The sequence below is a fragment of the Nylanderia fulva genome, unplaced genomic scaffold (genome assembly GCF_048542155.1).
Source record: "Nylanderia fulva isolate GAGA-0341 unplaced genomic scaffold, ASM4854215v1 Scaffold8, whole genome shotgun sequence".
Taxonomy (NCBI): Eukaryota; Metazoa; Arthropoda; class Insecta; order Hymenoptera; family Formicidae; genus Nylanderia; species Nylanderia fulva.
In genome coordinates, this window is record NW_028190916.1 from 5659864 (window position 1) to 5786861 (window position 126998).

A 126998-nucleotide genomic window follows, 5' to 3' on the forward strand; every position below is an offset into this window, starting at 1 on the left:
AATAATGAAACCGACATTCGCTATAACGAATAGCCCCGAGTGCGCCGCAATATCGGAATGAAGTTATACTATAAAGGATAACAACCGGAAATATATCTGGAAATATGGAAAACTGCGTAGACTCTCAACGTACATACGTATATATAATCTGGCAAAGCCGCTGGGATAGTTAAATAACAAGTTTTGACAAGCTTTCGCACATAGATATTTAAATCAAGCGTTGATACATGCAAATGAGTGTAGCAGCAGTTGAATTTAATTGCTCGGAACTTTAAATAAATACCGAAATTCTTTTTTACTAAAATTTATGCATATCATATTTTTAATTATTTCAAATAAATTTATCTATAATCTTGTTTAATAATTATTTTTTCATTACGCAATTTACGTAATAATATTTTGGAGTTAATGTGTAAGAAAAAATATATAAAGATGCTTTTGAATTTTTTATAACGTTGCGGAAAGATAATAAATTTTTCTAAAGGTCTCGTTTTGATACGTGACACAAAAATCGGTAGAAACAAGTTCCGAGAAGATTAAAAAACGTCCGGTGTTTTTCGTTTATCATCGATTCCACGTCGTCTGAGAAACTTTCATTAGCGTCCGGTTGTCAGAGCTTTTGAACGTCGTCAGAAAATGTCGATACGGTGAAAATGCGAGGTGCGAGAAAGATTTCATTATTAGAGATAACTTGAGCACGGGATTTACGAAATGCCACACAGCTTCCCAATCTGCTTCACGTTTAGCGATAATCGTGTCTTTCAAGCACATTGCACTATCAGATTTTTCTCTCTCTTTTTCTCTCTCTCGGAGAATACGATCAAAAATCCGATCTCATCCCGTCGAATTTTTGTAATGAAAAGTATTACGGTGATCGTGATTCTTTTTTTCTTCAGGAGAGATATTATGGAAAATTTAGGCAAACGCGATCGACGATACGAAAGTAACGAGCAAGAAAAGGCAGCTTAGCGACTTCGCTCACGTAACATCGTTTTTTACTCTCTTTCGCGAACGGAGCTTCCCGGTTCGCTGCTTGTCATTTAGTTAAAATTCGCACGGTGTTTTGGAATTTAAGAGCTAATTTATGTACGTCTTCGTATTAAAGGATCTACGTAAAAACTTTAATCTTAATATTCTCTGCTGCCGTTAAGGACCGTTGTAGAACTACACATACATTTACGATCAAAGCTTTCAAGATGTGATTTAATCCTACTAATCTTCACACGCGCGCGCAAACAATAATAAATATAAAAATTAAATGTTTGATTACACATTTTAAACTCCCTGTTTAATAATAAACAAAATATAATATATACGCGTTTGGAAAAATACCATGGAAATTTATTGAAATATAATAAAATAATGTAAATCAATTAAAATTTAAACAATATCGTACGCGTGTTGAAAATTCGCAATTATCGCTCGTAGAATGCTTACTCCAGCGATAAAAAAAAAAGAGAGTTAAACGCGCCAACAACCGAGGGAAAAATCGGTCATCGCGGGAAAAAAAGCCAGTGCTCCAATTATTCTGTTCTCGTTTCGCAATTGACATTCCACAGAGAGCATCCTGAACCAACATCATCTCTCCACCCTCTGGTAGTATCTGTGCACTACTCCAACGAGAATTACCGGTCAGGCTTATCCCGGACGAGTCGATGTAACTGTCGGGAGTAAGACAAAGTGGAACGTTGCGGAAGTAGATAGACAGTAAATGAAAGGAGGAGACGAGAATGAGAAAGAGAACGAGAAGAAGAAAGGTAGCTAGGTAAATAGATAAGTAGATATGTGGCGTAGGTGTCGAAAATGGAGAGAAGCAGCTATCGCTTTCTCGTCATTGTTTCGAGGGGTTAAAGAGATCTAGGATCTCTCCAGGAGTGCGGTTACGTGGATCATCCGACACTGCTTTCTTCCCCCAATCTTCGTATATATATCGGAAAAAGTAGGACGGAGGAAGAGAGAAAAAGAGAGAGAATAAGTGGGAAAAGGCGCGGCGAGAAGAAACAAAAAGAAGGGATGCGCACGGGATGAGAAACGTGTAATTTAACCCCTTCGCACTCACGGACGAGTTATCGCGCGCGCAACTCGACCTCTGCTTTAAATTTATGAAGTTTTATAAATCTCTCTTTTTTTATTATTATTAGAAAATACACCGCGATAATTTAGTTTTTCCTTTACTCCCCAAAGGAATCGTTCGTGTTCAAACAATTGTAAATATGTAAAAACTTAGTAATAACATTTTAAAATAAAGGATTACAAAAAGTAGAAAATAAATAAAAATGTATAAAACTGTGGAAAAAATATTGCTTTGTTACAGGAGACAAAAAGGAAAAATGTGTAAAATAAGAAAATTTTAATAATAATATTTCTAAACAAAGGAGAAAGAAATAAACAATAAATAAAAATGCATAAAATGATGTTGCTCTTTATCAGGGATTTTCAAGGATTTCAATTAATTAATTGCAATTGAATTGCAAAAAGCGGGAATCGCGGTATGTAATTTCAGAAGCGAAAAAGAAGAAAATGTACAAAATAGAAACGGCTGTAAAATAGTTCCCACTGTTAATTAACGGTAAATGTACAAATGCTTTCAGTTCATGGCAAACAAGAAGGTAAATAAAACGGTAAATTGCTGACAGGTAAGATCCGATTCATTACATGGCCAAAGTTTACGACTGAAGCAAAAGAATTAATCATTCTTATTAAAGCTCACACAATGATTTAGCTTTAAAATGTAACCATACATTATTACGTTTCTTTCTTCTTGATTTTCCGAAATATCAGAATTTAAATTACATCCAAAATTATATTTACATTAGACAAATTGCAACGTTATCATTTTTTATGCTGTGTAAATGTTATTTTTTAATATAACTTGAGAGAAGTACTAATTTCCTGCTAATATGTAATATATATTTCTCCGAGGCGAATTAGTAATTTCTTTCTACGAAACAAATTATTGCAAAGAGTCTTTAGTAGCATACTTAATAGAAATCTCAGGAACAAAGTTTATATAAAGTTTTCAACTTACTGTCGCGCTTAAATTCTCCTCCAATTAATTAAACCGTGATAGTAATAAAAAAAGATTCGTGGTGTACACAAGAATAATATCTCTTTTTATTACTTCTTTCATTGCGCTCTTTGTCCCAGCTGTTTCTGTTTTCGCCTCTTCAAAAGAACAGAAAAGTTTGACGTTACCTCTTTGCGCACATGCGTCAGATTGTCTCTCCGTTTATTCTTCCGATAAGTGATCTTTAAGTCGTCCTATACCGAGGATAATTCTTGAATTCCTCTCGAGATGACCCAACATTGACACCATTCGAGGAATGGTGCTAGAAATGCAATCGCTATCAGTTTTGTTTGTACCCTGAGAAAATCCCGTTAACTTCGCATGCGACAGGAAAGAGATAAAAAAGAGAAAGATATGATATGACCCTGTAGAAGGAGAGAAGACAAGAAAGAGAAAGAGGGAGGGAGCAGCTTATGCACTTTATGCATTTTTGGCTAATTGCCACAGCAGGTACTGCGAGGTTTCCTGTCGTGTAAACCAGTCAGGCCGTCGTTTAGTGTTACGAGGGGAAAATCTCCGTTCCGAATATATTCGGCGTGAGAGCCTTTTTTTCAAAATTTTTACATAATTTAACGAATCCGATTACATCCTCCCTCCTTTTTTTGCGTGCATCAACTCGTTATGCAACAGGACGCGTATTTTTTCTTTCCGCCTGCCGCTTGTTATCGCCAGCAATTTTGAATATCACATGACGCAAAAAGATATATTTTTTATTCGAAATTTCAGTAAACATCAGTGATGGCAATTTAATAGAAAACGCACCAGGTATATTTATATATTATTCTTTTTAATCCTATAATTCGTGAGCTTAACCGGTTTTAGAGCTTCTGCTTTCATCATTCATGAAATAGGATTTATCTCATTTAGGTACCTTTATAATTCAAATATTTAATATTCTTGATGGAAAGAAAGAGAGAATTATTTTTAATTAAATGATTATATACCCTTTTTCAATTATTAATATACGATTTCATATTTAGAATAAATTTTCCAGCTCCGAATATCTTAATTCTGATTCTTAATTCCTTTGCGTGTATCAGAGATTAATTGTTATCAGTGTTGTGCTTATTATTTAAATACATCTTAGATGAGATGATTTTCTTTTAAATATATCCAGATAAAAGATAAAATCATATAGCGATTCATCTAGATAATATTATAAAAAAGGGAATAAAAATATATTCATATTTTAACAAGTTATAAGTCTTCATCGCTTATTACTTAAGTTCTATTACTTAAGTATTTTTAAATGCTATATGTGATAATTTAGTATAAAAATAACACTTTTTTTTTCATCGAAGGTTTTATCGAAGATAACAGCAAACACCGATTGTTACGAACAACTATATCAATTCTCTCGGTGATCCGAACAATATCGGGTGTATATTTTCCGAATTGTCCATTCTAAACAAGATCGATTGATACGCACGTCCGAAAAGATGATCGTTCATATCTATTTCTGTCCTTCCCGGGAAGAGACACGAGGAGACACGAATCGATGTCGCCCACGATTCCGATACTTTCCGCTCTGCTGCTTTCGTTGATATCAGACTCAACGGAAGGCAGACAGAAGATGGATCCCATTGCGCTGTTGCGACAAACTCTTCGATATTGGCGGAAAATATACAAGACGTGGCACGAGGAGGTGGCTCTGGGTTACTGTTGAGCGGACTATTTGCTCGAGATAAGCGACGAATTGCCGACGAATCTGTCCGTATCGTTACCTGCCACGACAGGGGATCGCAACACGACCATCCGGGCGACGAAAAGCCAGCAAAATCCATTTCCGCAAAATGCAATGGCCGATGAGACGACGATGCCGCTTAGAGAAACACAACGGAGAGGAAAACATTTGCGGGAAAAACGATCGCATGCAACGGCGGGATTCGCTATTTCGAGATTCACCAACGATTCAGACGTTTCAACAGTGAAATTGACTCGAGAGAGGCGGATAAATGGAGGAATTTACCAATTATACCGAATTACGAGGAAACTAGCGAAATCCATGGGAATAAGAGGATTACGCGAATGAATGATCTTTACATTCAGAAAAAATGAGAGCCATATCTTTTGTCTTTAACCGCGAGATGTTTTACGTTCGCCATTTTTTGTTCTCGTATGTCAAGTATATAAATTTTGTGCGATAAAGATTAATCAATTAAATTTTTTTCGTATTATTTTACGCGATATTTTTGTGTACCCTATTTTATTAAATTATTTATTATATCGATAGTGTCGAGTAGAAAATTTGATTTAACAGGGTGTCCAGCAGACTCGATGAAAAAATTCCCTGACTTTTTAGTATTATTTTTTCCAAATATATATAATTTGCATATATCTATATGATAAATCAATTAAATGTTAAATCATTAAATCCTTGAGATATTTTTGTTAAGAATGAAAAGATTCGGAAGTTAAAAAAAAAAAAACACTGTAGATGAATCGATTTTTAACAACACAGAAAATTAACGTGAGTCAAGGAAAAGTTTATATTTGTTTAATAAACAATTTCAAATTATTAAGACAAATGTAGAATAATGTGAAAAATCCAGATAAATCCAGATAAAATTCCCTAACAATGCCCGGTTTTTCAGATTTCCCTGACCGCGAGACACCCTGTCTAATTTTTTTAACCGTGATACGCTTCATGCATACAGGGTTTGTCCGGAAAGTAATGCGTCGCATTTTTTTGTGACGCGACTATACATCGCAGAGCGATGGGACCGGTTGGGGAGGAAGGGGGGTACCCTTAGCTTTCCAACGGTAGGTCGCTCAATTGTTTCCATGCGCTTGGAGGGTTAGGACGGCTTATTCTGTGAACCTCTGCTTAGTGGTCGCGTCGAACTTGTGATGGAGAGAACGATAGAGCAACGCTATGCGATAAAGTTTGTTATTACGGCCTACCTGACCCGGATCGGTGTGGCAACGGTGCCGCAGCCGCCCTACAGTCCCGACTTGGCCCCGGCGGACTTTTTTTTATTTCCTCGGCTGAAAAGGGAGCTCAAAGGACAACAGCTCGAGTCGGTTGACAACGTACAAGCTACTTCGACGGCCTCCCTGAACAGCATCCCAGTCAAGGAGTTCCAGAAATCTTATGACGCATGGAAATCGCGTTGGCAAAAATGTATTGACGCAGAAGGGTCATACTTTATATACATGTATAAACTCTATCTTTTGCTTCAACTTTAAGCTTAGAAAATATGATATTATCGACATTAGTTGAATCCCTTTATCCGCCAAAATAACACACGTGCAAAAATTTTCAGACGACAAACATTCCCGATCGTGAAACTTCCCCACGATCAACGAGAGTTTCTGCGCAGACATGAATTTTCGTCTCGCGAGATGTGTCCAGGTCGATCTATTAATCCGCCGCTTAATCTCAGGGATGAGGACGACAAAGTCGGTTCGAAATGGACGAACGTCCTCGAGAAGGGTGCACGTGATCGAGTATTACACTCGCATTCGACGAACTGTCGCGATTCTTTTCTTAAAGACTCCGTCCTGCGAAATTTATTTCCACTCGCCAACTTCGGAGAAAGATCGCTGGGCGATCATCGATTTCCCTTTCGACAATACCCGCAGACACGAGAAAGAAAGTCGAGAGTCAACGAGCCGTTGCTATTCAATAATCCCCGGACGCCTTCCTCGGAAGGTCGCGGAATGAAGAGAGATCCCGAAGGAGACCGCATCCCTTTGAACAACTCCGGAAGCTCCTTGTCGTCGCGTTTGCAGTTGCGGCGAGCGAACGCGGTCAAGGCGCATTCTAGGGGTATCGTAAAGTTGACGAATTCCGTCGGAAATTCATCCCGTGATCCGGCGAGGGCGAGAAACTCAGAGACGTCCCGCCGGAAGTTGGAGAAGGAATTATCTCGCGATTACTCGCTCTCATCGCTTTGCGGAGGAAGAGTCGTTGGGCGATCGCCTGCGTTCTTGAATCTCGACGAATTCTCGAGAGAGAAGAAAACGAGGAGGAAGCTGTTCAAAGAGAGGGCGAAAAAATGATCGGGGCTGGAAAAAGAAGTCCCCAAAAGAAGGGGATGTTTCGACGGCACCGGGAACGACGCGACATCCGTTCTTTTTGTCGGGAGCCAACAAATGATCACAGAAAAAAAGGAATCCTTGATTCAAGTATATTTTTATTCTTGAACGCTATTTGATTGATTTAAGCATAGAATGCTCTTTGTAATCACAAATTTTCATTTGCCTTAATAATAAATAAGTTTGTGTAAAGTATATTTTATCCTTAAGATATATTCTTGTTTTAAAAATCGCATATGGTAAAAACAAACTTAGTCACATTTGAACTAAGAATTATTATATATATTTGAAAGTACCGCTTATATCCGATGCACACTTGTCACTTGTCCTTGCAATATTTATAAGTAAATTTCAGCTTGAACCAAGAATATTTTGCACTTTGTTTTAAGGATAAATTATCCTTTATCCAAAATTATTTATATTTGGTGCTATTATAAGAATAAAATATACTTGAATCAAGGCATATTTGCATTCTCTCAAGGATACTGTTTTTTCTGTGATGCTTTACGAAAATCGCATACCTCACCCCAACAGTTCCGGAGGTCTCGAGACAGGACGACGAGCGCATCTCGCCTCGGACGATTTATAGAGAATTACGGGAACTCGACAAGCGGATCCGTTCGGGATTCGAGATTAACCGCTTTGCAAGACCGTCAATTATCTCCAAGTTCAGTTATTATCGCCGTTCTTAGGACGTTGGGAATATTCGTTCAGGTCGGCCGACAAATTATGAACGCCGTTGAATCGAATGCGTTCCTTGTGTGTACAAGCCCAGAAAAAACAGTATCCTTGAGAAAATGCAAATATGCCTTGATTGAAGTATATTTTATCCTTATAATAGCGCCAAATATAAATAATTTTGGATAAAGGATAATTTATCCTTAAAACAAAGTGCAAAATATTTTTGGTTGAAGCTGAAATTTACTTATAAATATTGCAAGGACAAGTGACAAGTGTGCATCGGATATAAGCGATACTTTCAAATATATATAATAATTCTTAGTTCAAATGTGACTAAGTTTGTTTTTACCATATGCGATTTTTAAAACAAGAATATATCTTAAGGATAAAATATACTTTACACAAAAGAGCATTCTATGCTTAAATCAATCAAATAGCGTTCAAGAATAAAAATATACTTGAATCAAGGATTCCTTTTTTTCTGTGAAGGACTACTTGTGGACCAAAATCGTTAGGTAGATTGACGCGTAAAAGGAAAAAGTTTTTTTAAGCAATTTTTTAATTTTATCGAACCGTTGAATGAAATACTGCGATAAAAGTCATTTTATCACGCTGGAGAAGGTGAAAAAAGATGAAAGTGTATACATACGATATAAATATAAAATTCCATTAATTTTCGAATGGTTTTATGAACGAAGAAGTTTGAAACTTTTTTGTTACTTGAAAATATATATAGAATGCATGTATGTCGGTAGAATGTAAAACTTTTATTTTTATTCTACGGAAAAGCGCACTATTTTTCATTCAATGATTTATTGAAATATTCCTATATATCTCTTTCCATTTTTATTATTGCGTATAAAATCAACGAGAGGAAGAAGACCACGTTCTATCGGAGAACGTAACTTTTAATTCATTTTTTTTACGCGGATCAACAAACACAACATAAAACATAGACATGAAAATAATAAATAATTTTTATCAACAATAAAACTTTTTCATATTACGGTTTATATATGTACGTTCCTCGATTTTCCACCTAGCTTCATGTTACTTTTTACTCTGATATTAAAGAAGCACTCTCGCGATTTCGAAGAAGCTGATCAGGAAATAACGCTTTTATCTCGCGTTAATATTTTTGCAGCGTTCTTTGAAACATTTATGTATCAATTGCTCGCATTTAGATCTTTGGTGTGTCTACATTACCTTAATGATACACCCATGATGTGGTATGCCGACGCTAATTACACTCTGGAATCATAATTAAGAAGGTCGAGTGATCCCCAGAAACAGATGTCCCCTGCTGATGGAGAGCCATCACGAATAAATTTTTGATGCCACCTGTTGCTGTCGTTGTCTTTCTCCGCTCAAAGTCCTCTCTTCTCTTTACGATCGACGTGTCACGTGTCACTATTAATACAAAGATTATTATGCTAGTTAGGTTGTCATCAACAAAACGCGTCGTAAAAAAATAAATTTCGAATATATCAAATACACCATGGAAGCGTAGAAAAACAAACATCTGGATTCATTATTGAATACATATTTATATGAATTTTATTTATATTATTATATTAATATTTTGTATATATTAGTGTATAAATTTTATTTATATTATTTGTTCAAGAATTAATTAAAATAACAATGGCATTGAAATTATGCTTTATTTAATAAATATATTTGCTGTAAAAAGAAGAGACAAATTTTATTATACAAATTTTACTATAAAAAATTCAGATTTTTTTCTAATAAAAAAATAAAAAAAGAGTAAAAAAAAAGAGGCTCATCGAAGGGTTAAAGAACTGTAAACAAAAGCAGAGATAGGTCAATCATGAGGCAACATAAAGACGGTCGTAAAGAAAAGCGTAGATAAAAGGACGATGCGCTACAAAATGAAAACGGTTAATTATGCAGGTGACCGAAATACAGGCGTGGGCGAGAAATGCACTTTTCAGTTTTTTTTTCCTTCAGCGTTGCACGTTGGCGAATCTATGAAAGATCAGTTTGAGCGAACGTTTGATTAAACGTAGCTGGAGTTTGTTCCCGCCCGCATTCAGTTCGTTTCACAGAGCTGACATCGTACTTACATTGTGCGATGACACGGCGCAGAGAGTCGGGTCGTTCATAGAGAAATTCATTATTAAGGTGTTCCTTGAACGTCCCCACAAAGGGATCGTCTTTGCATTACGGGGGAAGACTGCACCGCGAGTTATAGGAAGAGGCGAAAGAGAGTAAACGCGCCTCGACGAAAGCCTATTTTCGTCCGCTTTCAGCGTGCTTATCAGGTATCTCGTCGCCCTATTCATACCGGGAGTGCCCTATCAACGTGAAGCCCTGAAGAAAGCTCGATATAGCCGTCGAGACATAGAGAGAGCCTCTTTTATCTCTCTCTCTCTCTCATAAATATTTAATTCTTAATCATGCTGGATAGCGCGCGCGCCACACGAGTCTGCGATGCTTCTCTTTACATAGGGGGTGAAAAGGGGTTTCTCCGACTGGATGGCAGGGATGAAGGCATTTCTTCACCCCCTTCTTCTTTTCCACGGCGACGATTATCCCGGACCGTCTTCCTATTCTCGCGCCATTAACGTTTTCGCAAAAATAGACAATTGTTTTATTATATCTCGCGCGAAGAGATCCACAGAAAAAAAGGAATCCTTGATTCAAGTATATTTTTATTCTCGAACGCTATTTGATTGATTTAAGCATAGAATGCTCTTTGTAATCACAAATTTTCATTTGCCTTAATAATAAATAAGTTTGTGTGAAATATATCTTATCCTTAAGATATATTCTTGTTTTAAAAATCGCATATTGTAAAAACAAACTTAGTCACATTTTTATAAGTAAATTTCAGCTTCAACCAAGAATATTTTGCACATTGTTTTAAGGATAAATTATCCTTTATCCAAAATTATTTATATTTGACGCTATTATAAGGATAAAATATACTTGAATCAAAGCATATTTGTATTCTTTCAAGGATACTGTTTTTTTCTGTGGAAAATTGAAAAATTTCGAAATTACATAATAATATCTTTCGCGCTTCGTGAAATTTATATAATCCGCTTGTCTGTATATATATACAGACTTAAATGTACGTGTAAATGTAAGCTTAATGAAGCGCGCTTTTCATAACGATTATATTCGATGTTCCATGATGCGCTTCTATTATTTTCATGCAAAATAGTCTGAGTTTCTCGCGAGGCTCAGATCGCTTTCATAAACGCTATTGTGCCCGATTATTACGGTAGGATAATAATTTGTTTCAAACTGAAAAATTTATGTGTTTTTGCCTATACATATACATATATATAAGATTAGAGTTTTATATAACACGCTCAAAGTAAATGAAACAGGTTTTCAAAGCACTTTTCAAACGTTTCAGACTAAAGCCACATTTTATTTCTATTTTAAAAACATCTTTTCATATTTCTGTCGTATGCAGATTATTTAATTTTAAATAACGAACGGATGAGTATTGAAATTTATGATATTTTTTCTTATATAATGGAGTCAAAGTTTTATGTACTTATCTTTTTCAACTGCGACGAAAAATATATCTAAGAACAGAAATATTAATTATTATTAACGTTACGTAATTATGATGAAAGTGGATATCGAGAAACGCGATAAGCTGCGAAATCTCAAGTCGTCGTCATCCTGCGCGACATCTTCGAATATGATTTTCCCTGGAAGAAGACAACTGTCCGCGTGTCTATTGCAAGTAGATATGTAGAGAAGAAGAGAGAGAAAACGAGAAAGGAGAGATATAATTCGATCCGACGAGATATGGAGATGCCAGCAACTCCGTGACGATTTAATCCTATATCGGATCCTCTCCGTATCGACAAATATATTCCAATATACAGCCGCTGCTAAACCAGGCTCGAGGATATAGCTATATAGAAGATTATAAATATACATTTACATATACATACAAACGTACATTTTCGAGAGATTTAGAAAGACGCAAATCATATGAAAAACTTTTATCTAGAAGAAGAAATAAAGAAAAATTAGAGATCATGTAACATTTCGAAAACTGAACTATGCCTCTTCATCGATTGCACCTATATTTTATTTATTTTCAATATTTTAACGCATTAAATTTCAAACTGCGAATATTTTCAATATGAAATTATTATATAATTGATTATACATTTTTTATATATGTATAGTACTTATATTGAAATAAAAATGCAAATTATCTACAAAATTTCTACAAATCACAGTATTACAAGCTTTGTATTTGATGCTTATAAAAGCATTAGATTTAGATAATTAAAAAAAAATATTACAAAAAATGTATATATACTATATATATAATATAATTTATACATATAATTTGCATATAAGTTTATATCAGATTCATTATATATATATATATATATATATATATATATATATATATAAATTGTTTCGCGTAAAATATTGCAAAAATTTACGGACGGATAAATGAAATAAAACGAGATATATTGAAAGTTTTAGATTGCATGCATGTTAAAATGTCTTAATGTGAAATTTATTGCAACGAACTCAGCTGTGAAACAGCACATTAAACTGCGTTTTCTTCATTTTCGCATATCCGACGATTAGCTTATACGCGCTGCAAATTCAATATTCTCTCCCTGCTGAAGCCATAATTATCCAATACACAGAACGCGGAACAGAGTGTGGTAGGTGTCGGGCTAGTGCCCTGCTATGAACATAACAGCCCTTTTCCCTCCCTCTTCCTGCCTCTCTGGTAACGTCCGCTGGTAATTTACCTGCAATTTTGCTGGGGGTGCGCGCAAAACTTCGTTTTGCGGTTAAATCGCTTCGTAATACCATCAACAAGTATTAAGCATGCAGGCTTCGTTAAGTCCTTCAGAACACTTCGCAGAATTTCTTCGCCTTTGCAGGATCCAGAGGGATAGAAGGATAAAGTTCGAGAGCCACAGACCGTAAAATTGACCAAACTTGTCGAACCATCGATGTATATTCGTTAATTTAGCATAACGGCCATAATCTCTTACTAAACTCGTATGGTCCTTACTTTGAGAACAAGAGATTGCACACACACATACATGTATATACCTACGTATATGTATATAGGATAAGAAGGATGAGTATGAGGCGTAGCGAGAGAAGAGGATGGGACGGCAAGAGTAAGATGCACCTAGACGTTGCAGCGGATGCACCCTCACTTAATTACGCCTCTATGTAAATTATACGGGCATTGTTACTCAAGAGAGTGTTTGCGCTCTGCGTTTAAATCGCATGAATCGAAGAGACAGGGATGGAATTTTCAGATTTCCAGACTTGAAGACTTTCTCGCTGTACAAAATGCATCATATAATAATTAAAATTTTTATTAACTAAATTTAATAACAATGCTTATTTTACCTTAAAATATATGAGTGGTAGAAAAGTGAGTCTTCTCGATTATATATAGCATATCTTCAACAGAAGTCAACATGATGTTACAGGATAAAATGAAGCAATTGAGATTTCTATGGATAAATACATATATAAAACGCAACGCAACGCAATGCAATAATTTTTTCCCTTTAAAACTATAGTGTCATAATTATCAATATTATTACTCGAAAATCATTGCATCGACACATTTATCTGATGGCCTCAATTGTTTCGCTTTATCTTATGTCAACAAAAATAAGCTCTGTATAAATAACGTCGTACAAAAAATTACGTCAACCGTGTTTCCCAGAGCCGGTGTTCTTTTGTGTCAACCACGCTGGGTCGATGACAGACAAACCGCGAAGGTAACATTTTCCGGTGGCTACGACCTCTGTGAACAGCAGCAATGGCAGCTTCGTACCGTGCAACGTCGAAGAAGGATGTATGGTTACCGGCTGCTTCGAGTACACCTATGTCGAATGCGTAATAAAATTATGCGAGATTCTCTTTACTTGTTTGCCGCTGTAAAAAATTCGTACGAGACAAGGATACTGACAGGAGCTAATGAAGAGGAACATGGAGGCAAAAACTTGAGGTAGCAAGAGAAATATGAAGGTAGAGAGCTGGTATAGTTGATGTAGTACATATCCTGGACACGTATATCCATACCTTTTTCAAATCTTTGTCAGTCAAAAAGTAGAAACAAATGAAGCATAAAATATCAGTGAAAGAAGAATAATCAAATCCAAATTAATTGCTAATTAAAAGTTATGACAATATCTCAGGATGAATAGTAATTTAATACTTAAGAAATATATATCAATATGATGAAATATAAAGAAATTCGTTCACATAATAAAATCGTTTCTAAATATATCTTGCATAGAATCATGAAAATTAATTATTAATCTTAATACCACAAAAATTCTGATTTTACTTATATATTTATAATATAAAATTGCAATGTGAATCAAATAAATTAAGATAGGGATAGGAAAAAGGATTAATATTTTATGCAATACTGTGATAGGGACAATATATACAACTAAAGAAAAATATAGAATATAAAAATAATGCTGTAAGCAACATTTACTTACCGTGACGTATGTCTGATCCCTCCGTAGCTCCGCGAGATTCTCGTAAAGTCCCTCGAGGAAAGCTTTTCGAAGCTGCTTTGTATTCGGTCCGCAGCTCGCCTTCTCCAAATTCGCACGTTCCGCCAACGCCGCAAGCTGTTGCCTTACTTCCGACGCGTACTCCAGATTCCGATGGTGCAAAAAGTTCTCGTGGCACCATACTTTTTTCGTTGTAACATTTCGATATGCTCGAAATACATTCAACAACGTTACGTGATCTCCTTCAGGCGAAGCGAATCTGAAAATCCCCAATGAGTCGACAACATTAAATAATGATTTACTTAGCCAATTTAGCGAACTGTAATAGAAAGTGCATTTTATTACAAATTCTCTATAAGGAATAGCAGTCATAAAGATTTCATCTTGATTTTATTTTTCAAGCAGGCAATAAATAAATCGTGCAAGCAAGAACCGTACCGTGAGCGTGTATTGTGAGCTTGTTCCCTCTTCGTAGGTGGATCCATAAAAATCGATTCTCCCGATAGTAAAGCAATAACCGTCAGTGCTTCTTCCAGACACCTGTGTTCCACCGACGCGAGAATCACTTTGGTAAATCGAGGATCTAACGGAAATAATGACATCGTACGACCGAGTGTAGTCAGCTGCGGTGGAGATCCTTTTAAAAAGATATAAGAATTTTATCGTAATGTTTCGATCGAAATGACTCCCGTTATTTGCATCATGCTAATATAAAGTTATTTTACAAATAATTTATTTTACAAACAATCACTAATTAATAGTTTTCTTTTATATCCTATCTTAATTTTAATATGATGAATCTCTCACTATAATATTTTATATTATAAATAAAAAAAAATCAACAGCGTTTTGTGAAATTTATATAAATAAAATTTAATGCATCTTTTGATATGTATACATATCTAAGTAGAATAATAGAACTGTTACTTTTTAACAAATAATATTTAAGTATATTCTATTGCAAATAAATATGCAAATACAGAAAAATTCGTACCTTTAACTGCGCCTAGCTTTTCTAAACATTTCACAGCCACATCTACGCCTTCCTTGGACGGTTTGTCCATGAAATCGAAGGTGGTAATATCAACGCCAATAGCGAGCAGTTGAATAGCAACTCCCGCGAGAGAACATCTTTGAATTTCTGGCACCGGCATGTCCTTCATTTTCTCGAATTCTTCTCGGGTGTAAGCTCTGTAACATTTGCCTGTAGATTCTCGAGCGGCTCTGCCCGTCCTTTGCCAAGCTTGAGCTTGTGAGATTTTCTCAACTCTCAACATGTCTAATCCCGTCATTGGATGATGAGTTCGTGCTTTGACAACACCAGTGTCGATCACATGGCGAATTCCTATATTAAAATTTTTTTATTAAATTCTCAGATCAATTTAAAAATTGAACATCCGCAAGCGTAATATAATTAATGCTTAAGCAGGCGTAATAATTTGTAACATAGAATTTTGCAATATATTGATTTCTATTATCGTTCGAAAACACTTTGTAAGGTTTTTGAAAATAAATTATCTTTATTCTTCTTATAATTTTAAAATATTATTTGATATTTATAAAAATATTTATATTATTTTTCATATTTTATTTAAAGAAATAAAAAAAACAAAGCATATATACGTACCACCAATCGTAACGGATGTTTCAGCGACGTTTGTTGCTAATACTAATTTCCGCATTCCCTGTGGCGAAGGTTTGAAGGCTTCCAATTGCTGGTGAGTAGGCAGCGCTGCGTATAAGGGAAAAACTTTTAGAGAAGGATACTTCTCTCCATTCAATTGTTTAGCCACTTGTCGAGCGGCTACCGCGGCTGCTTCAATTTCTTCTTGACCAGTCAGAAAAATTAAAATATCTTCACTGGAAAATAAAAAACTAAATAATACCAATAATATTGTTATACAATTATGTATTCTCGTGTTTTCACAAGCTTCTAATAATTTATTCTTAAATAGACATTTTTATTTACATAACGTATATTTCATATTTTATGTTAAAATTACAAGTATAATACTTACTTTGCAGGTTCCTGACGATGAATTTGAAACGCCGTGACTAGAGCGGCAAATGCATAGTCTTGCTGTGTGGAAACTGCATGAAAAATTCTCACGGGATGTTGACGACCCTCCAGATACAATGCTGGTGCTTGAAAGTACTCTTTGAATTTATTAGGATCCATCGTGGCTGACATAATCAGAAGTTTCAACGGCGGTAGGTTCTTCAACTTTCGCAAATTTTGTGCTCGTCTCGTCACTCCAAACAGAACGTCGGTCTGTACAGATCGCTCGTGAGCTTCGTCAAGTATCACTACCTGTCGCAAATTTGATAAACTTTATTATTATGTGTTCTATAGTAATAAAACAAATTATAAATAATTACATCATTAAATAGCAAAAGGAAAAGTGCATAAAAATGCTGATATAAAAATTCTTTAATAAATTTAGTATGATTTTTTCTTCATTAATATTTCATTGACAGTTGTTTATCTTTTTCAAATATCAATAAAATATCAATAATTCCAATTTCATTATCATTTACTAAAATATTAGAGTATTTAAATTTTATCTTTAAGTAAATTAAATAGATAGAATGGACTGACTATTATATATTTTCTATTTTTTTGAGTAAATTAAAAAATAGATATTAATAGATATAAAATAGATATGAAGTAATGCTCAAATATCTCTAATCAATGAGTAAATTATTTCAGTTCTAATTAGAAAACATCAAGAAACTTATCAAACTCGTTTCATTATCTATTATCGATTCTTTAAATATACATTTATGTATACAGTAATAATTCTATATAATATACCGAATAATCTGACAGGATCTCATCGGTCATCGCTTCTCGCACCATCATACCGTCCGTCAGATATTTGATCTTCGTGTGCGAGGAGGTGCAATCCTCGAAACGTACGCAGTAACCCACCAATTTTCCTGGCTTGGTTCCTTGCTCTTGAGCGACACGGCGCGCTATACTAACCGCCGCTATCCTGCGTGGTTGCGTGATGCCGATGCAGCCGGACGAACCGGCTATGCCAGCCTGGAGCAACAACTGCGGAATCTGCGTAGTCTTACCGCTGCCGGTTTCGCCAATTATAATTAGAGTATTGTGCCGCCGTATCTCTTCCAATAATCTGGAAACCCACAAATATCGTTAATTTCTCTTAAAAAGAGACAATGATTTGGGGATAAATAGAAGATAATATTGCAAATAATAATATTGTATATAATAATAGAATATTACAATACATGTAAAATGTGTGTTCCATGTTCATTAATAAAATACTTATTTTTTTTATTGCAGACAAACAATTAATATCTTTATATGTTATGTTATATGTATACATGCGCCTTGTATAATATAAATTAGAGAACGTTCACATGTAAATATATTGTGTAAAAATTTAAAAAAAGTATGTCAAAACATATATACACATATCATATATGTATGATTACAATATGATATACAGGATGTTTAAAAAATGGAAATTAATTGCTTAATCAAACATCCTGTATATCATAAATGTATGATTACAATATAATATACAGGATGTTTAAGAAAAATGGAAATTAATCGCTCGCGAGGTGATTGGGAATCTAAAAACGAAAAAATTGATATAAATATAGATTCGGAAATGCGTTAATTTTGGAGTAACATCATTTAAAAAATTTCGAATTGCTTTTTTTCGATTTTTTATCAAAATTGAAAGAAGAGGTTTTATGAATTGTATAAAATAATTAAATCTAACATTATATTATAACGTAATTAAAGTCAAATAAAAATTGCAGACTACTTTAGTAGTATCTAAGAAGCATCACGTGCATCCCACAATTTTTATTTAACTTTAATTATATTATAAAATTCATAAAAATCATCTTTCCTTTCATTTTAGAAAAAAAAAAATCAAAAACAAAGCAATTTGAAATTTCAAGTACCTCTCGAGTGATTGATTTACACTTTCAACACACTTTATATATACATGCAGAATAGTTTCTTCTAAAAATAATTTAAATATTGCTATCTCAAAAGGAAAATATAATCATAGAAATAAATTATAATGCTATTTGTTTGTTTATAGAATTATAAATTGTTTCATATATGTGCAATATATATTACTATAAATTTAATATTCTGTTAAAAATTAAAAATTTTAGAATTTTGATCGACATTTTTAAAGTTAATGATTTTTTAAAAGCTAGTTCTAAGTTATTTTAACGAATTGCATCGATATTACTGATCTGATATGCAAAATTATCAGTGCTCACGTGCGAGCATTTTACACCTTATCAAATATGCATTGAAATTTTACCCTCTCACTCTCTCTTTCTTTTTTTATTGACTTTATACATATAAACGCTTGTAAAACCTCATTCTTCCATTTTGAAACATCTTTCATTCAACACCGCGTATACACATATGAAATATATGTATATATATCAAAGAAAAGGAACGGATGTTTTTACCTTTTACGATGCATGTAGACGGGCAATGACTTTCTTTGCTGATGCAAACTAAAGTTTGATTTGTCGTTGCTCTTTATTACATTCGAAGAGTTGTTGCACGTGTTGTTTTCATTCGTTATTTTTTGCACTTTGTTGGCCTTTTCGCGGAACACAACAGTGTTGGGCCGCTTTAAATTTATCTTGGACGACTTCCCCATCACGTTGTACTTGGGATCCGCATCGTCGTGGACCCTCATCTCGCAAACTCCTCGTATGCGAATATGCGAAATATTCGCAGCACAATACCAGCCGAATACCAAACACGTGCTACGCTTACAGCTGTTTCTGTGTTTCTGCGTCACTTCTCGAACGCCCTCTCGACAAATGTGACAGCGGTGCTCATTTCGTCTGCGGTAACCGCTGCGAAAACACAATACAATCATAGGACTTTTGTGCATTGTATGTTGCAATACTGCGCAGTGGAAATCACTTTGTATTACGCACTTCCGGGAAATTGATCAGATGCCGCGTTTTATAATAGAGACCACCTGTATGCAATAGCTGTGTTTCGTAATTTACTGTCAGCATGGGCGCCGGCAGAATGATTTTTAGGAAGGTGCACCCAAAAGAGGATACACTGGAAAAACAGTTTTTTTCCCAGTTTATAATTATATTATTGTTAACATCATTTATGTTATTTATTGAATCTTAATAAAGATGCATTAATAATTGAAAAATTCTAATTTTTATATTGCAGATCTGTTAATATAGTTAAGAATTGCAGTTTCACAATTGCAAATAGTTATATTTAACCATCACATTTTTGTTCAATTAAAAAAATTATAATCGATATTATTCTATATTACATGATTTTTTTACTAAATATTTTCTCTGTTGCTTCCCCATTTATTTTATAAAACAGAGCCAGGAGGGTGCAAATGCACCGCCTTACACCCATCTTGCGGCGCCCATGACTGTCAGTATGTCATTTTTGTTCATCAAATGTCAGACAATGATAACATACTGACAGTAATTTCAAAATGCAGCTAATATATATCGGAGCAAATAATTTATCTTTTTAAACACTTTTCTAAAAATATATTCAATTATTTTTTTAATACTTAAAAATGTAACGTTAATATTACATTTTTCTGTAAAAAATTATTCAAGTAAAAATAATATACAAGAAATCTATTTCTTTACAAATTCTTGAAAAATTTAAGATTAGGAATTTAGCTTTGCCAATAATTATTATTTATACATATAATTATTATTTCAATGTTTTTTACAGAGTTTTATAAATAAGATTATAAAATTACATATATATAATTGTTTACTGAAATTGGATAAAATATTTATTATAGTTGAAAAGGAAGTGGCAGTTTAGGAATATCATGTTTTATTTTTCATTAATTAATTTAATATGCAGTTAATTGAAATGTTTCAAAGAGTATGAATAAAAATTCTTGGAATAAATTATATATATATATATATATATATATATATATTTTATTCGTCGTTACAAATGCATTGAACAATTCACATAAATATATAGTAGTGTTTTAAGTATTAAAAAAATAAAGTAAAAATTAGCTTTAAAAAAGACAAAGTTTTCACATTATGTCTGCTCTCTTTGGCTAATAATAGATTAAATTTTATCACCGATTTAATGCTGGCAATATGTGCATATCTTTTTATCATATTGTATATGTCACGCAGAATATATTTAAAATCACGAAATATTCAGCCAGACTTTTATTGTTAAATATTTTCAAAGACTGCGCAAAACATTACAAAATATGCGAAATAACAGTTGAGATAACGGAAAATCGATACAATTCACTATCTATTTTATTAAAATATAATTAAAATAAAAAAAAAAAAAAAAGAAAAAGGATAATCGAAGAGATCGCGAACATTTATTTATTACAATATTACATCAAGATATATTACACACGATAAGATATATGTTACATTACCTTACGAATTAAGTAATCCCGTAACGCTTGTTTTTAACATTAATAAAACTAAAGATAAAAAATGACTCGTGAATTGTTAATATTAATTGGTAACTGTACACACATAGTCATTAAGTTTCGTGTAAAATATGTCAAAGTTTCATGTAAAATATATATATAAGTCAATTTTGATTTAAAAAATTTTCGAGATATTGTATAAACAGAATTTCGACTTAAAAATTGCGTTACGAAATTATCACAGATCAAGCTGTGTATAATAGGAAGACACAGTGAGCAGACACTTTAACGAGATTTTAAAAACTCTTTTACGTACCTATTTATATCATAAATTTGCAACTAGATCATGCGTATCATCGTAATGCTCGATGAATCGGCGTTACTGCATGTGGTGGCACCTGGAATTTAAAAAGATTATTAATATTAAAATTAAAATTCATATTTTTAATTCCTTATCAATTAGTTATATGATATTAATAACGCAAGAAAAATCTACTTTTTGCAATATTAAATAATACTGACAAAATAACATTATATATAGTATCGTATTCTTTTTAAAAATTATCTTAAAAGTTATCTCTGTGTGTATAACATCTTAATATCTTCAAATAGATTTACCATTGCACCAATACGAGACAAATAACGGTTTCGTATACTGATATCAGATTGTGGTTGCATAAGACTGTCTGCTGAGAAATCCGATGTACATTCAGACGACAATAATTTTTCTCGCTCCAGACTCTCAGGCGTACATCGAAGTGTTTCATATCGTTCTCTTTGTCCTGGTGTCATGTTGAGATAACCACCACTTGTTGCTGTGTCCGACACCCAGATCGCACCAGCGGTTATCAACGAAACTGATTGCAACATGTAACAAATTTTGCGTTACAACTTACAATATATGAAAACGTGCGCGGACTATTCGAATTTCAAATTCCCAAAAAATACTCACTCCAAAGCCAACCCAGGAAGAACATTTCGAGCATTAAATACCCTCCTTTGTCGACAATTATGCCAGCTACAATGGATACTACAGCAAGACCTAAGTTTTGTACAGCTTGTGCTCTATAAGAGAACAGATTATACATAAATATTTTCTTTATCATTAAGTATTATTCCATAACGATAAATATACTTACATTCCATAAGCAGTACCAAGTTGATGCTCTGGTGTAACAAGAGCGATTAAAGGCCATAAACTGCTAGCAAGCATGGAATACGCCAATCCCATAAGAACCATACACACATAGGGATTCAAATAAGTAAAAGCAAGCAATCCATGTGCAAGGATAGTCACACAAATACTAATGAACACCCATGATACGTTTTTTCCTATTCTATCTACTAAGTAACCCAGAAGAGGTGATGCTATCGCCGATATTGAATAAACGAGAGAATTCACCGTGTTTGCAGCAGATGGATCGAATTTGTATTTCCGTTCGAAAAATACTCTGAAGAGAGAGAAAATTAACAAATTATTAATTATTTTTCTAATATGTAAATTTATAAATAAAAAGTCGAGCAAGAGTTAACTCCTACTCGGAATAAAATGAATCGAGTAATATAATATCGTTATCGACATTGTTCTAAAAAATATTTTATACGCTTGATTAATGTTATTTGAAAATATATTTGTTTATTATTCACTTACTTTCCTAATGCGATAAAGGGAAATATCGCAACATAATAAGCAATGCAAATGAGCGCAATCAACCAAAAGATCGGCTTGAAATCCTTCACGTCTTTCAAACTAACGACTTGCGGTTCTTGTCCCTCTCCTCGTCGGAGCAGTCTCTCGGCGCGTTTGTCCATAAAGGCTAATATACACGCGCATATCATCGACATTACGCAAGTTCCAGCAGCGAGGAAGAGAACTATGCCGATGCACTCTGGGCCCTTGTAATATTTAGATACATAATTGTATACTGGCTCCATTACCAAGAAGTTCACGGTCGATCCTACTCGCGCGAAGCTTAACTGCAGTCCAAACACCATGTTTAATTCTTTACCTTTGAACCACAGAACTGCATAACTGTTTTGGGCAACTGCTAACGACTCTGCGCCGATTCTGGGAAAGAAAAAGAAAGAAATAGTTTTCCATTCTATAATTTATAAAAGGATGCATAATAATTGTAATACTTAAACAGATACATACCCAAAGACAAATCGGCCGAGCATCATTAGCCAAAAAGTATCAACCATAGCACCAGTTGCAAAAATAATTTGACCAATTAATGTAAGTCCCATATATATCACAGTACCTAGCCGAATTCCAAAGACACTGTCCAACAAAAATCCACCAATGAAGCAGAGAATGACATTCGGCCAGGAATATATGGAATATAGCAAAACAAATGTGCTAGTTGACATATGTAAGTCAGTTTTAAAATTGTCCTGCAGTGCTCCAGGATTATCAAAACAAAAGTACGATCCTGAAATAGAAGATATATATCAATTGAAATATTTGCTAGAATATAATTTTGTAAAAAAACACATTTTTTAAAAGAAATTTATACACTTCTATGATTAAATAAATTAAAATTTACTAAAAGTTAAAGTTCATTAAATGTAGGTATTATAACATTTGCATAATTCCATTATGCGTCATAGATTCTAATATCATTTACATAACATATGGCAAACATTGAAAAAAGAAACGTGATAAACCATACAAAGACAGTATTCATGATACGTCTTATCTAAACAGTGTCAAATTTTTCTCTAATTAATAGCAAGAAAACAAAATAGATGCAAACAATTCCATTCACCTAATTTTTTTTTATTGTTTGTTTCTCGCTCTATTTTTAATTTTGGCTATTAAATTGCAACTAATTTTTTTTTATAAATGTACAAAAAGACAAACAGAATATATCAAATAACTATTACTTATTTATTACGTTTCTTTTTCTATCTACAATATGTTCCCATATGTAGCGATAGATACTTTATGCTTTGAGCATAATGTGTAAAAAATTAAAGCATTAATTTTAATAGTTATGTAGTAATTTAATAGTTAAAATAATATTAAGTGTGTACTATGCATAACTATTAAAACTAATGTTTAAAACAATTTTTTATACATTATACTATTATACTGAAAACATAATGTGCCTATCCCTACCTATATATCAAATATTATAAATCTTAATATTAAATGTTACATATAAAATTCAATTTTAAAAAATGTATAATATTGCTCAAATAAAACTCAAGAATTAGACAATTTTGTTCAGAATAAAATGCATCTTTAAATAAAGATATGTCAGGTAATATAAGAATACAAGAGAACGCAAGAGACAAACAGATTTGAAACGCGACATGCAATCTAGCGAAAGTAAACAAAATATTCAATGTGTCTTGTTATCGTCGCGATAGCAATTCGCTCTTTTGACAGTGACACCATTTCAGCTATACGATGACAGATAAAACAATGCGTAAACAACGGATTCGCGAAGTTCATACCGAATCCGAGTAGACACATAAGCGCCAGGCCCAAAAATCGGTATGGCATTTTCTTGGGGCTGCAACATCCTTGCAGGGCTATCTCGTCCTCGGACCTATCCATCTCGGTACTAATAGAATTTTCCGCTACGCCTCCCTCCATGCCTCGTTGTTATGGTCTGCTGCTTTGTTGTCGTCGAATATCAGATCAGAACTTACACGTTATGTCAAAGTCGAATTCAAACAATCTGGTGTCTTGCGGGACGCGCAGTGGTCTCGTTTCCCTTCTTTTCACATCGCACGATTACACGAACGAGAAACGATGCCGATAAACTATTCCGAGCGCATCCCGCAGCAACCGAATACCATTGTTGATTAATCTGTTAGGCGACGCGCTTATGTGTCATCCAGCATCCCATCCCACCCGAGAATCAGCTGCGCGCGATAGAGTCCCTAGAGAGGCGCATACCAACGGCACGAAACGAAATAACTATTAATTTTTCTTACACTAGTGTTTTTTTTATGATAAAGAAAAAAAACATTAAAAAAATACAATTTATTGCATATAAATTTTTAAAGCAAAAATATTTCGACGTTACACAACTATAAAAATCTCACAATTTTTTAAACTTATTATTATTGCTCAATAGCATTGATATACGTATATATTACTTAAATTTTTGATAGAGCATTTTAATAGAAACAGAAAAATAAATATGTAAATAAATTTTGTAAAATATCTCTATCCATAAAGAATCATATTTTACGATTATTGCAGTTCCATTATACTTTTCTGAATGTTGTAAACTATGCTTATTTCCTCAAATAAAAGATAAACTTCCTATAATAAAAATTACACACTAATCTATATGTATTTGTTAATCTATATGTACACTAGCAATACTGCGTTAGTGCGCTATAAAAATTATAGTCAAAAATAAACTAGTATACATTTTGCAAATAAAAATTGAAAATCCAAATATCTTTTTCAAGCTCATACGAAAACGATATGGTATTAAATTAGTTTCATACATTTGTTGTAAAAAGGTAACTTATGAGCTTATATGCGATCAAGATGCTTAAAACTAGTTAAAATTCGAACGATCAATGAACAATTAGATGATAGAAAACTTTGTATCGTCAAGTCCTTAGCTTAGTTTACTCAGTTAACTTAGGCGATAAGTTAACCAGTAACTTCCTCGGTAGCGCCTTCTTCGAATTCAAGTTTTACTTGACATTCCTCGGGAAGTCCTTCTACATCCACTTCCGTTTCAGGTGCGTTCAACATATTGAGCGTCACATCCGCCGATTTTCCTATCAAACTTTGATTTCCGGATGTGGACTGTTGCTTAACGACCTGTTGCTGAACTAATGTTGATTGTTGTGTCTGCTGAGGAAGCATCTGTTGTTGTCTAACGGATATTCCGGCTTCTTCGAATGCTTTCTTCTTCAAGGTAGTTCGTATCTGAGAACTGGAAAAGAGAGCAATACGTTTGCTGTAAAATTCGGGCTGACTGCCTCAATGGCAGCCTTTGAAAACTTACACCGTTCGACTCTTGATGTGTTCACTTATTTTGTTCAATTCTTCGCTGAAAGCCCTTACTGAGTGACGGAGCATCTCAATGTCCTCCTCAGTCCATTTACTACGCATCGAGGGGGACAAATTATGAAAAGAGCATGGGACTTGTAATAATACAGAATAATACTCTGATGGTGTACACTGCAAATTTGTTGGAAACAAGAAAAAGCTACTTTGTGATGATTTTGGATACTTTGAAAAAATAACCTATTTATGCAATATAATAATCAACACTAATTGTTTAAATGGGAAAGAGCGAGTTTAAATTAATTTTTTAAATATTACAAAAATACATTCAATCATGTAATCATAATCTATAGAATTAATGAAAAAGCTAAAAACTCCAAAAAAAAAATGTTTTTTTAAAAATTTTTTGATTTAATTATACTTCCTCGTTTAGTCTCATAAACATTTATAATTAATTTTCAAATTTAAATTGTAAAAATTATAATGAAAGCAGTATTTAAGTACTGCTAAATTAACACAAGACATCTTGTTTTTTGTAAATTTTATACTGAATCATTACTTCCTATCTTTTGCCATCTTCAAATAAAAGTTTGATGTACACAACCAAAAAATTATTCTGCACTATAAATTGCCATGATAATCATGACAAAAACTACAAATTTTTTATGTGATTCTTGCTTATTGATTAAAAATTTATACTTTTCTATTACTAAACAATATTCTATCTTATAGGTCGCGATCATATTTTTGATATTTAACATACCCTGCTAGCGAATCTGAAGTTGGATGCAGCTGCATTGTGAGTTCACCCAGCTTGTTGAAGGCGACACCAGCTGCAGTGAAGATTTCACCCACCTAAAAGCAAATTACTTGTTATTTTTATTCATTATATTATGGTTAATACTGCAATGTTATAACTAAAAGCTACGTAAAGCTGTCTGTTAATTTTTCGAACGTTCTCTTTCTTACTAATCATAATTGTAACCAGATATAACAACACATAAATAGGAAGAAAAAAATTATTTAAAAAACCAGTAAACAGAATCTTAACCTGATGACACTGTATATTGTTTATTTTTCTTCTATAATCTGTAATATATTTTAAATACAATGCAATCTCCACACGAATATCTAGTGTATTAATTAAAATATTTTTTCACAAAAGTATATTAAAGAATAAATCAAACAAAATTTTTCAACATAACTTTGAAGAAAAACTGAATTCTGATACCGAGATAACCATTGGAGATTTTTCGCAACCTTATAACGCTTCATTGTGCACGACTCACAAGAGATTCGAAGCACAAAATACAAAGAACCTAACCGGAATCATCGATAATAACTTTTATACTCACTTTGCTCGCAGAGTTCATGTTGTTATTATTGTTGTTTGTTGTTAGTTTTCGAGTACGAGCGTTCTGAGACGACTGTGACATGGCGGCGAATTCGTTAGCACCATCTCTCATCTCTTTTGTGAACTACGTTCTCTAATTTTTTTTCTGTTTTACCGACACACCTTGTCTCTGTTATTATTTATTCATTATATCTTAATATTTAAAAATCGAGATTAATATGTTCCTTTTTGGAAATCTTAAAACATACATCTCGTTTATAATACATTTATATACGAATTAAATTTTGTTTTACCTTTTTCTTTACTAAATCTCGTATTAATCTTTTTTAATTATAACGTAATATAAATGTAGCAACTCGTTTTTTAAAGCCTCTAAGTTTTTTGAGTCTCCAAAAAGGAGAGATCGTTATTTTCTTTCGTAAATCAAAAGCGTGCGTCCCCAATCGTTACACGCGGTGATGGTGACTTTTCGAAAATCGCACAGCCTTGTCAAAATGTCCTCTATATGCTGCGTCGGATCGCCGGTGTACTTTAGTTCCTTCAACAGCGGAAAGTCCTCCGATTTCACTCTTCGCAGCCTTCTCGACGCGTTTCTGTAACACTTCCAAGGTTGCGGCTCGACGACGATCATTTCCGACAGATCGCAAGCTTTTCGTAGAAATTCCTCCAGACCCTCATCGCCGTGATTCAGATGAATCCACATAGTGATCGAGAAGCAAAACACCACGTCGAATCGCGTCTTGTGAAGTTGCGCCAGATGCCTCCTCAAAGTCTCGCCGCAATCATCGGACAAAAAGTCCAGACACTCGAAGGTCAGACGATCCGGATGTGGATTGCTCTCGCGCGCTCTCTCGATCAAAATCGGATCGAGATCCACCCCGATTAAAGAGATCTCGGGACGATCCTGGGATATAGACTTCTCGAGGAAGTCGTATAACATGTATGTGAGATTCTGTAAAAACACCGAGAGTAGAATTAATCTAAATATGCAAGATATTTAAGTGAATTCTTTTAGAGTCACTACAGTGAGGGTCGAATTTAGAAAGTCATATATTTTGACTGAGAAAAAATTGCGTGCAAATTTTTTGCAATTTTATAAATTGTCATTATTAATTAAATTAGATTGATTTTTGCGTTAAGATAAACTATTGCATAATAAATTGATGGTTTATATATAAAATAATTCGATCTTATTTCAATTTAAAATAGTAATTAGATTAGTCAATGTCACGTCTTCTTAATATGATTTCTCCAATTATCCAAAAATAATCTCCGGTTAAAAGGAAACGTGCGACATTTGCGAGCACAGCAATCCGTATAATTAGGAAAACGCGTTAGCTTTAATAGAGGCAGAGAGAAGAACGAACACACGTACAGGAAATTTGTAAGAAAAAGGACAAAGAATACGAATTCCGGAAGCGGATGGCGCGCGGTCGGTACCTGAAAAGGGATAACTGCCCGACTCAAAATTAGACGCGCCGTTTGTAGTTTCGGATCACGAAGGCCAAGTCTCATCCCGTTTTGGACGTCCGACCCCGACATGACAGCTGTGCCGTTCTTACCCCGGCGTTACAGCCGACGTCTAGACCCGCGTATTTCCGGGCCGGATGAGCGTCCCGTCGCCGCTGCCACACGCCACCCGGAAGTTGCCGCACGCGCTCTTCCGCAGGATGGAATTGGTAATAATTCATAAAGTTCCCGTGTCTGATAGCGCCCGGATCCGTTTTCTCGCCGCTATTCCCGTCGTCGCTCATTGTGCATTTAAAAGAGAAAACAATCTGAAACACAACAAATATTATATAGAATATCGCGTGTGATTTTTTTACTTATATAAATATAAATACGATTAAAAATTACTCCTAATATGATCTACTTAATCTATTACATTCATATAGATCAATCTATTTTAATATTAAAATTTGTTTGCTAAAAAAAGAAACATATTGTATGTACACGTATCATTTTAGAAATAAATAATGAAATTAAAATAATTTTTTATTTTTGAGTGTATAAGATATAGAAAAAAATCCACAGAAATTTTAGGACACATCTGTGATTTAAAAAATTAAGATATTTAATGTGAAAAAATTTTTATCACAATTCATTTTTTTCTCAATGTATGACACAAATGTGGTACAATGTTGCGTATCATACTGCAATAGTATATATGTATGTATATGATTGTGGGTGACGATGGCAATGACAACGTTAACAAGCGACAAAGAGGCGGAGAGTATTAAAGAAGGAGAGAGAAAGAGGGGAAAAAAGAGAACAGAAACTGTGAGAGAAGGTCAGGGGGACCAAGAGCGGAAGAATTGAACGTTAATTCGTTGGTGTCCGCGACCTAAATAATCATAACCTTCGATTGAGACGACGAAGCGTGGAAAATTATCGATGAATTATTTTAGCTGTGAATAATCTGTCATTGACGACTCTAAAAAAATCGAAAAGCAATATTCAAGAAATACTGAAGAAATTATCGAAGCTAAACAAGATGTTAAAAAATAGAGTAAATATATAGAGAAAATTAAAATAATTTAATATAATAAAAAATTATTTTGTATAAAACACTAATATTCTTATTTTATCCATTATTAAAGATTGAGAAGCTTCCCATACAGCACAGATTATTGCAATTATATTGCAGCAATGTTGCAATGTTGCAAGTTGCAATGCAACATTATAAAGACATTGCAGAGATATATAAGTGCACAAAATTCCAGCACACTTGTAGCAACATGACATTAATATTTCGGAAATATTGCATGTAATCCAAATTCTATAATTTATATATTGTAATATATATATAAATTAACTACAACGTATTTTCATTAATGATTTATTTACATTTATATACCTGTATATGCAACATTAGTTTATGGTTGCAATAACAATGCATTATTGCAAACTCATAACATATTGCAATATTGTTGTAATATTTTGTTGCAATCTTCCAAAAAGCGGACATTTTAACATTGCTGCAATTCAACAGCAATGATGTAGCAACATTTTGCAGTGAATTTGCAATATTGCAATATTACGGTGAAAGATTGTTGTAATGTTTTTGCAATCTATCGGTGCTGTATGGGTTCGTGTAGATGAAAGACACTGAAAAAGATATTTGTGTGAAATTACATGATTATGCTGAGTTCTTTTTCAATCCATCATAATAATGCAATATTGTTATCCCTATGGAGGATTACTTACAGATTATATGTAATATAAAATATATTTTTTATATATTTCAGGATTGAAAATATTCTACTGAACATGGAATTGCACATAAATGCTAGTAATGTATAAATGTGATTTTTGCATAAAAATAGAAATTTTACCAATATTATATTTTATTTTAATGACAGTAATAATTAAGTAATTTTTCCAGTTTTGAACAAGTTTCCATGTAAAAGTAGTATTACATGGATTTTTTTCAGTGGATTAAAATTTTTGTGTATCGAGAGAAAATTATTATTATTAAAAATATATATTATAAAGAATATTTCTTTAATTCCAAAATATACATTTAGAAAAACATCGTATTAAGATTTCTAATCTTTACAAGTAGACTTGTGTCACTTTTGCGATTTATCCTTGATCCGTTTCGTTCCTCTATTTATTAGTTTGCCAATGTCCAACAAAGAGAGCAAGCAGATAATCCGAAAAAAAAAAACATGCATCCGTCGAGCAGCAAATCGCTTTTCCGTCTATAGGTATACCCTCACAAATGTTTTTGTAAAGAATCACACAGAGGACAATAATAAATCTTCTTAAAAGGCGACTTTCCGCCGCGAAGATTCGGTAAATATTGAATTCGACGCGGCACAACAGGGAGGCGGTCCATCGATCTTTCGTTCTCGTTGCCAAATCTTTTCGAGGCATGTATACAGATTGCTAAATCCGAGATCGTGAGGGCACGGCACACGCGTGCGAGCAGCTCATGTTATGTGCTCACGATTGTATGTACATGTACCAACATATTACCACATTGTGTTTTTATGTACCTGGCGCGGTAGAATTTATCGGATTATAAGAAGGCGACTGGATTTCAGGCCTCCTTGCGCCTTCGTGAGAACAGATAGGCGAGCCCCTCGTTGTTTTATGTGCTCCGATTCGTGAAGAAATTGCTCGTTATCTTGCGCAATCATATATTTTGTCAGCGTTAATCGTAATCATCGTAGTTGTATATGCGGGCTCTAATTACTCCCGTGTCCGCGATTACGGTAATTAGCCGAATAATTCCGGACTTGTATGGCGATTTAGCGCGGAATTTCTTGCGGGAGAGAATATAATGACTGTCTCTCTATATATTGTCGATTGCAACGAGTATTATGACCTGCCTGTATATACATCTGCGCGTGGATTGCATCAGTGACATTGGCGCTGATATGGCCTCATTTGCGTCACAGATGCATGTATATGCGTGTTAGTTGAAAAAAATCACCCATCAGAGATTTTAATTTCTCAATTGTCGTCGCGCATCTCGGATTTATTCGAGTACTAATTATTACTATACTAAAAAAAAATGATTTATTAATCTGACTAAACCTTTCAACTAAATTATTATTTTGTTAATTGAACATGTATCAGTATTTAAATATATTGTACATATTAGTAGATTTAATGTTATATTTTAATTTAAATATTTCTATATGTTCAATTTACAAAATAATATTTAGTTGAAAGATTTAGTCAAGTTAACAATTTTTTTTCAGTGTACAAATTAAAGAAACGAGAAAACAATAATGATCTCTATGCTTTTTTTCAAATAAATGCATCTAGATACATGGATGTTCATAACAAAATTGGCAGATTAATTTGGCATAAATATATCTTTTAAAATTTATATAGGGAATGTATCGTCTAAGACGGTCAAATAAAAAGTTGTACGATAAAAATATTATATCGCAAATATATATTGCTGACACGCGAACATGCGAAATGGATTAGTATTGTTCGCGCGCATTCTTACGAAATGTAGAATGTTCGGTAGAAACGTCTCACGACACGGGACAATGAACTCACGTGTGTCGTCACACGTGCCGTATAAATGACACGATCGCGATTAGTCATCTGAAATCTACATCATCTTCGATCTCGAAAGGGAACGCCTAAGGGCATTCTCTGTCGCAATAAACCATCATCTTAAGCAACGCGCGCATAAAAATCCTGAGATAATTTGTCTCACTCGTGAGATCGGTTTCTTCTTAAAGCATGGTCTTTATAATGATTTTTTCGTCATTAGACACCAATTGATTTATCCAAAAAGTTCACAAAGAATTCCTTAATCCGTCTATAATTTAGAAACAGCGAAATGTGAAAACAGCAGATGCATAATTCATATATGTTTCTTTCAACGAATAAAAGATTCGGGTATTTGAAAAAATTATAATAGCAATCTTATAACGACAAAACGTCTCATGATCACCCTTCTTAAAATATTCCCATGATTTATATTCATCTTAAAATATTCGTCGACAATTGGCTAAGAAAACTTACTATATTATATGCGTCTTTCGCATATATAAGAATACATAAGCAAAGGGGTAAGCATCTCTTTTCTCATACACAGCGCGTGGTCGATCGGAAACCGGTCAATGGCATGAAAAAAAGAGCGGAAAGGGGCAGCTGCATGGACCTTTTTGCTCTGCGAGCCCTTCTTTCTTGCCTCGAAAAATCGTGATGCTGGCCAGAAGTTCGCTTGGAGCAGGTAAAGTAAAATATGTCCCGGAAGTCGGTCGTAAAGCGATCCATTACCGCGTACATCCGGCGCATTCATTCGTCGTTTTTTCCGCGGGTCCATTCATAGTAAATCCGCTTTTTCCGGATTTTCGTGTTCTATGCTCTGGGCTACAAACAAATCGACGCTGGGATCTCACCGAAATCTCCCGCTACAAAGGTCGACACCTTGTTTAAGCCGCTTCGAAAGAGGCGTTTCGGGGTGGGTATACGGTTATCTGGAAAAATATCGGTATTACTTGGAGAGAACGATTGCCGCCACGTGCGTGCATCTTTCGATTCTGTGCATGAAGGATCGACCATGCAGTTAGCCGCGCAAACGACTTAATCCTTCATTCAATTTGACAGATTATACATATTTTTCTCCTCCATTTTTCGCAAAAATATCCCACTCAAAAATATTGTTTTGCTATACCGTCGAAAAAACATCTATAGATATCTATGACATTTTTAAAATAAATATATATATATATATATGTAATATTATTTCTCTTGATTAATAGATCGAATTACAAGGGAATGTAAAGATAAACGCTGCATCTTTTTAAAACTGCTTATCTCTCGAATGTTGCATTACATTAAAAAAAAAACGACATGTATATGTTATCTGTCTTCCTGTTTACATTTCGCCGAAAACATAAAGACTAGCATTTATCGCGTTACGTAACGAAATTTCGCAAAGCCTATTAGAATTTTAATGACTGAATATTTCCTTGAAACAATGATGCTTTTGGATTTTCTGATGAGTCAAGATTTTAAAATTTTTATATACCATTCGTAGAGACATATAAATTAAAGTAAAAAAAATTGATATTTATACAAGAACGCTCAGTTAAAAATATAACGTATTATACTAATTATTGAATATTTTATTATTAATAAATATTTTTCAAGCTGACGATAGTCGTGACATTTTAGAAACGTTTAGATGTCTCCCTGGAATTCGTTTGTGCAAACACTGCATAACGTAACGTACCGGAAGCGTATCATATAGCGGATGACGCGACTTCCGGGACACGATCTTAAGAATTCCAATTTATCGCTCGGTATCGTCGAAATTCGTTTGCTCAGCCGCTTCCAGTATTTTTGTTGCTCATTGTTAGTTACCAGTCCGGTTTAAACTCGGTATTGTCGTCATTGCCACCGTTCCCGTTTTTATCAAAGAACGTTCTCGCATGTCCTAGAGCTTATCTGCCTGTGTAATTCGACGCAATTTTTCATCATCACGATAAAAGCATCGTGCCAAGAAATGGTGCCGTAGTTGACATTTTTGCACTTGATTAAAAATTTATGTTATAATTTTTTCTCGATTATGAAAAGCAGTGTTTCTATTTTCAAATTGATTTGTATTTGAAAATATATAACATAACGCTGTAATATTTGTCAAACAAAATCGAAAAATTTCATCATATAGAATTATAATGAGATAAATGTTTTTTTATATTAAAAAAAAAATTTTTTTAAAATACCAAACTAAAAAAAAATTTCATAATATCAGTATACATATATAACGCATGGCATAAGTTATTTACGCAAATAATGTTTTTTCTTTTACGTTTGTATGCTTAAAAACTTATCCTCGTTATTGAGATAAAAATACTTGTAAACCTTGAAGTTTTTAATCACATATTGCAAAACTAAACCGATCTCTTGCATGTTTCGTTTACAATTACTTCTCATTAATGACAAACGAAAGATAAGCGCAGAGAAATATTCTTCGCAGCAAATTCATCTTCAAATCTAGAAACCAATTAATTTTTCAGCCACCGCTAATAGAATATATTGATTACGATGGATCATATCAATAGGGATTCACTTATCGACCTTCGATTCTCGATAAATACTCGTACGTTCGACTTCGAAGGATTTAAACTTAACTGGGTTAAGTAAGGATAAGTGTCGCGACAGAGATTTATGAATATTGCAACCGAGAGAAACCTCGGACGATGTCAAGTTCGACTCTCCCCGTATCTGATTAATAACAAACTTAATAATTGATATATCATTGAGAATTCGTGAAAAGATTATTTTGCAATAGAAAATTAAAGATAAAAATAATTGAACGTGCTACACAGAATATCTCAGAAATCAGGGGCACTCTTCATATTTTGATTATAAATAGATGCTTCAATATTTTACACCTAATTCTTTCTTAAAATCTAGTTAATATAATCCATAAATAAAAATTTAATTATATTATGAGCAACCTGATAAATATCAAAAGAAATTTTCTTCGAGATCTTAACCTAAATTTCTGTAGATTAATAACTTTTATAAAAATGATTTATCGAAGAAATGTCCTCGTTTCTGATATCATAACGTATATATAACAAAGTAATACATCGCTTTTAATTTAACTGGAAATTGAATTGGAAATATACCACTTATCACAATTCTTTTCCACTTTGACATTAAATAGATAAACTTTAAGTGAAATATCTGTAACTAGAGAAATAACATTGCTTCAGGGAAAAACATCACTTAAAGTTAAGTGAAGAGTACATAAATTTGTATACGTCAGCTATTAATATTCTTGAAACTTAATTAACCCTAATTCGTGACGTTTGCATAGAATTAATCACCAATTAGATGAAAACTACCTCTTCCCTGAGCAGGCAACTCTTACTCTCCATCATCTAGTGGATCCTTACAAAGAATTATTATAGCAACTTGTTCGTGTAAATCAATCAACTTAAATAGGAAACATATACGAGGTATATTTTCGATTCACACGCGAACAAAGTAAAACTTGTAATATATATGAAAATATAATTATTTATTTTTGTAGTAGAATTACGTCAATTATCTAAAACAGATCTATATCCTTGTTTTTGTAAGGGAATCCTCTCACGCAATCTATATTTTATATACTTGGCGAACGTGAAAATATATGAAGGAATACTTGTTAAAAGATGATTATGCTATTATACAACTTACTCCGTTAATGCAATATTCTACGTATATATGTGTTACGTGTAAAGTTGCGTTATATCAGCGGCTCTCATTACCTCGCCACGAATACGCGTGAAAAAAAATGACGCAATAAACCGAGACGTGGATATAAGAAGAGCTGCGTATTTGCAAAACATTTTACTATGCAAATGGTTTAAGTACGTCAGAAAAACTTGCGTCAACAGTTCAAGGTGCAAATCTAGATCGTGTGTAAAAGAAAAATATTGCTTGAGTAAAGATGGCACATAGCATTTCACAAAAAAAAATAAAAAAAAAATCGTACGTATAAAATTCACACGAGAGGAGATTAGTAGATTTAAAAGAATTCATATAGAAAATATTTTTCACGGTGCGCTTATTTCGGATAATTTAATCTAAATTACTTTATCATAATCTTTTGTCTTCTCGATCAATCGCGCAGATTACGCGATAAAAAAATAAAAGAAAGACATTTTTTTCGCCAACGTTCGAGAAACGTCTTATCACGCGGTGGTTCTTCACGTCTTCGAACGTGTGATCGAGAAAAACACATCGACGTCACTGATTAACACCTGTCAGAAAGTTCCTTGACGGATCGCGTTCCACGATCATATAGATTGAATTTTGTTTTGGTGTGCAATCGCCGCTACACTATACCAATTTACTGATACATAAATATGTAAAGTTATCGTGCGCGTGTTCATATTATCTATCGTAGTGCATGCTTCGATCGCGCCCACGCTTCTGCGTGATTCTTATCGTATATAAACACATACAGGTATATGTAATACCGGAAATCACAAAGAGATACGTCATTTAAATACATGATCCTATTTTTTAATTGGAAATTATAATGGCATGACTATATGTGATGTCATTGAAGTCATCATGCGCTATTGCATAAATCATGAAATATTAAGCAATCATTGAATTTTATGTTTAGATCATTTAGATTTTTCATATCGAGTTAGAAAAAATGAAACAATAATATTGTGGAGAACATTTTCGGGAGAATGTATTTCTCTATATCATTTTTATACAATTTCGATATCTCGAATGCACTGAAAGTAGAACTTCATTTTATATGAATATTAAAAAAGAAGAATGATTGTTCTGCAATAGCTATTGCAATAAAAACACATAGTTGAAGAACTCACGTAATTCTCTGGATATTATAAAAAATATAAATTAATTTTTTTTAACGAAATCTTAAACATAAAATTGTTACAACATCGAATACAATTTATTTCTAAGAGCGCCGACGTTGTTAATATATGTTAGCTGCATATCTTATAGCGTTTCTAGCTTTTAGAGTACTAAGAGTTTCATGTCGTTCTACTTGGCACAATTTGCATTAATTAGATTTAGCCAATATCTTACAATTGACCAACCACTTAGATCCACTACTTAGATCAAGTTGAAACAAAATATAAATTTGCGCGTGCATATTCGATACATTCTCTCCTTTCACCTTCTCGATTTAGAGACAGCACGAACGTAAATTTAAATCGTAAATTAACCGTTCGAAGCTTTCGCACCCACGTTTATAATTAATCACATCCATAGCAAGCAAATTATCGTCAAATGATTTCTCAAATCAAATTGACAAAAACTTAATCAAAGAAGAAAGAGAGAAAGAGACACTTTCATGAACATTTGAAAAATGTAATGTAAACCGGAAATAAAATAAATTAACTTTCCTCTGTACTACATATATAACTATTTTCTCTATAATTATGCGTATTTTGCACTAGCAGCGCCTTTTTTCTTAAATTAATTTTTAAAAAATTGATACACATACATAGATGTGTGGCTTTAACAAGATGATAAAAGATCTGATATTACAATCGCAACGAAAATAAAGCATCTTTTCACTCATGCCCCGTTCTATTAACCGCATCCTGTGCCTATATTTAATTCTTCCGATTGCGCTTTGTGTATCTCACTAAGAATTAGTCAGTCAGTGTATTATTTGTGTGAAAGAGCAATAACGGACTGTCAAGCTATGGGTCTCAGCGGGCTGGTACATGGTCAGGTAAGATCTTTTTCAGGATCAAAATCTGGGAAAGGATACGTATACTGTCCTAGTATCTGCGTTTCTTCGTTTATTTTCGAAGGGCAGCTGTTACGCTGTGGACCGGATACCGAGAGAATACTCTCCAGAAAAAAATCGATCTATTCTTTTCGACTTAATCTTACCGTAGTCGCGTGCGAAAACATAAACGTGCAAACTCTAAATAAAAAAAATTACAATATTTGTAACATGTGACATTAACAAATGATAACAAAATATAATAAAAAGATAATGACGGCAAAGATAAAATCGCGTGACGCAGTTTGAACAGATGTCGCAGATGATATTAATTAGTAATCTAAATAAAAACTGTCACATTGACGTTTAGAGAGTGTTTAGAGTAGTTAGAATATTTTACGTATTCAATTTTGTTATATTTTGTCTTTAAAATCACCAGTTTTTTTATTATCACACAAAGAGCCTGCTAATTCGTAGATGTTACATACCAATTAGAATTTAAAAAATGATAAATATTTAGAGACTTCGTTGCATTCTTTCGAATATTTCGTGAAAAAAATTTAATAATTCTACAAATGTAAATTTTCCCTTATACTTAAAAAATATCCGACATTTAATAATTTTAAATTAAAGCTTTCTTTTATAATATCTTTCGATTATCACAATCAAAATTATATCACTTTTATATATTTTATCATCTCACGTGAAGTAGGTATATCTTTCGTGAAGATGAGACATCGTTTTCAGTTTTCAGAACATGTTCGACAAACGAGACACGTCTGTACACTTCTCTACGGTTCATTTATCTCCCTTCCTTCCATTATGTCGTTTCCGCACAGTTTGCGTAGGAGGATCCATAACATCCTTTCTACGCCGACATCCTCCTCGAAATCATCTCGATTTGTAGGATTTGAACGTCTCATCTCTCCATAAGCTGATATTTTTTCCCTCTCTATTTCACGAGACATCCGAGGTGCAAAACGAAACAGCCGGCGAACCGGTTCAAGAATTTTTCGTCGGTTCCTTGTCCTGGACTTTAAACCGGTATCTCGTCGCAAGCGCGTGGCGCGCAAAAGCGCAACGCGTAGGCAGACAGTTCTGCAAGCCGCGCGCGTTTCACAAATCGTGCGCGACATGCGTTCCACGCAAGGCTGGCTCGTTACTTGTCATGAGAAATCGGATTCAAATACTAGATGTATCATAAAATGCCAACTCGGCACCAATTTTCATTTTTTCTCTATAAATCTGCCGGAGAAAGAGAGCGGGAGAGATCCCATTACAACGAATTCATATAATATGCTTGCAGAAACTTCTCATTTCAATGAAACTATCTCTTTGTACTATTTTTAAATACGTACACGCTTTTTACAGTTATTTTTTTCGATAACTGTAACATTAACGTACAAGAGTAAGTGGGTTACTTTCTAACTCTGAAAACATTCGTCTATCTAACAATAAGAGACATAAACTAAAAAGGTTTGATTAGTTTCTTGATGCTTACAAAGTTTGTAGATTAAAAAAATCGATAAAGAAACGTACAGAATTTAAAAAAATAAAAGTAAAAGTAAAATTAGAAAAATTTTTTTAATTGACAAAAGTTACACAAATTCACGCAATTTCGTGATTTTATTATATGTATAATATTTATCAATTTTTTATATTTTTTTCTATGTGTGTGTCTATGTATATTTGTGTAATACTTCATATTCTATCTCTTTAATATAATGTAAAACATTGGAAATGTTAATTAAACAAGAAAAATTTTTGCATTTGAATATATGGTATGTACACAGAAAATAATAAATTACGTTTTTTATATAATATAATAAGGTGAAAATGGCATACAAATAAGATTGATGTAAAAGAAATTATAATTATATATCTTTTCACATTACACCGAATTCATCAATCATTCCATAATATTGCTTAATTTGTTACTAATTGTATGACTTCGAAGAAACGATCTAAGCTAATCATCGGCTTGTTAAACTGTACACAAAAAGCGATGAGTAACAATTATCTTTGATTATCGACATCCGGTTTCTTGACGAAACGATAATTTCGCGAGCGGCAATACGAAATGGGACAATTTTGTATGATTGCATTTCCCTGATTGTTTATTGCACATCGCGTAGTAACTGGACTATGCCATATAATGGAAAGTTACATTAAATCGTGCAATATATTATGAAAACAACATGACAGCACATGCGCGATTTTACAAAAGACGGTGCTTGCACGAAAAAGCTTGCAATAACGTTATAACACTGATGAGATGAGATGACAAAAGTCCGTGTATGTGTGAGGCACAATGACGTGTGAGGTGAAATGGAAGTGAATATTTATCGTCAAGTAAGTGAATCGCAATAGTAATAATTTCCTAGCACTAACAATAAAATTATAGTAAAAAATGTCAATTAATGATTTTATTATGAAAAATACTAAATTGCGAAAGCAATTTTGCATAACACAGGGAATAATAGTTCGAAAATATTTTAAATTGACAAACATTACTGCATCATTGTTCTAATAATTGCACTTTACGCGTGCAATTATTACACATTATACCGAAAGTACCGAGATTATCGCGTAAAAAAATTTATTTTTGTTTTTAAAGTATTTTTGTTTCTGAAGTAAATAACAGAATCTTTTTTGCAATTATGTGCATTGATGGACTGACTTTTGGTGGATGTGTTAAGCAATGTTGAACAATCAACAGCCTAAATTTCTCATTTATATTAATAATGTGACATTTACATCATCGACATTATCTCATCACGCGTGTTTTAGTATATTTTTACGCGAGATGATGTAATTTAAGAATATAATGTTCTTTAATGCCATTTTCGGAAGAAATGTTAAAAGTGATCAAAAAGCGAAAATGAAAGAGAGCTTTAAACAAATTTGTAATTGACACAGATGGTATAAAATATTATGTATTTAATCATTTACATAATATATTGCAAAAATCAAAGTAAACTCTATTAAAAAATATTTTTCTCTTTCTTTGTTTTCGTCTATTCTAGAGAAATTCCGCAAAAATATTTTTCGTTTTATTTATATCTGCCTTTTTATTTAATCTCCCGCGTTTTTCAATTTATTTTTATCAAATACAAGTCCACTGAGTAAAAACTTTTGATTTCAAATAAATATTTATTTAAATAGTACCATTTGCACATTTGTTTGAAACAAATATTTTTTATCTGTTTTGAAAAAGAATGTCTTATATCAAATAAGTATTTTTTCACGGCAAATTAATATTATTAGTTTCAAACAAATGGTGTAAATGGTACCATTTAAATAAATATTTATTTGAAATCAATAGTTTTTTTTCGAAGATGCATAATGAATTTTGAACATCAAGGCTCTAACTCTTAAGAAATCTTGCAAAATAGATTTTATTTATATTGTTTTAATCTATGATTCTTTAGCCAATTTATAATAAATTTTTCCTTCAACCTTTTCTCCTTATTGCTTAAGAATAAATGTTTGTCACGAGAGAGATGTATTTTTTAAAAATGTATGAAATTAAATGTTGTGTTCCAATAAGCTATTATCCGTCACTGGGAAAAATACAAGGTATTGATCAGCAAAGAATATTCCATACGTGACAATGGTACAACACATGCGTGAAAGACGAAAGGATCTCCACGTTCCTTCGCCAGTCTCTCCCATTGTTTTCCAATCACCGAACAGGATTCCCGCATATTTCTCGATGACTAATTTATCCGCAATCATGACACGTAAATAACCACTGACCGAATCGGTATAGAATCGAGATGATCATTGCATACGTGATAGATAATAACAGCCGCTGTCTCGTTTTCTTATTACCGAAAATTTTTAGTGACATGATGCACACATACATATATAAAGTACACACGTTAATATACACGTATGTTTAATCATGCACTGGAAAAAAAGTTATTAAATTAATAAATATTTATTTGAATACCTACTGCCTAATAAATTATTCATTCAAAATAAATGAATATTTATTTGTTTTGAAAAATATTTCCTTATATCAAATAAATATTTTTCACAATACTTAAATCAATATTATTAGTTTTAAAAAAATGATTTATTTGGCAGTGTTGAAGTAAATACTTATTCGAATTCAATACATTTTTTTCAGTGTAATTTCGGCTATTCGTATATGATATATATATATATATATATATATATATATATATATATATATATATATATATAGATATATTGTGAATTTCAAAATAATTCTCAAATGGAATTTGAAAATTTCACGCACATTCTCTTTGATAATAAATTAAACAAAAACTACTTTAGTCTTCAAAAAAATCAAGTGATTGATCAGACAAAAGATAATTCTATTATTTATCTACTTTCGTCATCCTTATGGTTGAAAGTTAACAAAGGAATGAATCATTTGTAGTCTTATGTATATATATATATATATATATATATTTGTACGCCCACATTATCGATCAGTGATCGAGGAATTATTTCAACGTAAATATTTAAGAGCCTATGGCATGCCGGAAGTCGTGTTAATTGCGCAAAGATATAATTAATAACTAGAATATCTTGATAAAACTTTGCAGGCAGTTTTCTTTATTCCTTTAATTAAAGAATAAATTCAAATTAAGATTCTTTTTATTACAAAAACACATTACTAGCTCTTGTTAATTAGCTAATAGCTCATTAAGGGTGCACCGCATTAATTTCTTGTTAAAGAAAACTTGCTCATGCAAATATCCTTCGGGTAAAAACCCAAGATACTTTCGTACTGCGTAATCAATCCGAATGCTCGTAATCGCGAAGATATAAATTTAAAAATATATGTATGTTCAAAAAATCACCGAAAAAGAAATGTGCGTTAATTATATAGTTGTTTACCAAGAACAAACTTTGCTTCCGAATAAATTTCGTCCGATAATACCAAATCGTTAATCAATGAACTGTCAACGACGCACTCTGAGTCAATCGTGTGTCGCATGACGAAATATTCGCACAAATGACACCAAGTGTCAAAGAAGAAAAGAAGAATATATCTAAAAATCTGACTAAAAATACTGGTGCAGTAAAAGATACTGGTGGTGTCGTCATTTCTCATGAAAAAACGAAACCAGTTCTACGGATTATCGCCTAGTGATAATATGTGTATTCATATTCCCCCCGAACACGAGACAAAGGTTATTATTATTTACATAAAAATGTTTATCCTTATTGAATTTTGAAAAAAACATAATTCGATTTTTCTCTAATTCCTTGCGTTTTTATTATCATAGGTCAATATTGTTTCTCAGCTCGAGCGACATAAACGTTATCACGTTTTATCAATTGGTAAAATATAATGTAGTAATCCATTAAGCTTTTATTCAAACAACATAATCTATTGAATTGTGCGATATATGTATATAGATCCATTTTATAAAAATAAATTTATAATTTTTTTCATAATAGAATATTGTTAACGAGGAAATAATTTTGTAAAATTCTATGCAAAATAAGTTAGTAATAATTAAGAACAAACATAAAACTGCCGCAATAGTTTTGCTAAGCGATTCTAGACAGGGAATTTTTTTGTGTTACTTCAAATCAATCACAAATTATTCACGTGCACTTTTGTAAATCGTATTATATTGCAAACGCAACTTGTGATAAGACTCGCGCTGTCGAAATGAAGAAAGACGATAACGAAGCGAATCACGCGTGACTCCGGTTCTCTTTTGTAATGACAGCCGCCACGTGGAGTGCTCAATTTTCACGGACTGTATCGATCACCACCGATATAATCCATCTCCTCTTCCTTCTTCTTCTTTTTCGTGCCTGTTCCGCACTCTTCGTCTCGCGGCGGTTAATCATCGCGAACCAGCCACCCACGTGAGCGGAATGGCATGGGATAAAAAAAGGTGGTCGAGTTGATCAATATCCGGTGGTCGGAACGCGGGAACGTTTGGAAACGCCGTTTATGCGAAGGCCTGGCCTGACTCGAGCGTGATCCAGACACCACGCAATCGTGGCCTTATCTCGTTCTTTTTCTCTCTCTCTCTCTTTCTTTCGAGATGTATACGTGGCCGCGCACACGTCTTCGCAATGCCCGGAGTCGATCTCCGCGTGCATGTGCACCCTGGAGTATGTCATTAAATCATGAAATATGTATGTATGTGTATATCTGTGATTTTGACACGCGAGACACACACAACAGCATCACGTGCTCATTTACACATATTTCAGAGAATGCATGGTATATAGAAGTCATCGAATATTGATATAAATTATATGATGTAATCCTGTGCTACGGTATATTTTACAAATCAACTTTACATACTACAACTTTATATCAACTTTACATTATTCTTACTCTTACACATATATACATATATCAATTGCGTAATAATACCTAATAGAATTTATTTTATTTTTCTCATACTATTTGGCTGAGCTATTTTCGATCTCTGTTCTATTTGCATCTTTCTGCTGAATTATTTTCGTTATTTTAAACAACACAATGATAGATATATTTGAGAGTTCTTTATTTGATAAATAGAAAAATCTGAAGCTACAATTTATTCATCAAGGATTTACGCGAAATTCTATTCGTCGTACGTCGTTAGGAAAAACTGAATAATCGAAGGTAGGAGATCCGTCACGGTCACACGTGGGTGAAGTTACATGCCCTTATACGCGCAATTGTTTAAAGCCTGCCTCCCGCGCTCTCCAACGAGGAGCGTTAAGGTAGGTAGGTAGGTCAAGGGCGCGTTGCGCCGAGCAAAAGCCTCTGCAAAGATCTCGTGTCTCGCGAAGATTGCGTACGTAAATTTTTAAAGATGCCGAACAGACTCTAAATTCTTTGCAGATTATCGATTTTTCTTCGCAATTTCAAAAATTGTATATTGTCAGATAAATATTCAGAATAAATCACACTTGATTACTTTCTTCAACACTTGTCAATATATTTAAATAAGTATTACGTGTTTATTTTTTATAGTTAAAATAAAAATATTGTATATTTGCGATCAAGTTTGCGCGTAATTATTTTCTGCGGTATCTGATAACAATTTATTCTACAGAATAAAACTCCACTACTGTATATAGTATAAGTACACGCTATACATGAAAGACGCTTTATGTGATAGATAAGCTTGACATATGTATATAATACCGCGTGTTGCGATTCAAAGAGTCCACGTATACATATTGCGAGTACGTGTACATATCAAAGTGGTTATAGTGGCCAGTAGTACGTAGATGTTTCCGATCAATTCCTGATCGCTTTTATCATTTATGACATTTATCGTCATTTTCTCGAAGAGGTACAAGATAAGATTGGTACATACCAATGCTGGCTTGTAACGATGAAGCATCCGTCGTTTTCGCGAGTATATCTGCTTCCTCGTGACGAATTTGATGGACCGCCTTCTCCTAAACGGCGACAACTGGAACGATCATCCGCGTGCGCAATAGTAGCACGTGTTACGATAGCAGCAGCGTATGATGTAATGCGTTTCCGGTGATTCGAGGAATTTGCGCGTGCTTTTCCATCTCGTTAATGATATCATTGACCTCTGAAAGGTATAATGAATTTTCTAGGTTAGGTCAGAATCGATAAACATGTATATTATACTGAAAATATTACCAAGTATCTACAGATATACGTGCAAACTTTCTATATAAATAATCGCGTTATATTTCTAGCAAGTTTGTATCTTTTTCATAATAGTTTGACAGTTTATCAACAAAGTATTGATTGTATATAAAAGTTTTATATAAAAATCTTGAGACATGTGTAATATAGCAATTTGTAATATGCAGCATATTACAAATTGCTATATTACACATGTCTCAAGATTTTTATATAAAACTTTTATATACAATCAATACCTATATAATTCCTTATCTTAGAAAAAATTGAAAAAATCGAGAAGATGCATATATATTAAAATATATATTTATATACGTGTATATATTCTGCTTCAGTATATTCAGACTGCAATATCTCATTTGTACAATCTCAATCGAACGTAAAAAAGGCATATAACATAAAATATCATTCGACAATACCAGATAAGGTTAAGTCGCACGCGCGAAAAGAACGAAACACCCAGACCCCAAACAGACTCACCGGAACTGGCGGGGCGGCGGGGGAAGCGTCTGATGTCAGCGGCTGTCAGCCGAGCGCGGCTTCCCCCACCCACGTGGTCACGAGCGCGGCCGATGATCGCCGAAGCGCGGTACGCCTGGGTTACGTCCGCGCGTACGTCCGTCCGCCAGTTCAGTTGTCAGTTGCACAATGGCATCGTCGGTCTGTGCTTGCCCGTCTTGTTGCTGCCGCCGTCGTTTCTGAGCGGTGGGCCGGCCCAAAACGTTGGACCGTCCGTCGCGCGGATACCACGAGTCTCTCTCGCGTACACGCGCACGCTCTCTGTCTTTCTCCCACCTCGATCTTTGTTCTCTGAAAAAAACCCGCGGAAGACGAAAAAAAAAAAATATCTCGGCCGTGTTTCGCAAACGAAACAACCAACAGCTCCGTCATCAAACGTGACGCAGCAGCCGACGTGAGAAGCGAGCCAAGAAGAAGAAGAACAAGAAGAAGACTCTGCCGTGCCGCCCGCGGACGTCCAATCGTCTTTAACCACCCACCGATTCAGGAACGACGCACGGCAAAAACAACGACAAGGAAAAAAAAACATGAAGGTAAAATTCCGTCTCCGAATTCGTCTTCTCTTTTTTTCTCGCTTGATAAGTGTGAATTTCCACGCGCGCGGAACAACGGGAATCGGTCGGCGCGGTGTGCACCTTCCCCTAATTCTTCGCAGGAAACGCGTTATCCACCGTGGAATATGCTAGGCTACTCGGGGATTATTTGATTCGGGGGTGGAAACGATTGGAGCGCGAGAGAGTGCTTGTGTACGTCGTCGCGGCTCTTGTGTAAAGTTCAGTGTGCTTATTGCATCGACGCTATTATCGTCGAGGTTGTCTTCGGCGTATCTGCTGCTTGCGACAACCGATCTGACTCGATCCATTTAAATTTTCTCCCGCGATTACGATTAATTTGCGACGCAATTTTACTTCTACGCTGCACATTTCTGTCACTTATTTATTCATTTATTTTATTTTTTTTCGTTTATAGTGTCATCAAAAAATTCATGTCATAATGATCTTAATGAAACTATATACCAGTAGAACTATATTACCGGTAGAAAACGGTACTTAAGCTTCGAATCACTTTTTGCACCGCCCCTAAATATCGATCGTTAATTGTGGCATGTGTCAAGCACAAAAGCCGGATGACGCCGGACATGCGAGTGCTGCGTCATGGCCTCTGCATTTCGTAATGATTTCATAGATCTGGATCGTAATCCTTTTCTGATAAAGCCGACCGGATGTAGCGTTGTCATTGAGGAAACATTCCGAAAAATCGTATCAAAGAAATTGTCTGTTCAAGCGTGTAAGCAATTTAATATTTTGTAAAATCGCTAATGTTTTCCTCATTTTATTAAAAATAATCCTATTAAATTTTTCAAACCTTTTAAAGTGTTTGCCAGAAATTGCAACACTCGAATTCCAATCGAGCATAGTTGATCCTTGTTTAAGAATACTTAACTTTTTATATTGTGTATCGAGATACGCGTAGTTGGATTCTTCCTTGTTTATTTCCATTGAGTCAGATTTATGCTGAATGAGGATGTTTATATTGAATGAAAGATTTGACGCGGACACTATAAAAACCGGTATGACTTAAGTGCGAATTTACGTCGATGCTCGGCGACGTATACGAAAACAATTTCTTTGATTATTTCTGACACAAAGGAAACGCGCGATAACCGGTGTTAAGATCCATCTTTTTCAATCTTCACCGGAAATTCTATCCGGCGAGATCCACGTTTCAATGTTACGAAATCGGACGAGAAAAAAAAAGGATGCTGCGACGAGATAAGGGGGTCGAATTTTTCCCCGATTTTTCGGGGGGAACCGGATCGGCTTTAATCGGAATAAATATTTTTTGTGCAATATACAAACGGTAGCGGGACGAAAAAATAATATTAGGCAATTTATTTCGCCAACTTGCGTCACGTTTTGGTTGCGCGCGCTATTAATGCAAACGATGCCCGCAATATTACACGCGCGCGCATGCGACAATCGCGGTGAGCCTCCGCCATTTTGACCTTACCGAAGGATATCTCTCTCTCTCTCTGGCAAAATGTATACATATATACACACACACACATATATATATATATATATATATATATATATATATATATATATATATGTATATATATATATATGTATATATATATATGTTTGAAAGTTATTTTTTATTCGAAATAGTCTCCATTTAACTCAATACAACGTTTAGAACAATCAACCAATTTATGCATAGACTCTTTCATGTCATCTAAAGGAATGTTCTTTAACACCTGTGTCACGGCTGCTTGAATGGCTGGAATATCATCGTGGTTGCACGCGTGCGCGTGTCATTTCGACACACACGATGACGGAGAGACAGAGAGAGACGAACGCAACACTTTACTAATTCCGAGCTCGCGATTTCGTCAGATACGCGCGTTTCATTGAGGGAACGTGCGTGGAGGGGTGAATAAGACCTCGACAGTGCCCTGGGTTCGCGCACCTGCCGGCTATATCGAAACGGCCACGAAACCGTCCTGACTCGCTTCATCTCGCTCGACGACTTTAATTCTCTCACGATTCGATCAAAGATTTTTCGTTCTATTACGGTCGGTCGTTCCAACTTCTTTTGATCAATTTTACCCGACAGGTAGTATACCCTTTGTCTCTTTTTAGACTTTAGCTGAAAAGAAACGAAAATATGCTAATCCATCAGCAAGGACGTCTGCAAAATTTTTTCCAGGAGAGGGCATAATTTAAATTTTTTTTTCAATTTTTTTAAATTGAACTTTTTTATTTTATTTTATTTTTTTTTATATTAAATAAACAATAATCTGTCGAGTAAAGGTTGGAACAATCGGTTGACAGTCCTTTGTGTTGTATTGAAAAAATTATATTTAAAGATATTTATGTATTTATAGAAATTATATTTAAATATATATTTGTGTAGAAAAAAATCTATATTGCAAAGAAACTTATGTAAAAAAAGATTAACATTGTTATTCATGCATACTAAATTTAAAGCTTTATGTGGCTCAATACTCGCTAAAGATTTCATCATTTCTTTTGGAATATTAATCTTTGACGGATAATCTCATTTCATACCTGTTTTCAATTCATATGTCTGATTTGCACATTTTTTATTTAATACGTATGTATATTTTTCTTATCTGGCTTTCATATGAAGCTGAATATAAAATCAGCTGATTGCATTACAATATCTTTTATCATTTCGACTTAAAAAAACGCGATATATGATTATTAATCAAATTATTTCCAAATATTCGTGATTGCTGAATTGAAGAAACTGTTATAGACAGATTGTACTAATTATCGACATTAAGTCATCGTCGAAGAATATAATTTGGAGGATAAACGAATAATCGACTCGGGTCTGTTCGCTCGTCGATACGGCTCTGACCTCACGAATAATATCATTGCATCCACGTGATCAGTGTGATAAAGCCGCTTTCCGCCTTGGAAAGTCCTCTACGGTGATAAAAACAAGTTACGATTTCTCGTCATCTCGTTTGTATCGCGCAACGAAAAGGAAACTCGAAGACGATGGAGGGGAGAAGATCGCGTTGCACAGCCCTGATCTTTGGAGCCGTTCGAGACTCGTTGTTGCATCGGTGTTGTCGACTTTTGCGCAAGTGCGTAGATATCTTGTAATGGAGGAGGTTTCGCGAGTATCGTCAGTCAGCATCTGCCACGCGAATGATATATGATTTTTAAACGATACGATACAAAGCTCGTAAACAACCAGAATTGAGTAATATCTCGCTCAAAATTGTCCGAGATATATTACTATTCCCAATTACCAATCACTATAAAATTACCATGCACGAGTGCTAAGATTCGGAAAATATAAGCCTAATTAACGATGACGTTAATATAAATGTCAACTTAATTTCTCATCAAAGATTTTTCCCATAAAAAATTAAATTTTTCCCTCCTAGCAATTATAGAAAAAAAAGCGAGAGATTTTACGTAAATTTTAATTACTTAATCATTATTTAATTATTATCTCGCGTAGAGAATTGCGAGATTCATACTTTGTCTATTCTCCTTCGAGTCTCTCGATATTCTGTCTCATCTCTCGATTCTTCGTTTCGCACACTCAAGGTCGAACATATGGTATTTCGTCACGTTTATAGGCAATTTACTCGATGAAATGATACCGGTCTTCGCATTCGACTCTGGTGCTCATTATCGTCGAGTCGTTAATTATCGTCGCTAACTCGCTATAATTATTCAGTTTGAAAAAGAACAATGACCTACTAATCCCGATTTTTAACTATCATAATTAAAAATATGTAACGTTAACATGTACAAATACAATTTAGAGTTGTACATGAACTTTTTTATCATTCATGAGAGTTGCAGATATATTTTATTTTTCTATCAATTGGTACTACACTGAAAAAAAAATTATTTAATTATTCAAATAAATATTTATTTCGATACTCTTTTATACATCATTTATTTGGAACAAATAATATTGATTCGCCGTGAAAAAATATTTATTTGATATAAGAAATTCTTTTTCAAAACCGATAAATATTTATTCGTTTCAAATAAATGTGTAAATGGAATTATTTAAATAAATATTTATTTGAATTCAATGTTTTTTTTTTCAGTGAATGATTTACAAAAAAATATGCTGTTTCGATATATTATAAAACACGAAATTATATACATATACATAATTTCTCATTTCTAACGTCGTCATTATATGTGGCTATGGAAAAGAAATACGGGGGCTGTAATTTGACGTGAGATCGAATTCGGTTCGAATTCGCTTATTTGTTGAATTTCGAGAAAAACGACGCTTCTACAACGAAGTCGCATGAAAATGAGCATATACGCCGGTTGTACGCTTCGAGGAGCTTCCTCAAGGACGACTGCGTGATATTTGCATATCTTGAATCGACATTGAACGATTATGTGGTTGGGGAATGTATAACGAGCTAATAGAAGGGCGATGTCGTTCGCGGAAGCAAATTTTAGCGTAAAAAATTATTTTATTCATTTGATTTTGCTACGATATCATTGCTAAGCTTTATCTCGATTAAAGCTTTTTATATATTAAAAAAAATCTGCGGCAAAAAGAGAGGTTGTGTGCAAAAAATTCTCAAATTTTTTCACGATAAACGAATAATAATTTACACATCTTTTTACTCATTCTTTATCCAATTATTCAAAAATGTGAAATAAGTAAAAAAAAAATATTAGTTTGTAAACTTTGAATATAAAATTAATTAACATGTGTGTGTTTTATTGTAAAATCAAACGTAATCTCGATATCAGAAATAGAGACGCTTGATTGGCATAAATAATTGCATACTTCTAAAATTCATTTTCAGCATATATATATAAATTTACATTCATTTCGATTCGTTAGTGCAATTAATTCGTGCAATCATGGATTTTCGATGATGCGGCGAATGGGTGCATTGTTTTGTAAACATCGCGGATCAACTTCGTGTCATCGACATTTATCGGGGGTGGCGGGGGAGAACAAGAGGGGGGAAGCGGTATATTTACGATAAAATTACGCGCGTGAGTCATCATGATGCGAGTGGATCATCGCAGCCGCTACTATTTCAGGCGATCTCGGATAAATTAGGCCGTACCTCTCTCCCTGAAAGATCGAGGGAATCTTTCCTTACGCGAATAATCGCGAGCTCTTTTCGCGCTTATATCATCGCCGACCACGTGTCTACTGCATCCAGAGTGTCTAGCGGCCAGGGAATTTTATAAATTTGGAATTGTCAGGGAAGTCAGGAAATTTTACTATTTATCTGGATTTTTTCATATTACTCTATTTGTCTCAATAATTGAAATTTTTTATTAAATAAATCTAAACTTTTTCTTGACTGCCAGCACGCTAATTTTTGGTGTCGTTACAAATCGATTCATCTACAGCGTGTCCGTTAATTTATATTTTTATCATCGTGTTATTTTATTTCAATGTGTTTGATAGAGACAGAATAAAAAATTTGATATAATGTAAATGAAAAAGATGATTATTTAAATAGTTTATAATGACATGTTTGTTTCGATTATCGTACATAATGCAGATTGTATGATTAATTTAAATTTTTCTTTTAACTTCCGAACCTTTTCATTGCTGACAAAAATATCTCGACGATTTCATGATTTAACATTTAATTGATTTATCATATAGATAATTGCAAATTATATATTTGGAAAAAATAATACTAAAAAAAATCAGAGAAAAAATGAATTTCTGGTCTTGTGGAAAATCTGAAAGTCAGGGAATTTTTTTTATTGAGTCTGCTAGACACTCTGGCATTTCTTCTCTATATGTTCGATAATTCATAAAACTGTCACGTAATTTGCTTTCGTCGTCGCTTATCTTCGATCGCAATCAGTGCCGGCTCTAGGCATCCGCAAAACCGTGTCGATACTTTTGTAACAAACGGCATCGATTGTACCAAACGATGCCGTTTTGTAACACAAACGCGTTACGAAAGTTTTATTACGAATAATCTCTTCACTCCTGGCTAATTAAACGCAGTGCAGTTTCTATTCTACGTATATACGCGAGTAAAGTAAATTTGCAAAACGATGTTACGTCCATTAACTTTCTCTCTCGCAACTTTTTCTGCAGAATTTGCATCTGCAAACTTTCCCTGATATTTACCAGGAAACGATTAACTCATTGCAAATACAAAACTCATATTTTTCTATTCTTATGCTGTTTTGTATATATGTATATAAAAAAAATGTTCACCACATCTATATTGTATACGTGACGATACAATTGAACGAACGATTAATTATTCATAACGTGATCGTGTCGTGGAATTGGCTCGGGACAGACACACAAGATAACTCGAAGAAGAAGTTGTCTCCGAGTCCCAACGATATCCCTGACCTTACGAAGTCCCCTTCTCGACTCGTAGAAGTTGCGCATGAGGCAGGAATGTTGAAACGTCGCGCATTTTGAAATTGTCCGTGAATCATATTGTGGACTTTGCGAACGGAACTATTGTCATCGTCGTGAATCGTGCACACGAGACGTGCGGGCGTGTAAACACGTAGGCGTAATTGTGATGTAGGTGCGCCATGCCTCTTCTGCTATTTTGGCCAGGGCCAGTGCCGCACGGATTGTCAAGAGGGAATCAAATATTCTTTCTTTTTTATATCTCGCGAATAGTGATGGGTAGATACACACACACACACACACACACACACAATTTAAAATGTATCGCGATACAGATACGTGTAACAAGATATATCTAGATACAGATACACAAATTAAAATGTAGGTATATATATATATAGATAGATACAGATACTCAGATACTTTAAAAGTATCTCAGATACATATCAGATACTTTTAAATTACATTTTATTATAATAATGGTAATAATATGCTTAAAATGTACTGAATAATTCTTTTATCTTTATTTATATTTTTGTTTATAATACGACTTTATTCGTTAATCTTAAAAATATCGTCACTCAAACTATTTCGTTATGGTACTAAAATTTGATCAATCCTTAATAATCACTCAACCAGTATTGATAACGATATACCGGTGTTGATAACTTGCAGTCTTGATTTTTTATTTATTTAAAGAATTAGACTATTAAAAAAAATATGTGAAAATGTATCTGCACATGTATATGAAAAAAATAATTCAGACACCATGTTTTGTATCTAGATACAGATATAGATACTTCAATTCGAATATATCTCATTGTCAGATACAGACTCAGAGACACAAAATGTATCTAGATACTACCCAACACTACTCGCGAAAGACACGATGGAGATTCACGGGAAGCGCAAGATTTTAAAATTAAATTCGCCGATTTATCGCGATCCGGAGCAATTCGATTTGCTACAAACGGGTGACCGCGTTTTAATTTTAGTTTTCTAATATAAAGATCATGTGCGCAATTGTATAAAATATTAAGCCGAGTAGAATATATCTTCGATTTAAATTAACTAGGTAAAATACCGAGATAAACTTATATACATATAGCTCTGTGTTAGTATTCTATTTCTAATACTCTCGTTCCTTTCCTATTGCAGAATCAGTTCTCGACAGCGACCGACTGATTATCCACGAAGATCTCTCTCCGTCCAAGGACCCGGCGCAGCGACATTGTGAAACGACACTGCACGGGTTCCACTCTCCCCAAAAGCACAAGTGATATTTCTAACTAAATAGCTTAACTCGTTAGAGCTTATAGAGAAGCCAAACACCCGTCGTGAGAGCGAGAAATCCACGCGCTGCGCTCTTTGTACATAATATAGATGCCAATATTCGGGATTGTAGCGTCGCGACGAAAATCCAAGTGACGCGCGAAGTGTGTTCAACGCATTCTTATACCATAATATATCCCGCGTAAACCAGGACAATATAATACATATATATATAATAAGAGGAACATTGTGTCTGTGCACGAGTGACACATCGAGAGTGTGCGCGGGCGCGCGCGGTTTAAAGGGGACGCAACATGAGAGTGGCCAGGCAGCATCCACTGCATCTGCAAGTACCGACCCGTACCAATAATGGCAAGTTTCTGGTCGGTCTTAACGCCGGCGGTCAGGACGTCGTTCATCAGCAACCGTTGCCGCAGCAACAGCCGGCCAGCGACGAGAGCAGTGCGGTAGTGCCGCCGAGCTGCGTCTTCCCTAGCTGCGAGTCGGTGCCCACCGACCTTCATGGGGGGCCGACCCTGCTTGGCGATCGATTCCTGCTTCTTGGTCCGGCCGAGGGTAGCGCTCTTTATCGATGCGTCGACGTGCACAGCGGTCAGCAACTCGTTGCAAAGGTCAGTATCGAGATTTTTTTTCGCAAATTCTCTCGGCTCCGAGTTATTGAGCAATCAGACGTTTCAAAGTCGCGCCACGTCATAAATCGCAACGACACAGCGTTAATCGTTGACTAGGGACTTGCAGACATCCCGGCATTATCGGTTTATATCGGTATTTACTTTTTTAACATCTCGAGAAATAATAATTTCTTCTCTATTAAGTAAGATGTAATAAAATACTGAATAAATGATATGTGATTTTTTTATAATATATTCTTTTACGCGGATTGTCCCGAGTATTTTGGCAAAATATTAAGAGAGTTAAAAGGATTGTAAATCATTTAAAGGAAAGAAAAATCACGGTTATTAATGTAATAACAAAATTTTCTAAGAAACGATAATGCAAATAAATAACGAAGATTTTCGCAATATCCCGTAACAATAATATTATGAGTTAGCCTTTTGCATAATAAGAACCGGTATCGGCGGTGACATGGCATCGCACGTGGATGCCTTCACAGCGCACTGCAGCTGCCGAGTTTCCATCCTATATTGTGGCATTATATAATAGAGTATACGGACGTAACGGTTCGCTAATGTTCGGGTCGATCGAAGCTACTACCGTGAAACTCGTTGCGAGATCGACGACGATGTAACTGGGTGCATTTGTCTAGGAAATGTTCACAACTTCCTCGAGGAAAATTCAATTATTCTGTATCTAAGCGATCAACTTGTTTAATTAATCGAAAAAGGCAATTTCCGTCGATATATTTTTTCGATAAAATTCGTTCGCGATTCGAAGCCGAAATATTTTTGGCGTATCAAAGTTGACACGAGAGATAAGTTAATGAGTAAAATAAATTTAATATTTTTTTTACACATATAATATTTTGACAACGAATATATTTTATATTTTAAACACTGATTGTCAATATATAAATTAAATTGCTCGCGAAAATGATTAAGTTCCTTAATTAAAAATTTGTTGTAAACCTATATAAATTCGTATATCAATTTCAGAAAACAAACCCTCCGAAAATTTGTATAAATTTATGCGCGCGTGTGCTCCACTTCCTGTTTTTCAAGTTTATGCCTGTTTGTGTTTACGTTATATGTCGCATTGCATCTGCAGTTTCGATTTCGCGACCGCGCGTCGCGAAAATAATTCACGTATATCACTTTTTTTTGTTATAAAACTTGGCTAGAAATTGCTCGAAAGGAGACTAATAAACGCCATGTAATAAGTTTATTGCGTGGACCCTCCCGCCGCGTTTCCATTAACATTTTACAATCGCCGCGCGTTATACAATGAGCGAGCAGCCGGCTTACATCATCGCGCTGCGAACAAATACAAGGTTGTGTCACCTCGCATATCCGTCGCATATCGCCACATATACTCTTGTCCGTTATTCATAATCGCGGACTAAAACCACGGCCGTTTAATTTAATCGACGATTACACGAGAGCGTCGCGTGACGTATGCTTTCGCAAACATGTCCGCTTTGCAAATTACAAGAGTTTGTGATTTCGAAAAAAATGAGTCCTGGCACTTTCGGAGAGAACAGAGCGGTCGCGATCGCACCGAGCTAATGCCATTAAACTCCTCGCAAGGGTTCAAGGTTGATATAGCGCATGTCGGTTTATGAATCATTCTAGATGTTTATTTGCGATTTTTGTTCTTTATTCTATCTAATTATATTATGTTTGGTAAATTTGCTAAAGATTTAAATGCAATACTTTGTCAAGTTTGCCTGATATTTGACTCTTTTTTTCTCTTATTCCATTTTTCAAATTTACCCAAAATAATGCGAGAGAGAGAGAGAAAGAATTTTCAAAGTATTTTCGCGAGTTTACAAAGGCGGCAATCGATGACTGATCGACTCGATTTCGTAAAGAACGCACGGTGCTCTTATTAAACTAATAGGACTCGAATGTCGAAATGGTGTCAGGTTTCAACACGAGACAGAGATGAACAGCTGAACGAGCAAAATTTCAAAAGTAATCGACAATTTCATTTTGTTGCATAAAGTTTTCATAACGAGAAAATTGATGCACGAATCGACAAAAATATTAATTAAATATTATACATATATATGCATACATATAATTATATACGATATTGATTAGATTCTTATCCTCCCCTCTTCTACTTTTTATCAAAAATTAATTTTAACTAAGATTATGTTAGACTTGTAATATGTACAATTTAAATTAGTTTGATATCTCGATATCTGAAAACCGAATCCAATTCTTAATTCGAATAATTAAGAAAATTAGAACGGATGTGAGTTTATCAATCTTAAACATCGCGTTCGGCGTCGTATGGCGAAACGAAGAATCATGGTCACGTATTTTACTGATCATCATTTAAATTCATCGTGGAAATTAATATCGCTTTTTCAAGGATATCCGCTTGGGATAATTCAAGCTCGTTGAACGATCATTTATTTCGTTCGAATTTAAATTAATTATTTTCTGATAATTAAATCTTGCTGATATTGATAATTAAAATTAAATAAAATCTATCGCTTTTTTTTATGCAATATACCATAAACGGAGAGATTGATTAAAAATACGTGTAAAGTTCGGGGACATAAAATTGTGTAAAATTAAGGAACCAAATGTTCGATATTTCTACTGGACAGTATAAAAACAAACCTTTATGGTCCACTTCCGATCCTTTTTTTAACCGACGACGATGCGTTGACTCAGGCGCTGACCGTGGGCGACAAAGGTTGCGAGGCGTTGCTGCAGGCCCACCTTCGTCTGGAGGGCACCGGCGCGGCGAGTGGCGTGGCGGGCGTGGTGGAGGCACCTGGAGGTCGGCGTTATCTCCTCTTGGAGGGCCATCACGGTGACCTGCACGCCTACGTAAGGGCGCGCAGGAGACTGCGCGAGCCCGAGGCGAGACGGCTCTTCCGGCAGGCGGCCAGGGCTGTTGCGACTTGTCATGAATACGGGGTCGTGCTGAGGGATCTCAAGCTCCGGAAGTTTGTCTTCGCCGATGAAGCGAGGTAAGAGAGTTCCTGTAATCATAATAATTAAAATTTATTACAACCTTGCTGAGATTGATAACCCGATACCGTGCTTTGATTCTATTGTAAACCGCACAATTACGGATGTATTCGATTAATCTTTTTACTCAAAAATTTTGCATTATATATAATTTTTTTCTTTTAAGCATTTTTCTCGTAAATTTGCATATGTATTATAAATCATTTTTAATAATAGTACAAATTCTGAGCACACACAGAGCGATCGAAAGCGTCTTTTCCAATGATTCATTTAAAATTGATAAATGACACTCGTCATCTCTAGACCGAAGCGAAGGTATCGATAGTATTAAGTTCGCGTTCGCTTTTCCGAGTGAAGGGGAAATCGATTGCAGTGGGTGTGATTTTCTTGTGTGAGAGTGACCTCTCTGTTCTCAACGCTGGAAAAAATACGAGTAAAAAATACGAGTAAATATGGAAATGAAACGAATACGTATCAATTCGTCGAGGATACGATTTTTATTCGAAAGAAAGAGAACACGTTTCGCGTCTAATATTAAGATATTTTGCATGCAAACATCGCATCGACACGCTATTCGTGGATGTATTGAATTATAATTCTTAAATACTCATTTAGAATAGAAACGTAATTTGTCATTTGACATGTTTGCAAGTTCTTCAGATATTAATATTTTTCCCAGATTATGCGCAAATAATTTTGTGTGGGGAGGGGAAGAGAAATATATCTCTGCATTTAATTTGAAGAGATTTAATTAAATCACCTATACAGAAAATTGATTCTTAGAATTTATTATGAAATTCATAATAATCGTGGGACAATATGGTGAATGGGAAGAATTTTATTGAAATTCCTCTGATTCATATTTACACCACAATAAAAAATATAAATATCTATAATAAGATATGAAGTACCTATGTTCGCGATTAATTTTACTATGTATGTACATAGGTATTAATACTTTTTACTGAGAAAAAATACTGTTGATTCAATTAAACATCGACTGTCAGAAACATATGCAGTTGATTCATCAATATTTCAAATATTTCAATATTTCAATTTGTAAAACAAAAGCATGACGTCTTGATTTAATTAATGTCATTGAAATAATAAAATAAATTTAACTGCATCGATGTTGTTGATTCAACAGTATTTTTTTCTCAGTGGTAAATATTTTATTCCGAAAAGCTCTTCTAAAAGATTCTTCCAATACCTTATGATTCACATTGAAAAAAAATTTATTGAATTCGAATAAATATTTATTTCAATACTGTGCCTAATAAATCATCTATTTGAGATATAAGAAAATCTTTTCCAAAACAGATAAATATTTATTTGTTTCAAATAAATTATTAGGCAATATTGAAATAAATATTTACTAATTTAATAATCTTTTTTAGTGCACGATTACTATGATTGATTTTCAGGGTAAGAGAAAATTCCGTATAAAACAGTAATATACAAACGATTATACAAATCCTTCGCTGGATCGCGTGCAATGTCGCTATTGCATTTATCATTCCCCCGGATGAACCTAGAATCGTGATTCAAGTGTATATGCGAAGTCTGTTCGCTCGCGACATTATCTGACTATCCGCGACACGACGCGACGCACCCACGTGTCGCTACGATAGGCACAAGAGCCTGCGACCAGCCGTGCTAAGGCCAGGCCGGGTGTATCGGCGGGAGATCGACTCGTATGTCGGTCCGTTGTTGGCTAATCGCATTCCTGCCACTCGGCGGGTTGTTGCTACTGCTGCTGCTGCTGTTGCTGGTGCTCTCGCGCGCGCGCGCACGTGGAATAAGGAGAACCCGGGGAATGTTGCAAGCCAGAAAAGCATATTGGTTCATCGGCTGCTAGACTTTTGAAACGTCCGTATAATTAGGAAACGCGTGGCTCGTTCGTTCCACCGGCGCGGTCGACGTCCAGCACGGCGTGTAGTATCCTTTCCTCCCTTTCTCGCCTTCCTCGGATAAACGCGAACGCTTAGGACGCAAGCGTGAGATTACCGTAACGCATGCGGTTACGATATATGTCGTTGGCGAAATTTTAGACAATTATGAGCCAAGAATTAGAAATTCCAGTTGATGTATTAAATCCTTAGTTGAGTGTGTAATATCTCTATCTATCTTTCTCTTTATTTGCATATTTTTAATCAAAAATTTACATGTCAAATTTTTCAAATCGATTTTCAGAAGAAATAATGTGCAATTCGCGTCAACGCGAGTGTCTTTCCTTGAAAATTTATATAGCGACTTTGCACGTGAGTTTTATTCAGTTCCGGATCTCTCGCGGTGGATTTCTCTCTCTTTCATCGGCCAGCTACAATGGACGGATTAAAACGATCAAATCAGTCTTTTCCCGGATGCTGCGTGGAGTTCGACCTATGGTAATTGCTGGATACGTCACGCGCACGTCTCGCGATAAAATATACACGCGTATAGTCGTCAAGTACATATATATATATAACGTTAGTTCACAGTCTCGGTGAAAAGAAATGATCCGATCTCGTGACCGGATTTCTCTCTGCCATGCACCTTTCGCAACGACGCGACGTTGGTCCGGTTCGGTGCCGAATTCAATCAGGAGGATCGTCATCGCGAGGTTAATGATCTTTACGACTAAATCGTCGGTCTCGATTTTTTGCACGCGTGTGCGAGAGACTCTCTATTCTTGAAACTGTAAATTCGTCACGTTGGAACCTGAATTCGCGTATTTTTGCCTACATCCGGGATTATTTATATGAATATTTATAGAGGATTAAAATCCTAGAAAGATAAAAATAGGTTTAAAATATTTATCGCTTGCTATAAATCATTTACTTTAATTTTAATTAATTACGCTAATTATAAAATCGCTATTTTAGGATAAACATGAGATATGATTCTTATAAAAAAAATTATTGTTCTATTTTATATTTAAAATGAATATGAATTATCATATGAGAATATTTATACTCGTGTAAGTTATTTATAGTTCCGGATTTTCGTTATCGAATATACAAAAGATCGATGTATAATCGCGGAGGAATAAAATAATCTCGAGTATATCTTACTATTGGAAACATTAATTCATGATTGCATCCGCGTAATTAAATGATTTTCATAACTTTCATTTTTTGCTTGTTTTTCTTTCAACCCTTCAATCGTAATATAATTCAACGAAGAAGTAAGACTCAATCGATCGCGTTGGATAATTGACGGTCCTAATAGCGACAAACGTTTCGGCTTTATAAATTTCACGGACTGTCCAAGAAACCACATCGCGTCTAGAATCCGCCAAGAGGTTCTTGAACCCGGAGTGATATCGCGTTGTGCTGTGCGCGGTTGGCGGTGAAAGTTTGCGAAGAAAGCTGCGGCCTCTCTCTTTCTCTATCTCTCTCGCTCCGCGGCCGCGTTTGGTTCATCATAAACAGTCTAGCGTGCCATCACGCTGGTTCGATTCATTTGCTCGTGAGAGAGGCCATTGACACTCGTACGGATTGTCAAGATCGTGTAACGACTCTCGCGTGACGTATATGTTCACCAAAGACATGTCCCGTGATCCGTCTCGGATCTTTCGAAATGATGACAAACCTCAACGGCAACGATTTCATTGAAATACGTCCTCGAAATGTATAATTCTATTATATTGCATAAATTAATGCGCGACTTCTATTTTAATCGGTTGATGTTAAATATCTTCACCTTATTCTTATTTTCTTTTTCAATTTGTACTTGGAAAGATATATATAAAACATGCGTGAATATACATATTAAGACAAAACACTAATTAATTAATAGTGTGTGCAGTAGTCAAGATTAAAATAACGTAATATATTTTCATTAGCGAAAAAATTTCGATCATTTTTTTTTCATCTATATACTATATTGTATCTTATTATAAATTTTAAATGTGTCGAAAATATACAAGATTTTAAAATAAATATTTTCATAATAGATAACGTTCTAAAATATACACCTACGTCAGATCTTTGCTATAAATAGCTAAAATATTATACACAGCCGAAGATGTGTATTTTTGGCAGGAGCCAAGGGATATTTTTTATCCGTAATTTAGCGCTTTCTCGAGCTGGCTACGCCACTGCGTTTCGACCGAATATCGTGGACGAGACTATGAGAACTCGCATCGAAGGAGAGTTCAGAAGTTACCCAAGACCCAAGAATATTACGTACACGCGCGACTTCCGCGTTGCAGGTTGATCAACGCATAGCGGGAACCGCGACCGGCCAGCTGCGCTCTCCTCTCCTTTTACCTTCTCCTCGTCTCGTTGAGCCTTAATTCCATCACTACTGACGACGGACTGAGAACAGCGAGATGGCGATGGCTCAATCGCGTTTGTCCCTCTTGCTAAATTGAAATACCTTGCCTTCGGGCGCGCGCGCATAAAAGGTTGCACGATCAGAGATCCTCGGTTTCGCTTCGCGGATCGTATAGCCAGGTCGATAATAAATGCAGAACTTGGCGCAACGCATGCTCGAGACACGCAGAACAAATTTCGCACGACGACGAATCAGAAGGATCGTAAATCTCTAGCAAGATTTAATACCCTGTTCTCTGTATAGCTTGCTCTCTTTCATTTTCTCGATACTAGGTGTCATTCATTATACGCCCTCGCTAGCTTTTGAATCGCTCTTGTGTACTCGAAGAGTTAAATGAATTAAGATTGACAGAAGGAGAGAAACGTAAAATTCGCTTGTTTCGAAAGCGCACAGTTGAAAAATTCAATCTGTTAAATTTAACAAATATCACATGTCCCAAACGATCCACAGAAACTTTCGTGTTAATTTAATATATAATATGGATATGTTAAATAAAGACACAATTGTGCCAATATTTCAACACAAAATAAATGCAAAAATACAAGTAATTTAAAATAAATTTTGTGCAAAATCAACATAGTAAAAATGAACTAAAAATGTTAATTTTAGATTTCATCATTTCCCCCTTATATTATAAAATAAAAAAACATTTTTTTCTGTAAATTTGAACAGATAAATCTTTTCACTAATAAAACAAAACATTATTATAATAGGTGCACATCGTGTTATTTTTATACATGTTTCTTTCAATTGTTTTAATTTAACATTTAAGTTCAATTACCACAAAAATTTGAACGGGGACCTTTAATAAGGAAACACAAATTGTTCTACTGCGTGACGTAAGACGCCCACGTGTCTTGAAAAAGAATCATCACGAAAAAAATTCCACGCATACTTCGACAGACTCTAATCTCCCTATTTCTATCTTGTCTCAGAACGCGGCTTCGCTTGGAGAGCCTCGAGGACGCGGTGATCGTGGACAACGACGACGACAAGCTGACCGATCGGCGCGGCTGCCCGGCGTATGTCGCGCCGGAAGTGCTGCGGTCCAGACGCGCTTATTCCGGCAAGGCGGCGGACATCTGGTCGCTGGGCGTGCTGCTCTACACGATGCTGGTCGGTCGTTATCCATTCAACGACGCCGAGCACGCGTACCTCTTCGCCAAGATCTCGCGCGGCCAGTTCGCCGTGCCGGAGGGTCTGAGTCCGCGCGCCAAGTGCCTGATCCGTTCGTTGCTGCGAAAGGAGCCGTCCGAGCGACCTTACGCCGAGGACGTGCCGCTGCATCCGTGGCTGTCGAAGCCGCTACGATTATACGCGTCGACAGCCTCCGGTAGCAGGTCCTCGTGCCAGGACCAACTCGTACCAGAGCTACCTACCAATCCTCAACAAGACTGACTCTCCTGCGGGGGAAGAATCACTATTCTGCGCGCGACGGCGTCACACTCTCATCCTAGTGCTTCTCTCGCGCCGACAGCCGGATCGAATTTCTCTCAGGCCGAGGGAGAAGAGTTAGAGCTAGCGCAATCAAAAAGGAAGAAGAAGGGAGAAAAATAACTTTTTTTTTTAACACATTGGCTGTGTTTGTAGGGAATAGCGATAAGTTTCGACGAATGAAACAACTCCGCGATTTGTTTGATATAGTGCATTTGGAAAAGATATAAGCATATAAAGAATTAATGAAACTGTTATCAAAAGAGAGCAATGTTATGTAAAATATTCTATCTTAAAAGAAAAAAAAAATAATAAAATAATATAAAATCGTAAATTGAAAAATATATATCTTGGCAGTCAATGTGTTAATGGCAGCTGAATCATACGCTTCACTCATATACGTTTGAGTCGCGCAATTTTCAGCCTGTATCGAGAAATTATATCGATCTTTACATCGCGGAAACGCGCGGCTAAACACGACTAAGGATGCTCTGAATCCTCTCTTTTTTTGCCGACAAAGAACGGCCTAGAATAAGCTTCGAAGCGTACTAACACGAGATCAGAGTAATCATTCTCGATGGAAATTTTTATATAGAGGAGAGTAACCAAAGTCTATTCTAAATTCAATCCTCTGAATTATTTCTCTCGTTTAGTGCTGTAATCTTGGAGTCGAATGATCGAAGTTGGAATCTTTGAACGCAAGGTAATATTACGTCTCATTAAAGATAAGCTCACACTCTAGTCCCGAGAGAACTCACGATTGAAGCACTGAACAACGAAAATAAATTAAAGGAATCCCCTCTGTAAAATAGCGTCTCGATTTTGGTCATTCTCCGCTTACAATTTCGGAGGCAACGTGACGCAAGTGATTACAAAAATCTTTATTGGTTAAAAGAATCTTAGATTCGAGAAACATTGCCATTACTTGGTCCAAGAAATCATTCGCCTTGTTGCTTACAAGTATATTCGCGCGCGCGTTGCGAATCTTTTTTGTGATAGAATCATCTTGCGAATTTTAAGCGACATATGTGATACAAAATATACAGGTTGTTTAATAAGCGAGCGGTTACTTGCGATCATCTGTCTCTGAAGTCCATGTATATTAATTATTGTAAACGATCGAATTCGATGTTTGTATTGTGCGTTAGATACACTCGAGTATATCCTCGACTTTCTCGATATTTCGCATCGCGCATCTACACGGGATGGTTTTTACGCTATACTGGTTGATCCATGTATGAAAAAAATAGCTATGTAAATTCGAATGAGCGACTGGAACGTAATGTAAATTCGAATACAACTAGTGAGCTTTGTATAGTATAGTATATACATATAGTATAAAGCGATGAATAAATGGGATTAGAGATTGAGTCGGATTCAAATTAAAAATTCGCGTAAAGAAATATACTATATATTATATACATATAATATAACACGCGAAAATAATTGCTTAATAACGATTAAAACGTTACTAGAGCAAGTCGTACAAATTAATGAACGAGTTTCTAATCTAAAATCCGGCTCATTCTTTCTGCACACCCATTTACTTATCATCATTATATCACAGAGTCAATCAAACTTACTAGAAGAACATCGAAGAAGGGATATTTCTTGGACGCGATAAAACTTCGTTCTCTGACCTAGAAACATTGCCCGAAAAAGTTCAAGACTGCTTGGACATGTGGCCTATACAATTAACTTTATTAGAAAAAAACACGAATACATGTTGATCAATGAATTTCTAACTTAAGAACAATAAAAATACGCTTCTAGATCACTCAAACGACGAGTATCTATGAATATATAAATGTGTTCATCGAAGGCAATGTTTTCAGGTAGAATACTTTCTAATTAATCAAAGAGATACAAGAAGACCCTCTTCTGACTCAGACCTTAGTCATCGCTTGCGCGCGATATATATGTTCAGCTCACTAGATAAAATCGATTCGATTTTAGAAACGAACAAAGCAAACGATCGACGATCTTATATCAGTTTAGCACATGAGGCTACGTGTTCTATTTTAAAGAAATTTCTCTTAAGGACTCTTTATAATAAAATTCTCTGACGAACATAAAACTATAAACACTTTCGGCAAAGATTTTTATCGTGATGAGTCTGTTATGAGAATAGAAATCTAAATTTAAAAATTGATGCTTAATCAATGTCAGTGTATAATTTTGATGAAATTGTTTCTTTTTCTTTATATATGTATATGTATTGTCACGGATTTATATTAATTATATCGAAATTAGTATTGATATTAAACGAAAGCTGATATAAAAATGAAGATATAAGACTTGAGATATTCTTAAATAGAATGGAAACAAAAGTGAAATTATAAATAAATAATTTCAGATATATTAATTTTGAAATTTATTATTATTTAATTTTAATATTTATAAAAACTTTATAAAAATTAAATTTCAACTAATGAATTTACTTTCACGAAAAAGTAAAAGATATAAGAATCGATTATTTTGAATTGTTGATTGAAATTTAGCCTCACGTGATTCGAAGCTTGAATATGTATGTCAGGTGACGACGAAGCATTTTCGTTCGTAGACCTATCGGTTTGGCACTGAAGTTCAAGAGGAAAGCGCAGGGACGATGAGATTGTCGATCGAGATCGCGACTCGATCCTTATCTTGATCCCTCATGCTTGACGAAAGTACCATGTGTTCTTGTATTTAAAATACATACCTACCTACCTACCCGAACTCTTTTCTAACTTTCGCGAAAAGTAAGTAATAGAGAGACCTATTTTTCCTTTTTACTTTATAATTCGCGTCCGGGGCAATGTCGGAACCGATTTTACAATTCCTCTCGTATTATCTTAAGTCAGGGTACAAACGCCACACGCGTCGACTTTTAATTGTCCGTAAGACACGATTAATCATTAAATCATTATCTAGGTGCGACAAGGGAATTTCCTCTTTCTGTATATAGGCAAAATAAAATGGCGTTTATGATGAAGAGATTATTGTGTTTTCTTTCTCTGTGTTGCTCAGTGTCATTAATTAAACTGTAAATTATATCACATGTAAATTCTCTATTTTTTTAAGTTAATTTTTAAATTGAAATAAGTAAATTAAAAGAGAGAATGAAATTTACGAATCAAATAGTACATATGAACAATGTGTTACAAGAATATAATATTTAAATAAGTTTCTTGTAATATTTATGATTCATTGCTCTCTCTCTTATGATATTTTAGATGTTTCAAAATCAGCTATACAGTTAAAATTTATAAGTACCTTAATTTGACATTAATTTTTTTTTATACTAAAATAACAAGCGCGCGCCATCCTTCAATTTTATATTCAAAAGAATATTTTTTAAAATAATATTAAGTTTATTTAAACTCAAATAATATTTTTTGATAAATATCAGCTTATTAAAATGTTAATTTACTAATTAAATTTTAAAATAAAAATATGTTATAAAAATTAAAATAGTAATATGTTGCAATAATATAATATAATGTAATATTTTTATAATATTTTATCCCTGATTAATATTTTTTGACAGAAATCAGCTGATAACCGTCAAAATATTAATCCAATTTAAAGTATAGCATATTATTTTAATTTTTATAATATATTATTTCAAAATTTAATTAGCAAATTTCGTTTAGTTTGACTTGTGTAATTTATATATATTTCGATATGACTCGTAAGATAAGTTCAACGATTACCGACTGTCGCGATTACCGACTGTCGCGAATACCGACTGTTGCAATTATCAACTGTCTCGAGATCTATAGAATCTAGAATCTATACTTCCGCCATTTTGTTCTTTGTTCATTTCGCCATTGTACCCTTATATACTTGGGATATCGTCTACCTTGTCAACGAAACACGGAGATCGATGTTTCACAACGAAAAATCGAGAGTGATAACGAAAACATGATTAAATTCAGCGCATGAAACAATTAAACAATTAATGACCCAAAAGTAATTAATCGAGTGCACTCACCGGTCGATGAATATCCTTGAGACCGGGGGTAAGGGGGAAGGGGATGGGAGAAGAGAAGAGATATCCACTTATTTCTACTCCACAAATGCACTTGAGCTGGTGATACACCAGCAACACTCACTACGCTAATTTCTTTTCACTTTCACAGACACTTGTGGATTTATTCCACTTCAAGCCGAAGAGAAAACACATCGCGGCACTCGCGTCCGGCAAATGCATCCGATGCATTTGATACGAGCACGAAATCGGTCCGTGCTACCGTACGTTCGGGCCTTATTTCTCACGTTCGATTATTCTATCTTGATCTGCATCGCGAACAACACTATCTGATCCAAGCAGGATCGTGAAACACTCCCGAAATTCACTTTAATTCGGACCACCGACACGATCTGACCCGGACCCGAAGACGGTTGAAGCGCGAAACTAACTAAATCTCGCGTTTGAATATCTTGAGTTATTGAACTCGCGCTGTGATTGGCCGATCGTTGCTCCGTAATTGGAAACAGCGCCCGACTGTGATTGGCTGGTCGTCGCGCAACGTTCAGCTGTCATTGGGTGCCGATTGTCGCGCCTAATATTAAACAAGTGTAAATTAATCAAACTTAAATTTTGCAGTCATTTATATTTTGTCAATAAATTACTTCAAAATTGTTAATAATATCGCACCAATCTCAATAAATTATATATAATTTGTGATTTTTAATATATTCTTACAATTAAATTTATTATTTCAAAAGATTTCTGTAACATTTCTCAAAGTTTACATCATATATTATTAATTTTTTTTGACATCTCTAATGTTAATTTTATTATAAATTAATCATCACTTTACTAAATATTCCTAATATATTAATATAATTCTATGTGTATATATATTTAGGTAATCTTATGCATATGTTTCATAACCATCAATTTTTTTAAACAAAAGAAAGATTTAAATTTTAAGAATTTAAGAGATTTAATATTTAAAATTAAATCCTTAAACAATAGTTGTCTCGAAGAGAGGAAAGATTATTATTTTTATCTCAAACTTTTTTTTATAAAATTTCTTTTTCGACACATATCGACTCGATATCGAATGATCGATCGCGCGTGATAAATTCAAAAGCGATTGTTTAAAGTTTCCACTGCGTTGTAACCTAAAATGACGTAGTCGTTGGTCGTTGGCGCAGCGAGTCGCGACGAATGAAAAATGGCCGCGAACGTGAGAACAGGTGAGTGATAAATGCAGGGAATTGTTCGTCGCATCGTCGCGTCATCGCAGTCAGGCGATTTCCGTTCGCGAGCACCGAGTCGTAGGCGTTTCCGTCGACGATAACCCCGGAGGAATGACGCGTCTCGTTTAATCGTTCTGTTCTCGCCGATAAAACAGCTGATGCGCCGTCGAGCGCGTCGAACCCTCCGCGATTTCTCTCTTTCTCTCCGTGTTGCGATTCCGCGAAGTTTCCCCCGCGATTATCAGCGGACGCCGATAAGTCGCGACACGCGTCCCGAGTTATCTGCCTCGACCCGGAGTGGGCGTATATCGCGCGACATCGCATCATCGTCGAGGACGTATATCGTGGCATCTGTCACCCAGCAACGTGCGATTTGTTTTGGACAATTTTTCATAGTTATCGGAGGTCGAATTTTTTTCCGCGCGTGCGTGTGTCTGTGCGCGCGCGTATGTATGTGTGTGTGCGTGCGTACCAGCGTGTGCGAGGAACGGATCACGTCAAAGCTCCAGTTGCGTCGTTCGATCTGATCCGAGGTTGTCGTGTTGCTTTCAGACATGCGAATACCAACGCGGGTGGCGCCTCATCCTCCTGGCCAGAGTACGACGCAGAGAGATCCGATCTGGAGCAGCAGGTATGCTTTTGTTGAATCCATATGACTTTGAATTTGCTAAATGGTTTTCCTAGCAAGTTTTGGAAATTTCTATTTGTTCTTTACAATGATGCGTATACTTGTTATGCTTCCAGTAATGACATTTTTGGTAGTAACAATCTGATGACGCAACCTGTACAAAGGAAAAAGCCACCTCCTCGGCCTCCACCTCCAAAATTTAATTATAATCATGTACAATATCAAAAGGATCAGAAAGCAAGAAAGCCAGTAAGAACTGTGATTTATATAAAATTTGCTTACAATTTTTCATCCAATTTGCCGCAGAAGCATTTTTGAAAAAGTTTGTATTGATATTAATATAATACATGCTTTTCTTATATAACAATGCATTAACAATATTGAGAAATATATTGTAAGCAATATCTGCAATTTGTTTTAAATGAAAACAAAACAAGGAAAAGCATGCTCAGAAATGTGTTTCTGTTCAAATTGCAGTCTGTATTGTATGGCAATTCAAATTATTTCTCAGCATATATATTAAGTCAACAAAATCAATTTTTAAATATTTTATGCATACTTTTTATTTTATTTTTTTTTAGGCCAGACCGACAGAATTACTGACTAATTTCTTTGCACGAAAAAAGCCAGAGAATCCTCTTTCACGTCCCACAAGTCAGTTACAGAATTCGGTATTACAATCCACAAACTCTGTAACAAATTGTGCAGCAGTATCTTTGATAGATCTCAGTCCACCTGGATCACCAACATTCACAACTCGTTCCAGTGATGGAGTTAGCATCGACAGTTTTGGTAGTGATGGAAATTCCAATCCATCTGTGTTCACAAGTAGTGGAAATACATCGCAAACGGAAAGTGCCTTTGAAGATGATTTTGATTTCTTTGGTATGTCCTCCAAGAAGATAGCACAAAATGATCCATGGCAAACTAAAGCAATGCCAGATCCATTTGGGCCTTTGGAAGATACATGCTCGAATGTGCCTCAAGGCGCTAGTGGCACGTGCCTCTTATCCCTTAATTTCAACAATCGTGTAGGGAATAGTGTGCCTTCCAATTTGACTGCTTCTAAACCTTTTGTCACGTCGATGCCTACGATAATCCGAGCAAGACCTCCTAAACCTCCAGCACCAAAGATACCTTTCAAGAAGCTTGAACCGATATCTAAGGAAACATGTATCGGTTTTAAAAGTTCGAATAGTAATATGGTGAATAAATCATTGACGATAGATTTTTCGAATGCCTGGCCCGATGACTATGAGGGAAGTAATAGTCCATCACCACCCATGCCTATGATTCCACCACCAGCACCTCCTGTTGATTATTTGACAGAATTGAACAACGAGCTTGGCGTAAGTATTATAAACTTGAAGTTACATAGTATGTGTTTAAGAGAACAAAGCATGTCAATGATAAATATTACAGGGAGATTCGGAAATTAAACCTCATGGTATTGCGCTGTACGACTTCCCGGCAACTCATCCAGATGATTTAGCTTTAAAAGAGGGCGATATTGTGCAATTGACAAAAAAGGTCAATGACGATTGGTTGGAAGGAAGAATAGGAAATCGTCAAGGAATCTTTCCATTTAACTTTATTGACATTAAGATACCTCTGCCAGGTTTACCAGACAACATCGTTACGGCGCTTTATACTTTTATAGGAGAGAACAGCGAGGACTTGTCGTTTGAAGTAAGAAAATTTTGCGGCAAAACAGTTGAATGAAAAGATCTATTGTATTCCTAATATATGTCTAATGTGTTGCAGGAAGGTGCAAAAATCACAGTCATATCGAGGATATCAGAAGATTGGTTGTATGGTGAGTACAATGGTAGAAAGGGACAATTCCCAGTAAATTATGTAAATAGACTTCCGCATAATATCTAAACATTCTCTCAATATTTTGTGAAATGTATTAACAATTTACTGTTGCTCCGTATTGCAAACATTATTTAGGATCATCAATTATATCTATAAATCAATATTAAGAATAGTGATAAAAAAGGAAGTATAAAAATAAGTTTTTTACGATGTAATTTTGATCATGTACATATTACTTAAAATTGATGCAAATTTTAGAAAATTTTATCAACAGAAAGACTGAATTACACATACGATTTTTATTGTCGTGTTCCAATAAAAATAATCTTTGAAAGTATGATCGCGATATATTATCTTTAGGAATTAGAAGATAACATTTTCTGCGATAAAATATGTACAATTCGTTTAATCTTTCTAAAAGTTTTGCCCCTTATACTGTTTGCAATATTTTGTAAAGATTGCTGTTGGCAAAGCAAATTACGTAAAGTTTCTTTGTTTCTTATTTTTGAAACTTTATGACTTTGTATATGATTGAGAGAGAATTTCACCAAATATCTTATATATGCCTTATATTTTTTAAATTATACAAAAAATTAAAAATTATTTAGTTTTTTCTTATCAAATTTTTTATATCTGGTTTCCAAAAATTTTTTTAGTTTAATTCAAAATTACTTTAAATATTTCAAACTTTATTTTTTGAGACTTTTTATTTACGAGGACATTTTTGTACGAATATATTTGCAAGTTTATTTCCTGATATATACAAAAGATAATTATTTAAAATGTTAGTATAAATTTTAAATATTAATTTCATAAGGCATAAATGTATGATTTACCAAGGCTTATAAATGTGTAATAAATAATTCATTTTAATTTAAACATTTGCTTCCAGTGTGAATTAAAGAATTTATTCTTGATAGTCAGTTAATAAACAACCAAATAAAAAATAATATACTTTATTAAAGTAAGAAAAAAAAGTTTGATTTAAATGAGATATTACATTCTAGAATATTTTTTAATCAGATTTAGCACGCAAGAAGTTATAGAGTTATAACTTCTATGTTGTACATAATATTTGAATTTAATACATCTTTAAAGGTAGAAAATTACTCTGTATATCTTCCCTATATTTATGCGCTCTATATTTATATAAATTTTTTCCTAAGAATAAATTATAAATAAGAAAAATAGTTATCCTTATATATAAATACATATGTTTTACATTTATATTGTCTTACATTTATCATGTGTATGTATTTCGAATTATTTAGAATTTATTTCAGTTGAGTTACCAACAAAATATAATTGATGATACAGTTGTAAATATTTATTATATAAGTATGCGCATAATAAAGGGAGAGGATAAAGACGCATAGCTTAAATAATTATTCATTTATTCTATCTTTAAGATGAATAAATACTTTTTATATGTATATATTTGATTATTGTATATCTATATGCGAATTGTATGTAATTAATTACAAAGCTGATTTCGGTAGGTGTATTAAAATATATTGTGGAATATTTTTTTGTATGCACGAATTTGTCAAGTCATCGGCTAAATTTTACAAAGAAGGAAATCAAAATTTTTAACTTTATATCTTATTGAGTTAATTTATCGAGTTAAAATATCGAGTTTCACAGAATAAAATATAAATCATATATATATATATGTATGTTAATTTACTCAAAAAATTCTCATTAGTTACAGTATTAGCGTAATATTCTAGTTACATCAAAGGTCTGTATTGGGACCAGAATCTAGTTTATAAGATGATATTAGGAAAGGCGAGTGATAATAGCAAAAATTGATAGCTATATTTAAAATAAAAATCCTTAACCACGTAATTAAAGTGCTAATTAATTCTTAAAAATTACGTTGTTCTGCAAGGATTGCCTAATATGCAATGTGATATTTTGCAATGTTTAATATTGTAAACATTTCACACAGTGTATGCAAAATAAACTAGAGAAAATAAACTTTCTTGTGTCTATTTTGAATAAATTCTATAATTAATTATAAGAAAATATAAATATATATGTACATGTAAAAATGAAAATAATTTAAACATAATTATTTCTAAATTTTAAGTTGAATATATGATGTATTTTTTTTTTGCAAAAGATATGCATGAGCTGTATGCAATATTTATTATCGAAAAAATTTCTTTTTGTAAAATGCATTTTATTTTTATAACTGGGTAATATTGCTATTTCTTTCATTAACATTATTTGCTATAATATTATCATCGATACATTGTTTATTTCGCATAACAGCTCTTGCCCACAATGTACTAGAAGATCGTATTGTTGTCAAATGTTTATGACAATTACTCCATTTGTTACATTTAAAGATATTTTTATAACACAAGTGTGAATTCGTATAATTTTTCAACGTTTGCGTTACGACACTTCGGAACTTCTTTCCTGCAAGATAATATAGAAAGAAGTTTATTGCAAAATTCCAGTGGTATATGTGAAAGAACAAGCCACGGCACCATTTGAATAACATCTTCTCTTTCAACCTGAAAAGATAACTACATTATTTACACTATATCACCTTAAAATATATGGAGAAATATTATAAAATATGATTTATTTTATAATTTGTTGAGTTAGATAACTTAGTATTATAATATTATAATATTTTTTCCTATGTTAATTTATATTCTGTGATATTTTTACCAGTGTATATAGCGTTCATTTTCTTCTGCATTTTTAGCAGGATGTTTAATTAAAATTACATCCCAATAAAGTTCCAATGTCTCAACGATTCCAAGTGGCAATAACAAAATTAAATGTACAATCGATACCGCAAGTAACGTTCTACTATAATTATATGTTCTGTTGCTTTTATATCTGAAATGATCTACAAAGCGAAAATCACACACTTAATAGAGATTATCTTAATTGTATATAATTATGTATTCATCATATAATTGTAACGTCATAGTACGATGACTTACGAGTTAATTCATTGTGAATTTTATAAGTCTTTCTCATGCGAATAATTAACAGCAAATTACCAATGGATATAAAAAGCAATGGTAGCCATGTGGACAGAGCGATGTAAAAGTACATAGCGTAACCCCATGGTTTTATTTTCTCCTGGCATGGTACAAATTCGAAAACGCTGTCAGTCTCATATCCTATAATTTGTTGATAGAAATAATAACAATGAATAATAATAATTTAATTATAATGTAACTTTGCAAGTAGGGAAAAAATAATATTATTATAGAGTACACTTTACCAACAGAATACAACTTCGTTAAGGATATTATAAAGCTTATGCAAATCAAAGTTGTGACAATTATAACTGCGGAACAATTCTGGCAGCTACGAGCTCCAAATGGAAACATTACAGCGATTACGCGCGTCCACGTCAGAGCAACAATCAACCAAGTCGACGTAAATTGGAAAAGCTCCATGCTCACGGAACTCGTGCCGCATAAGAATCTGCTATTCTGAAGAAATATCTTAAATATTATCTTGAATATTATATATCTTCAATTTTCTTCTGCTGTCAAGAAGTATACTCTTTCCTCTTTAATATTATAATTTAATTACTTAACAATTACTTGACACTGTTTTAGAATTAACGTTATTACATGCATATACTATGTGAAGAAAAACTAATAATTTAAATAAAAATTAAAACATTTAATCGATAAGTTTTTGCAGCAGAAAGATTGAACAAATATAAAGAGACATGTGCAATTACGGAAACATATGGCAAAATTGTTCTATTGATATATTTGATCAATGTTTTATAAAGTCCATTTTTTGGCAACTTTAATCTTTCATAACTTTTGATACAATTATATTTTCTTCTTTTTTTAACCAAACGATTGAATCTTATATAGTATATGTTTTTAAACAGATTTTTAAAAAATAATAAAATTATGATCAATATAAAAAAAAGAAACATCAAAAACACGATTGTAGCAAAGAATTCCAAATCTAACAGATCATTTTTATATATTATTAAACATTTTTTATGCATTTAAATATATCTGAAAATTATTTTACAATATAGCACAAGAAATCAGGGAATTCTTTACTTAAAAAATAATTAGAATTTTAATATTTCAATAATTGCACCCGCCTCCTTAATAATGTAAAATGAGCATGAATATTTACCATAAAGAGATTATTAACGGATGTCGAGTGCGATTTTGCGACACTGACAGCGTAATTGAAAATTAATGCTCCATTATCCGATATAGCGAGCGCACTTAGATAAAGTGACAAATTGGAGTCACATAACACTGGTGTGCTCAACATACTAAAAGATATACTATTTAACAATACACCTATACGAAGTGAGTTACAATTTTATATGAGAATTGTCAAAGATTGTGCACAATATGTAGCGGACGCATTCCTTACCGATTATTATAATAAACGGTGTTACATAGCGAAGCAAGAAACGAACGAATCTGACAAATGGTAACAATGATAGCCAGTAAGAACGTACTTCACAGGGCCATTTAATTTCTAGATCGGATTGAGTAAAGTTATGAATGAAATCTAAAACTGTTATGGACAAGGGACACGTTGAAACAGTGCTGAAAAAATATAGCATACATTTATATACAAGTTATTCAATATTCGTTAATAAAAAAGAATAATATCTATGTATTCATTTTCTTCGTTTTGTTACTTATTATAACATTCGACTAATATGTTTTTAAGTATATATAAAGTAAGGAAAAAACAATATATATATATATTTAATATCGTGATACATATTTCCTTACCTGAAAGTATACGTAGATGAAAGCTCATTAGAATCTACTGATTGCGACAGCATATTTGCAACGAATATCAACGCTCGGATATTTTTATTATGTAGTAATATCATTTTGCACTAAGGATGTAAAACATTCGATCATAATCGAGAACCTTAAATTCAAGTCTAGTCCGAGATGCTATACCTATATAAGAAGTATTATCTGTCCCGTAGCACAGATATGACTAACAATAATGAACTCCTTTTAATTAGAAGCTGTGAAGCATCTGTTGTCAATTACAATAATGTGACGTAGCGTTCTAATTATCATTTCGAAATAAGCTGTTGTATTACTGATAACATTGTTATGTTTAGAGTGCATTAACACGAATACCAGAGAGAATATATATACCTACTATTATTTGATCAAAATAAGACTAATTAAAGCTAAACTGCATTCAACCTGCAGTTAATAAAAAAAATAGTTTATATTACATATATTTAATTAAATTATGTCGAAAAAGAATAATTTGATTAATTTTTAATTGCTAAAAGATATCTTCTAATAGGAATAAAACTTAATATATATATTTAACTATTATATAATTGTAAAACTTTATTTTCAAACCGAAAAACACAGTTAACATAGTACACAAATTTATATGGTTAACAGAAGGCATACGAGAAAGATATAATCATAGCAGAAAATTAGTTTTATAATAAATTGCATATTATGTCCATCGTTAAAATTAAAAGCTAGCTTTTAAATAATATATTTGCGTATATTTTTCGTATCTCACATTGTCCAATGAACATTATAATCCTCTGAAGGACAATTTCTATCGTCGCAAATTGATGATATGCTATTTCGATTCGTCATGTAATCTTGTGCAATGGCTTTGCGAGTTCGTGGATATTTTTATTTTATTTATGTGCTATACACACGACACACACGCACGCACACACATATATACATATATGTATATAGAAATCCTATATACATATATGTATGTAGGAACCATTCTCATTCTATACAAATATATTTCTTAATATAGCTTATTAACATATAATATTTACATTTATGATTCACACAAATTTACGATCGAAAGGAACATGTTGAAACCACGATAGCTTGATAATAATTTTTCTACTTAGCCATTCTTGCACCAAGAATGTTTTGCACTTCTCTATATTGGCTTCAAAATGTTACATAAATAAATGCCGTGGCAAGTTACAAATCTAATATACTAAACTATAGTGCATGTAATGCATGTATATGATATGCGATATTCTACAATTTTTTTATTCGTATTAATCTGCCGTTAATGATACCTTTTATTGCGATATATTTAAATTCGCACAAAAAATATTCAATCTGAAACATAACATTTCCTATATATTTTTAACATCAAATCGTGAGCTCTCTCTTTCAAATTTTTTTCCGATAATCATTATTCATTGCACATTTCTCTTGTATCTATCAAAAATATATTCTTCTCCCATGTTCTGCAATTTAGTCATCAATATTACAATTTTGCCACGCTATATATTCCACAGGAATTCGTCACATCTCATTACACATTACGTATTTACATCATTATTATTACACTCGTACACATCATAACGCTGATATTTTCATTTAAAAAATTCAACTCCTGTCCCAGGAAAAATTATTCCCGCTCTTTTGGATCATATTCGATCACTTAAATAATAATAAACGAAACAGATCTGAGATGTATACCAATTTCAGATAATTGGTTTCTATGCCATGTAACATCTGTGTTTTTATAATTCAATGTAAATACATGTTTATACATATATTTATACGCAGCATTGAATGATATGAGTAAATGTAAGAATTTTTGTGATGCTTTGATATTTTTTTCCATTCGCACATTCAACATGTACAATATTAGCCGAGCTATTCTATAAAACAATGTGAGTTGCAAAATAGTTTCAAATTACAGAAGTATATTTGCTTAAAAATGCATAGTTTCTAAAGTGGATTAACTAGTTAATTATTATCAAACTAATTGTCTGATAAGCTACGCATAAACATCAATAGTCTATATCTACATTTAAACTATGTAAACTATGTATCATTATGTGTGTTATCTAGATAGATACTATATTACGCTTATAACTCTCGCTTTCCTTTTTGTTTTCGAATAAGACCTTCCCCTAAAATAGTTTTAATTTTTAGATTTTCGTGATGTTACAATGCTGTTTTTTAAGGGGAGGGGTTGAAAATTATTCATGTTATATTTAAAATAATATAAATTTGTGTGGAAAGATGAAACACTAATGAGAAATAAGCGTTTGTTTTTTTACAAAGTTTACATAGTTTATAATCTATGCAAGAAAAAGACCGTGTAAATTTTCACATAGACAACATGTATATATAAGCCATGTAAAGATTAATTAATTTTTTAGTATACATTGTCTATAATTGTATATTAAAAAATTAATAAATTATGTGCAACTGTATTACTTGTATTTTCCTGATTCTTGACATTCGTATTTCAAGAAAACAGATTAGACCGTTTTTAGACGTAATTAGACATTTGATATTTAAATAGAAATGCGAGTAACAGAGAATAAAATTTGTTTCTATTTGTCGGTATATGTTAAGTAATCTTTATTCCTAAAAAATATGTGAGAATTGTTTTTAAAAGTGCTTTTTAGAACCATACTCTGTCTCTCGCGTTGCCCGATTTTGTAACACAGCCTTATTTTTATACATACTATCAAGAGGATTCTGATAGCCAGTTTAGAAAGCACATATGCACGGTTCCATTACACAGTACATCTCGGTCTTTATGTGTATATATAATTCAATGTTTGTTCGATAAATCGATTAGAGGGACATTACATATAGAAATACTGATACTTTTACTCGCTTTGTAGGATTATCGGAAAAATAATATTTGCGTAACAATTCGATCATACACCCGCTCGAAAATATAATAACGTGATTTTTATGCGATCACGATTTTATAACGATTTTATTATTTGATGTATCATTAACTATTCAACAGATCATAGAGAGTATAATCGTTCCACATTATCTCCATTGAGTATAATGAGAAATCTGTATAAATAATTCTATTTGCTTTATTTTTTAAAATACTAATGATGATGGATTATGTCCTACAGTTTGTGATTGAAATCAGATATGGCAATATATCGTTCTTATTAAATCTACATGACACGAACGCCTCTACTAATGCAATGCTTTTTACTTTGTCCTTAAATATTCTATAGAATAAGTACAAATATTAGAGAAACAGAGTAAATCTGGTATTCTATAAAAGGCTTTTAATGTAGAGAACATCATGAGATAAAGCACGGGCGTTATGTGTAGTTGTTTGCAATACACATTTGAATTCAAAACTAGTCTTTTGTTCTCGATCACAGCCACTGAACAGCAACAGAAATATTTTGTAGTATTTTTTTACATGCTTTTGCATACTTTTCTATAACTTTTTTTTCTTTTCCAGGCGCCTGGTAATGAGTAAATTTACTTGTTTTGTATATCGATTAACGTGAAAACAACAGAGCTGATAACAGCTGCATTATCATGTGTTAAACAAGTTGTTAATGGAGAAATATCTGTGTGGAACCATATTAAAAATTATTATGTAAAATAGTGTCTACACAACCAAATTCCTCAATGCTTTACATGGGAGACATCATCCTGGTATTCTATCCCTGTTTTATTTTTTTATGCAAGTAAGAGTATATCATTAACAAGAATAGGGCAAACAGTACCAGTGTTATTCAAATATCTTATTTAAATAACTTGATATATATATATATATATATATATATATATATATATATACACACACACACACACACACACACACACACACACAGAGTGAGCCATTTTAATCAACGCACGTAAATATCTCGTATAGTAAGCAAGATGCAAAAAAAAATGTTTCGAACAATATATATAATTATTTACAAAATTTAAATTTATTGATAAACAATTTTTCTTATAAAACATAATATGTATGTATGAGAAACATATCTCTGCAATAAGTTTTATTTACCTAAAGTTATACGTACAAAAAGTATCGACTTTTTATCATGAAACAAGAGTCAATAAACTTCAAGATAATCTTTCCTGTGATATTTCCTACGTCTTTCAGATAATAATTGTGTTGGTGTTAAAACGCTTTGTACTGTTTACCCTATTATTAAACTTTTGCAACTAAAATCTGTTTTTATCATCGGCATTTTATATTTATCATTTTTTATATTTTGTCGACATTTTATATTTTTATCAACGATTTGCTATCTACATTTCCTGAAATCTACATTATCTTAATCGCATGTAACAACGCGCGCTTTCTTACTTTGGATGTTTCGTTCGTGTTAAAATACCTTGTCAAATTTGTATCAGAAAGTAAAGCTGCACTTTACATATCATACTTTCTAATATCACCGTGGTAAGAAATTAACTTATAGTTAAAATAAGTTTCTATATATGTACACACGTATGTACAACGTGCGTGTGCTTTATTACGCACAATTAGACAGATTTATTTAGCGAGATTTATTCATTTTTACTTTATTATCTGTACTTTAATATGTTCGTTGTACTGAATCAGATTAATTTCTCACCTGAATGCTTAAATTCTAGTTGATGAGTACAGATTTCTGAACGTTATAAGGAACTTCAAGTAAGCATTATCTGAGATTATTACATTCATACAATTAAAAAAAGTGATTTGAAGAAATAAATTATCGAGCGGTGTTCTTAAAGCGCGAAAAATATTGAGTAAGAATAAAGAAAATAATAAAAAGTTAAGACTGCGATTTAATTCATCAAATTTCAAACAGATATGAAAAAAAAAAAAACAAACAAACAAACAAAAAATAATCATCTTTATTTTTATATCTTTTCAATTTAAATTTTAATTATAAATAAATAAATAGTTTCTCTCTCTTTTTTATGATAATTAAAATTTCATCAATTATTATTATGTCGAATTATTGTACTGTGCATTCCTACCCATGGTATTTACAAAAATATGCATTAGATAAGTACCAAGAAAAAGTACCTGTTTCATCATAGCGGCACTTTATCTGTTCTGCATTTCTCTGCATGTAAGTTGCATTGCACAAAATTATATTGATGTATTATTAATTGCACAATTTAATATAGTGTTTACTTAGTCGGGCTTATAGATTGGAATCTTTGGAATAAATTCTATTAGAAGAACCTGTAATATCAAGACAAAAAATAATTAATATTATTTGAGTTTATATCTACTAGTAGCTTATTCTAGATTTTAATATAATTTTGTAATATCTTACATATTCCATCATAGAAGAGCTATCGCATCTTTGTTTTGCCAATCTCCAATGTAATCCAAGTTTATGATAAAGCCTACTATTTTCCCATTCTAACAATTTGTTTAACGAGTGTTGAGTCTATAAAAACAGTACATTTAAATATTTAATATTTATTTTACAAATGATCTCATAAAAGTATTCAAATTTTGACTAATGCTTATGTCTTACCCTTTTGCTCAAACAGATGACAGGCCACAGAGAACATCCTAGGGTACAGCAGCAGCATACACAACCGCAGAATAGCCACTTAACGTTAACAGGTAAAGTCTTTTTCAGTACACTATTTATTCTCATAACGGTTGCCTTAAATTCTTCTGGTGCCACCCTGGATATGAGGCCGTTAGGAAACTCTGATTCAAAACGATTACTGAGACCAAATCTAAAAATAAAAAGAAAAAAATTGGATAGATTAATAATGTTCTTCCAACATATATGAATAAATCGAACATCAATTTAAAATTAATGACATTAAGAAAAATTTTAAATTAAATGACCTTTAAATAAAATTATATATAATAAAAAAAACTATATAAAATATATAGAATAATTCTTTTTATATATGTAAAAAGCAAGCATGAGTCATGGATTTATCTAATCTTAAAAGTTGAAGAACTTTACACAAAACTGGATATTAATATAGCTAATATAAAATCATTCTTAAAGAATACGAATATTTTTGTCAGATTTTATGAATATTAATATAATTAATGTTATTTTATATTATATATATATACACACAGATCAGATATTTGAGAAATATTTTTGTATTGAACTGCAGAGGCAAATTATGCCGAATAAATATGCGCATAAACATCTTTTCAGCAGAAATAAGTGTAATTTATCACGTTGACATTTACATATTTAAATATGATTAACAATGCAGGTAAACACCGCACCGATAATGCGCAGATATCTATCGACAGATGTACTTTGCAAATAAAACACCTGTTTAATTTTCCTTTTTATCCGAATAAAAAAATTCTCTCATTTAACTTACGATTTTATTACACGTATATATCGAGACAATTCGCGTTGAATATGCATTCGTCGTTCGAGGAAAAAATCGCCTCGTCAACTATCGACGATGCCATCGGCACAACAAACGAGACGACGACGAGACGTGAATCGAAAATTTCGACGCTCGCGTCAAAAAATTGATCGAAATCAGGTGATCCATTGTTTGCCTCCCTTTGTGAAAGAGCGCGCGAGTCCTCTTTCTCCTTCCTCCTCTTTTTTCTCCCAACCGAGACAACAAAGAAACTCTCTCTCTCTCTCGTCCGGACTACACGTACAATCTCGACTCGAATTTCAACTTACACCGTCATGTTACCAGCTCCGCGGATCACGATCGGGTCCGGCACCATCGCGACGTAGTGTTCCTCCAAATTCTGCTCGTGTTCCTCTTCCTCCTCCTCGTAGATCGCGTCGAAATCCGCCATCGTCGCTGGGAATTCGCCGCTTTCCGCGAACAAAACAGCGAAGAAAAGGCGTAATAGCATATAAAGAACGCGGAGACGTCTCCTTCCTCTCCTGGACCTCCTGGAGCGGCCAGGTCGACGACGCTCTCGCGAAGCGCCCTTTCCTCGCTCACATCCCCGCCGCGATGATGAGCTTCCGGCTCGTCGTCACGTACGTCATCCCGTCCTCGCGGTCCCTGCGAGCGACGATCATCTTCTCCGGGAGTACTCCGGGCTAGGCCAACTGCTAGGCTCTCGTTCGACGACGACGACGTTCCTGACACTATTCGCCAGTGTTGTTCCCTACGTGTAGGTGTAGGCGCCGCACGCGTTCACTCGCTGCACAACCGCACGACGCGCACTGCGGATGTACGCGATGTGCTCCGCGCACAGCTCATCAATTTTTTCCTCGCCGCGACCAGGCCTGCCAACCCTGCCCGGCAGCGCCCCCGCGAGGGCAGCACTGTTTCGCGCTTCCTCCGCGAGAGGGCAGCACCGCTTCCCGCAGTTCCCGCGCAAATATGGCGTGGGAGGCGAACCGAACGGACGGGTGCGTCGAGAGGGAAAAGTATCGGGAGACTAAGTTGTTCCTTTCCTTCCTCACTCTTCAGCTCTTCCTGTTTCCTTCAGGTACTTCTATAATCCGTCATCTGTAATATAAATAATTAATGATTTAGCTCTGTTCATGCTTTTGATTTGGATTTTTATTGGTCTCTTGCGTGCAATAACTAATGCCAGGCAGCATCATGTCCGAAATCGGAATGTGAGATATCTTTTAAAGTTTTTAAGAGATGACATGATATCTATGAAAAACATCTTGAAGACTTGTTGAAGATTTATTATGCCCGATTTTGGACGTGTTTCGATTTTGATGCTGCCTGGGAGGAAATATATATTAATAAATGTTCTTAAATTACAATTGCTTCCCAAATTGCGTTACCGCAAAATAAATACATATTTATGAATAAAAAAAATAATTATTTAACTTACTATACAATTTGATACATATATTTTACTTATTTCTCCTTTAAAGTAATTAAGACGAAATATATTTCTAGATGAATTAATTATTTACATCTCTGAACTTATCGTCTTCTCTCTTATCTGTCGAGCAATTTAAACTCTTAAGATAATAATTTCTCTTTTCTTAGATGATAATAGAATATAAATAAATTAGTATTATTTTGATATCAATAATGTTGAAATGACATATATTTTCATTGTAGAGAATAATGATAAAATAAAATAAAAAATCCTATGGCCCTTTTTTCAAAATGCAAAATTCAATTTATGTATCGACTGTTAAATTTTTACAAGTAGTTTATAATAGTTCTCGAATTCAACACACGATGGCGATAGTATTTCGATACATCGCTCGATACGACATTTGCATCGACTCGCGCGCAACATCATCTAAATTAATATCTAATATTTTATATCGAATGAAGTGACTGTATCTGCATCATTGTTTTGTAAGTACCATGGCTATATAAATTGATTAGTTTAGATTACATATAATCCTATCGACGCAAAGTATAACAACGTATGAAAAAAAAAAAGAAAAATAACATATAATTAACAGTTTCTCGAAATCAATATGTCGTTGCACGTGTTGAATGTGCGATGCAAATGATGCAATGATTCTCGTAAGAAAATGACGACGCGAATTATTTGCAAAATGTCATTGTTTCGTATCACTCGTGATTACATTATATTTCTACATATCTCGCCGACTTTAAAAGTAGCGCATATGCAAAACAATGCATTTCTTTGAAATTGTCTGCCAGAGTAAAATATCAATTAAAGAGGACCGATCAAAATGTAAGCATTTGCATATATGCATTTTTACAATTCTTACAAAATGTGTTTTGTGTTAAATATTTAACACATTTATGTGTTAATTTTTAACATCTTGCTGTTGTATTAAATGTACTTCAAAGTTAAATTATTAAACCAATTGAAAAAAAGATGTAAAAATAATACAATATGCATCTATTTTTAATTTTACACAATAAATATATGTTCTGTTTTATTAGTGACAAGATTTATCTCTTCAAATTTGCAGATAAAAATGTTGATTTTTTATTTTACAATATAAGTGAGGATGATAAAATCTAAAATTAACATATTTTTAGTTAATTTTTACATTAAAACTGTGTTGATTTTATACAAAATTTATTTTAAATTACTTGAAGTTTTGCATTTAGTTTGTGTTGTTAAAATATTAACACAGTATTTGTGTCTCCATTTACCATATCCATATTATGTTAAATTAGGACAAAAATTTCTGTAGATCGTTAAATTTCTGTGACATCTGTCAAATTTAACACAAATGTTGCAACTGTGATTGCAATTGCGAGTAATACGAAGCAATTGACAGTTTGCAAATAATTCGCGTCGTCCGACTTTCTTGCGGATCATCATCGTATCGCGTTATTTAACAGCGTGCATATCGTGCTCCGAGCGTAACTGTGCTCCCCGAACGTGTACATAGTAATCACGGAACGCTCGGTACAGTTAAAATGTGATTAAAGCGGTTACGGATGAGAGTCGTCGGCGTGATTGCGGCGCCGATAAAAATCACGGCGAAACAGAGGCGAGGAAAGGTGATGAGATACGATTTATAATTGTCCGTCGTAAATGCAGAACAGAGTTACTTGTCCGGACAGCAATTACCGCAAAGCTATAGAGCGGAATACGCGGGAAGTTTCTTCTCGGGTTTCAACCGCCTGCCTCGGTGACGATCCGCCGTGATTGCAGCTTCCCGAATGCACCGGCGGTGCGATTTGCGACACGCGAAAATGTGGAGAAATTGCGAGGCACACTTTTAGTTATTAATCGCGCCCGAAAAAATCGCGTAACCGATACGATAATGAAAGAGAGAGAGAGAGAAATTGATACGTAAATCGAGGTAAAATTCGAGAAAATATTCTTTTTTCTTCAATCTTCGCGAATTAAAAGTCTGCAATTATAATCTAAATTACAGAAGGAAAATTGAATAAACGAAGGAGCGAAAGAAGGCCATTTTGCACGCGCGGAAAATAATTATTCAATTTTTTAAATTTGCATTTCTTTCTTTAAGATATCAAATAAATGTCAGTAAAACTGCACCGAGAAAAAAGTTGTTAACTTGACTAAATCATTCAACTAATTATTATTTTGTTTATTGAACACATATAAGTATTTAAATATGTTGTATATTTAATTTAAATACTTGTATATGTTCAATTAATAAAATAGTGATTAGTTGAACGATTTAGTCAAGTTAACAACTTTTTTCTCAGTGTGACAATAAGAATTGTTAGCTAAGAATTCTTATGAGTTTATTTCATTATCCTTTGCGACAACAATGAATTTCAGAATGACATTATTTACTGCATCATTTTCAACTATAGATAATCCTTTATTACCACTTTTTATTAACAATTTGAAGAAATTATAATTAAAATGTTATCCCCCTCATCGTCATATTCGAGATTCTCGCAAATAACTAGGTATATAATTTGTGATAATTTTGAGCTGGTTTAATGTAGCACAAAGAGTGGATTCTTCTTTCTTAGCACAAAGGGTTTTGCTTTATGCTTGCGAAGAATTGTTCCAGCCGAACACTAAGTTAATTCAGCTGATAATAAGCGCGCTTTTATGTACCGGTAGACATACCATTTTTATACATTTTTACACGGCAATTTTACGGTCTGCTGAAGCGACTGCATATGGAGAGATGCAGCCATGGTATCCTTTACTCGTCTTTCACGAGTATAATTCGTATAAAAATTTAAGACTCGTGAGAATTTACAAAATTATTTTTCGCACTATCTATATAAAATTCTATCGAAAAGAATGATCGATATTTTTATCAATTGTATCAAAATTCTTTATGCAAATTGTGTTGCTTATTAATAATTTATGTATTATACTTGTCTGAAAAAAATGCAGATGCTGGATTAATTTGCACAAACGTGCATGGTATTTCCGTTAAAAAATTACGATGGCATCAGTTAATAATATATCTAGGTGTGTGTTATACATAAACACGTTCTCGCAGCCAAAGCAGTTGGTCACGATTTAACATCGCTCATTAACCTCGCTAATAGTATACATCATCAGGAAATCGATTTCGTCTTAATCTTAACATCGTCTCTTCCGCGAGAGAGATACAGTTTTGTATTTCAGAATCAAATTATATGGAATAATTGAATCTGCAAGTGAATACATTGTCGACATTGTGTATAAATCGTGTAATACGGAAAACGTAGAATGTCGAATTAATCAATCCTCTTGGCTTTAATCAATTAGAAATTAAAATTAACATAGAAGAGACTATAGAAATATTGTCCTATTTTTTAAATAACATTTTTAATAATTTTTGTTTCTCCTTTTTACAGTGGTTTTATGCGGTCGATATGCAAAATCGTGAAAGAAGCAATTCGAAGAGCGAAGATAACGTTTTGGAAGGCAGGACATCTCAAGTTGAAGATAATCTCGAAACCAGGTAAACGAGCCATTAATTCTGTCTCGATAATTTTAAATCAAATGACAATTTATTTCTGGCACTCGCCGACTCTCTTGTCTCTGTGCTACATCAATTAGAAATTAAAATTGACATAGAAGAGGCTACAAATATTGTCGTATTTGTTAAATAAAATTTTTAATAATTTTTGATTCTCCTTTTTACAGTGATTTTATGCGGTCGATATGCAAAATCGTGAAAGAAGCAATTCGAAGAGCGAGGATAACGTTTTGAAAGGCTGGAGATCTCAAGTTGAAGATAATCTCGAAACCAGGTAAACGAGCCATCAATTCTGTCTCGATAATTTTAAATCAAATGACAATTTATTTCTGGCACTCGCCGACCCTCTTGTCTCTGTGCTATATCAATTAGAAATTAAAATTGACATAAAAGAGGCTACAAATATTGTCGTATTTGTTAAATAAAATTTTTAATAATTTTTGATTCTCCTTTTTACAGTGGTTTTATGCGGTCGATATGCAAAATCGTGAAAGAAGCAATTCGAAGAGCGAGGATAACGTTTTGGAAGGCAGGACATTTCAAGTTGAAGATAATCTCGAAACCAGGTAAACGAGCCATCAATTCTGTCTCGATTATTTTAAATCAAATGACAATTTATTTCTGGCGCTCGCCGACTCTCTTGTCTCTGTGCTATATCAATTAGAAATTAAAATTGACATAGAAGAGGCTACAAATATCGTCGTATTTGTTAAATAAAATTTTTAATAATTTTTGATTCTCCTTTTTACAGTGGTTTTATGCGGTCGATATGCAAAATCGTGAAAGAAGCAATTCGAAGAGCGAGGATAACGTTTTGGAAGGCAGGAGATCTCAAGTTGAAGATAATCTCGAAACCAGGTAAACGAGCCATTAATTCCGTCTCGATAATTTTAAATCAAATGACAATTCATTTCTGGCACTCGCCGACCCTCTTGTCTCTGTGTGCCATGGTTCATCAAACATTGTTGCTACCGTGAACCGTCGCGCACGACGGTTGATCCAAGCCTGTCGTAGATAAACACGAGAACATTTTACACGGAGAACACGACGTCTTCCTTTCCCTTCGCGTCGTAGAGGGGATTAAAAAGACGGCGATTAGTCAAGCGAAATCGTCCATCGCGTCTGAACATACGAAGAACACATGCGACTTGAGTTACGCGGCACCTCTCGAAATAGAGAGAGAAGGTAGGGGTAGAAGAAGTCGACGAGACCGAAAGTACCGACTCTCCACATTCTTTCCGGCTAACCGCCTACTTAATTAAAACAACATTAAGCCGGCCGGCTTGCGCCGAGAACGATGCTGTCCATGGACCGTGCAGCAGACAGACGAAACGAGAAAGAGTTGCGGTGGAACGCGAATGGGTGGGAGGGAGGGTGGTTGCAAAGCGGCTTTTAAATCTCGGCTGCAACTGCTGCTGCTACTGGCTGCTGCGGCCGCTGAATCGGCTCGTAAAGTCCGCGCTGCTTATTAAATTAAGCTATGTCCAATCGATTCGTGGATTTTGTGGAATCGCAAATTCGGAGATTCGGGGAAGAGGCGAGATAACTCCGTTCAAAAGCGACTTCTCGATACGTTCCTCCCCTAATAAGAATGTCACGCGGGAGGGAGACAAGACATTTCTTCTTTCTCTTCTTTTTTTTTTCCTCCCCGTGATATCATCCAATTTATATGCAGCGTGTCGTAAGTTAGGCGGCTTATTAATTTACGTGCACCTGTCGGATGGATTGGGCAACCGTGACGCATTTGTTACTTGGAATTTGGCAGCGTTTTGCGCCATGTGTCACGACGCCTCTACACTTCGGTTAGTTGCCGACTATTAACAACCGCCTGGTTACTTAACGCGATACAGTTTCGTGCGTGTGAAATGCCGAGGGAATACGTAAAAATTACGGGAAAGCAAGTTTGTTCAATCATGCTGTAAACATGCGAGAGCCTCAAGAGAATCATGCTGCAATTTATTTATTACCTGGCATTCGTTCAAAGAAGTTTTTGCCAGGAGCGTTGTATTAAATCAAATAATCATTAGACGTAACAGGTAAAAGCGACACAAAAGATCTCTTCGTGACAGAGATAAATATAATTAACTGAAATTATTTGTATAACTAAATAAATAATTGAATATCCATGTTCCACATTTAAGATTTAAAAAATACGATCGTCTTTAAATTTCAATAAAATTTCAAATTACATTTGTTTTATATAGAAATCAGGACGTGTACACGGAGAAAATTTTCTCTTAGAATTTACCCTGAAAATTATGGTATCGTGGGACAATATGGTACAGGGAGAATTATAAAATTTCTAATTAATATTTTTTATTGTGAGAAATATTTAATCAGAGCAACTCTTATAAAATTCTTTCAATATCATATTGTCTCACGATTACCATGATTTTCAGGGTAAATACATAGTAATTTTTACTATGTACATTAGTAAAATTAATCGAACATTTTCTATCTTATTGTGATAAACATTAATCAAAGAAACTCTTATAAATTTTGTTCAATACCATATTGTCCCACGATTACCATGATTTTTAGGGTAATAAATTCCAAGAGAAAATTCTCTCTGTGTATTAATTTAAATGAAGGATCAAAAGGCCACATTTAAAAGTGACTAGACTATGAAGCACTCGCATTAGATATATTTTTGCAACAGCTATTTGAAAGCAGCCTACGCGCAGTTTCATAGATTTCTCTCTGTCCGCTCACATCCCGAGTGACCGAGCGGTTAAATTCGCATCTAATTTACGCGCGCGTTTAATCTTTTGATGGTAGCACTCGATTTGCCGTTCAGGTGGTACACGTTGGATATATTTCCGCGAAATCGAGCCGGTCTCGCTGGTTTTACCGCTGCTAATAGGCTAACAATTCTGCTCGCTAGAAATAGCATATATGAGGCTAGCCAATTAAATGCAACGGCAAGAGGCCCCTCTTCACGGCCGTGACACTTAGCGGTCTTAAGTAGCGAGATTTAGAGACGGCAGGTGCTTTCGATACTGTACTCCACCCTTCGTTCTCCTCTCTCTTTCTCTCTTGTTCTCCATCTCCTACGCCTTCCCTCGCTCGCAGAGTTTCATCCCTGCCGGGCGCCCCGAGGAAAAACACGTGAATGCTTGCCGCCGCTTTGGCACAAGCATCGCCTTGCGTATTAATAATGAGCGTTTGACGCCGCGCCAGAGCCAAGCTTTTACATCTCTGAAAGAGCCGGGAGAGCTGACGGCCGAGCCGGATGAGGAATCTCGTCGGCGTGGCGTGGCAGAGCTCGGAGCCACGCGATGCCGATGCGATAGTTGCGAAAATTCAATTGTCTCTGGAAACGAATTATTATACATTCCGCTATTCGCCTGATACGTCTTAGAGGAATTGACGAATGACGATATGGGATATTAGGTCAGACTACTATGGCCGTTCAACTTTACAGTTTGATAAACCACAGGGTGTCGTAAATGTGTCTAACACCTAGGTCCATTTGTGGTTCATTGCATCAGGTAAATAGATATGTCGATGTTAGAATTTATTATGTAAGGAGTTGAAGAAGTTAATAATTTTTCAACGATTGAGTGAAAAAATCTTACCATTGTTTTTTTCAATCCCTCAAATAATAAATTCTAATTATTTAAAATAAATTCTAATATCGATGTATCTATTGCACTCTGATGCAACAATTATAAATTGGACTTATAGTTGTTATACATTCTTATGACATAAATCTTGCGGTTATAAAAAATACTTAAACAATTTTAATGTTCTAAGATTTCAAAGATATCTAATGAAGGACTATAATTGTATGATATTTGATATAGAAATATTTCAACTAAAAATATTGTACAATTATCTTACTAATAATATTTTACAATAAATCCCATATTAATCTTACATATGTAAAATTGAATTTCGGTTAAAATCAGCTGATTTTTTCAGATGTTGTAACTTATTGACCAGTTCAAAGATGAAATAGCTGCAAAGATAAATGAACAATTACTGAGTTACAGCCAGTCAAACAATTCGCAAAGCTCGAGTTCTTCGTATTTAATTGTCTGTAAATCAGAAATTCTATTATTTAGCTTTGCCCTATTACATTTTTGATTGAGTAGATCATAAGTTACAACATATAGAAAAACCAGCTGATTTAATCGAAATCCATTTTTACATAAGATTAATGCAAGGTACTTTGCAATATTTCTTTCATATCTGAATGTGTAATTTATTGTGGAAAGCTTTCTCTTTGTAAATAATTTATAAATAATTTATAAAAAAATTATCAAAATTAAAAATATATATTACGATAATAATATCATATGTCTAAATGTGTTTTACCAATAAAAAATCACTTTGTCATAAAATTTTCACAGTTTCCACAACAAATTAATAAAAAATATTTTTTCCTGTTCTCCAACTTTAACCCTCACGAACATTTACGAAAAACATAGCGTAGAATGAGGTCTAACTTCGCTTTAGCGTTATTATATCATTCTTTGTTTCTCTATCTTGATCGTCGTGGTTGTAAACGTAATAATTTAAGTAGATCAATTTTGTCGGGTGCGTGGAGGGAAAAAGTAAAGACGCGACGCGGAGAGAGCGAGAGGTCCTAATTGCGTGCCAGCTTACGGATAGTCGTGTATATGCGAAAGAGAGCACCCTCGTGTGCACTCGTATCAAAGATGGCGAAAAAATACAAGGCGGTCCCTCTTCTTCTGATATCAGTGGAAAAATAACCGCCTACAAGTACGTACTTAGCGAGTCGTTATGTCGCGCAGCGGAGCGTAGCTCCTTCGGGAACTCGCTACGTTCATTCGCCACAGTCGTGCTTCGTGTACATTGCGCCCAATCGTCTCGTCCAACGTGCTCGACATGCACGTATTGTATACGTGCCTCTTTATTGCACGAAGGAAAAAAAAGAGAAGATGCAAAATAAAACGATCGTATAACTTCATTGATCAATTCGTCGTCCATTGTCGCGTCAGAATTTTTTTATAAAAATTCTTTTCATTCATATACATAGATAATGCATTTTTTCATTCAATATTAATAATGCTTTATCAAAATTTTATTTTAATTGAAACAAAGTGTTGATAAAAAAAAAGGGAAGATTTAGATAATTATTTTATATTAATGAATTTTGAGCGTCATATAATAAATTATAAATAGCTATCTTTCCTCACAATATCTCTTTGGTGAGGAAAAAAATAATTACGCTCAATAAAAAATTCACAATGTTTTTATATTTTGTAAAAATTGCAATTTTTCTTAATTTTTAAATTTTTATTTTTGAGTTTCGTGAAATATTCGATTCATTTTTTTTGTTCGCAATGAACGATCGATCGAACAGGCGGTATTTTTGTGGCGATTTTCGCCATTGGCTGTCGAGGGAGCATCCAATGCTCTTGCGGTCGTATTCTCGTTTCTCTTTCAAGGTTTTCATTGGACAATGATCAGCTGCGTCTGTCAGGTGTCTTAATAAAGGCGCGGATATAGATTCTTCCCCCTTATTTTCGACGGATGGATCACCAGTTGAGTTCCCCGAGATCTTTCGTTTCGGCCGCCGTTCCTAAAGTAACGTTAATTCGGAGCGAGAGGTAGAAAAAGGAGTAAACAGGTGGCTGGCACAGTTGTAACGTATAATAAAGAAGTAATTCCTTCAAAAAGATCGCCATTGATATTTCAAAGTTATAGACGGATATTTTCTTTCCCTTTTTATACTAATTAATTTATCATTGTGCATTGCTCAACAAAATAAAAATATGCTGTCTCAATATATAAGTTTGCCTGTTTGTAGTCGATGAGATCAACATATATGTAAAATTATTATCTTAAAGTCTTCAATGGAAAAAAATACTATATAAGAATATAAATTATTATCTTGAAGTCTTAAATGGAAAAAATATGATGTAAGAATATATGTATACATACATACTTATAAGAAATTTTAAAGAGAGCTTTCCATTTAGATGGCTGCAAAAAAAATAGATTACTCTGATATATATAGATTGTTTGAAAAATTATAGACACTCCTATTATAAGATATAAAAATAGCCTCCTATTATATTTTAGAAATATCTATATATCGCTCATCAAGCAGTCTGATATTTCCGGTGAATCATTGTTATCGCGTTTTGGCGCTTCCACGAAATTTATGCAAATTTAGTGAAAAACCCCCTAAACGTTGTTTCGAACGAACTCCAACGAGAAGAAACGCACAGTAGGCAATTAAACTCCGTTGCTAACAACTCGCAACTCGTAGTCTCGTTATCCAACGAAGGCTTGGATGCGATGTCTGGGGTAGATAGGCGAACGTATGCACGCTGCAAATTAAATGTTTGGCATAAACCAACGAGGGGTTGATACTTACAATTAGTACATATACTCGGAGAATATTCTCTTTTTTTTCTTTCCGTTCATTACACACGCGCAACGAATATTCCATATTCGTTTCATTTGCAAAGTACACATTGACAATTTTATTAATAGATGCATATAAGTTCCTATTTTTATTTAAAAAATTATATCATCTGCAATTAACGAGAAACTCGATCTCTACCTCTTAAAATAAAATTGACAAAAAAAGACAATTCGCGATTACGTTAACAAGTTAGCAGGATATTTTGACAGAACAGTGAGCCTCGGTTTATCATTATTACGACAGTCAAGTGCCGTCACAGTGCGAGTCACACTGACATTCTGTATACGTCGCAAAAAAAAATATCGTTTTTTAGCCGCATCTCGTCCGCGACTGCGGCAGAAACGCGAAGAAGGTGGGGGGTTATAAGCGTTAAAATTGCAAAATTGCATCGCCATTGTGCGGTGATCGCGCGTTCTGAACTGTCTCGAAGGTTTTTGACATTTATGACGGCGCGTGATTTACGATTTATTTATGCCGCGGACTCCTCTTTGTAATAATAATACCAGGCGCGGGAGAAAGAAGGAGAGAGACGGACGGTTCTGACGCAGAAAAGGAAGCTACCCCTCTTACGAGCAAACGACAGCCATTTTAAGAGACACTTAACTCTCTTTAGTGCTCCTGGGAACAACGGCAATCTCCATATAAAATTCGATTCTCGGCGTTGAGTGCCCGTAGACAGATGATGACTCGTCTCAGACCGAATGCGCGGGCGTGTCTCCCTTTACGGATGCATAAAAGTTGTATTAAGTAACACCGTAACAACGTGTTTAGAGCTCGTTTCTCGCGATACCGGAATTGTTATTTGGAAATTTTAGATCCACTCTTCCTACATGTACATTATTAAATATATGTACTTAAATATATACCTAGAATAATATAAAGAGTTAAGGAAAATTTTCTTACTAGATTAATTACATCTTCAAAAAGCGAATTTAGTAAGCAATTTTGTGTGCGATGCTAGAGAGACTCTAAACAATAGCTTCTTTCTAAATAATTTTAATTGTTTTAATAAATACTTGACGCAATTTAATACTAAATTACACAAGATAGATCGCTGTTTTTTCACAATATGAACAGCCAGATGAAGATATTTTAAATTCCCCAATAGCCTTTTATAAATTCATAATATCTTAATATCTTAATGAAACGTAATCTTCTTGCGCTATTTAAATTCTCATTTATCTGGCAATTATACTTTCTTATTTTTATAAGATCCAGGTGAGGTTTATAAATCAATATTGCAGTTGATAAATGATACGCCGTTTGCTCAAGGAAGGGAAAGCAGCCGAGTGTCGAGATACGCAAGGAGACTGTTGTCCGTGTGTCTCAAAATAAGAACAGAACAGCTCGAGGGCACAATTAATCACGCCGAAAAGAGCGCGGCCTTCCGGGGTTTTATTAACCAATTACTCGGGATGTAGTATATTCGATGCTTCGAATAAATAGCCGGCAAACAGCGTCCGGAATTCATTAGCGGGTCGTTCGACCACCAACGCCAACTTCATTACTCATACTACGTATTTACGCGTCTATCAATTAAAGTGCCCAATTTGGGGAACGACGCGAAACAAGATTATTTCGCTGCGCCGTATCAATTTGCAAGTAGTCGCGTACTCCGAATTTTGGATTTTTGCATTTACATTTAACGACAAAAATGTCGCATTCGAGAGAGGTAAACAAGAATTAAATTATAATTTCTCCCCCCTGTGGACCAGAAACATTAATTGTATCGATGATGAAGATTTTGTAATTTCTATCAATTTTCGCAGAAATTATTTTTTAAATATCTGCTTTTTTATTTTATTAATAGTGGGAGTTAAATAAATCTCTTTATGAAAAAAAAAGAAAAATTGTTATATTTACAATTAGTGGATAAAACATAAAACAAACAAATTAAATCGAATGCTAATTTTGCAAAATTGTATAAGTTATATCTTGGAGCTAAAAACATCCACCAATATGCATATATTATTGCTAAGTTGTGGTTTATATTTACTGCGCTATTTAAAAATCTTCAAATATCGACAAAGACGCATATGTGCGCGTTTTTTTGTCTCCCTTACCCAAAAGCCTTTTTGCTTTAACCGCGCATATACGGCACTTTTGTGAAATCATCGCCATCCTGCCATCGTCAAATCAAAATTTTGCCAAACCACGTTGGTCAGCCTCAGGAACCTTGGACGTATTCTTGCGTGTAAAAGCCACTGTTATTACTATAACTTCTGAATGGTATTTCTCCGTGGAGATTCGACCACTAAGGCCGGTTTTCTTTCGTGTCTCCGTACAAGATGAAGCATACACAATGTTCGTATTGTTCGCGTTGATTACCGCGCATTCGATGCAATTCAATGCTCGTGTCTCTAATTTATATATCCTTAAGGCATTATTAATTTTCTTCGCTCGTTTTATTCATACCGTTTCCGCGGAAATTTCTTGCCCCGGCAAAGAGAGAGAGAGAGAGAGATTTATAAAAATAATTCCGTAATTTGTAACTCGAATTTTATTTACGGCGCGCGAAACGACTTAAAAACGGAAGGAAGAACCGGGCCCGAGGTAAAGGCGAAAAGGCCGATAATGAAGGATACTTACTGGCGTTACAGTAGCGGCAAATATTATTATGATCATTATGGAGGCAACACGCAGCATCGAATATGTTATTCGAGAAACCTTCCAGATAAACGAGGCACTTCCTTTCTCACCGTTCTCACTTATCTTCGTTAAGCGTGTCAGCTTGACAGGCTAGTATCGAACGTAGCAAGCCCGTGCCCCAGGTACATAAATGAGAGCACGCATACACAAGTACGCAAATATCGATGCCTACGCAAGCTATCGAGACCACATCCACGTAAATAATCCTTGTAAATCCTTCAGAAATTCCCTCTTCAGATAAATGCCTACGTTTTAACTTTTAACGAAATTATATGTATATATTATAATTCCTGCGAAGATATATATTTTATCTTTTTTAAAATAAATGTGTATATATATATATATATATAGGTAATACATATGGAATGTAATTGGTCAGAAAGGTGTGTATTTCGCGGATAAAAAAAATTTTATTTTATACAGCATGTATAACTGACATAAAGTGTTATTTGGAGACAATTTTTCCTCGACAAAAATATCGAGGCATCGATAATTTGCGATTGAAAATAAAGGGTTTTTCGCAAACTAAGCCTCTAATTAATTTCAAGTAGAATTTACTTGAATAATATTTAAATCTAAGGTTTAGTTATAGATGCCAAAAATTGGGAACACGCAGAAAATCGTCTCCAAATAACGAGATCAACTTTCGGCGTGACACTTTATTATGTCAGACCATCCTGTATAAATAGAAATGACAGAACTTTAGAATAATTGCGCATAACAAAAGTGCTAGGATGTTAAAGTATACTATTATTGTATGCAGCATGTCTGACATAAAGTGTTATTTCGAGACAATTTTTCCTCGACAAAAATATCGAGGCATCGATAGTTTGCGATTGAAAATAAAGGGTTTTTCGCAAACTAAGCCTCTCTAATTAATTTCAAGTAGAGTTTACTTGAATAATATTTAAATCTAAGGTTTAGTTATAGATGCCAAAAATTAGGAACACGCAGAAAATCGTCTCCAAATAACGAGATCAACTTTCGGCGTGACACTTTATTATGTCAGACCACCCTGTATAAATAGAAATGACAGAACTTTAGAATAATTGCGCATAACAAAAGTGCTAGGATGTTAAAGTATACTACTATTGTATGCTACATTTTTTCGATCTCTCCCTCTTCCATTTCTATATATATCCTTCGTTACTTTTCGCGGAATAATCTTTCACGTTTGACACATAGCGGGGGGAGGACAGGACGAAAGAATCGGACGAGCGAATATTACACGTGGTAGCCAGTATATCCACAGTCGGGCTGGTATATCGTAAAGCGTTAGCGTGGTTAGCACACGCGGGGCCTTAGTAACTCGCGCCGCTCGCTCGCGGCGAGCTTAGCGTGGGCGTGCATACCATCGTACGCGCGATGCGATGCGATGTGTGGCACGATGTTGCGCTGTTGTGTGTCTCGTCTCTATGATCCTCTCTCTCTCTCTCGCTCGCTGCGCGCCTCTCTTACCTGCACACGTTGGCGCTGGGTGGTGGAGGCACCGGCGGCGGCACCCTTTGATCTCCCTGGCCACGCCCCCTTTTTTCATTTTTTTCACTCCTTAAAAGGCAGATGGACAAAGTGTATTGTAAAGTGGGCAGCGCGCTCGGAAAGACAGCGCAGGTGGGAAGGAGAGAGAGAGAATAGGGGGATAAAGGGGAAACGAGAGAGGAGATGCGCGTGGAGATGCGGATGAGGTATAAGGAATAGGATGCGAGAGAGCGAGAGGAGACGAGCTCTACGCTGTAGGTGAAGCTGCTGGCTCCGTGTCCAGTTACAATTATTAAGGACTCTCCTCGCCGCGCAGGAAGGAAGAAGAGGATGGAGGAAGAAGGAGGCAAGAATCGGGCGAATGCTTCGCTAATTATCCGATCCCGCGTCTCGGGGCTAATGGGCCGGGGGGTGAAGAAGGCGAGAGGAAGTGAGAGAAAGAAAGAGAGAAAGTGAGAAGAGAGAGCGACTGGCCAGCAATATCCAATTGATCATCCGACAAACCTTCTGATGAACGAGGAACTTCCTATCCCACCATCTCGGTCGCTCATCTCGGCATAAAGTCGCTACTCCGCGATAGAAGATGCTTCTTCAGACAGGTTGATTTCCGTAATTTTAATTTCAATCAGTATCGCAACATTTTTCTCATTAGGAATAATTAAATAATCGATCAAACTAGGGAAGAATTGAATTTATTAATCTTCACGACGTTTCGTCGATTCGAGTCTTGGCTAGTTTGGTCGATTATTTCATTATTTCTATTTACTGACTAGCGACTGAAAACAATTACGTACATTTTTCTTATTGTTAGACGAATGATTGATTTACTATACACGGATGCTAATCAATAAATTGCATCACCTTGAAACTAGGATGCATATTTAAAATGTATTACGAATGTATTTTTCATCTTGGCACAAAATTGCTACTCCACGATAGAAGATGCTTCTTCAGACAGGTTGATTTAATTTTAATTTTATTCATATCGCAACATTTTTCTCGTTGTTAGACGAATTTTTGATTTATACACGGATCAATAAATTGCATCACATTGAAACTAGGATGCACATTTAAAATATATTATGAATGTATTTTTATCTCGGTACTCTGCAATAGATGCTTCTTCAGACAGGTTGATTTAATTTTAATTTCATCCATATCGCAACATTCTTCCCATTGTTAGACGAATCATTGATTTACTATACACGGATGCTAATCAATAAATTGCATCACGTTGAAACTAGGATGCACATTTAAAATATATTATGAATGTATTTTTATCTCGGTACTCTGCAATAGATGCTTCTTCAGACAGGTTGATTTAATTTTAATTTCATCCATATCGTAACATTCTTCCCATTGTTAGACGAATCATTGATTTACTATACACGGATGCTAATCAATAAATTGCATCACGTTGAAACTAAGATGCACATTTAAAATGTATTACGAATGTATTTTTCATCTTGGCACAAAATTGCTACTCCACGATAGAAGATGCTTCTTCAGACAGGTTGATTTAATTTTAATTTCATTCATATCGCAACATTTTTCCCATTGTTAGACGAATTATTGATTTACTATACACGGATCAATAAATTGCATCACGTTGAAACTAGGACATTTAAAATGCATCACGTTGAAATTAGCACATTTAAAATGTATTATGAATGTACTTTTATCTCGGTACAAAGTCGCTACTCTGCAATAGATGCTTCTTCAAACAGGTTGATATAATTTTAATTTTATATCGCAACATGTTTCCCATTGTTAGACGAATTATTGATTTACTATACACGGATCAATAAGTTGCATCATGTTGAAACTAGGATGCACATTTAAAATGTATCATGAATGTATTTTTATCTCGGTACTCTGCAATAGATGCTTCTTCAGACAGGTTGATTTAATTTTAATTTCATCCATATCGCAACATTCTTCCCATTGTTAGACGAATCATTGATTTACTATACACGGATGCTAATCAATAAATTGCATCACGTTGAAACTAGGATGCACATTAAAAATGATTTATTACGAATATATTTCGCAACATATATAATTGACTCCTTTTTACTAAAACCTAAAAGCGTGGCATTTAAATCAAGCGATGAAAGAAGACACTGTCTATGCAATATCCAATAAAAACCGCGCGCAGCGGTTTACTGGTAAAACGAAGGAACGAACGACAATGCACGGCTAATGTTCGCTCCATCGATTAAATCGTGTACGAATTATTGATGGCCGAGGGACGCGCAGACATGGCAATTTCATCGGGAATACCAGCCAATGGCGGATGGTTCTCCGTACACCATAATTAGTTTTCAACTACGAAGCTAACGACGAGCACAACTCGATGGAAGACGCGCGATTAAAGGTCGCGACGGAGGAAAGTTCGGAACAACTCGATCGAGGAAAAACGAGGGAGAAAAGTAGAAAAAAAACAAGGGGAAAAAGGAAAGAGAAAGAGAGAGAGAGAGAGGCACGCAAATAGAGAAACCGCCTTTTTAATAATATGAAATTTGCTCGGGGATGTTAAAAAAGTTGGCGCAGGAAATAAAGTAGTTTCCTCGCGCACACGCGGCCATATTATTCGCTATGTTATTCAACAATTACTACGTAATAAGATAAGAGACATCAACGGCTAATGTGCAATAGGCTAAGTATGTGATTCAGATGCTTACGCAGTAGTTGGCTACTTCCGTATCCTGTCGATTTCATTTCGATTCGAGTATGTTCGCTTTTCTCATTTTGTCGACGTCAAAAAATTTCAATAGCGAAGTTCTAGGTATTTAGCAAGAATACTATATCGAAGGATATTTTATATGCGATATGCATATTCTCATTATATTAAACGCAAACCATTTGAATCTGAGTTTTTTTATTACTTATTTATATAACATTTAATTTTATTTATTAAATATATTATAATATTATATACTATATATAAAATATAATATATTATATAATATAAACGGAAAAAAAGAATTAGCTACCATAGCTAAATTTTAGCTGTCCATATATTACAACCTGAAATTTAGTTATCGTGCCTAAATTTTAGCTATGGTAACTAATATTTTTTAGCCATAGTTTAAGCTAAAATTTAGCTATGGTATATAGCTAATTTTTTTTTCCGTGAATATATAAAGAAATATAAATTTATTTCTTTGATTATTAAAGATTAGATGTAAACATAAGATAAAAATTAAATAGACACGCTTAGCAATGAATCATTTAAGTGAATGATGAACGTATATCGATATATAAATCTCGAATTATTATAAAATTTAATTTCTATGTATAGAAATTTAATTGAATCTATATAGAAGGACTCGACAATAGATAAAACGATAAGAACTAAAAAGCTATGTCGATGTTTCTTCATTTGTTATGAAATCTTATTAGCATTTAATTATTAAGTTCCTTAATTAATCTATAATTATAATCAAAATGCATAAAGATATCAACACCATTTTTACAGCTTATTATTTCGACTTTCAGACCTGGTTTCGTTAATGTTATAATGACGTAGTTAATTGAATGGGTATATAGTTGGAGAATAATTACAATTACTGACTGCTCTTCCGATTGCTATAATTTTTGTCAGAATACGTTATTTCGAGATTCGTATCATAACTTGTAAATTGCAAGAAATTGATTCATGTGATTTCGTATGCAATCCTGCACTATCTTATCGATTGCATTAACTACGTGGCTGTGAGGAATACAAATTTTCTTCTCCCCCTCCCCCCATGTAACAGTTCTAGCGTATAATTGTAAAAAATTTATATTCAGTAACTGGAAACGTATAAACTTTTACTATTTATATAGCATCGTCTGTTCCACTATTACAATTGAAGTTATAAGAGTAGAAATTTTCTTTAGTAAGAGAGAACTTTTTTTTTTAGAACAATCGCAATTCACGTAAACTCGCATTAAACTCTTGGACATAATAATATCTGTCAGATCTGTCTTCGTAAAATCTATATTATTCGCTTTAGCGACCTTTTAGATTAATCGAGGTTCATAAATAAGTAATAAAAAGAATAAAAAAATTAATTATGTACTCTGTACATCTAGATTAATTTCCAATTGAATTTTTCGATTAAATAACCAATATTCGCGCATCATATAAATATGGTTTTTTATGTGCACTTCGAGACTTTTACTCTTATTAACGGTATATTCTATTGCAAATAAGGCCATCGAAGCGGTCCTTATTCTGATACAAAAGTTTGCTGCCGTCGTATCCGTTTCAGAGCCGTAACGTTTTCATAATTACATCACGGGGGGATATTACGTAGTACAGACAGGAAAATTCAATCACGTTATCGACGTTGACGTGTAACAGCTGCGCGCAAACCGCCGACTCATTCCGCAATTTCTGTCATACGAGTGGGATCGAAACAAGGCGGCAATTAGGCAGCTATCAAAGAGTTATATTGAAACGAGAAAATCCATCAGGCCTTCTTCCTTCATATACTTACCTACACCGATATTAAGCGACACTTTATTACGCGTGACTAAACCTAATTTGATACACATCGCAATCTGAATGAATTGGCCGTTCAAATTTGAGAACATAAATCTATGAGTGAAAAATATACACGAAAACAATTAGCTACTATAGCTAAATTTGAGCTGCCCCTATACATTACTTCAAACTTAATTATCATGCTTAAATTTTAGCTATGGTATAACTAATTTTTTAGCTATAGTTTAACAGAGAATTCTAATTAGAAAGAACTAAATTTAATTTGCACTAAATATTGCAGGATTTTAAGTATAAATAGAGATAAACTAATTTCAGAATATTTTGAAATAATGATGATAAATATTTTATCGTATTTATGATAGCAGAGAAAATCGAATATATATGAACTTAATAAATCATTCCCAATGATTATGTAATTAGTCGATAATTGCACTAGGTCGTAATCATCAATTTAGTATCGAACAATATAATATTATCGATTATTATATACCACTGACAATAAGTCTTGAAACGCACATTGTCTCACATCAACGGATCTCTTTAATAAGTACCACTTTGTGTTTTGTAACTACTTAATTAAACGGGAAACAACACATCGTGGTTTAACACGAGCTCACGTAAATGCTGTCCCTCGATCGCGTAAATACAATTTACATCATTCCAGTCCTTGAAACATACGTTGCACGTTTGAATTTTATTTCGTGCACCTTATACGTGACATAAAGATATAACGCGAGACGAACCAATCCCTCGTCTCTACACGACGTTAATTATCGATGAAACGTAATTTGTCATCGATCACACACCGTCGCGTCGCGAAGTTCAGACGTGTGATGTAACGTGTAACGCGGCAAAAAAAAAAAAAAAAAATACGCATCTCTGTATCATCTTGAGTAACGAGTAACCTTTATACGTAGAAGGATCAGAAAAAGAAACGAGAAGGGTCGCGCCTTCGATCTTGACTCGCCATCTTATCCAATGGCTGAAGGATGTGGTTATTAAAATTGCAGGGGAGGAACGAACCACCGACCGGACTTCCTCGAGGACTTAACGAGTGTGTGTGCGTGCGTGCGCGCGCGAGAGTTCCAAGTCGGGATGACGACTTCTTCTTCTCGTGGGACGGAGCGAGGTAAGTCTCGGCTTGTTGACACAGAAAAATTTGCATGCACACGCATCGTCCTCGACGGCGACGTCGTGCACATCAAGCCGGCTCGTATCCATCGTTACACGCATATATAGCCTCTTCCAATGTCCCACCGTGTCATTAGCCCGGGGACGCAAAATGGAGCGCAAAAGTGTACAAAAGTCGTGAGAGAGACGCTGCGCTTCGGGGCGCGCGCGGTCATTTCCCTCTTTTTCTTCCTTCTCTTTTTCAACAAACCATACCGCCTGCTCCGTCACGAAACAGTCTCTCTCTTTCTTCCTTTCTTTCCCCTTTCTCGTCGGCTCGTTTTACGTATTTATACAAACTAAAAACGAGCACACAAATTGCTCGCGGCGCGCGCACACTTAGACATAAACGCATACACACGCGTATCATCTCGCACCTCTGGCGACAAATAAAAATTACCGCGTATGTACTTTAAAACACGTTAACTACCATCTTCGAAACGAGACGACGTACAGGAACAAGAAAGAGAGAGAGATGACCGCGGTGAGAAGAAGGGGCAGCTTTTTAATATTAATTGCGCGCGATTAATCAAATTTCCTCGAATTATTCATGCGCGAATGAATAAGAAAAGATTATTACGAAATAAAACAGATTTGGCAGATATAGTGCCGAAAATGGTTTTTTTTTTTTAAATATGCTTGTATGTACACGTAAGTATTTTTTAGGTTTTGCACAGTCGTTATTTTTTATTTTTTTAAATAGGTTATTATGATAAGGAACTATTCAAGGTAAGATTAAATGAATTTGATAATTATATAACAAACGTTATAGCAAATGAGATTTGAATTTATAATTGGGATGCAAAAATAGTAAATATGAAGTAGATAATACGAAGAAAAAAGAAACGGATGCACTTATTGTAGTTAGCTGTAGGAAATGTTATTAGCGTGGCATAAAGTGATGCGCGTATTGCTGCAGAAGTCATGTGAGAAATCTCATGCACCGTGCACTCGCTCATTTTTCAATGCAAACACACGAATTACGAACGAGAAAATTGCCGAAGCGCAAATTCTGCCTACTGTAACGATTTAAGCAAAACAAAGATGTACTTTTTTTTAGATTTCAATCTCATTAGAAAAGAATGTGTAATCATCTTATATAACGTATTATCTAAACTTTGAAATTGTAATAATTATAATATAAATACAATATAAATATTATAATTAATATTATTACACAATTTAAAAGTGTATAGTTTTTTTTTTATGATTCTGTCAGAAAATTATAATATTAATTGCGTGCTATATCAATTACAATGTCAATCACGAACGGAGTTGTCGTGATAATATTATAAATTTAATTGCAAATTTTATACATAAATCGCATGAAACATTCTACTATTCTTTTGCATTATACATATGCACACGAGAAAGGTAAGAGCTTTACATCTACGAATATTTATGTCGTTTATGTCACATTGATGCTATAATTGCGCGAAACGTCATTCAGTAAGGTAGAAATAAATCCGCAAATGTCACGCGTACAGTAATTTCTCGCACAAAGACCATATGTGCGTGCATTGTGTCGTCCACGAACGAGAGTCCATTGGCCGATAGATCTATATAATAGCAGAAGTATGACTTTTCTATAGTTACTTATTATACGCGGGTTATTAACCTTGCGCCTTTGTACGTTATAGGTACATCTCGAATTTACAGAAAGTTAGTAGGCCGTAGTATATACTATGTACTGTACAAGAGTATTCTATAAGAAAAATTTTACGTTCACTACTATATAATTCGTTAATATCTTGGCAATTGTAGACGCACTTATTAATTTCGTTATTATACTGAATACTGTATAGACGGGAACTATATCATATCGATGAACATCGTACAGTGTAAGAACTTTTTGTCGTCAAGCATATACAATTACGTGGATATAGATTTTTGATTTATTTAATTGTTTTAATAAATACATATTAGATTTATTTTAACAAAAAATATTACAGATCGTCCATCATCCAATTAAATCTATCAAAAGCGTGTTCAAATCCATTTAAAAAGTTAATTCTTTAAGAATTTTCAAAATCTCTTTAAAAAGATACTCGTAATATATTTTCTTGTCAACCTATACTTTTCGCTTAATTCGTCCGAAGAATTCTAATGTCGAATCATTATATATAATAAATCACTTTTAAAAATTAGCTACCATAGCTAAATTTTAGCTGTCCATATATATTACACATGAAATTTAGTTATCACGCCTAAATTTTAGCTGACAGCTAATATTTTTTAGCTATAAAATTCTCCGTTAAACTATGGCTAAAAAATATTAGTCACCACAGCTAAAATTTAGGCATGATAACTAAATTTCAGGTTGTCATCTATGGACAGCTAAAATTTAGCTATGGTAGCTAATTCTTATTTTTTCCGTGAAGCTGTTCGCGCGTTTCGATTTGGAGCAGCTGCTTCCGACGAAACAACAGATTTCTAATGCACATCGACACAGTTTGCTCTGAAAAGCTATGCGCAACGTGATATAGTTAGAGCTGGGTAGAGTAAAAAAATCCTTGTTGCTTATTGCATGATGCACTCGGCCTAGTCTCGAGACTGCATCCGCGACCGTGACGGCTGCTAGAACGCAACTCCGTCTGATTGACGGAGTGCACAGAGATACGTGTACTTATATACGCGCTGCTGTTAATGATACTAGAACGATTACCGGTGCACACGCGAAATCCTCGTAAGCTCGTAAACGCCGTACGTGTGTTTCGCGTCCAGCGACAGAGGTCCGTGATAAGACTCTCGAGCACAATTCGTACACACTTTGGAAAATTATACTTTAACGAGAGAATCGTTGCCCGCGATTACGTGTGTATGTACAAGCAAATCGATTTTTATGCGAATCGAATTAACCGTGAGTTATAAGAACATTGCGCTTTTCCAAGAAAAAAAAAACCGTTCCGTCCGCTCGACTCGTGTGTGCGAAAGTTGCGATCTGTATAAACTGTTTTAGATATTCACTTTCAGGGAATACGGCAATTTTTATTCTAGAGAAAAAAAATTCAGACTTTAGATCGAGAGAGGAGAGGAAGTTGTAATATATATATATATATATATATATTATATTATGGAGGTACGATAAAAAAATTCTTTAAATCCATCTTTTCGTTTCTCTACGCGAAACGTAAATTAATATTGATAAGAATGATGTAAATGTTCACGAATTCACAAGTAATGTACAATCTATGAATATAGATTCTCCCGATCATAGAGCCGACGTTTATAGACCTTAGCGGCTAGAAAATTTTTCTTTCGCAAAAGGAAGTTCGTGATTGAATATATACTACATGTGTTTTCTTATATATATCCGCGGAATGTAGAATCTTTCGCGATATGTCGATTCCAGGGTGTCCAGCAGACTCGATGAAAAAAAATTCCTTGACTTTTTCAGATTTTCCAAGACCAGAAATTAATGTTTTCCCTAACATTTTAGTATTATTTTTTCAAAATATATGACTTGCATATATGATAAATAATGAAATCCTTGAGATATTTTTGTCAACAATATCAGAAGATTCGGAAGTTAAAACAAAAATTTTAATCAATTATACAATCTGCATTAAGTACGATAATCGAAACAAACATGTCACTATAAACTATTTAAATAATCGCCTTTTCTATTTATATTAGATCAAATTTTTTAGTTTTGTCTCTATCAAATACATTGAAATAAAATAACACGACGATGAAAATATAAATTAACGAAGACGCTGTAGATGAATCAATTTTTGACAACACAGAAAATTAGCGTGCTGGGAGTCAAAGGGAAAAGTTCATACTTATTTAATAAAAAATTGCAAATTATTGAGACAAATGTAGAATAATGTGAAAAAATCCAGATAAATAGTAAAATTTCCTAACAATTCCAGATTTATAAAATTCCCTGACAATGCCCGGTTTTCCAGATTTCCCTGACCGCTAGATACCCAGAAGAAGCCGCGAGAGCGCGTCCGGCGTCTTAGGTGCAATCTGTTACGAAACCGGAAATTGAATAGCATCGGAAATAATAATAGCACGATATAAGCGGGGGTGCAACGCGCGACGCGGACTGCTAATGTAGTCTATCATTTCCCGTAATTCGTTTCCGGTTACCCCGCCGTCACCTCGCTTCGCCATCGTTGGATATTATTCCTCTCTCTCTCTCTCTCTTTCTCTCGATACTTGGTTGCCGCGTTGGTGTTAACGGTTCTCACTTCTCGCGCCAATAACAAAGGACCCGGCGGTGTTTCCTGGCTGTCGCGTGATGAACAATTTCATCGAGGGGCATAATTTTTAACTAACATACATAGTAGTGCGTCTCTACGCGCTCTTTTTCAACGACTTCGGAAGGATATCCGCTCACTCGGACGTGGTGTGAACTTTTTCAGGCGTAAAGTTACATAATAGCAATTTTAACTATTATATTCTATTAAGGATGTTATTTAGCATTTTTAAATGAAGATCGAAGGTTAACTGTAACCATTTTTGATTCTCATGGAATTCTCCGTACATAATTTTCTTTAAAATTAGCAAAAATGTCATGAAAACTTTTTAGTATATACATATATAGATTTACAAGTGTATACTTTAAATTGCAGGAGGTAACTTATTCCACAATAGGAATATTTATTATTACAGTTACATATATATTTTATAGTAAAATATATATGTAACTAACATATTTAAAAGCTATAGAAAATATTATAGATATTGTGGCAAGAGCATAAGATGCGGTGCGAAAAGGGGAACGCGAAGCGATGTTGAAGTAGCAAAGAAGTGACACTGGTCACTTTTTTATGAAAATTGTGGGAAGAGTAGCTGGAAACTGACAGCTTAGCCATATCAACGCTCATCACGGGATTATAAAATGAGCTTCGATATCTTGAATATTTTATACATTTACGGCGACGGCCATCTTATCCGCTGTGCTGTGGAGCGTTAAACAACAAGAGTTGTTAGTCTCCTTATTCTATAGCCTCGATCGACCTTAGAGTCCTTTGTCTGAGGGTGCGCGTCTTCTAAGAACGGCAATAATGCGTTACTTGAACTTTGCATACGATATATAATATTATTGCTGAATAACGATGACAGATCTTATATACGCTTAAAATGTAAATTAATGCGTTTTATAAAAAAAGTTTAATACAGCAATTTATGTTTTCTCAATCACGTTCGTTTAGAGAACAAAATTTTTTGATAAAAAATAATAGCGCGAACACCGTGTCGCGAAACACGAAGAGTGATTTCAATTTTCTCCGATAGAAAGATCGATTTTCTGAACGCTTGTGCTAAAATCGATAGTCTCGAAAAAATTTGCTACCGTGTTGCCACTCGTTTCAAGAATATTTTATGATGCAGAGTGAAGGAACCAACGTGTTGCAACTCTTATGATTATACCCTTTACACCCTACATTCACAGTGGATAATATAAGGGAAGACAAGAAATTGCCTCGTTGAAACTAAACTTCGCCGTTTGCGTCCAAAGACTCGATGGCGATATGTATGGCGGCGAGAATTCGCTTCTAAATAAAATACATATATTATAAGGATAAAATCAATATGCGGTTTATGGTATTACACATGTTTAAACACATGTTTTAAACGATAATAATTCTCTCCTTTGTCTTAATTTCTTATAAATCAATATATGATATAAATGAATAATGTAAAAGCTTGGAAAAATAATTCTAGCTCCTTTTTAGTTTAAATTCTTCAAACAAAATTGAAGGAAAATTTATAGCATAATGTCACATCACGCATGACACAGTGAATAATCAATTAAGAAATTTTTTAATCAATTGCAAGTTCGATACAGGGTTGGGTGGTAAATTAATGATTTTTCTAAACGAAGTTAAGTTAAAGTTAATTGCTCTTAAAAAATTTATAATAACAAATAACAAAGAAATAATTTTGATTTTTATACAGAAATATATTTTTTGATAATTACAATTAATGACAAATGAACATAAAAATTAATAATACTTTAATTTAAAAATAATACGTTTATAACTTATAAAAAACCAATAATGTTCAGTATTCAGACATAAAAAAATTTAGCTTATCAAAAATAACTAGTTGAAGTTAAAACTTAATATCTACATTTTAAATGAACTAAGTTAAGTTAAAAGTTATTTACTTTTTAACTTTTTTTATCTTTTAACTAATTAACTAGTTACTATCCAACCCTGGTTCAATATAATAAAAATTTAGATGCCGCGATGAGATGCATCGCGATTTCGTTTAGAATCAGCGCGTTTCGCGCATTATGCGCGCATCCCCAAGCGTATTATTTCGCGACAACTTTCTCCCTCGATATCTCGATTTCAATGCGACGTAATTGCACGTTATCGTCGTGTATTAGAATTCGTATTTATGGCCGCTCAAAGCAGCTCCGGTCTTTCATAAGATTAAGATTGCCGCCAATGCGGCCTCCGCGAAATGCGCCGTTTCGCATAAATCATCGGGTGCTTTCTTTCACCAAAACGATTAACTACTCTGGCGATCGCGATCGTTGAGATTTATGCTTGCACGTCTTGTACTTTTTATTTTAAAAATAATCGGAAACTTTATCTCGATAGTGTGTCATAATTTATCTTTACGGTTATCTACTTGTTGGTACTTTGACATGTTCAGCGGTGGAATATGTTTTTTAATTAAATATGTACTCAATGTAAAATGATTAATATTATTTTTATATCAGGTAACTTGATATATAAATATTGAATATTAAAAAAAAATATTTTTTCTTGATCAAACTAAGACAATACGTACTTTGGCAAATATTTCTTTCTTATATGCAATATCTCAATTATATTTTTGGACATACGTGTTTTTACATAGAAAATAGTTTGAAATCTGATAAAAGAAATTTTGCATAATATATTCTATTCATTGGAATTTTGTATGAATGTTAAATCATTCTAGCACCTTCAGGTCTTTCGAATCTAGACATTCTCAGTATCGCGATGAGTAAATGCTTCGTCGAAAGGTATACGTGATCAAAGTAACTTTGTCATAACGGTGGGATTCTAACAAAATTAGATGGTTAAACACGATTGACCTGCTCTCGTGACGGTACCCAGTAAAATTTGAAGTGCAAATAGAATCGCCGCGTGGTCGGAGTCGCTCGCGGGAAAATTGCACCTCTCGAGGTAATGCTTCGGCAAATCGAAAGTCACGGGGTGTTGATGATCACCATTAGAACTCATCTGCATCGTCGGAATTCGTTTCTGACATGAACAAGAGGAGTTATTTGAATGTCATTTTCTTCCCCATTTTTGTTTTACGATTATTTTGGAGAATATTCAATGAGAACTAATATCGAACGAAGAGAAGCGAAAACATTATCTTATTTATACGCTATATACATAGAAAAAATTTTAATAGAAGATCGATGCGAGATTTTTATCCATATAATTTATTTTTATAAAAAATATATCGTATTTTACATCTGCATAAAAAAATGCAGTTTAATTGCATCCTAAATAATGCAGATTGTATCATTGATTTAAATTTTTGTTTTAACTTCCAAACCTTTTCATTGTTGACAAAAATATTTCAAGTATTTCATGATTTAACATTTAATTAATTTATCATGTATAGTATCATATATATATGCAAATTATATATTTGGAAAAAATTAATTTCTACTCTTGGAAAATCTGAAAAAGTCGGGGAATTTTTTTTCATCGAGTCTGCTGGACATCCCTGGTTTTTCAACATCGACGAATTTTTAACGCACGATAGACATGTCGCGAAACTCCACGGGATGGGAGCGAGCGGAAAAAAAAAGATGACGACGAGATAGAAAGGAAGACCGACGAAAGGGGAGAAAAGGAACGTCGTAATCGACGGCCCAACGTGAGCGCTATGGGCTTCCCCGATTTTTTCGCCGGATTAATTGCCGTCGACGCGGCGCTTTTTCGTCATTAAAATGATATTATACCTGCTCCTGGAAACGCGGCGGACAATTTACATGCGGGGTAGCCATAATGAAGAGGGATGGTGGGGAAAAGAGGGATCGGATCGAGGAGCGGGACATTACGGTATTTCGTTGATTGCTTTGGAATCGCCCGCGCATCGTCCTCCCATCCGCGCGGAATTGCCGCGCCGTCAACGGCAGCACGTATAACCGCGCGCCGGATCGAGACTGTTTGATCGTTTTAATTACACCCGTGGCCCCGACACACGAGGAAGCCGCGCGCAAATTAGCCTTTTCGCGGATTTTTTCGCGGTTCAGCGTTCCTCGGACGCCGAGAAGCTAATCGACTTTTTACCGATTTCTCAATTTGACTATACCCACGAACGCTTGATTAATCGAGCATTTTTTCAATACTTTTCATGGCATAGACCAGCAGATTATTAGCTCCGCATTTTTATTTTCATTCGCGTTTCTTTTTAATATTCTTATATTTTATATTATTCGTTGTTAAACGATGATGCAAATTATATTATAGTCCTGATTACATACCCGGTGAGCAGCGGTGTTTTTTTTTACTCTTCACAGGAAACATAAGTTTGCATGTAAGTAAGTAAATACAGTACAGTGCTCGATATTAGAATGTTGTAATTAATCGTGAAGTAGGAATGAAAGCGATGAGAAAAACGCAGCTGTTATGCAGCTGTTTTGTTTCCTCTGCGATTTCGCTTGCTGGCCTGCAGCGACAGAAATTTGCATCACCACAAAACCTGATACGTTGTGCGAAAATACATTTGGAAATATTTCGATTACAAACCGAATAATATATGGGATGTATAAACTTTACTTTACTTACTACGAACTTTTCTTTGCTAACAGAGCTTAATATCTCATGGCTTCTGTGCATGATCATGCGAAGAATATTGCCTGTGGATAAATTAAAAATTGTATTATAATGCTTCATTTAATGTCACGTTTGAAATAATAATTTTATTAATTTATTAATAATAATTAATGTCTAATCGTGTTCAAAATCGGGTGTCACAAAACGATGTTTATCGCGGATATGAATCATGTTCGCACTTTTTCATAATGTGATGCACATGCAATATAGTTTTGAATAATTTACAATAATTTTTTTCACATATATATCTTTTGTAAATGAATAGATAAGATAATTCAACGCCGCATTGAATTACAAAGTATTCACTTTTCTGCTCATATACATAAACAAGAAAATGCGTACGCGAGAGTCTCGTTATCAGTCTTGTTCCCTGATTCACGCGCTTCGAAATCGCATTTTTCTCTTCCACGTAATGGAAAACGACGAAGTGACAAACTTCTATTTCCTAGAAATCGCGTCGACGATGGGTATCGTGCGAGTAATAATTGGAAGATGATACACCGTCGCCTTGAGCGAGCGGGGTAATTGCTTGTGTAATTCTTAATTTCACGTTACGCTGGAATTCCGATTGTAGCGTTCCTTTACATACTCGGTATATCTCGCATCTCTCGTGTTAAGCCGTGCGACGATGCACGTGCACTTCGCACGCTGCAAACGTTGCGTTTGCACGATAGACAAACGCTGACACGCTTCGTTAACATACGTGCGAGCGCGCTAATTAATTCGTAGATAACTTTTGATTTCGCGTCGCGTCTGTGTAATACGGTACGAATGATTTATGACGACGCCGTTCGCCTCGATCGTTAATCGAATTTCCACGTGCGATCGCGCGAGATGGTTGCGAAAAATAATTGCGATTCGATCGGAAAGTATACAACGATGAAACTCGGATAAATAATATCCCGCGAATAAATAATTGCCAATCGCTCGATCGCTCTCGGTTAGAAATCAAGATTCGAACAAAGTATATGATTAAATATTATTTTTACTCAATATTCATGGAAAATTACTGTCACATGCACTATTAATCACGTAGGAATTAGGATTTAAATCTAAAGATTAAATAATAGTATATTGTGTATCAAGTGCGGAAAGTTGACAATTGGTCACGAGTGCGGGGGATGGACCACCCCACACGAGTGAACAATTGTCAATCTGCACTTGATACACACGATATTTTGTATTACAAGTGCAGGCAAAGTGGCTTTGTGCGCGTTTTCTATGCGCGAGGTGGCCGATCGCACGCCGCCATTTTGCGACGGCACGGTGCGGGAATAGCCGCGTTCAAAGTCATTGTCCACGGCTGAAGCCGTGGGCAATGACTTTGAACGCGGCTCAGCCGTAGGCAATGGCTTTGAATGCGGCTTATTCACTCATCCGCGTCGCCGCTAGATTGCGGCGTAGGAAATCGGCCGCTTTCCGCACAGAAAACACGCACACAAAGCGCCACTTTGCCTGCACGTATAATACAAAAAGAAAAGAATCGATTAATAAAGCTTAAATGATTATTGCCCAGCGGAATGTAAATGAATATATATGATAATGTGGGCGCACGTGTGAAGATGGCCGTGTCTTAAAATAGATTGTTAGACATTCTAAAAGAACCCCGGCGCTGCGTGCGTTAACGCTTTAGCAATTTGTAACAGCTCCGCAGATTATCGAAAGCTATTAAACTTCACAACAGCGATATTAATATATTTGCGGCTAATAATTGCGTACTTTCTAATAGGAGTTATTAACTCGTTACGCTTACCGCCCGAACTGTTTAACGCCGATGCTAGCCGCGATAACGCGCTGCAAAATTGACGAAGCGCGCCTCTCTTTTCACGATTCGCTATCGTCGCCATTTCTCGCGCTCGTGAACTAAAGCGGTCACGATATTATCTCTCCGATTAATTACTTCTCTCTTTCGCATCGCGTGGAGGGCTGTTATTAGCGCAATATTATTATCATAATTAGCGACGATCGCGCGCCGATCGTCGGATTCAACTTGCATACATAATTCGCAGAATGGGCGGACGGTGGTGACTTTTCGGAGGGCCCGAGAGGCCTAATAATCCTCGAGGGACCCGAAGCGAGACTGTAACGAAACGAAAAAGTGTCAAAGGAAATCTTTTTATTCTGCGTATAATATATGTAATTGAAGAAAAAAAAACATATGACATACATTCTTTTCAACAAAATGATTTAGCGGGATTCTTCAACGTCGTTTCAAGTAATCATTCATTGTGAATTGCGAATATTGAAAAAGACTGGAGTGCGATATTAGAGGGTTCAGTTTCATCAATTTTCGTACAGATACGCCCTTGGTAATTGGTAAAATGGCCGATGGAGAAAATGTATCGCGGGGAACGGGGGAAAGAGAAAAGGGTCCGGTCCCCGTAGTGCAGGAGAGGGCAAGAGAGGACGAAGCTCGCACGGTGTAAGGGAGGATGGGTTGAAGCAGAAGACGGTAGAGAAGTGACTCCCACCCAGGCGCGGGTAGGCGCAACATCAAAGGGAACCGACTTCTCGTTCGCGAGGTGAAGAACCGGCCATCTCCGGGCCACACACGAATTGCTTTATATACTTACTTTACGTTCTGTACCACTAAAGTGTGTAATACCTTTTCGGCGCACCGCGCCGCGCCGCGTGGCGGTGAAAACGCACGCGGGATTACGTCAATTTCGTCTATCAACGGGGTGCGCGATTCAAATATTTTCGGAATTTTTCATCTCGTGTTTTTCCCTCTTTCTGCACGAGAGAGAGAGAGAGAGAAAAAGAGAAATCTTTAGTCAATTTTTCCTGTCAGTATATTGCGTTGCAAAGTCGTATCGGTGCAATTCTGAAAAAATGCATTTATTTAGAAACGGCAATCAAAATATCTTTTAAAATTAATTCTCAAGAATTATAAATTTTTTAATTTGGCAAGATTCAATTTTTTGTAATACTAATATTTGTTTATTTCTTTTAAATACCTATTTTTTACCTTCTAATTATTTTAAAAGGAAACAATTTGATTTTATCATGTTTTATTTATTAAACTTTTGATATATCGGAAATATTTTTTAATTGGTGTCTTTTGAACTTTTCCACATTAAAAAATTTACAGAAATCCCTTAGTTTTCAAATAACAATTATATTAATTTGTGACTACATTGATCTTCAGGACAAACTTTGATTAATATCAGTGTTAATGTATTCAAAAAATTTAACTTTTTGCTCGCAATTATTTTGCACCCTCTTTACAAAAGTGCTCCAGTTAGAGCTTGCACAATTTTCATTTGAAAATTGACATAAAATGTTGTTTTTTTTTTTATTGCTAGTTCGAAATTACGCTCGCAAAATAATTAAAACTGCGCTTTGAAACTGCATCGGAGAATTTAATTTACATACAAACTTCGTTAGACTTCGCAATTGCGATTCCTTGCGTTTTTCAATTCGAATGAATTATTATCGCATAATTTCGGGCTGGGCGATAAAAAATCGATATTTTATGTTAATTTTCAACTATGTGAATTGTGAAGAAAGCTCTAACTGGAGCACTTTTCTAAAGAGAATATAAAGCAAAGCGAGATGCGGCGCGGCGCCACAACAGCTCGTCGTTCCATGCCATTCGTATGCCGAGTATCAAGTCATCAGCGACTATTCAGACACGTCCAACGACGAATCGCACTCTACGGGCGTGACGAATTCGCGCGGGGTCCTTCATCCCCGGCCGAGTTTTAAGAGGTCACACGACGCGCCAGGGTGGGCGCGGTCACGAATGTCATTACGATCGAGCGGACACAACTGGGGGGCCCCGTGTGTGAAATTGTGTGACAGGGAGTGAGATAGGCGCGAGCGGGGATGAAAAATTGATGGAGCCGACAGGCTGCTGCTGCTGCTCTTCAAAGAGATCACTTTTGCTTCCCCGTGCGCACGGGGCACCAGTTCGCGATGTTTCACGAAAATCCACAACGTCGCCCGGCTCTTCAATGGCCGCGGGAACCCTCCGGCTTTTCCCCTTCGGGCCGAGATTGGGGGAAGATGGTTAGTGAAACTGATTCGAGTTAAATGGAGCCTAAATGGTACTCGAATTGACTGCTAGAACCGTGTCGCGCTTTTGTGTGAAACGACATCGGCGAGATGTTTTGTAACCACTGTGAAGCTTCAGTTGCTATTCGAATGCTTGAACGATCTCGAGTTTTGGAGGCGACAATGGAAAATGGAAAAATTCGCTTTAAAGAAAAATCATTTAATTCGATGTCTCTCTTATTGAAATTAAATATACTGTTTCATTCAATAATGTAAAATTAAATTACAGCTAATTTTTCGATTATTATTATTGTACAATATTTTTCAAATACTGTCGACAATAGGAGAATACTTATATCGCAATTATTGACTTTGATGTTTGATGAAAATCATCTAATTCGATGTCTCTCTTATTGAAATTAAATATACTGTTTTATTCAATAATGTAAAATTAAACTACAGCTAATTTTTCAATCATTATTATTGTACAATATTTTTCAAATACTGTCGACAATAGGAGAATACTTATATCGCAATTGTTGACTTTGATGTTTAATGAAAATCATCTAATTCGATGTCTCTCTTATTGAAATTAAATATACTGTTTCATTTAATAATGTAAAATTAAACTACAGCTAATTTTTCAATAATTATTATTGTACAATATTTTTCAAATACTGTCGACAATAAGAGAATACTTATATCGCAATTATTGACTTTGATGTTTGATGATTTTTATGAACGCTTCATCTCTGCTTTTCTTTTCAACACGAAAGAGAAGCTTATCCAAAGCTCGATTGTTGGAACCTTTGAAAGTCGAGTTGGAGTCTTTGGATTTTTTATTTGGAATTCCCCAAACAACTTTTTATCATCCAGTCAATAGAAGCAAGGTGCAGCGCAATTAAATTCAAGTTCGAAGGTCGAGGACCGTTCTGAGCGTGCGTGCGAGACGCTATCGAGGTTAGTGTTTTCGACATGCACGGGAATGAATGACAATAGCAATAGGCGATTCGAATAGGCTATAATAAACCCTCCTTCGTACGACCTGGGATTATTGTGCTGAGCAAAAATAGACTCGCGAAGTACTTTGAAGCAGCTCTAAAAGTTTCTTATCGGCTGACCCGGCAAAGCGTATGCACGATGACAGTCGTTTGTTCGATTCTAAACCATGACACTATCGCTATATGATTTTAAATAACAAATATGGCCGGTGTGTAAAACAGTATTCTCGTTGTAAGACGATAAACATTTAACGATGCATAATCACTGAAGCCGTCAACAACACTAGCTTTTAACGCTTCGGAAAACAAAGCTCTGATTTTTCAATAATCTTCTCAACCAGATATTATGTTCTTAAAATAAAAAATTTTAATATTACTATCCGAATTTTTTTCACGTATTCCGACATTTCTTTAAAGAAATATATTTATTTTCCTTGAAGAAAACGATCTTACTTATTCTTTAACTATATTAAAAATACAAATATACATATGTATATAATATTATGAATAATATAAAAATATTATATTGTTGAGTCTCACAAAAAATTCTGATAAAATAGATTTAGCTTAATTATATTTTTATAAAAGCCTTTATTCTCTCTCCCTGATTTCTTTAAAGAAATATTATATTAATTTTCCTTGAAGAAAACGATCTTACTTATTCTTTAACTATATTAAAAATACAAATATACATATATAATATTATGAATAATATAAAAATATTATATCGTTAAGTCTCACAAAAAATTCTGATAAAATAGATTTAGCTTATATTTTTATAAAAGCCTTTATTCTCTCTCCCTAGTTCGCTTATAATGAAATTGAAAGCTATACACATACTTCGACATTGTCATTGAAGAAAAAAAAATCGATACGTAGTGAATGTATCGAGATCTATATTGCAAAAATTTTAATATTATCCAAATTTTTTTCACGTATTCCGACATTTCTTTAAAGAAATATTATATTAATTTTCCTTGAAGAAAACGATCTTACTTATTCTTTAACTATATTAAAAATACAAATATACATATATAATATTATAAATAATATAAAAATATTATATCGTTAAGTCTCACAAAAAATTCTGATAAAATAGATTTAGCTTATATTTTTATAAAAGCCTTTATTCTCTCTCCCTGGTTCGCTTATAATGAATTTGAAAGCTATACACATACTTCGACATTGTCATTGAAGAAAAAAAAATCGATACGTAGTGAATGTATCGAGATCTATATTGCAGCGAGAATATTGATGATAGCGCGCGTTCTCTAATCTCGAAGGGGTTCGAAGTCGAACACACAAATTGATGAAAGTACTTTTTCCCCATATAGATATATTACGGAAAGTATGCCGACTCGAAACAACGATACGCCTGAGGCTTTGAACGGCTCTGCGAAGTGCTTTTCGATACTAACCGCGGTTCACCGCGCGCTCGACGCACGGTCGTCGTACGACGTCATAAATTCCTTATGTATTTCCTGTCGCGGTTACCGGCGCATTTTCAGACAAGGCAGTTGCAACCGAGCCAGCATGGCGACGCGTATGGCGATCTCGCTAATCGATCCCGAGACGCATAGAATATGCGAAATTACCCTTTCAACGGAGGATGCTCGTAAAGACGGGCGATAAATATTTTTTTAGAGACCAGCCGCGAGTCCCTCTTATATCAGGAACTTACGTCGAGAAGCGTGACAGCTCCTCTTCCGCCGCAACATTTCATTAATTTTACTATCCCCGAAATTATGCGATCCGGGGCGAGTCGCGAGATCGACAAACTCGATCCTTCCGCGAGTGAATTTTGAAATATCGGGCTAGAAAAAAAATGGCATATTCACCTAATACCTGCGCTACTTAAGTAGTCGCGTGAATTTTCATATATACGAGCTAATAAACGCGAATGCGCGTAAAAGCCGCCGCCTCCCTGTGGTGAAGAGTTTCTAAAATAAAAGTCTGCAAATATGCGTCATAAAATCGCGAGGCTGAAAATACACTTTGTAACGCGATCGACCTTTTTGCGCGTATCGGATACACGATCAAGATCCCGAAAAGATTGACTTAATCGAGTTCAAGTACCACGCCATAAGTAACCGCTCTCGGCGAATCGAGACAGTTCGATCATCTCGGAGAGGGAACGAATTACCCCCGTGCATATCATCCGCCATACCGAGAAGCCCTCTGGAGAGAACCGACTTACCGCGGCGGATCTGTCGTGCGGTCGTATAGATGTGATAAATAAATTATTGGCTGTGGTTTCGCCCGAGCTCTTCCTCCACGGACGGTATCCGCTCCTTATTCTCTTCTCACCGCGAGCGAAATAAGATATTCCATCACGGTGAGTTACATAAATCTCCTCATTGAATGGGCCTAATTATTGCCGGAGGGTCGCCGAGGGGACAGATCGCTCTTCCGGGGACTTATATTGTCAGTCTAGTTTAGGGCAGGTCCGCAAAGGGCGTGTATAAACCCTTAAGGGCATCACTCTCTTGGTCTTTCTTCTGCGCCCCCTGTGCGATGAGATTCTCGAGAGATGCTCGTAACGACGCGTGTTCTTCGGCAATGACTGCCCAGAAGAATCAAGTAGCTTTCGCACACGCCCCTAATCGACAACATTATCATGTTAATACGTCGCTGCGAGCGTTCTTGCACAATTTTTTGTGTTTTTTTTTTTTCGATTACGTGCGTCGAGTTCAGCGTTTTAGGTTCTGAGATCAAAACGCAAGCGGTTTCTATTTTAAATGCTTCAATGGAAAATCTTTATGATAGAAGCTTTACGATACAAGTATCTTTGGCAAAAAATGTGCAATCATTTATTTGTAAAATATTTTATACCTATTATACAAATAAATGTTTATGGTGAATAAAACAAATGTTATTATATATAATTGTACAGGTATATCGCTTAAACGTTGCATGGTAGAGCGCGAATTATTTATCAAGATCAAATAAGCAAAAAAAAAAATATAGATTCATATATAGCGTGCATTTAACACGGTGTGTTAGAAAATAAAATAATCGCGAGAATAGTAAGAATTTCGAAAATACAGCAATCAGAACTGAACGCAACAGCTAGATTTATCGCGATCGCGACAAGATGGCAACGCCACGGTGCGAAATCATCAGCATCGCGGCGAGATTCGTGCAAGGTAGGCGATGGAGAAATGCCTCGTCGGGTCGGAGTATCGCGAATCGATCGGATTCAGAGTTACGCTCGCAAATAAACGCCTCCGGTGGGCCAAAGGAAGCGTCATCATCGGTATATACCAGGATGTTACTAGGCGAAAGACGGTTTGCGGGCATCGAGCAGCCCCGGTTCGTCTGTTGGATGGATCGCCGTCGACGAGTATATGTAAAAAGTCTATAGGTATTAAAGTAGGCAAAGTGGGCAAGCGTGCCTAACGTTCATCAAGTCGACAGATGAAGCGAGCCGCGTTCTCCGCAAATAAAAAGAGCCGTATAGATATTCGGGGGATATATCCTGTAACAACACTCATCGATTTGGGATTTACATGTCACGAGCCTGAGCGATTTGTCGCGCACAGGTCGGTCCTGCGAGCACACAAAAACCAGAGAAAATCGGTACAGAAAAGCTCCGATAGACTCGTTCGATTCTGAGACGTGAAAGAGCGTTGATTGCTATGTGAATAGTCAGACTGATGGTAGTATAGTCATGCTTGTCCCCGTTAATCTGTTGCACAATCGAATTAACGCACTTCTGGAAGCGAATTTCTGGTGACGATATCGAACATTTTTCTTTGTAGAAGATACAAATAAATTACTTATACAATTTTGAAATTATTCTTCGCTTATATAATTTTCTGAAAAAATTTTAACATGAAACATGTTGATAAATTGAAAATTTTTTTAAATACAAATATATATTTACACAGTCAAAATGGCAAATTTCACAAAATGTAAGTCTCCTAAATCTCTTAAGTTAAATATAATTATTTACATCTATCGTTGCAAGCGGAAAATGACATTTTATTTTAGCGAGGAAGCTTATAGCAAGATTGCACTTAACGTATTTTATGTCGAGACTGTAGGTACCGAACTTTATATCTCGTATTTCAAGATTGAACTCTTAAACGGAAAAGACTCGTATCGATCCTATGTTACTAGCCGATAAAATTTTGCAGTATCTGTGACGAAGGCGACATTCAATTTGTCACCACCCCAGCTGTTCTTCCATCAGACGTTCTTAGGTTATATCGAATCACTTCCGGACGATGAAGCACAACCCCTCCATCCTTTCTCGCTTTTTCCTAGCGGTAAGAAACTCTCAAACTAAGCTCGCCCTTTCAATATAACCAATATTATATAATACTATCTATTATTCAATATTGAAACAAAATACCAAAGTGTAAAATAAACATAAAATTGAAAATGAACGAATTGTGAAAAATATAGTAGCGTAAATAGTAATTTATTTAAAAATCTTTACTATCAAACAGTGCATATGTATATTACTGACAATTAATGTTAAAAGCAAATTTTGGTCAAAATCTTGTCAGAATAAATTACTCAAGTAGAGAATAATTTAAAACTGCACAATAGAGATATAATAGGAGAAAAGAAATTATGGTGCGAAAATGTCAAATTGCAAAGTCAAGGAATTACCATCACGACACGATAATTAAGCTGTTAGTCAGATTTTAACGTATATACCAGTCTGCGCAGCATGTGTTCTAAAAAGAAAAGAGTCTAGAAAATATACAGACAGAGCTGGACTATTTGTATATAACTGACGAAAAGCGTTATTTCGTCGAGTTGATGCGTAAATCTTTTGTACCATGAGAGCGCACTGTGATCGGGGAGATCAACACCAACGTATTGTCTCCCATTCGATTCACAGTCGTGCTTGCAATCATCTTCGTTCTACGAGGGTCGCGTGCCTAATAAGTGATGCTTTGGAGCTCCGTCACCTTCGCGAAGGTTAACAAAGCCAAGTCGTTTGTTCGATTGGTCGCGGCCACTCAGCCGTATTGTTCGGCCGTTCAAAGACGGCCGCTGGTCATCTGCAGGTATTTACCTCGACAGCCAGAAAACCTAGGATCATTTACTAGCATCTTCGATCCTCATTTTCTAGTAAATTTGTACAAAGATCTCTCTTCTCGACTCTGGACCGTTTCGTGAAATACTTAATGCAAATCCTGTTCGCAAGATAATAATTGAAATCGTAAATTACAAAGCGATACTAATTTAGCTTTTTAATTGAAATAATCCATTAGTAGCAAAATAAACTAGTTTCTAATCATTTCAAAGATAAAAACTGGTCGAATATACTTAGCTATTAAATACAAAATATTTTGCTCAATATATTGCAAGATAAATTATATCTCAAAAAACGAACAGAATAAGAAATGTATCGTTCTATATTTGAAACTCTAAAAATTAAATACAAGAAAAATATGTATTTCACTAAAATAAATCATAGATAAATCTGCACCCTCTCCTCCCTTCTTTCTCTCTCCGAAATCATGTTTTCGTTTGCTCAATGTTTTGCACAAGGAAACGCAGGAGGGGCGAAAAGCTCGCGTTTCGCGGGAGAGCGTGAAAATTTCGGTGCAAAAGCAAACGAGCGAGCGAGCGAGAGAAGAGAGGGAGCAAAAATCCCCTGCGATATATAAATCGATTCGCGGGACGAACGTCAAAGGGCCGCTCGACCAATCGGCTGGCGGATGAGGCGGTGCTCAAAGAGAAACGTGCCGTTCCAAGAGAACAGAACCATGCCGCGCCGAGAGAGAAACTGGGAGTGCGACAGGGAGAAGTAGAATGCGTTGTGTTCGTGGAAGGGGTAGAAGAGCCAGGCCGGGCATGGGCGAACTGATGGGCGGCCGTCCTGGGGTAGGGTAACGTGATGGTTTGCATACAAGTGGGGGAGATGAACACACATGCACCGAGAGTCACGGGTACATACGTCGCGGATCGCGAAGACCGGGAGAGGGTTGTTGCCCATGCGCCCTCATCGTCTTCGTGACCTGTCTCGAACTCTCGTCAATTACGACTAAATATACACGTATCACGATCTAATATGAAAGACATAGCGACGACCCGGGATAGACCGATGATGAGTGAGGGAGACTCTTACGACATACGTTCGCAGGGTGTCTAGCGGTCAGGGAATTTTAAATTTGGAATTGTCAGGGAAAAAGTCAGGAAATTTTACTATTTATCTGCATTTTTGTATATTATTCTACATTTGTCTCAATAATTTGAAATTTTTTATTAAATAAATCTAAACTTTTCCCTTTGACTCCCAGCACGTTAATTTTCTGTGTTGTTAAAAATCGATTCGTTAATTTATATTTTTATCGTCGTGTTATTTTATTTCAATGTGTTTAATAGAGATAAAACTAAAAAATTTTATGTAATATATATAATATTTAAATAGTTTAGTGACATGTTTGATTCGATTATCGTACATAATGCAGATTGTATAATTGATTTAAATTTTTATTTTAACTTCCAAATCTTTTTATTGTTGACAAAAAAAATATCTCAAGGATTTCATGATTTAATATATATGCAAATTATATATTTGGAAAAAATAATATTAAAAAGTCAGGGGAAAAATGAATTTCTGATCTTGAAAAATCTGAAAAGGTCAGGGATTTTTTTTCATCGAGTCTGCTGGACACCCTGGTTCAATTTACCCCCTTTTAGATGCGTCGCATCCCTGTCGGATTAACGTGAATAACTTGACTTAGTACACTTTATGTAAGTGAAAGAATTATACCTGCATTATATGTAAATGTAGCCGATCTTATCCGCCCTGGGACGGTGAACATAAAATAAACAAATAAACTGGAAAGTTCAGGTAGTTTTGGAACGCATTAGGGTTGTATTTATAAAGGACCCGTATGTTCGTATATCTGTATTTAACATCACATAATCTAAAATGTTTGACTATTACTTATCTCGTTAAGATTCCGTTCAACGCCAGAGATAAATAAAAACTCGTTTAAATGAGTGCAAATATATACTGCGTTAAAACGTTTTTATATAGAATTAAAGTTTATTTTGAAATTTAAAAGAGACGTCATGAAAATGAGACTTGAGTATTTTAAATAAAATATTTGATGCAAAACGTGCGATACAATTAATAAAACAAATTTTTAATTAAAGATTAATAAATGAGAATGTTTGCTATTTTTCATTATCATTACTATATTAAATATAAAAAAGTTATCAACTAATGTTTAAAAAAATTAAAATGCTATTCATTTTTACTGAAAAAGATGTTTATTTGATCGATTTTCCTGTGTAACAAAACAAATTTTTAATTGAAGATTAATAAATAAAAAGGTTTGCTATTTCTCATTAATTATAATTGCTATACTAGATATAAAAAAGTTATCATCTAATATTTAAAAAAATTAAAATTCCATTCATTTTACATACTGAAAAAGATGTTTATTTTATCGATCTTTCTGTGTGGCCAAGAGAAGAAGAATAGATATATCTTTATAGGAATAGCCAATGCTGTGGAACGCGATTAAATTAGATCGGGCGAGGTAGATAATTTTCACTAATATTGAATATATATATATATATATTTTTAGAGATAACCGATCTGTTCTGTCAACGCGAGGCGTGAGAAATATTGAAGTTACCGGTGCATAAAATTAGATGCGCATGCAAATGCACATCTCATAATAAATTTTCATCGTCTCATCTGACATTTGCTAAACAGACACATCGAAACGTCGTAATATCTGCGCAAGTAAGTCTGATAGAATTGGTTTGAAAAGTGGGTAGGACTCACCTCCTGATTTCAATAACGTATGCGGATGACCTCTTGACATTCTGACAAATGTCACGAATTTTTACGAGAGAAAGCCTAGTCCCTTGCGCATTTTACAATAAAGAGCTCTTGATTGCGTTGAGCTCTTGTTAATTGCACGCTGCATATACAATTAACTTTGCAAATTAATATTATATTAATTTCATGTTATTTTAGTATTTCCTAAAACTACAAATAATTTTACACGTCAAAACACCACCCATGCAATATTAAACTCAACTTTAAAAATAACAATAATTATACATGTTCCTCTAAAAAAAAAAAGAGAGAAAACAATATTGCTTTTGATATTGCAAATCCATTTCAATAAAAATTTCCAACGTGTCATCTTGTTACGTAAAAGATAGGCTATTTTTTACTACTCCGTAAATGCGTCCCAACGAACGCGACGCGTGAAAAAAAGGAATTATCAATCAAAGACCGGTCTTCGTTCGTAAAAAATGTCTTAATGTAATCCGCGTTCGCGTGTGGCCCGGGAATGACGAAACTGATGGAGTTGATAGAAGCAATCAAGCGGGACGAGAAAGGGAAACGAGAGGAGAAGCGTAAATTTTTCGAAAAAAAATCCTCATTGATGGATAGTTTATCGCGTCCCTGTTCTACCAATGATTCCTTCTCTAAACCCTTCTCCCTTTCGCTCCTCTTCGGCTATACACACACGCACACATATACATATTCACACCATCTCTCCTCTTTTACTGCACGAGGGTGCCCCCTCCATGCTTTCCTGGACAACAGAGCCTACCTAAATATCGGGGGATCATGCTAAACGGCGGCAGATCAAAGGGACCGACAGAATCCGGTGGCGAGCTATCATAATAATTAGGCTCGCTCGCGCCTCTTTGTATCGGGATAGAAAAGCCGACGTGGAAGGCCGAGAAGAAGAAGCGAAGATGCAGAAGAAGAGGAAGAAAAAGGGCTGCGGACGGTCCGGTTGGTCGAACTGGCCGAGAAGAACCTGGTCGGCACCGCTCCTGCCCGCTAAATTGAACCTAAAGGGGACTCTAAAAAGATTTTACCGATTTCGGTGAATGAGAGATTGCTTGCGTTCCTCGCAATCAACGTACTCGCCGGATTTCACGCCGCGCTTAATTGATTCAATAAATGTTTCCCGACGATTCTTTAATCGCCGAAGCGCTAAAATGCACGCGTGTGCGAGATGCCCCGTACATTAGATATTTAAATACAAGGCTGCGAAAGGAACGAGCGGAGTTTTAAGGCGAGTGTTTCTTCATCCATTCAAAGTCTATTTTTCGTAGAGAAAGTGTCAATCGTTCTTGTCTCATAAATGATTGGCAATAACTGATATTATAGGATATTTTGTTGAAGGATGGGTTTTTTAGAACAACTTCAATCTGAAGCTTCTATATTGAAAGAATATTTTATCTTGTGTTATATGTATTTATTTTTCAAAAATATGCTATAAAGTCTAATGACGAAATTAATACATTTTTTCCAAAATCCAATTCAAAGATGGATTCATAATTATCAATGAAAGATAACGGAATATACAAGAGAAAGATGTTTACAATTTCTTTCTCTCTCTTATCAATATACTTTCAACGAAAAATTTGATTAATTTTGTAGATAAAATTTATTCCTCACGCTCCCTTCTTGTTTATATCAATTTATCAATCTCAAAAATTCTATCACAAAAGTCATATCAAACCTGCGCGATGTGTGGCTTACTTACGTTTCTGCCGAGACAATTGTTCCTCTGCAAATGTCACATTTACGCGGCGTATATTTTTTAGCTCTATGCTACTTGCAATGAAATAACGACTATTAAACGACAATCTAGATAGGCAGGATGTCGGTAGGATTAGATTACACGTTGTGCACGCAATCGCGCACAATTTACTATCGTCGCGTACGCTTAGCGCGGTAAATTGCTTAGCGCGATTTATTACAATTATCGATGTTCATATATTAGAGACTCGCGAAATCCGCTTCTGTGAAATTCCGAAGGCACGAAAGCGACTCATCGCTCGGTGAAAGCGAATTGTATTTCTCGGTTGTTATATAAATTCA

At 34.7% G+C, this 126998-nt stretch overlaps 8 protein-coding genes, 1 long non-coding RNA gene and 1 pseudogene across 17 annotated transcripts; 4 read left to right on the forward strand and 6 right to left on the reverse strand.

The window, feature by feature from the left end:
- Window positions 1-4565: 4565 nt before the first annotated feature.
- Window positions 4566-9052, forward strand: LOC114932097 (uncharacterized; annotated as a pseudogene).
- A 4075-nt stretch (window positions 9053-13127) lies between these two features.
- Window positions 13128-19161, reverse strand: ath (ATP-dependent RNA helicase DHX33). The gene is made up of 8 exons (XM_029304267.2): window positions 18778-19161; window positions 17123-17447; window positions 16326-16618; window positions 15935-16167; window positions 15302-15652; window positions 14746-14944; window positions 14290-14566; window positions 13128-13662 (listed from the first exon to the last, which is right to left on the reverse strand). Exons 1-8 carry the CDS (start codon window positions 19011-19013, stop codon window positions 13486-13488), a joined length of 2091 nt encoding a protein of 696 aa, XP_029160100.2. The 5' UTR covers window positions 19014-19161; the 3' UTR covers window positions 13128-13485.
- A 1086-nt stretch (window positions 19162-20247) lies between these two features.
- On the reverse strand, window positions 20248-24664 carry LOC114943486 (lysosomal dipeptide transporter MFSD1). The gene is made up of 7 exons (XM_029319118.2): window positions 24195-24664; window positions 22888-23164; window positions 22384-22800; window positions 21872-22183; window positions 21685-21797; window positions 21351-21589; window positions 20248-21130 (listed from the first exon to the last, which is right to left on the reverse strand). Exons 1-7 carry the CDS (start codon window positions 24334-24336, stop codon window positions 21086-21088), a joined length of 1545 nt encoding a protein of 514 aa, XP_029174951.1. The 5' UTR covers window positions 24337-24664; the 3' UTR covers window positions 20248-21085.
- Window positions 24665-24714: 50 nt separating this feature from the next.
- LOC114943491 (BPTF-associated chromatin complex component 1) lies at window positions 24715-27261 on the reverse strand. Of its 4 annotated transcripts, none has more exons than XM_029319127.2 (4): window positions 27075-27261; window positions 26483-26574; window positions 25718-25816; window positions 24715-25645 (listed from the first exon to the last, which is right to left on the reverse strand). In XM_029319127.2, exons 1-4 carry the CDS (start codon window positions 27183-27185, stop codon window positions 25357-25359), a joined length of 591 nt encoding a protein of 196 aa, XP_029174960.1. In that variant the 5' UTR covers window positions 27186-27261; the 3' UTR covers window positions 24715-25356. The 4 variants fall into 4 exon arrangements, with proteins under 4 accessions (XP_029174960.1, XP_029174961.2, XP_029174963.1 ...); XM_029319128.2 differs by lacking the exon at window positions 27075-27261 and adding an exon at window positions 26924-27052; XM_029319130.2 differs by lacking the exon at window positions 27075-27261 and adding an exon at window positions 26771-26812.
- A 218-nt stretch (window positions 27262-27479) lies between these two features.
- Window positions 27480-69196, reverse strand: LOC114943489 (putative RNA methyltransferase CG11342). Of its 5 annotated transcripts, XM_029319122.2 has the most exons (6): window positions 69118-69196; window positions 67429-67999; window positions 57342-57709; window positions 45092-45319; window positions 28636-28851; window positions 27480-28025 (listed from the first exon to the last, which is right to left on the reverse strand). In XM_029319122.2, the coding sequence occupies exons 4-6, from the start codon at window positions 45116-45118 to the stop codon at window positions 27480-27482; spliced, it is 789 nt and encodes a 262-aa protein (XP_029174955.1). In that variant the 5' UTR covers window positions 45119-45319; window positions 57342-57709; window positions 67429-67999; window positions 69118-69196. The 5 variants fall into 5 exon arrangements, with proteins under 5 accessions (XP_029174955.1, XP_029174957.1, XP_029174958.1 ...); XM_029319124.2 differs by lacking the exons at window positions 57342-57709; window positions 67429-67999; window positions 69118-69196 and adding an exon at window positions 45877-46586; XM_029319125.2 differs by lacking the exons at window positions 57342-57709; window positions 67429-67999; window positions 69118-69196 and adding an exon at window positions 45816-45877.
- trbl (tribbles pseudokinase 2) lies at window positions 45995-66430 on the forward strand. 2 transcript variants are annotated; one of them, XM_029319120.2, is made up of 4 exons: window positions 45995-46448; window positions 53956-54701; window positions 57396-57697; window positions 62954-66430. In XM_029319120.2, exons 2-4 carry the CDS (start codon window positions 54384-54386, stop codon window positions 63414-63416), a joined length of 1083 nt encoding a protein of 360 aa, XP_029174953.1. In that variant the 5' UTR covers window positions 45995-46448; window positions 53956-54383; the 3' UTR covers window positions 63417-66430. The 2 variants fall into 2 exon arrangements, with proteins under 2 accessions (XP_029174953.1, XP_029174954.1); XM_029319121.2 differs by lacking the exon at window positions 45995-46448 and adding an exon at window positions 53339-53872.
- l(3)05822 (SH3 domain-containing lethal (3) 05822) lies at window positions 68560-73071 on the forward strand. The gene is made up of 6 exons (XM_029319119.2): window positions 68560-68642; window positions 69198-69276; window positions 69390-69522; window positions 69855-70622; window positions 70696-70962; window positions 71038-73071. Exons 1-6 carry the CDS (start codon window positions 68621-68623, stop codon window positions 71155-71157), a joined length of 1389 nt encoding a protein of 462 aa, XP_029174952.1. The 5' UTR covers window positions 68560-68620; the 3' UTR covers window positions 71158-73071.
- A 193-nt stretch (window positions 73072-73264) lies between these two features.
- Window positions 73265-76349, reverse strand: LOC114943492 (uncharacterized). Its single transcript, XM_029319131.2, has 7 exons — window positions 75855-76349; window positions 75484-75662; window positions 75235-75407; window positions 74345-74558; window positions 74058-74240; window positions 73777-73960; window positions 73265-73616 (listed from the first exon to the last, which is right to left on the reverse strand). Exons 1-7 carry the CDS (start codon window positions 75956-75958, stop codon window positions 73283-73285), a joined length of 1371 nt encoding a protein of 456 aa, XP_029174964.2. The 5' UTR covers window positions 75959-76349; the 3' UTR covers window positions 73265-73282.
- Window positions 76350-76416: 67 nt separating this feature from the next.
- Window positions 76417-83049, reverse strand: LOC114943485 (cysteine-rich hydrophobic domain-containing protein 2). Its single transcript, XM_029319117.2, has 4 exons — window positions 82511-83049; window positions 81362-81572; window positions 81155-81271; window positions 76417-81060 (listed from the first exon to the last, which is right to left on the reverse strand). The coding sequence occupies exons 1-4, from the start codon at window positions 82690-82692 to the stop codon at window positions 81010-81012; spliced, it is 561 nt and encodes a 186-aa protein (XP_029174950.1). The 5' UTR covers window positions 82693-83049; the 3' UTR covers window positions 76417-81009.
- Window positions 83050-87332: 4283 nt separating this feature from the next.
- Window positions 87333-103309, forward strand: LOC114936630 (uncharacterized). The gene is made up of 4 exons (XR_014926232.1): window positions 87333-87434; window positions 87620-87726; window positions 87912-88018; window positions 103197-103309. It is a non-coding gene; the product is annotated as an uncharacterized LOC114936630 (long non-coding RNA).
- The last annotated feature ends 23689 nt before the right edge of the window (window positions 103310-126998 follow it).

Bases quoted from the DNA above. Each gene is read 5' to 3' on its own strand.
- ath (XM_029304267.2), bottom strand. From the start codon at position 19,013: ATGAGGGTCCACGACGATGCGGATCCCAAGTACAACGTGATGGGGAAG. The intron at 17,448-18,777 runs GTAAAAACATCC...GTGGGTTTCCAG, and splicing joins GTCTACATGCATCGTAAAAG to ATTATTGGAAGAGATACGGC. The intron at 15,653-15,934 runs GTACGTATATAT...ATTTTAATATAG, and splicing joins AACATCCGTTACGATTGGTG to GAATTCGCCATGTGATCGAC.
- LOC114943486 (XM_029319118.2), bottom strand. From the start codon at position 24,336: ATGGAGGGAGGCGTAGCGGAAAATTCTATTAGTACCGAGATGGATAGG. The intron at 21,590-21,684 runs GTGAGTATTTTT...TGTTGCAATCAG, and splicing joins CTTCCTGGGTTGGCTTTGGA to TTTCGTTGATAACCGCTGGT. The intron at 21,131-21,350 runs GTAAATCTATTT...TTTAAATTCCAG, and splicing joins TGTCTCGTATTGGTGCAATG to GTGCCACCACATGCAGTAAC.
- LOC114943491 (XM_029319127.2), bottom strand. From the start codon at position 27,185: ATGAGAGATGGTGCTAACGAATTCGCCGCCATGTCACAGTCGTCTCAG. The intron at 26,575-27,074 runs GTGAGTATAAAA...ATTTGCTTTTAG, and splicing joins ACATGAACTCTGCGAGCAAA to GTGGGTGAAATCTTCACTGC. The intron at 25,817-26,482 runs GTATGTTAAATA...CTCGATGCGTAG, and splicing joins ACTTCAGATTCGCTAGCAGG to TAAATGGACTGAGGAGGACA.
- LOC114943489 (XM_029319122.2), bottom strand. From the start codon at position 45,118: ATGCTTCATCGTTACAAGCCAGCATTG. The intron at 28,852-45,091 runs GTATGTACCAAT...GTTGTGTTTCAG, and splicing joins ATCGTTACAAGCCAGCATTG to ATTGTTTTCTCTTTTAAATG. The intron at 28,026-28,635 runs GTAAGAACGGCA...GTGTTTTTACAG, and splicing joins ACGTCGGCTGTAACGCCGGG to AATCTCACATACATGTTATA.
- trbl (XM_029319120.2), top strand. From the start codon at position 54,384: ATGAGAGTGGCCAGGCAGCATCCACTGCATCTGCAAGTACCGACCCGT. The intron at 54,702-57,395 runs GTCAGTATCGAG...GCGTTGACTCAG, and splicing joins GTCAGCAACTCGTTGCAAAG to GCGCTGACCGTGGGCGACAA. The intron at 57,698-62,953 runs GTAAGAGAGTTC...ATCTTGTCTCAG, and splicing joins GTCTTCGCCGATGAAGCGAG to AACGCGGCTTCGCTTGGAGA.
- LOC114943492 (XM_029319131.2), bottom strand. From the start codon at position 75,958: ATGATATTACTACATAATAAAAATATCCGAGCGTTGATATTCGTTGCA. The intron at 75,663-75,854 runs GTAAGGAAATAT...ATATTTTTTCAG, and splicing joins TCATCTACGTATACTTTCAG to CACTGTTTCAACGTGTCCCT. The intron at 73,617-73,776 runs GTAAAAATATCA...TTATCTTTTCAG, and splicing joins AATGAACGCTATATACACTG to GTTGAAAGAGAAGATGTTAT.
- LOC114943485 (XM_029319117.2), bottom strand. From the start codon at position 82,692: ATGCTATTACGCCTTTTCTTCGCTGTTTTGTTCGCGGAAAGCGGCGAA. The intron at 81,272-81,361 runs GTAAGACATAAG...CTGTTTTTATAG, and splicing joins TCATCTGTTTGAGCAAAAGG to ACTCAACACTCGTTAAACAA. The intron at 81,061-81,154 runs GTAAGATATTAC...TTGATATTACAG, and splicing joins GCTCTTCTATGATGGAATAT to GTTCTTCTAATAGAATTTAT.